The 144,179-nt window shown below is 41.5% G+C and overlaps 3 protein-coding genes and 2 long non-coding RNA genes across 19 annotated transcripts; 3 read left to right on the top strand and 2 right to left on the bottom strand.

The window, feature by feature from the left end:
* Positions 1-36,841: 36,841 nt before the first annotated feature.
* Positions 36,842-63,629, top strand: LOC123334752. 3 transcript variants are annotated; one of them, XR_006552859.2, is made up of 3 exons: positions 36,842-37,334; positions 59,651-59,786; positions 63,346-63,629. It is a non-coding gene; the product is annotated as an uncharacterized LOC123334752 (long non-coding RNA). The 3 variants fall into 3 exon arrangements; XR_006552858.2 differs by lacking the exon at positions 63,346-63,629 and adding an exon at positions 60,056-60,381; XR_006552857.2 differs by lacking the exon at positions 63,346-63,629 and adding an exon at positions 60,050-60,381.
* On the bottom strand, positions 43,131-46,098 carry LOC123334753. Its single transcript, XR_006552860.1, has 2 exons — positions 45,576-46,098; positions 43,131-44,278 (listed from the first exon to the last, which is right to left on the bottom strand). It is a non-coding gene; the product is annotated as an uncharacterized LOC123334753 (long non-coding RNA).
* Positions 63,630-63,757: 128 nt separating the features above from the next.
* On the top strand, positions 63,758-97,116 carry NFE2L3 (NFE2 like bZIP transcription factor 3). Of its 3 annotated transcripts, none has more exons than XM_025291272.3 (4): positions 63,758-64,367; positions 85,949-86,116; positions 94,764-94,847; positions 95,454-97,116. In XM_025291272.3, the coding sequence occupies exons 1-4, from the start codon at positions 64,074-64,076 to the stop codon at positions 96,699-96,701; spliced, it is 1,794 nt and encodes a 597-aa protein (XP_025147057.1). In that variant the 5' UTR covers positions 63,758-64,073; the 3' UTR covers positions 96,702-97,116. The 3 variants fall into 3 exon arrangements, with proteins under 3 accessions (XP_025147057.1, XP_006066109.1, XP_006066110.1); XM_006066047.4 differs by having other exon boundaries at positions 63,758-64,658; XM_006066048.4 differs by lacking the exon at positions 94,764-94,847 and having other exon boundaries at positions 63,758-64,658.
* Positions 97,117-100,267: 3,151 nt separating this feature from the next.
* On the bottom strand, positions 100,268-110,080 carry HNRNPA2B1 (heterogeneous nuclear ribonucleoprotein A2/B1). Of its 10 annotated transcripts, XR_006552855.1 has the most exons (14): positions 108,163-108,896; positions 107,096-107,131; positions 106,888-106,998; positions 106,575-106,721; positions 106,150-106,360; positions 105,923-106,024; positions 105,767-105,847; positions 105,216-105,278; positions 103,935-104,054; positions 103,570-103,692; positions 102,892-102,974; positions 101,813-102,043; positions 101,371-101,506; positions 100,268-100,818 (listed from the first exon to the last, which is right to left on the bottom strand). XR_006552855.1 is itself a non-coding variant. In XM_044946724.1 (12 exons), exons 1-11 carry the CDS (start codon positions 108,187-108,189, stop codon positions 102,913-102,915), a joined length of 1,083 nt encoding a protein of 360 aa, XP_044802659.1. In that variant the 5' UTR covers positions 108,190-108,896; the 3' UTR covers positions 100,268-100,818; positions 102,892-102,912. The 10 variants fall into 10 exon arrangements, 7 of the variants coding, with proteins under 7 accessions (XP_044802659.1, XP_044802658.1, XP_006066115.1 ...); XR_006552854.1 differs by lacking the exon at positions 101,813-102,043; XR_006552856.1 differs by lacking the exon at positions 101,813-102,043 and having other exon boundaries at positions 101,434-101,506.
* A 909-nt stretch (positions 110,081-110,989) lies between these two features.
* CBX3 (chromobox 3) lies at positions 110,990-122,100 on the top strand. 2 transcript variants are annotated; one of them, XM_006066056.4, is made up of 6 exons: positions 110,990-111,130; positions 112,280-112,331; positions 115,146-115,288; positions 117,889-118,051; positions 120,116-120,210; positions 120,798-122,100. In XM_006066056.4, exons 2-6 carry the CDS (start codon positions 112,308-112,310, stop codon positions 120,922-120,924), a joined length of 552 nt encoding a protein of 183 aa, XP_006066118.2. In that variant the 5' UTR covers positions 110,990-111,130; positions 112,280-112,307; the 3' UTR covers positions 120,925-122,100. The 2 variants fall into 2 exon arrangements, with proteins under 2 accessions (XP_006066118.2, XP_006066119.2); XM_006066057.4 differs by lacking the exon at positions 112,280-112,331 and having other exon boundaries at positions 110,991-111,130.
* The last annotated feature ends 22,079 nt before the right edge of the window (positions 122,101-144,179 follow it).

Genomic DNA, 144,179 nt, shown 5'->3' with positions numbered 1-144,179 from the left:
TGAAATTACTGTTAATTCTGTCTGTAGATCAACAAAGTTAAAAGGCCCAAGTATTTTTTTTTTAAATACTGTGTAATGAACTATTAAAAGATTTTAAAACTTCAAAAAATAAAAAACAAAAAACCAAAAATCCCATTGACAAACAGGGCAGCAGTTTTTGTCAGTTTAGTTCACAGCTAAACTGCAAGAGCCTAGAACAGCGCCTGGCACATGGCAGGCACTCAGAAATAATGTGTTGAACTTGTGGTTGAATTGAGATATGTAGCATCTTCTATACAGATGCCACAGAAATGTTTTGACATGGTTAAGATCCAGCTAGGGGGATATAGTTTCTTGGAAGAATTCAAATTGCTAAGTCCAACTTCCTATTTGTCTTATATTTTATATTAGAATCAGTCTGTAAGATGATCAAGGCAGTTTTATGATGTTAAGGAATGTCTCCAAAATCATACAATTTGCTAGAGGAGGAATAAGTAGCACTGGAACCGAGGTCTTCTCAGTTGACCTGATGCGGGTGTAATTGATGTCTGCTTAGCCCCATGAGCCCAAGTTCTAGTTGTTATGTTAATCACTTGATGACTTTTCATTTGTACATTGAGCCAGGACTTTCTCTCGGTTAAGTCACATGGACTGAATGACCAGACTTAGGTACTGATATGTCTCTTTTTTTTTTTTTTTTTTTTTATTTTATTTTTAAACTTTACATAACTGTATTAGTTTTGCCAAATATCAAAATGAATCCGCCACAGGTATACATGTGTTCCCCATCCTGAACCCTCCTCCCTCCTCCCTCCCCATTCCATCCCTCTGGGTCGTCCCAGTGCACCAGCCCCAAGCATCCAGTATCGTGCTTCGAACCTGGACTGGCAACTCATTTCATACATGATATTTTACATGTTTCAATGCCATTCTCCCAAATCTTCCCACCCTCTCCCTCTCCCACAGAGTCCATAAGACTGTTCTATACATCAGTGTCTCTTTTGCTGTCTCGTACACAGGGTTATTGTTACCATCTTTCTAAATTCCATATATATGCGTTAGTATACTGTATTGGTGTTTTTCTTTCTGGCTTACTTCACTCTGTATAATAGGCTCCAGTTTCATCCACCTCATTAGAACTGATTCAAATGTATTCTTTTTAATGGCTGAATAATACTCCACTGTGTCTCTTAATGCCTCTGAGTCTTAGTTTTCTCATATGGAGAAAGTGGGTAGTATGGTACTTGCCTCTGTCAGTCAGGTCCCGGTCAGGAGAGAAAATCACTCCAGACACTTATAAGAGAGGGCACTTTATATGGAGAATTGATTACCTGGGTGATGGAAAGGCTGTCAAGCCAAATAGGAGGGGGAGGCAAACCAGAAATTAGCTGCATTGGGAAGCCACTACCACCCCTTGTAGATGTCGGAGCAGGTAGAGGTACCAGCTCAGAAGCCAGGGTTGGTGGGAGCTGGACCCATGGAGAAGACCCAACTGCTCCTGGAGCCACTAATGCGTCAGAGCAAGAAAGGAGAAATTCCCCTTGATTCAACCCACTTCCTGCCCATCAGCCTTTACCACTGTCTCTTACTGGCTAAACCCAACTAGAAGCCCAGGAGTCTAAGAAACATGGCACAGAGCAGAGCAGGAAAAGGGTAGAGACTGGATCTGGAAGAGCAAACAGACTAGCAATCAGCTCAGGACCTCACGGAGCTGCTGTGAGATTTAAACGAGAGGTACGTAAAGTGTGTAGCACCGTGCCTGGCATGGAGCAGCGCCTAATGGAAGTTATCAATGTCATTATATATAATAATATATATTACAGGCTTGAACTAGGCATGAATAAAAAAAAAAAGACGTGGATTCTGCCACCAGCAGCAAGCAGTCTAGCAAGTAGCCCATTTTATAAGCCATGACAAATTCTCTGGGCCTCCAGAGTAAAATTTTGTATAGAGCATTATCCCACCATGATGGTTCAAGTGTCAACATCAGAGCCTGAATATTATCACCTCATGCACCAAGAATTATGGAGAAAAACAGGCTGATTCAGGCCTATAAATGTTTCCTTTCTTAGAATGCAAAGGCTTATTAAAATGCAAAATATTCTTATTGAGACACAAAATGATCTGTCAATAAAATAGGCATTGGCTCAGTAATCTTCGCTGATTAGAGAGTAAGTCAGTGAATGGACTGTTTACACAGCTGGCTGCTTGTCTGATTTAAAAGTATTTGATACTTTCCTAAAAAGGCAACGATGTTACTGTTAGAAGTTTATTTGAAAGAAGAGTTTTCTCAAATAGCACATGCTCCCCATACCACTGACATGGAACCTTGAATGAAGGGGTTCATGTCCTTGGTGATGAGCAGAGCCCATGGATGGTGCAATTTAGAGGCCAAGGAATCTTGTCTGTCCATCTCTTCCTCTTTATTCCAGGCCTTGGAGTCACAGAGTATCAGTGTTGGAACTCAGAAAACACATTAGCATGTTTCACAAAGGTGTAGAAAGCACTCTAAGAGCCTCAGTGCCAAGTACTGCCAATATTCATTGCTAGTAGAAAGATAAAGCAGAGGTTGAGATAGTGACGACCATTGCAAGGGGGCCCAACGCCACCAAGAAAGCATCTGATACTCCCTGCCTTCTCGTCCTGACTGCGTCTACTGGCAGACACGTAGAAAATAGGCTACGGGGAGATTTATACTCTGTGTTTGAAGTAATAATGCCACCTTAAATATAAGGCATCCTGGGGCATTTTCATTAGGGGGGAAGGCACCAGAACGCATGATCTGGGTCTTCCATACAATGACTAAATGAAATAACTGAGAGCTTTAAATTCATTTCTCAGTTCAGTTCAGTTCAGTCACTTAGTCGTGTCCGACTCTTTGCGACCCCATGAATTGCAGCACGCCAGGCCTCCCTGTCCATCACCAACTCCCGGAGTTCACTCAAACTAATGTCCATCGAGTCAGTGATGCCATCGAGCCATCTCATCCTTTGTCGTCCCCTTCTCCTCCTGCCCCCAATCCTTCCCAGCATCAGAGTCTTTTCCAATGAGCCAACTCTTCGCATGAGGTGGCCAAAGTACTGGAGTTTCAGCTTTACCATCAATCCTTCCAAAGAACACCCAGGACTGATCTTTAGAATGGACTGGTTTCATTTCTAAAAGAGCACAAATGAAAATACTGTTTTATACAGAGAAACAAAAGGAAAGCTGTAGTGATGTTCCCAAAATTACAGGTAAAATTGAGCTAGATTAATCACCTCTTTCCTGTACAGAGTGAATCGGCTCGACAACTAATGACCCAGAAGTCACCACAGGTTTAAGACAATGGAATGGCTTTACCATTCTCAGTGCTAATCAAAAACCTTTCAAAAAGGAGAGTTCCTGAACACAACAGATTTCATTCTGATATTGTTTCCTGGTTCTGTCTTTTTGGTCCCCAGTATAAATGATATCACCATTCCCATTAGTTAGGCATGAGGTACTGCCAATCCATAATTACAAATCCCCACCACCACTGCCAAGCCCCTCAGCCAGCACTCTGTTACACTGAGCTGTCAGGGAGTTTCATCTTCAAATTGTAATGGCATTATTTGCTTTATTTAGGCTTGGGTGATACAGGATGGATGCCCTTCTAGAAAAGTGTGTGCATTTAAGGTGGCAGAGCAAGAATGATTTATATGGGGAATAAGTCCTTAGTCTGTCAAAGACTTGGCAGAATCTTTCTGGGAAAACTAATTGCAGCCAGTTCCTTCCAGTGCTTGGAGATGAACTATCGGCAGTTCTGCCAGCCATCATAAGATACAATCTGCCAGCCATAAGAGGAGAGGAAGCCAGATTCCTCACCCTCAGCATTTGTACATGCCTGATAATCCTAAGTTTCTCATGAACCAATTATTCAAATTTGAAAGTCCCCTTGACAAACATTCACCATTTTCCTTTGATCGCTATGAAATCACATGACCTTTCTGAACCATGTAAGTTGCATACAAAAATCATTTGTACCCCACAGCCATGCTGATAGAGCTGCTGTGAGTGTCAGGGCTGTGATGCCCTTGAGTTCTCATAAAGGGTGGAGATGCAGGCTGCTAATTCAATGGGAAAGGTGAGGAAAGGTCTGCCCCTAACATGAGAGATGTTGTGCCTGAGTTCAGAGAGTTGACCTGTTCAGTGAATGTTCTCCCTGCTCTCCTTGTGGTTCCTTCTCCCCTGCCCCTCTCCCTGTTACCACCTCCATAATCAGAGAATTGTAGTGGACTCACTGCTCATCCAAAAGTGAGCAGCACTGATGTTACAGAAAGTGGTGCCATGTGGAGCACATCTGTCTATGAAACCCAGAGTCATCAGAACATCCTGGGTTCTCCCTGCAAGAGGCCCCAGTTCAATCCTGTTGGATCATTGAGGCCAGTAGTTTTCAATAGGGATAATTTTTCCTGCAAGGGAGATTTGACAATGGAGAAATTTTTGATCATCACAACTTGGGGTAGGGGACAGGGACCAGGGATGCCCTTAAACATCCTACTATTCATAGGACAGGCTCCCACAAGACACACTTTCCTGACACAAAGTGTCAGTAGTGTCAGGGTTGAAAAATTCTGATCTAGATCTTAATTGAGGTGTGTAGATGAGAGTTCAGGCAAGTGTCCCTCTCTTCCAATTGGCACAAGCCCCGCACAGGAGCTACACACTATTCAGGAGCTCTGTTTAGGCCCTGCATTTGCCTGATTCAGCAGATCACACTTTAATAATGTAATTCAATTCTTCCTCATTTTTTTAATGTTATTTGGGCCCTTTAATATAATTTGGCAAGCTATTATAGTTGTTACAGCTGCTAGTTTTGCCCTCAATACTGATTTCACTTATGACCTCAGCTGGAATAAGATTTAAAGTTTGAGATGATGTAAGTGAATAAGGATTATTAGATTTATTCGTATGGCAATTTAAATAAGAAACTGCCTGGCTTAGAATAAGTGGTAAATGAAAAATGCTAGTGATTTATAGACCTGTCCATTTTAAAGATTTATATGATGTGTGGGATGATTAAGTAAGAGACAGGCCTGATTATATGAAATATGTAATTTTTGTAAATGCAATATTGGAAGCAAGCTGCTAAACAGTGCTGCATAGCAACTCTCAGCTAAGCAATTTTTATGACACATTTATTGTAAACTGGGATGCAGAGTCATGTGCAATTTATCCACAGAGTCCTTGGTCTAACTCTTTTTAGCTAGATAGAATTGTGTTCATAGGGAATGCATCTAACTTCAACCCTGAAACACCAGTCACATCAGTTCAGTTCAGTTCAGTCACTCAGTCATGTCTGACTCTTTGTGACCCCATAGGTACCCCCAAATGGCAAGGCAGGCTAGCGAATTCAGACCTGACTCAGTGACTGCCTGGCCTGGGTGATTCTCTCTTTTGTAAGGAACTCGGCTACTCTGTTCCAGTAGAAGAAGTCAAACTTATGAAATGGAGTTTGTCACATTTTAGTGACACACTTCAGTGGAAATACTCATGACTCCAAAGTACTACAATCAGAAAGAGAAATGCAAGAGACTGTGGTATAGTTTCCTTTTGCCACTGTGACTCCTACTCTTAAACACAGTAGCACCCAGAACTCAGAGGTGATTCACCCACATCTCAGGTCACTTCCCCTTCCAGGAGCCCCAGGAGCCCCAGGAGTCCATGGAGAGAGTTGAGGCCCAGTGCTTTGTACACAGCTTCAAAGTCAGCCACAGGGTTGATGTGGAGCAATCAACAATGGATCGAGTCTTATCTCTCAGAAGTGGGGAATATGTAAGAAATATTACTAATATTTAAATTATTTTCACTGCTGCTTGGTACAAACAAAAAGCAAAATAAAGTCATCCACCTAGCCTAGGAGAACATAGGGTTCTGAGTAGCAGTCATATTTCTCCCACAGATTGACACTGGACCTTGGGTAAACTGTCTGCCTCTGTACACTCAGGGCTACAGCTTCTGTATCCACCACTCAAGGTGGGTATGAGGTGCTAAAGGGTTAATTGAAAGGAAACCACCACCACCACCACTACCCCCACCCCCGAGAAGCAAAGGGCACCCTACAAATGCAAATAGAGAAGGCGCTCAGAAGACAAAATGGAGGCCTAAGGGAAACAGGAAACACCTTCATTCAATAAACATCCATGGGGGCCCTTTGAGTAACCAAGAGCAACCCGGTGAGACTTGGGGGGAGTTCAGACCTGAGCTGGCCGTTATCTAAACTCTGCAGTGTTTACACAACAGATTAAGTCCTGAGGAGGAGTATAAATCATCTGGGGAGGAGGGAGGTGTGTGGTAGCAAAGTAGAAAACTTCACAGAAGAAGTAACATTGAAACTGGCTCTTGCGGAATCTAAAGGAATTAGATAAACAGAGAAGGGAGACTCCTGGTCCACACAGATGTGTGACCACGCTGGCTCTGAGACCACTGTAAGGAGGCGGAGAAAACGACCAACAGGCATTTGATTTGCTATCAGGAACTAGGAGCACATGGGTAATCAAGATTTGAAAAGGAGAGTGAAACAGTGTTCTACAGAAACTTCTAAAGCTGTCAGGGATCAGAAACTCTTCAATTCCAACCTCATACTGAAATTTAACATCCTTCATTAAATATGTGGAATTTAAAATAAATGTTAACTATATTCACACCATTCTTTCTCTGATATAATGTTTGTATCATTTACTTATCCTTTCAACTTTAAATGCAGCCACGGATTTTTTAAAGCTAATCAGAATTCCCTAATATGGTGATTTTAATAAGTATTTTTCTTTCATTTAAACACTAAATGTTTTGGTCCAGAATTCTGATAAACTGCTTATTATTTCTGAAAAACTTATGTTGCCCGTCTTGATAAAATGTGATGGCATAAAGAAAGACAGGATCTTATTTACGCCAAATGAATTGATAATTAAAAAAAAATTTTTTTTAATGTATCTAATCTTTTAGCTCTGGATTTCTCCAAGATAGGAAAATAACAACAAAAGGAACCCAGGCTATCAAATTATGGCTATCTTCACTCAGATAAGAGAAGTGTTCTTAGTTGCTATCTGGAGAGACTGTCACAGAGGAAAAAGTATAGGTCAAGAGAAAGAAAAGCAAATTAAATAGTAAGATGCATTTGTTTGTTGGAACTTTATCACCACCCCTTTTTCAAAGCCTATTTATTCAACAAAGGTAGGTTTTAGATTTATTTCCTAATTACCACATTAACAGATTCCTGCACATTTTCCTGATCAGTTTTATGAGTTGATGAATAAGGCAATCATGGTTTGGGAAAGCTTTCTTATACCACTTGATATTGATGTCGTCTATAAAAAGACGGCCAACTGAGCACCTGATATCCAGTAAAGTCAGATTCAAAAATTGCAGTCTTGGGAAGATAATGGAATGACCGTGACCTTAAGTACTAGAGCCAAATAGCAACTGTCAACTCCTGATAGCAGTATTTGACCTCAGAGGCAGGTGACAGAAACTAACCTGAAACAGCCATTTTCTCAAATTCTGTTAAGGGTAATAAACCATGTTGGGGGGAAAATCACCCACCTGAGTAGTGAAGCCTCTTATAATCAATGACTTAGAAACAGGTACCATGATGTGGATGGAAAATATCAGGTGCTAAGGCATTCTGGGAGTTTGCTGCTTCAGATCAAGTGCTTACTAAATTTTGGCAGAGTTTTTGCCTTTGGTGGTTAAGAATGTTTTGCATTCTTTTGTTTTAGTTTTTCTCAAGGAAAATGTCAGCATGCATTAAAGTAAAGAAGACAGGATTAAATATCCCTCCCTCCCCATCATGGAGCTTCAGTAATTACTAACTCAGAGCTATTTTATTTCATCTATAGTCAGACATCATATCATTTCATCAACAAATTTTAAATAAATATTATACTTATGTGCATATCTCTAAAATATTTAAGTACACATTTCTAAAAATAAACTTAAAAAAACCCACAAATCCAAAACCATTATCACCACTAAAACATTAACAGTAGTTATTTAATTTCATCAAATATCCACTCAGTGTTCATTTTTCCCAGTTGTCTCCTAAATGCTTTTTACAGTTTGTTTGAATTGTCCAAATAAGGTCCATATGTTGCAGTTGGTTGTCATGACTCGTATCTTCTTTAGTCTATAAGTCCTTGTCTCCCCACTTTAATTTTCCTGGCCATTCACTTCTTGAAGACACAGAGTCATCTGTCCTAGAGTTTCCCACATTCTGGTTTTGCCCTCTGTACCCTATTATTTTCTGAGCAGTGGTGGTAGATTGAGCCTGATTAGATTCAGGTTTGATTTTTTGACAAGACCACTTTATTAGAGGTGTCATGCACTTCCATCAGAATCGTCATGGTATCTGGTTGTCTTTTTCTGTGATATTAGTGGCCACTGATGATCGATGGTCTCTGTTAATATAGTGTGTTTAGAGCAGGGGTCCCCAACCTCTGAGATCTAATGCCTGATGATCTGAGGTGGAGCTGATGTAATACTAATAGAAATAAAGTGCACAATAAATGTAATACATTTGAATCATCTGGAAACCATCCCCACCCCCCAACCCCAGCCTGTGGAAAATTTGTCTTCCATGAAACTGGTCCCTGGTGCCAAAAAGGTTGGGGACCACTGGTCTAGAGAAAAGTACTGAACCAAAATACTCAGAAAGTTTTGTTTAAAAAATAATAATAATAATTGTACTCTGTGCCAGACACTGTGTTTTGCAGCAGGTGCTGGGGGAGAATTGGAACCTCATCAGTCTTCCTCCAAAGCCCATTCTCTTAGCTACCACAGAAACAAATCACATGAGCTACAAAAGGAGAAGCCCTTGCACCTTAGGTGGTATAAATAATTGAAAGAAATGGAGGTGAAACTGCAGCCAAAAATTGGTTGAATCTTTAAAAATGCAGTATACATTTATTCCTTTAAAAACAGATCAAAGTACCAAGTAACTTTATTAACTGGCAAGCACAATCATTGAAAGGGTATATCATCAGATAGTGGATGAGAGTTCAGCTACAGTCACAGTGTCATCTTGGTACCACCACAAAAGAGGCAGAGAGGTTTTGGGCAGCCTGCCTTGAATAGGGCTGAAATAGCAGTTTGAATGTCACCAAGATGACTAGATACTATGATACGCTTTTTAAAGTCAGCTCCACCCTTTACACAAATCAACTTAGAGTTATGTTACCCACTCTCAGTGTGCAAGGATTGCCAAAATTAGAGTCATTTCATTAATCTCCCATGCCAGGGAGAGGTGGCTATATATCACTCCAGGTTACACTGACAGGAAGACAATAACATTACATTTCCATGGTGCATCAAATAGCATTTCTCTCAATTCATTTGCTATCACAGTCTCTATAAAAAAGCCTTATAACTAAGATCTGTCTCTGTCTTAGTCTTCAACAAGACTGGCTTCAGGATAAACATTTTATTTTTTAATATAAAGGAAGAAAAGTATGGAAGCTAAACTTCAAATAACATCTATAAACAAATAAATATATTAATATATATTTCAAGTTCTTGTCTCATTCCCACTAGGGAGAAAGAAGTGGGTGGGGGGAAGGAAGGAAGAGGAGGTGAGGGAGGGAGGAAGGCTTAAACTTACAATAACTAGGATTCTGGCTTTTTTTTTTTTTTTTTGCAGTATTTAGGAAATGTAAATAAGTAAAAGCAAAGCTAGGTAACACGATACAAAGCCTTGCTTTATCATTTCAATGCATTTTTGAAAATAAAATGACCAAGCAAATTCAAAATTCCTTCCTATGTTTTCATTTCTTACAGCTTACATGAAGTCAGCAGTACTCTTGTTAACGATTCTAATTCTAGACCTGGTAATTTACAAACTATAATGGAGTGCCCCCAAATTCCCCAATATATTAACAAGAAACTATCATGGTAGAGATTTCTGTAAACTGTTCCCTGAAACAGTATTCCTAAAAACAGTTATTCTTAAAAGCAATTTTAAATCAATCATATTTGATAGAAGGATCGTTTTTTAATAGAGTAAGGCATGATTACAAATAGGAACGGTATCTCAAAGAATGCATCCTAAAAAAAAAAAAAATCAGAACAAGAGACCAATGTCACGGGCTTGTGCTATCCCCATTTTACTGTTGTTTCTACAGCCCAGAAGTCCACATATTTGGTTCTCTCATCTCACGTAACTCATTATGCTACCAGGTGTTTCTGTAACAACCTATTAAATGTTACTCCTTGCCAACAGTTCTGCTGCTCTGTTAGCCGACTTTTGTGTCTGAACCCCAAGAATCATTTTATCTCACAAGATTGTGAACATACATTTCGGTAACATTAAATATCTCTTAATTGTGCGCTGAAGAAACCATTCAGGGAGTAAAGGGCTTGCAAACACAACACACAAGAAAACAAAGCCCAGCTGCTTCAGGACCTGGAGCCGACACCAGCCCGGGCAGACAAAGGAAGAGAGAAGCTCCCCAGGCGCAGGGCGGGCCTAGCGCATGCGCTGTGCTAGCGGGATCAGGCGGCGCCCGGCAACGAAGCTGAAACAGCACTGCCCGGACGCAGTCAGCCCGACCGGGGTATGAGTGCTGTCCTGCTACTCACTAACCGTAATTTGAAGCAAGTGCCATAATTTCTCTTAGTCTCAGAATCCACCGGTAGAGTTATTATGAGACTAAAGAGAAACACGTGCATAGCTTCTTGGTATGTGGTAGATGCTCAATAAATGGTATTCGTTATTACCACACACCTTCATAGCTCTAATCATCATTCCAAATATGTAAGGGACATCACCGTGCAACATCGTGTCCCTAGACTGATCATGTAGAAACGTAAATTGAAAGACAAGTTTAAATAATACCCATCCCTCTTTTAGAATTTAGGACGTCTGAAAATGAACTTGTCTGAGTGGGTTGCCTCCTCTTGTGCTTTATCTTGCCTGTGTTCACTGCTCCTCTCTTCTGTTCAAACAGGAACAGAAATTCAAACCTGTGGGTGTGCTAAAAGAGCATAGGTCTTTAAAAAGCAGCATGAAGTGAATGGAATCACCAAACTGTTTAGCAGCCAAAAAAAAGTCTATATATAGAGCCCGGAACTCAGAGCTTCCCAGTATTTCATTCTAGCCTTAACATTCTGAATTAATCAAATCATCTTCAATCCACACTTCAGAGGCAGACACAGAAGCCAAAGATAATGCTTCCCACATATCATCCACTTTGCAATGTTGTTCAAATATTGATGAGTGTCCAACTCACTGTGTCAATATAACGATATTTATTATAGGCCACCTCTGAAAGCTAAATTTGACCCCAGGGTGAGGGGTGGGGAGAGGAAGGGTCAAAGACAGATATTTTCTGTACACATTTCCTTTCTGAAGCTATATGGGACAATCAAATAATAACACAGATTATTCATTTTACTTTTTTTCCTCCCCAGAAAAGGAAATGTCTGGGCTTATAGAAGCCTATCTACGAATTGACCTAACCCGAAGACAGAAAAAAAAAACCAAAACCTAAGAAAATTAAAATACAACAGTACATTCCATTGCTTCTCCAGATCCAAAAATACACACACACATTTAGCTAGCCCCCAAAAAAAGAAAGGAAAAAAAAAAAAAACTTAACCTATAGCAAAGAAAGGTATTTTGCTGGGAAAATTCTACCTCAATGAGGATAATGGTCAGGCATTTTCTCTATCTTGCTATTCCTTAAATATGAGCCTGCCAAATTCTATCCTTACCCAGTTGCAGTTACTCCAAGAATACCACACTCACACACACACACACCTCCCTGGACAGGTCTAGTCTTAGCTGGATCCTTAATAGAAGGAGTCATGTATCCTACAACCTTCACAGGAAGACTGACAACAAGGACCTGTATTTATGCTTGGTGAGGCTGGCATGGGATAAAAGAGGAAACAGCTAGGTGCAGATGATCTGGTAGGCTCAGAAACATATTTGTAATTAACACAAGATTAAGTGTTAGTAGTTTACATTTGGAGAGGAGGTGGGTAGCGGGGTGAAAGTGATCACAAGACATCGGAAAGTTCAGGAAATGTAAAACAGACCGGGAAGCACAGGCCCCTTTCAAAATACTAGCATTCTCCTCCTCTGCTCTGTCCAGGGGTTCAACCAGCCTCCACCGCATACAGTACTTAAGAACCACCGGATGTAGCTAAAAGAACCACAGGGATGTTGCAGCATCTTCCCATGGGCTCTTCGGTTGCTGAGGTAAGTGCCTGGAGTGGTTGTTACCTCAGGGAAATCTACCTAAGTGGGCCTAGGAGGTAAGTCACCACCTCCTGCACCCAGCCCTAAGCTCATCGATCCTTTAGCTGTTAGTTCTGAACCAAGTTGGCCTCTTCAGCCTTTCTGTAAAGAGCCCCTGAAGGTTCTCACAGCACATCCCCAATAGCCCATCACTTGCCACATCCAAGCTTAGTCCAGGGGCCTTAGGAAGCCCTGGGTCCTCTGGTCAGGACCAGCCTCACTAGACATCTGTCCAAGTATGATTTTAAGACAGTGTGAGTAGTTTCTTCCCCAACCTTCAGTGCACCTCACTCATCTTCCCAGGCTAAATGCTTCAGAAAGTCTTACCTTTGAATTGCTCTGTCCAAAAGCTTCCTTTAAAAATGCAAATACATTAAGGCAAATTTTTATAAAGCACTTTAGCTAAGTTGGTTCTCTGAAGGAATGGGAAGATGGGGGAGAAGGAAGAAGAAAAACTACTTAGAGAAGGGTGATCTAAGTGGGGCACCCAAAAGAGGCTCCAGGCAACCCAGGAGCACAGGGAGCTTTGGGAGCTCAAAGAGTGAATTCAGGTGAAAAGTGATAAATAGGAAATGCAAGTGTCAGAATCGGGGCAGACAGGGACGGTCACATTTCTCCTCATCTCTTTGTTTTGTTGTTGTTTAGTCGCTGAGTCGTGTAAACTTAGTGACTAAAGACTGTAGCCTGCCAAGCTCCTCTGTCCATGGGATTTCCCGGGCAAGAATACTGGAATACCGGAATACTGCAGTGGGTTGCTATTTCCTTCTCCAGGAGATCTTCCCGACCCAGGGATAGAACCCACATCAACTGCATTGGCAGGTGGATTCTTTACCGCTGAGTCACCAGGGAAGCCTGTCTTCCTTTTGCTACTGCTACTGCTAAGTCGCTTCAGTCGTGTCCGACTCTGTGCGAACCCATAGACGGCAGCCCACCAGGCTCCCCCGTCCCTGGGATTCTCCAGGCAAGAACACTGGAGTGGGTTGCCATTTCCTTCTCCAATGCATGAAAGGGAAAAGTGAAAGGGAAGTCGCTCAGTCGTGTCTAACTCTTTGCGACCCCATGGTCTGCAGCCTACCAGGCTCCTCCGTCCATGGGATTTTCCAGGCAAGAGTACTGGAGTAGGGTGCCATTGCCTTCTCCATTGGGGTGCCATTGTCTTCCTTTTAGGCCTTAGCTAAAGTCCAGAAGGTTCTGGGATAGGCTGAGCAAACCTCTAATAGAAAGTCTCCTTTTCCCCACAAACTGGTCTGTTTGTGGGAAAACTTTCACTATTCATAAATTAAGTTTTATTGGAATATAGTCTAATTTTTTTTACATATTGTCTATGGTGATTTTCTGTTCTCAAAACCTAAAATATTTACTGTCTAGCCCTTTAAAGGGTTTTGGATCCCTGATCTATTTCGTGTTGATCTATGTTGTGCTTCAGGGCATGAGCTCTGAGGCCAAGTGGTCCAGGTGGATGCACTGGCACTGATTAATTTCTCAGGTGAGTCATTTACTTTCCATAGCTGAAAAATGGGGACCAGTTCTTCTAGAGTGAGGGTAAGAACTAAACTAAGTGCTTAGCTCAGGGTCTGGTGTATAGTAAAAAATTCAATAAATGTTAGCTATTTTTGTTTTAATGTGATTCGACAGTGGCACATTATAGTATTCTTCCCTGATCTCCCTGACCTCCATTTCAGGTTAGAATATATATCTTGTTCTGGAAAAATACTGTGGAAAGTCATCCAACTCGATATAGCACCACTACCAAAAGATTTCAGGAAAAGCAATCGAATAGCAGGAGTTAACAATCGCTTTGCACCAACAACTAGCCCCTGGAAATTCAACCTTCTACTTATTTCCCATGACTTAAGTAAAAGCAAGTAAATCATCCTGTAACCACTTTAACAGATAAAGTTAAGGCAGAGAAGTAATATGACTCACGATAATTCTAACAAAGTTACACCAACTCAGGCAACATGAGCTGAAGTGAATCATTGCTTAAAGAGCTCTCTCCTTTTGGCAAAAGCAACCAGCTGGAAGTTAAGGACCTCAGGGTAGAAGCTCATTGCTTCAATTCAAGAATTTCCAGTTTTTAAGATGCTCATTAGTGTCATCTGAGCCATATATGAAGGATTAAATGAAAAAACAAACATTGGAAGGAACATAGTTGAGAGTTCTTGCAGGTAACAAGGAAGCAGGAGAATTGTTGAGGGGGTGAAACCAAGAGTCAGACCCTGGTGCGGGCGGCTGGGTTACACTGCCCTTGCCAGACACTGACCTTGTTCAGTTCAGTTCAGTCGCTCAGTCGTGTCCGACTCTTTGCGACCCCATGAATCGCAGCACGCCAGGCCTCCCTGTCCATCACCAACTTCCAGAGTTCACTCAGACTCACATCCATCGAGTCAGTGATGCCATCCAGCCATCTCATCCTCTGTCGTCCTCTTCTCCTTCTGCACCCAATCCCTCCCAGCATCAGAGTCTTCTCCAATGAGTCAACTCTTCGCATGAGGTGGCCAAAGTACTGGAGTTTCAGCTTTAGCATCATTCCTTCCAAAGAAATCCCAGGGCTGATCTCACTGACCTTGTTAAGAACCGCTGAACACAGCAATGGAAATGAAATGGCCTTAAGTTTCTAGGATTCTAAGCTTTGGGTTAAAACAGGAGAGCATGGGACAGAATTCCAAGGACTTGGGTCAGTTAACCATTTTGTGAATTCTTCCAAGAAATGTGTTTAGCCTTCTGCTAAGTATTTTGTATATATTATTATATTTAACCCGTGCAGTCCACGCAGGTGGGCTTCTCAGGTGGCGCAAGTGGTAAAGAACCCACCTACCACTGAAGGTAGACGTTTGATCCCTGGGTCAGGAAGATTCCCCTAAAGGAGGGCATGGCAACCCGCTCCAGTATTCTTGCCTGGAGAATCCCATGGACAGAGGAGCCTGGCGGGCCGCAGTCCATAGAGTCTTGCAGAGTCAGACATGACTGAAACAACTTTAGCATGTATCCATTCAGGTAGGCTTTCTTAGCTACATTTTACAGATGAAGAAACTGAAGATCAGGAAAATCAAACAATTTTCTAAAAATCACACCCCTAGGAAGCAACAAAACTGGAAATTTTTTAATTTAAACTTTTCAACTTAACAATACATGCATGGGTAACTATAAGCTTTACAGTGAAAAATAATCAAATCTCCTGCCCTTTCCTCCCCCAGTGGAGGAAAGTGCTACTGCTTAATTTCTTTTGGATTCATCCAAAGAAATTTCAAGCATTAACAAACATGTGAGCACAGGATCTCTCACTCATACATGGTAGCAGAGTAAACTCACTGCCCTATACCTTGCTTCTCCCATGTTTTTTAGAGAATTTTCTACGTCCAGCTGAAACTGGAACCAGGCTACCCATAACCCAAATCTGTTCCAATGACCATTTCGCCACATTGCCTCTGGGCACCAATTAGGAGGGTAAGCTAAGGCCTGTGTGCCAGCCTCAGTGTCTGGACTTGTAGAAGGAAATGCTCATTGAGCATTTGCTTTTCTAGGGCATGGTGGTAATTAAAAAAAAAAAAAAAAAGAGCAAGACCTATTCCTTTCATCCATTCATTTGAAGTTAAGAAGTATATATCTGCTATCAATCACATAAGCAGGGAGTTACCCAGCACAGACAGAAAGTGTCATTGAGGTTCAAACGGAGAAATCTTGGAAGGTAAGAACCATTCAGAAAGACAGGGAGGAAGCACTGTAGGAGAAGGAATGGCATGTGGAAAGGGGAGGCCAGTGTCTGGAAGGCCCCCAGGGAAGGTATAGTCAGGTCAAGCAGAACCGGCTTTTCGGCCATGGTGTGACCACGCACTATTGGTTGTGGGATATACTGCAAGTACTTTGTTATTAATAGTGGAAAGATTCCCAGCTTTGTCTCCACTTTGAAAATACTAAACTGGCTTCCAACTGCAGTGAATTTTCAAAGGGTTGATGTCCTGCCCCCAGGATAGTTGAGGAGAGTAGAAATCATCTGAGAAGATTTTCAACTATTTTTCCCAAGATGGAGAGCCCCTGCCTTGCCATGGATATTCTGAAAGTGCATTGCAGGAGCGGCATACTTTAAAACGAATTCTGCATCTAGCTCAGAGAAGCCTAACCCAGTGTTACCCTGCTTCATAAGCAGTGTGGCATGCTTCCTTAAATGCAAGCAAGAAACTGCATCGCCTAAAATCTGTAGATGATTTGGGGAGATTGTGGACCCCAATATCATTTACAGATAATGAAGGTTAGAGCTGCAGCTTCCATCAGATTTTCAACACAGATTCTAGATCTGCCTGGATTTTGCTCCTAATGACCATCTACTTGATGAAATAGAATAGAAAATGTCACAGGGCTCTCTGCTCAATGCTATGTGGCAGCCTGGATCAGAGGAGAGTTTGGGGGAGAATGCATACATGTATATGTATGTCTGAGTCTCTTTGCTGTCCACCTGAAACTATCACAACATTGTTAATCAGCTATACTCCAATAAAAAATAAACAGTTTTTTAAAAAGATAGACACTGGGAAAAAAAAGAAAATATCAAAGGGCAAAGATATGATGGATGTATTTATCTGTTCACTGGGCATATTTATACAGGTGTATGTTTGTATGGGGGCTTCCCAGGTAGCACTAGTGTTAAAGAATGTGCCTGTCAATGCATGAGACATGAGACACGGGTTCAATTGCTGGGTCAAGAAGATCCCCTGGAGGAGTAAATGGCTACCCACTCCAGTATTCTTGCCTGGAGAATACCATGAACAGAAGAGCCTGGTGGGCTCCACTGGGTTGCAGAGTCAGATTCGACTAAAGAGACTTAGCATGCATGCATGTTTGTATGAACCCTGAGTTTCCATATAAAATGGGTTTCTCATATTGAGTCATGGTCCAAAATCTAGAATCTGCTCTAGAAACTGCTACTTTCCAGAATGCAGCAACCTATTCCTGAGAAATCCAAGCACCCAAATCATGCCCAGGTTGCAGATCTCACCTTCAAAGGAGTTTAACCTCCTTAAGGGAGCCATGCATCATGAAGGCCAAGCATAGAAGAAAAAGCCCCATTGGTGACTAAGACCACTGAGAGAGTGCATGGGGACACCGTACTTGAGGATTGGGTGACAGGGAGTTGGCATGTAACAAGGCAGCATTGGTAATCCAGGCCATCCGACAACGAGAACTGAATGGGGCCCTCATCCACATCTAGCTTCTGTGCAGCTATAGTTGGTTTGAACTGGATATGCGTGGACCAGACTCCATGAACTGTCAACTTTAATGTGCAGGGGAGTCACCTGGGTGCTTGTCAAATGCACGGGTTCCTGAGCCCTATCTCCAGAAACTCTGACTCAGACAGGGAAGGGAGAGAGGGAGGTGGTGGAGTTCATGGCTCACCCATACCTGCAAGCCACTGGAAAACAAAAGCATTCCTTTTCCAAGATGGCAGTTAGAGCAATTGCCCTTTGTTGGTAAGTATGCATTAAACAATGGTAAGGAAGTAGGAGGGTGCTGGCACTGAGAGTTTTTTAAAAATATACCATAGGGCCTTGTGTTAAAGAGCTGTAAATGAACTCTGTGTGTGTGTGTGTGTGTGTGTGAGAGAGAGAGAGAGAGAGAGGGGCACTATCTGCCTGAAAACATCTGACTTAAACCATAGTTGGTTCTTTTGACAGATCATGATTAGAAAGACTTTAGAATTCATTTTACATAGAGGAACTAAAGATCAGGGTCAGATGTAGTAAATTATTTGTTCATGGCCACATACTTTTCACTTTCATGCATCGGAGAAGAAAATGGCAACCCACTCCAGTGTTCTTGCCTGGAGAATCCCAGGGACGGGGGAGCCTGGTGGGCTGCCATCTATGGGGTCGCACAGAGTCAGACACGACTGAAGCGACTTAGCAGCAGTAGCAGCACATGGGTGGAGGAGCCTAGACTTGAACTCAAATCCTCTATGATGAATATATTTGATCTATACTGTTCATTCCAGGTGTGAATAGCTGGCTGGCCACATATGTAAAAATAAACAAAGACTGGCACTGACAACAGTACAGTGTGTACCTGGAGCGTGGTAGGTGCTCCATAAATATTTGTCAAGTGCATTACTGTCTTCTTTAAAAGATACGCAATGTTGGATCAGATAGACATTGAAGGGCCCAAGTCTAGCACCTGATGGCTTCTTGGTAATACACAGCTGGCAATCAAATAAGCAGTATTGATCCCTTATTCATGTGTCCAGAAAAATAATAACTAACACTTATCGAACACTTTCTAGGTGCTGAGCACTGGCTTTGCATACATTAATTTAATCATTGCAACAGTCCTGTGAGGCGGGAACTGTCATTATCACCATTTTACAGAGGAGGAAAACTGAGGCACAGAGAGGTGAATTAACACAGGCCCTTCACTGAACTTGTAATAAAACTTTGAGAATAAGTAACTTCTAATTTATGGCTATTGGGTAGGATTTTTTAGTGCAATAGGAATTTAGGATTATTAGGGTAATAGGCAATGGCACCCCACTCCAGTACTCTTGCCTGGAAAATCCCATGGACGGAGGAGCCTGGTGGGCTGCAGTCCATGGGGTCGCTAAGAGTTGGACATGACTGAGCGACTTCACTTTCACTTTTCACTTTCATGCATTTGAGAAGGAAATGGCAACCCACTCAAGTGTTCTTGCCTGGAGAATCCCAGGGATGGGGGAGCCTGGTGGGCTGCCGTCTATGGGGTCGGACACGACTGAAGCGACTTAGCAGCAGCAGCAGCAGGGTAATAGGAGTTAGTCCTTAGGCAAAATCATTATAAGCTGCAGAGCTGGAGGAAAACTCACTGTGGAGGTGAGATTTGAGCTGCATCTTAAAATTCAGGCAAGGTTAAAAGATGGGAGAAGGGAGCATAAACAGCAAAGGAAACAGCATAAAAGAAGGGACCAGGATACAGAGGGAATGGTCAAGGTGTGTTACTGCCTGGGGTGGAGTCTGTACATCAGGATTAGTGAGAAGCTTGGATAATAGAAGGTGGAGCCAGGTTTAAAGGACTTACATCAGGAGAGGGAGTTTGGCTGATTACTTAAGAAGTCTGTCTGTTTTCCTGAGTAGGAACTAGCCCTGCAAGGGCTATAAAGGACATTAGCTTGGTGACAGTCTATAAGAAGAGAGTAGCAGCTTGAATGCTGGGAGGTCAAGATGGCAAAGGCTGCATTAAGCCGGGCCTGGAGGCAATAGAAATGGGGAAAAGAGGAAGCATCTGTGAGACCATGTTATTAAAAAGTGAGTAACCGTGCTGAGTCTTCCCGTCGGCCAGACTCTGTGCTAAGAACCCGTGAGTCCATCTTGTGGCACCATCTCAGCAGCCCTGGCAGGGGGTGTTATTGTCCCCATCAAAGGAAGAGAAAACCAAGGTCATGACTCCAGAGCTTGTGCTCATAGTGACACGAACAGGCTCTGGCAACAAACAGATGCCTCAACTTCTTAGCACGGATGATGGCTTTAACGGCTTCAAAGCCTGGTGAGGGCAGGGAGGCTCTTGGAGGTAATGCATTCTGTTTGGGGTTAGTTGGGTCTGAGCTTACACTGCTTTTGTGCAGGGAGTTTAAAACACCAGGTGAAGAACAGAGCTCATCTCTGAGCTTGGAGGCCAGTTGAAAGACGGTGACTGTGCCTAGGAGGGCCCCTGAGAGCCTTTCTAGACCATGCTTAACCTTTGCATCCAAAAAGCTCATCTAATCTATATGACAGTCCTAGAAGTGAGTGTTGCTTAGTCCCCCCAGAAATCCACCCTGAGACTTAAGAAGCCTCCCGCCTGGCAGAGATGCTGGCTTAGACCCAGGTCAAGCACTTCCTGTTCCAGAAGCTGCTGGCTCAACTAGAAATGAGCAACCCCTTCTCATGGAGCTGCTTCCTTCTGGGGATTTTCACTGCAGGCTGCTGATTAAAAGGAGGCAAAAAACAAGAGTAGACAAAAGCACACCTTTTCTGATCCTGATATAGTCAAGAGAAAGTCTTACGAAAGCAACATAGCTCGGTACACTGTATGTGTAAATTTTATTGAACATTCTGATTCCATGATGACACAACAGCTCTTTAAAAACAGAGACAGCATAAACAGTGACAGATCTGTTGCCAGCTCGCAAGTATTACCCGTACCCAGCCTTTGGATCATCTGGAAAAGTAAGTCTGCCAATCTACCAGCAGATGGCTCTGTTTTTCCTGAAAGACTAGCTGTCCCTTCTCAGCCACTGCATCTCAGAAGCAATGAAATAAAAACCAGTTCTCAGTTTGTCCCCATAGATCCCAACACACTTTTGTCTAAAAGCAGAGAACTTCCCTTCCTCTTTAATTTTTAAATAAGAAATACAGTGAGTTAGGGTCTATGTGTCCTAAAAATCAGCATTCAAGTCTCATATACCCATTTCTAGTAAATCTTATGAAACCAAGCCTATACTAGGATATGCTATCCTCAACTTTAGTCCTTACCATAAATCCTACTCATTGGCAAATTTTGCTACAACTGGCAGAAGTAGCTTAAGGAATGTAGAGTCATCCCAAGGATAAAAGTTGAAATTCTAGGCGCTCAAAGCAAAAGTTTCTGAATGGACCACCTTTTGTTAATACTTTAAAAAGCCCAGCTTGAGTAGAGATGGAAGAGCTGCCAGAAAAGAACTGAACCTTATGATGGAAGTAATTTTTCATTTAAAATATTCCCAAAGTGCAGTTCAGAGGTTCTATTACTTCCTTCCTGCTATGCCTTCCCCCCCCTTAAGAAATCTGAATTTTAAAATTAAGTAAAAATAATAATATTTGCTGAGGTTTTTCTCTCTATAGGGGCCCCAAGTTTAATACATCCATGAGAAACGGCTTCCCCTGTATCAAAGCAGGCCAGTCCTGCTGGAACTCTTCAGTAAACAGAACCCTCGTGAGATAGGAAAACTTCATCCAGAACCTCCGAATGTCAAGTGCCAAATACTCAAAACATGCCCCAGGCAAACTGTTCCCTTCAAGATTCAGGTTTCTATGGTGACACCTTCCTACATCCTGACCACTAAGCCAAACTCATCAATTCCTATTTCATCACTTAAAAACACACATCTACATAAAAAGGAGCACATTAGGGTCAGTACGAATGGAAATACAGCCTCAAGGACTTTCAATAATTATTCAGAAGATCTCAAAATTCCACTTAAAATTCTAATTTAATTCAATGAGTCAACTTAAATTGAAAAACACATTTTTAAAATGAAAGGCACATCAGCCCACACACAGCTATCTTTTTGCAGCAGGATCTTGGCCCAGCCTCTCAGTACTTACCTCTCCAGGATGTAGAAGGGAGAGTCATCCTTGGATGCAGCATTGATCCAATTAGCCTATGCTAAGCAGTCTAAATTTCACTTTTTCACAATGTACCATTCTCCTTTGTATAAACGAGATGCAGAACACCCTCTTTCTGGCTCAAACTGTACTAATGAGTGACCAGAATTTACAGCCATGTTGGATGACAGGGCCAACTGTGCGTTAGGTATTTCCTTTCACTTGAAATAACAATGAGAATATGTCAATCAGCTGGTAATATGCCACCAATGGCATCTCACTATCACCTCCCCTTTTTTTATTTTTAGCTTTTATGTGACAGGTGAATACCATCCGTCTGTTTCAAATGCTGCTCCCCTTATTGAATCTTTTAGGGGAATTGAGAGCTGGTAAAAGGTGCTAGCAATAGAGAGGGCCACACTCACACCACGGAGCTGGTCACAATGTCAGGACAGGCCTCAGAAGACTAGGCCCCACAGAGCCTCCTGGACTCTTGGAGGAAGTGGGCTGGAAAGCCTTCTAGCTCTATAGCTGTTGTACAAAAGGAACAATTTTCTCCATAGAAATCTTCACTCATGGCCAAAGTGGGAGGGGGGCTGAAAACTTGGCAGGGAGGAACCCGGGGAAAGGCTGTGCAGTTGTGGTCCTGGGGGCCAGGCAGGTCCCCTTAAAGCCTGACTCTGTAACTTGTAACTGTGTGGCCTTCAACAAGGCACTTAAACCCTTCAAGCTGTTTCTTCAATTGTAAAATGAGAATAACAAAATCTATCTTGCAAATATAACAGGAACACTGTTCTGCAGATAGTAAATGGATGCATTTTTTAGTAAACATTTTAATGAAGTCTAGTGTACATAGAAAAGTTGCACAGGTTATAAATGCAGTGAATTTTTTCAAATCACCACCTTTTTATAAAGAAATTTATTTTTTATGCAATTTTTTTTAAAACTCATTCACCACTTCGTCTGAATTCTTTTTTTGTTAATATTTATTTATTTAGCTGCACCAAGTCAGTTACAGCATGCAGGATCTTCTGATCTTTGTTGTGACACACATGTTCTGTTTTAGTTGAGGTGTGTGGGATCTAGTTCCCTGAATAGGAAACGAACCTGAGCCCCCCTACATTGGGAACTCAGAGTCTTAGCCACTGGGCCACCAAGGAAGTCCCTTAATACAATTTTAAAGGTTGCTTTCCATTTATAGTTATTACAAAATAGTAACTCTGTTCCCCTTGTAGTACAATACATCCTTGAGCCTGTCTTAACACTCAGTGTTTTGTACTCTCCACTCCCGCATTGCCCCCACACACACTGGTAAACACTGGTTTGTTCTCTATATCCGTGAGTCTGCCTCTTTTTTTGTTTTTTTCACTAGTTTTGTATTTTTTTAGATTCTACATATAAGCGATATCATACTGTATTTGTCTTTCTCTGACTTATTTCACTAAGCATAATGCCTTCCAAGTCCATCTATGTCGCTTCAGGTGGCAGAATTTCATTCTTCTTTATGGCTAAGCAGTATCCCATTGCATATACATATACCGCATCTTCATTCATTCATCTGTTGATAGACACTTAGGTTGTTTCCATATTTTGGCTATTATAAATAATGCTGCTGTGAACTTTGGGGTACATGCATCTTTAAGAATTAGTGTTTTTGTTTTGTTCAGATATACACCCTCAAGTTTGATTGCTGGGTCATATGGTAGTTCTACATTTAGTTTCTTGAGAAACCTGCATACTGTTTTTCCCAGTGACTGTGCCAATTAACAGTCCTCCCAGTCATGGATAAGGGGAATAACCACTATCTTGACAAATAACGCCCTAGATTAACTTTGCCTGATATAAATGGAATCATACAGTACTAGCCCACTTTGTGAACCCAGCTAGTCAGAAAAGCAAACCAAGAAACCAAAGCATTTAATTTGCTGAGCCGTGTACTGTGCTTTTTGGTTACCCGAAGACAGAGCCGGACTCAGCAAACAAGGCATCATGCCTCACTAGAGACTCCTCTGTAAGCAATGGAATCTTGCACCACCTCACTTTTCTTCTCCATCAAATGGAGCCAACAAGGGTGTTATAAGACATAATTGCTGTTTATAGAAAACCTCAGTGTGTTAGATGAAAGGTACCAGAGGTGGGTAAAGCTTGTTCAAGACAAGCTAACACTTTGATTAGTGGAGCCCAAGGAAAAAAAATATACCCCGTGTCATCTGAGAATTATCCTGCCTGCCAGGAGAAGCAAAGTTTCACTTTACAGAGGACTTTGGGGTGGAGGTGGGTGTTTTTGTTCTCATTTGAATAGCATTTATAATCCTTGAATTTCACTCCAGGTCTGGGGTTAGAGGAAGTCCTCAAACACAAAGGGAAATTCAACTCATTAGAAGCATAAGGCATTCAAATCATTCCTTCTGTGTAGCCAAGCGCAAAGTAAGTGCTCAGTAAATATTTACTATATGGCCCAATAAATTACTTTATTTACTCAAATCTGTCCTGACGTCCACGAAACAGGTCCCAAGGACCAGGTTGGCATAACAGTTTCAAATCACAAAAAGATGAAGAATCCTATGAAATTATGACTATTTTGAGTTATAGAAAATGTTCATGCTCCATTAGGAATAATTTAGAAAGCCATACTCATATTCCTTCAGGCTGAAGACAGCATGTAAGCAACAGCAAGCTGTTGCATGGTTCAGATGTCATTTGCATCTAGAGAGACACTAAGTACTGTGACAGATGTTTAAACAAATGCATCCAAACTCACACAGCTTCATGAGTGCAAACCTGAGAAGTCTGCCCTCTAAGGTTCCTGTTTAGGACTTTATACAGAGCTTGAGGCCTAGTCTTTTTAATATGTTACTGTGGCAAATCTTCATATTTGGAAGGTAAATTTGATTCTTTTAGAGAGGTCAAAAACATTAGGAACAGATAGGTGATTGAGTATTCTAGGTTAAAGCCAAAGGTGGGTTGTGATGGTGATGTAGTAAGACTTAGAATTTTCTAACATAGCTGATAAACTGGCCCTGAAGCAAATCCCAAGAAGCTGGTCCAGAAATGGTCTTTGAGAGGTTGATTTGGTCAGTCTCCTCACTCCCAGACTGGGGACAAAGCCAGAACAAAGAACACATCATAAGCATCATTACTCTGGGAATATATGCCCAGGAGTGAGTGCTGGATCATTTGGCAACTCTTTTTTTAGATTTTTGAGGAACCTCCATACTGTTTTCCATAGTAGCTGTACCAATTTATAATCCCACTAACGTTATAAGATGGTTCCCTTTTCTCCACTCCTTCTCCAGCATTTGTTATTTGTAGATTTTTTAATGATGGCCATCTGACTGGTATGAGTTAGTACCTTACTGTAATTTCGATTTGCATTTTTCTAATAATTAGTGTTTTGAACACCTTTTTATGTGCCTATTGCCCACCTGTATGTCTTCTTTGGAGAAATGTCTATTTAGGTCTTTTGCTCATTTTTCAATTGGGTTGTTTGCTTTTTTGTGTTGAGGTGTATGAGCTATTTGCGTATTTTGGAAATTAAGCCCTTGTTGGCCGCATCATTTGCAAATATTTTCTCCCATTCTGAGGGTTGACTTTTCATTTTGTTTATGATTTCCTTTGCTGTGCAAAAGCTTGTAAGTTTGTAGGTTCCATTTGTTAATTTTTGTTTTTATTTCTATTGTCTTGGGAGACTGACCTAAGAACACATTAGCTTGTGTCAGAGAATGTTTTACTATGATCTCTCCTAGGAGTTTTATTACAAACAGGATTTTTAATTAATGAAATAAAATACATCAAAACAAGCAGAAAATATTAGAGGACATTGAACACGACAAGGAAGTGTGTGTAAAGCGTGTTGCAATTACATATGTATGTCCTTGTGTCCGTGTGCCTGCATGCTAAGTCTCTGCAGTCGTGTCCACCTCCGTGCGACCCAATGGACTGCAACCCACCAGGCTTCTCTCTCCATGGGATTTTCCAGGCAAGAATACCTGAATGGGCTGCCATGCCATCCTCTAGGGGATCTTCCCAATCCAGAGATAGAACCCACACCTCTTAAGTCTCCTGCATTGGCAGGCAGGTTCTTTACCACTAGCACCACCTGGGAAGCCCATGTCCATGTGTACTGGGTCTCAATGTTAAATTTATTGCTTGGTGTGGGTTTAAGGCAAACATTTAAACCAACAGATTAGATCATCTCCTAGTTTCCTGCTGGCTCTAGAATTTTGCAGTCCTAAAGAAGTCATTTTTGTAAACCATTTTGCTCTTTTATTATTGTAGAAGATCCTAGAATAAAAGTTACTGTTGCCCTACTTATAGCCCCCAGCATGGGGCCTTACAGTTAGTTCAGCCCCACTAAGTATTTCTTACATTCCAACACACCCTCAAGAACACACTCCAACATTGGTGCCATCATTGGTGCCAGCTTTCAGCGCCAACAAAAGCGGAAGTCCCAGGTCTGAGTGATGGTCCCAACCAGCAGGAAAACATCTTCCTGAATATCATTGCTTTTCAGCTTGAGAGAATTCCAAGAGCTCAGTAAATGCCACAACCATGCTGACTGCAGCCTCTCAGATATAAACTTTGACAGTGAGATACAGTCCTGATTTTAGGAACAATCTGATTCAGTTTCTAGAGAGATGAGCACTCTAGTGCTAAAGAGAAAAGAACAGGAGAGGAAAAAGGAAACAGATATATTCCAGAATTAAAAACAGGCACACACTAACTACACATCAGCAATGACTTCTAGGAGCATGAAACATCACAGGTCCTGGGAAACTGCTAAGGAAAAACAGGAATAATCTTATGGATTGTTGCTTTGTGAAAGCAGGATATAGAAAGCATGAAAGTTAGCAACTTTTACATCAGAAATCACAACTAGGGAACCCTTTTGCCACAATTGTGGAACTCTAAAGCCCCCTCTACCAAAAAAAAAAGAAGAAGAAGAAAGCTGTGGCAGAATTTTTATATAATCAAGGCTTCAAGTAAAAATTTCAGCATCCTGCAAAATAAATGTTGCTGCTGCTGCTAAGTCACTTCAGTCGTGTCCGACTCTGTGCGACCCCATAGACGGCAGCCCACCAGGCTCCCCCATCCCTGGGATTCTCCAGGCAAGAACACTGGAGTGGGTTGCCATTTCCTTCTCCAATGCATGAAAGGGAAAAGTGAAAGTGAAGTCGCTCAGTTGTGCCCGGCTCATAGCGACTCCATGGACTGCAGCCTACCAGGCTCCTCCGTCCATGGGATTTTCCAGGCAAGAGTACTGGAGTGGAGTGCCATTGCCTTCCCTCCTAAATCACACTTCTTTCCTCAGATAATTCTGATATTAGCTGAAAAGATGGAAATAGAGAAGGCCCAATCTTTCAAAAATCAGGAAGTGGTATTTCTTTTCCAAAATATAAGAGTGGATCAGAAATGAAAACAGCATTTACTCTGAAGTCTAAATGTGGGCTATGACTGGTCACAGGATAGGCTCGTCCCCAAATGAGGCACCTGAGACCCTGGGGCCACACCCCACACGGGGATGAGCAGTAAGAGTAGTAAAGTAAGACTGTGCTGACTGGGGTTGGGGGTTGTCTGGGCATGTAGGGAGGGACATGGAGAGCAGACACAGGCTCAGGGCAGCAGGCAGATGGACTGTACTAGTCAGGGCTTGCCCTGTCCGCAGCAGAGTATACAGACAGGACTCGCATGCCTGGGTGGGTTAGGCAGCCAGGTCTCTCAGGAAGGCTGGGATTGCCACAGCTAACTGGCCACACTTCTTTCTACTGTCTGTTGTTTTTATTATGTTCCTCAACTCTAGGTATAAATTAAACAACTTCAAAATTAATCCAAAAAATTTACAAAACTGGCACCTAATTTCCTCATAGTCTGTGATGACACTAGACTCCAAATTCCCAAGGAAAGAACCAGCTTGTCTAGCAAAATATACCTCCAGCCCGACCCGGATGGCTGTCCTTGATTCTCTTATCCCATGGGCCATGGCTGATGAGGGAGCAGCACCCTGGGACTGGCGTGGCTCCTTAGCTGATGGGACTCAGGGCAGGCAAGCTCCACAAACCTGGTGACTCCAGCAGCTTCAGGAAGTTGGATCCCAGGGGAACAAAGAGGCAAATGCCAGCATGGATTCTGACTCAGGGGAACAATACAGGTAGCCAGTGAATAAAACCAGGGCACCAGAGGGAGGCTTAATTACAGGAAAAAGATAGCAGTCGCCCAGTGTGGGGCATACAGTGAGGAGAGGACAGGGGACACAGTTGTACAATCGCCTCTTGCAGAGAGATCCAGCCCCAGAGCCCTAAGCAGTGTAGCAAATCAATAAAGACTGACTCAGCAGCGTATTTAGCTAAAACAGATCTGCTGTGCCTTCAAGGAAACGGCCCTCGCACATCTGAATCACATGGGAGCATGTTTCAAATGCAGATACATCAGGCTCCAAAGAACCCAGAAGGAATCCTGAGCTCCAGGGCTGGACCCAGGAATCTGTACCCTGCTGTGGGCTGCGGTGCTACAGATGTGGGCCATCTGGATCCACTCAAGAAACTGCTGCATCCTGAATCCTGTTTACTGGGAACTTCAGGTTAAAAGTAATTCTTCTAGGGTTGAACAAAATAGAAGCACTGATGGGCTTCATATAGAGGCATCTGATGTGACTGGTCCACTGTTCAGGGGGATGTGGTCCAGGGTGGAGGTTCTCTCACTCAACCTGCACCCTGGACCGGTTTTCCCAGACTCTGTCTTACACACAGGCCCCAGCTGCAGGGCGGGCAGTCCTAGTTTCTGCCCTAATCCCAAGAGCAGGATCTCAGCCCCACCCTCTACCCACGGCCGCTGATAATTAGGTCATCCTTTCAAGACCTGATGTCGTGGGCCCAGTTAGCCCAGCTCCTAATTGTTCCCAACCCAGAGGGCCAGAAGTGAGCCCTGTGGGTCCACAGACCTCTACATCCCAGTATCTTACCCGCCTCTCCATAATGCCCAGACCACAGAAATGGCTATTGCCTTCTTTTCCCTTACTAGTTTCTTTTCCTCTTGGAGACCCAAATATTTATTGAGCACCCACTGTATATCAGGCACTGAGTAACCAAAGGGAAAGAGTTCTAAATTCCCTAGAGTCTTCAATTCTCCAAAAGAGTATAGGTTGTGATTTGTTCTTTTTTTCCCTCCAATTTTCTATCTTCATTTTGATGATAATCTTTTTTAAATTGATATTCTCCCATATAATTCAGAGCTCATATTTATATTTGTAAACATAATCTTATCAAGTGAATGCCCAATGATGCCATCTTATGATGAACAATGAAGATCCAAAATAAATTAAATAATCTAAGTAGTTGGAAGACTCTGATGCTGGGAGGGATTGGGGGCAGGAGGAGAAGGGGACGACAGAGGATGAGATGGCTGGATGGCATCAGTGACTCGATGGACGTGAGTCTGGGTGAACTCCGGGAGTTGGTGATGGACAGGGAGGCCTGGCGTGCTGCGATTCATGGGGTCACAAAGAGTCAGACACGACTGAGCGACTGAACTGAACTGAAGTAGTTGGAATGCCAAGTGTTTTGGTGTCCAAACTGAAGGAAACCTTGTAGTAAGCAGAACTACTTTCTCATTCTGTTTGCAGAGTCTGTGTTGCACCTGGCAGCTTATAAAAGTTCATTTATTGTGAACATAGCAGTAAATGAACAATGAGGAGCTTTTCTGTTCCTCACTTTTGCACTCATGCTACTAGACGCTCACTTAATGCAGACTTCCAGGATATGTCAGGGCTAACCTTACTTACGAATGAACAAGACAGTTCCACAGAGTTATCAAGTGGCATTTCATTAGAACTGGCATTTCAGAAATGCTCAAGGGTAGACTTTTAATTAACTATGAAGTCTAATTATTCTGCACTAGCAAACAAGACCAGGCTAACTGGTATTCTCTCCTTTAGCATTGAACCCCAGGGCCAAAATAAATACAGAACTGAACCTCAGACCACATCTTCCTACTGTTAAACCCAACATGACCAATTAGTTTCAGAACAATAGCATCATCTGTTATATTAAATGACTGTGACCTACTTGAATAATATTGGTTTTGCAGATGTGTTTGTGCTTCACTCATACATGGTTTGTGCTTCACTCTGTTTTAAAGATAACGTAATAGCTAGTACTTATGGAGAGCTTCCTGCAGCCCAGGCACTGTGCTGCATACTTTACATGGTTTAGCTCATTTAATTCTCATAACAACTCTGAGATAGGTCCTATTACCCTCATGTTACCAGTGAGCTAACTGAGGCACAGAGAGATCAACTTGCCTAAGATTACATACCAAGTAAATGGTGACTCTAGAATTTGAATCCAAGTGGGTGTGGCTCCAGAGCCTGTGTTCTTAACCACAGCACTGTACTGTTTTATAATTGTATCACAGTGGGACTGGCATGGCATGGAATATACAGCTGCCCCTTGAAGGCATCAACCCCCTACAGAGTCAAAAACCCACTTATAATTTTACAGTCAACCCTCTGCAGATTCAACCAACCAATGATTATGTACTGAGGAATACTAGGGTAGATAATTATTGAAAAATATCTTCATAGTGGACTTGCGCAGTTCAAACTCATGTTGTTCAAGGATCATCCACATATATTTCTTACATAAATATAAATATGGAATTATGTAAACACTATGGACAAAAATTTACATAGCTTTGTATTTTTACATACTTAAGTAGTTACAGTAAAAACCATTTGATCCAATACCCAACTGAGAAGTTCTTTTTTCCTTGAGGAATAATTGACATGTAACATTATACTGTTTTCAGGTGTACAACATAATAATTCCTTATTTATATATATTGTGACAACCACAATAAGTCTAGCTAACACAAAATTTTTCTTGATTAAAAAAAAAAAGTCTATAGTCTATCCAAGTGAAAGAAATTCCGATCTCGCGGTTTCTGCTCAGGGTAACTAGCACCCAGCCTAAATCTCAATGATGACTTTGCAAGAGGAAGGGGCTCTGATACCCAGCTTAGCTCTGCAAGTCCCCTGTTCCCACCTCTCCCTCTCCTCATACTCCAGCCCTTGCTCCCCCACCCCCAGGGAGGTCCTGCTATGTAAAGACCCCTGAACTCAGCTACTTCACCAAATTTCTGAACATTGCAGTGTCTAGACGTGAAGGATTCTGCTGTTAGGTCAGACTTCTTGGTGTAAATGGATACTGGAATCACAGCTGAATTTAGAGCCTTTGAACCCAAGGTGTTGCTCAGCCCAGCCCACCACCACCTCCAGCCCCTTCTACAGGGCAGGTGGGTTCCCCCCCTCTCCCCAACAGTTGACGCCTGTGAGTTTTCTATCACAATCAGCTTCCCCACCCTCTTTCTCTCCTCCTTCCTGCCAGACTCACAATGCTGCAGTCCAGGTGCTTCTCTGACTCAGTCAAAACTCCAACCACATGTTACTGCACTACTGAAGTCTCCAGTTCACCAGGCTGCTCTATAAAAAGTGAATTATGCTGCTAAAACTGCATTTCAAGGGAGTCAGAAAGATGCAAAAAATAAATGCTTCCATTCTGCTGGAGGGATTGTGAATTACCGTCCTTCTTCTTTGCAATACAGAAGATAAGACACATAATTATAAGTTAATGAAACTGATTTTTACATGTGACTAGAGAATTATGAAATTATAGAGCTGAAAGAGTCCTCAAAGTTAGATCATTCAGCTGTAAGTTACTGCTTGTTTACAAATGCAAACACTTTTACTAGCAGCCATGGCTTCAAACTTAAAAACGGAAACTCAGTGATCCTGATGCCCTTGGATAGAGTCCTGTCCATTGTCTGATCCTCAGCTTCCTGAATGATGAGAAGTGGGCACAGTAACAGCCAAGTGGCTCCCTGGTCCCTGGGTCACAGCTATGGCGCTGTGTTCCTGAAGTCAGGCGTTCCTGTCACAGTCCAGTGTCACCTTCCTGATGGGGGCACACAAGGCAGCTCTCCAGCAGGCCGGTTTGGAGCTGTGTTCCCTAAACCATTCCTGCAGCCAGGAGCCTACTGCTCTAGCCTTTCATTGATTTCCATGTTCCTGATTTCATGCATCAAATTCCTTTTCTGCTTCAGATACTCAGAGTGGTTCTTATTTCCTGACAAGAGCCCTGCCTGATACACTTGCACTGATTCATGTAACAACCCTACTGTTAGAGGGGGCAGTATTATTATTCCCTGCTTACAATCTGAGGAAACTGAGGCATAGGAAGCTCATTATGTTTGAAAGCAGCAGAACTGGGTTTCCAACTCAGTCTAGCTCCAAAAACGCTGCTCTGAAGGGAACACTGCCTCCTCCATCTGCTAGTTTAAGTAGCAGGACTTAATGGTGCCTCACTAGACTTGAATCAATCTCCTAAGCTGATGCTATTTCACTTGTGATTCAAATTTGCAGAAGAGTCTGATTGGCCCACTTGGGTCTCAGATCCTGCCTCCCCTATCATCCGTGATTGACAGTTCCACCAAGACTGTGCATTTCCAGCGAGAGGGAGTCTGGTGGTGAGACAGATCACTTGAAGTGATGAATGAGCAGCAGGACCAGTCACTCTGGGGTGAACTATAACCATGGGGGCAACCACTCATTAGGAAGCACCAAAGAGGAATCCAGCCTTGCCATGGCAGAAGCTCAATTCATTTGTTTGAAAGTACCAAAGGAAGGCCTGCCTGACTTGCTGTCTTAAATTTCTTAGCTATGTGTGACCTTGAGCCTGGGCACTTCCCTTCTCCGTATTGGGCCATAAAGGGAAACAAGAAAATATATTTCCTCTTTTCATATCAAGATTTCAAGAATAATTTATTTTGTTACCTCTTTTTAATTTTTAAATAAAATATTCTAATGTAATGTGAATACTAAAAAGATACTTGGGGAAAACCCATCACTGTATCAAATTGCTCTACGCAAGCTACCTTATCCCTCCTTTAGTTTTGCCCAAGTTAAAACCATAGTGGCTATGTGCACTGTTTGTCTGCTCTCTTTACTTATCATTTGTTGTGGTTGTCTAGTCACTCAGTCATGTCCAGCTCTTTTGCAACCCCATGGACTGTAGCCCACCAGGCTCCTCTGTTTCCCAGGCAAAAATACTGGAGTGGGTTGCCATTTCCTTCTCCAGGGGATCTTCCCAACCCAGGGATTGAACCCATGTCTCCTGCTTGGCAGTCAGATTCTTTACCACTGAGCTACCTGGGAAGCCCTTACGTATCATTATGGCAGGCATTTTCCCCTGTTTCAAGTGTCATAATCATAATTTTTACAAAAGCATACATCACCATATTGTTGACCCTAACTTAGTAATTCATTTTCCTATTACTAATTCATGTTGAAAGAGTCCCTATTAGTACAAAGCCAAAGGAGCTTCCGTTTGCTGTTAAGAATGGAATTGGGAATTCTATTTGGAGAACATTAACTATATAAGCTCTACGTGACTCCTCGAGAGTAAGGCCAACTCAGCCGGAATAAGTGCCCATTGCAGAAGGCTTAGGGGCTTGTGGAAAATTCCAGAAGCTGAGGCTCCATACTAGAATTGGGACTAGGGTAACAGGAGAGAGGTGCCCACCTCATGTGCAAAAAGAACAACAAAAAACACAAAACCAAAAACCTCTACGTGACAAATTTGACCCATAATGAGTTGTATTTAATATTTCTTATCTTTCACCTCTAGTTACTAGCATTTAAACCTTTAACATGAATTAAAGGAAAATTTTTTGTGTGTGGCCACACTACATGACTAGCTCCCCGAGCTGGGATTGAACCCAAGCCACTGCAGTGAAAGCTCTGATTCCTAACCACTAGACTACCAAGGAACTCGCTTTTTTTCTTTTGAAATAACTTTAATCATGACTTTTTTGTTAGTTTTTTATTTCATTGAAAAAGGAATAATGCATGTGGCTTTCTTTTCACTGAAGCACAGAGTAGATTATCTCTTATCTCCAGACAAGTATCCTTTATCAAGAAGCAGACATTTCTAATAGCTCCTCTGCATCCTTCCAGAAATTTCCTTTATATATACATGCATACTGATATATGCATGTCCCTTTTTATGAGGACACACGCTGTATTGTGTGTACTGTTTTGACTTGACTTCAGATGGCAGACTGATCCATCTTGGCATATCTAATCTACTTCATTATTTTTTAAAGTGCTGAATCGTTTTCCACTATATGAAAGTGTTATAATTTATTTAACCATTTCCCCATTGAGAGGCATTTTCACAGTTTCTAGATTTTTGTTTTTGTTTTGTATGACAAGTAATGTTGTCACCATAATGTTTTTTGATAGATTGAGGGCAACCAGAAGTCTTAGACCTCCTGGGCAATTTCAATTTAATATAAACAATTATTACTTATTTATTTATTTGTCTGCACCAGGTCTTAGTTTTGCATGTGGGATCTAGTTTCCTGACCAGGGATTGAACTCAAGAACCCTGCATTGGGAGTGCAGAGTGCCAGCCACTGGACTACCAGGAAAGTCCCTAAAAAATTATTTTCAATAAAATTATATAGATTCCAGAAAGGCATTTGATAAAACCTAAAATTTTATCTCCAATTTAAAAATTCTCAGTAAAGCAAATAAAGTTTTTACAATTTCACATTTAATAAGGAAATAATAGAAATTTTCCTATTAGAGTTACAAAACAAAGATACCCACTCTCCCCACTATGGTTTAGTATTGCTCTAGAATTACTAGTCACTGCAAAAGTAAGAAATAGAGGTTTTAAAACTGGAAATAAGGAGGTAAAATTATCCTTATCTATGATGATGAATTATATAACTGGAAAAACACAGAAACAGAAAATTAACAGAAAAACTCTTAGAGCATTCTATAAGAGGACTCTCGTATGTTCTCAGTGACTGGTAAACTGGCACAACCCTTGGTGGGGACTGAGGGTGAAATTTGGATCGTTTCTAATGGATACATTTCTTTTCACGAAATCCTTGATCAGATGGACAACCTTTGTTCAATAAAGAAAAACCTATTGATTGACAAGAGAGGGAAAGAAACAACACTTTAGGTTTTTTAGTGTTTCAGGTCATTGTTGTGCTTGCTCTTGTTGTGTTTTATTTTTTTTGATTGAAACATAATTGAGGCTTTTAAGTCTTGAGAGTTTTGAAATGTTCTGACTGTGTCTTTACTCACCAAGTGACTTTACAGGTCAATATTCTTCACCCTTATGGCAGAAAGTGAAGAGGAACTCAAAAGCCTCTTGGTGAAAGTGAAAGTGGAGAGTGAAAAAGTTGGCTTAAAGCTCAACATTCAGAAAACGAAGATCATGGCGTCTGGTCCCACCACTTCATGGGAAATAGATGGGGAAACAGTGGAAACAGTGTCAGACTTTAGTTTTCTGGGCTCCAAAATCACTACAGATGGTGACTGCAGCCATGAAATTAAAAGACGCTTACTCCTTGGAAGGAAAGTTATGACCAACCTAGATAGCATATTGAAAGGCAGAGACATTACTTTGCCAACAAAGGTTCGTCTAGTCGAGGCTATGGTTTTTCCTGTGATCATGTATGGATGTGAGAGTTGGACTGTGAAGAAGGCTGAGCACTGAAGAATTGATGCTTTTGAACTGTGGTGTTGGAGAAGACTCTTGAGAGTCCCTTGGACTGCAAGGAGATCCAACCAGTCCATTCTGAGGGAGATCAGCCCTGGGATTTCTTTGGAAGGAATGATGCTAAAGCTGAAACTCCAGTACTTTGGCCACCTCATGCGAAGAGTTGACTCATTGGAAAAGACTCTGATGCTGGGAGGGATTGGGGACAGGAGGAGAAGGAGATGACAGAGGATGAGATGGCTGGATGGCATCACTGACTCGATGGACGTGAGTCTGAGTGAACTCCGGGAGTTGGTGATGGACAGGGAGGCCTGGTGTGCTGCAATTCATGGGGTCGCAAAGAGTCGGACACGACTGAGCGACTGATCTGATCTGATCTGATTCTTCAAGTGCTACGTCCAGGTACCAATTCATATCACTGAACATGGTGAACTCCTCTGGCTGCTGCTGCTTCTAAGTTACGTCAGTCGTGTCCGACTCTGTGCAACCCCATAGACGGCAGCCCAACAGGCTCCTCTGTCCCTGAGATTCTCCAGGCAGGAACACTGGAGTGGGTTGCCATTTCCTTCTCCAGTGCATGAAAGTGAAAACTGAAAGTGAAGTCGCTCAGTCGTGTCCGACTCTTAGTGACCCCATGGACTATAGCCTACCAGGCTCCTCTGTCCAGATAGTCCAAAACTGACATAGCTTTCCCAGGGATCTTTAGGGGTTCAGTCAAGTGGAGTGACACTGACCCAAAGAGTCTAGTCTAGCAGGAGAGAGAGAGAAAAGCCATCATGTGGCTGTTCCGCTTGCTCAGGCTGCCTCCTCCACCCACAGTGACCACTCCCAGTGACAACACAGTTGTACTCTGAACCCATTCACCTCCTCTGAAGTTCACTGCTAATACATGAGGGGTGCTTTGGTAATTTGAGTAAATGGTATGACACAAAGAAATAAGGACATATGGTGTTACCAGCAGAAAATTCTACATTTAACATCAATAATATTTTAGCCTTAAAATTACCCAAGACTAAACTATATTGGGAGAAGGCAATGGCACCCCACTCCAGTACTCCTGCCTGGAAAATCCCATGGACGGAGCGGCCTGGTGGGCTGCAGTCCATGGGGTCGCTAAGAGTCGGACACAACTGAGCGACTTCACTTTCACTTTTCACTTTCATGCATTGGAGAAGGAAATGGCAACCCACTCCAGTGTTCTTGCCTGGAGAATCCCAGGTTCGGGGGAGCCTGGTGGGCTGCCGTCTATGGGGTCGCACAGAGTCGGACACGACTGAAGCGACTTAGCAGCAGCAAACTATATTGATTAGTTTCCAAACCCTAGACCATCAAGAGGGGCCTGGCTACTGCCCCAAAATCACTGAGGAACACCTTTAAATGGAAGAATGTCCCAGCTGCACCTCCAGAGATTTTGCTTCATTGGGTCTAGGGTGAGATCTGGGAATCTGTATTTTTAAGATTTTCCCCAAGATAATTCTAATGATCAGCCAGACTTAGCAAACACAGGCGTAAATTATTCAGTTATACCCAGATTATTGTGAACCATGTAGCAGTCTAATAAATTTGGATGTGACCCTTTGGGGGAAAAAAGTCCCAGGAAAAATTGCTATCATAAAAGAATTAAATTCATCCTCAAGAGTGAGTAAATTAATCCCAGTAAACACGTTATAGTCACTGCATTAAGTAAAAATTTTGTCTGCCTAATCAATAATGAAATAAGCAGAGAGAGGACATTTTAAAGCCTGCAGGAGACATTATAATTCAAATACTAGCCTAGATGTGCTAAATATTTTATTGACAATCAATTTTATTTCACTCTACTTGAGAAATGAATAAGGGCGAATGTTGCTATTTGGCAGCATCAGGTTTTTGACTTGAACTGGAAGCATACAAGGTTGGTTAAACTAATGTGAATTTCTCCCTCAAGGTGAGTATTAGCAACCTCTTAACTAAGAACACCTGGGCACGTTTTTTCCCCAGGGTAGGCCACTTCATGTGGTCTTCAGACGCTGGCTCCCAAGCGCAGTGCGTATGTGCAAGCCTCTTACAGAGTCATGGGCCTGTGAAATGTCCGGCTCCTCCAAGAAGGCCACTCCTGTGGACCACAGATGCAGATAGGGCAGGATTCTGGTCCTTCTCAATGTCCTCCTGAAGAGGACCTTGCAGAACCTCCAGTTCTTTTTCATTCATCAACTTATCAAGACCACAGCAACTAACTGCAGGCAGTAGGTAAGTTTATGGGAACGTATCCACACAGGGCGGATGTTTTTCCATGGTTTTTTTTTTTTTTCCTCTCTCTCATCTTTTTTTCTCTCATCTTAAATTAAGCTGTTTCATAAAGGGTAAAATTAAGTCGACCTCGAAAACCTGGGTTTGACAAACTTACGAAGAGACTCCCTCATACAAACAAGGAATCTAGACTGAAAATTAGGCATTCGGGGGTCTCAGATACCGCCAAAAAATTTGGGACAGGGTAGACCAGCTTCACATGAAAATGTACTAAAGAAACTGGAGTTGTCCAGAGAAAGTGACCGCCAGACTTTAGGCTAAGATTATTTTTCTAAGAGAAACAGCGACTTTAAAACGTTTCCCTGCCACTTTACTGCGGGTTGCTTAGGTTATTTCATTTGTTGTCAAGGCGGAAGAGAACCTCCGCGGGATTTAACTGGCATGGCTCAGCCGGCCTCTAGAGGGCGCATTGCATTAATGACCTTGGGCTTCCCGGGAGAAAAGGGAAGGGAGTTGTAAATCAAACATCAAGCCCCCAGGCTCCAAGTTCCGCCTTTAAAGCTGCTCTTTTGGAGACTGTGACTCCAGAAGACAGAAAACTAAGGTACAGGAAATCGGAAAGCTGTATGCTGTATTTCAAGACAAAAGAGAAAGACACATGCGTGGAATCAGATTTAGTGCAAACTCTCTGCTGCTGTCTGAGAGAACTGTTGCTTGAAGAGAATGTCGCTCCGTTTTGCGGTGGAAAGAGAGGGGTCTCTGAGCAGGCTCTGTCTGTCTAGCAGAGGAGCCGCAGGGCGGCAGTGACACGGAGATGCCACCTGACCTACCCAGGAAACTGTGCTTGAGACCCTCAGCTGCTGGGGGTGGGGGGAGCGAGAATGGAAAAGAAAGAGCAATTCTTGAGACTTTTCTGAAGAAGAATTTGCAGTCAGAGACGAAAAAAGATCGGGGGACAGTTGAAAATGCTTAATCTACAAGGTTCTTTCAAAGAGTGTTCTGGAACATCAGAGTCTTCTCTGGAGGTTGTTAAAAATACGGAGCCCAGGACCCTGAGAACACCTACCTAGGCCTTGGGAACAGCCAGGGTGTCAAAATTATTTTTTACAGCCCCCAAAAGTTTATTAGAAGTGTTTTTATTCAGTTATTGTTTATAGATTGTGTCACAAATGGAGCTAACACCTGCTGATCCTTTCTCCTCACAATATTATTGTTGATTTATAATATTGTGTTAGCTTCAGGTGTACAGCAAAATAATTCAGTAATAACCTATAATGATGATATTCCATTATAGGTTATTACACAATATCGAATATTTCCCGTGCTATAAAGTAAATGCTTGTTGCTTATCTATTTTATATATGGTAGTGTGTATCTGTTAATCCCATACTTCTAATTTGTCTTTCTGCCCCTTCCCTCTCCAAAGGGGTGATCATGTTTGTTTTCTATACCTGTGAGTCTTTCTGTTTTGTATATAGATTCATTTGTATTTTTTTTTAGATTCCATATATAAGTGATATATCATTTGTCCTTCTCTTTCTGACCTACTTCATTAAGTACGGTATTCTCTAGTTCTATCTGTGTTGCTCAGTTCAGTACAGTCACATCCAACTCTTTGTGACGCCATGGACTGCAGCACACCAGGCCTCCCTGTCCGTCACCAACTCCCGGAGCTTGCTCAAACTCATCTCTACCGAGTCGGTGATGCCATCCAACCATCTCATCCTTTATCGTCCCCTTCTTCTCCTGCCTTCAATCTTTCCCTGCATCAGGGTCTTTTCAAATGAATCAGTTCTTCCCATCAGGTGGCCAAACTATTGGAGCTTCAGCATCAGTCCTTCCAATAAATATTCAGGACTGATCTTTAGGATGGACTGGTTGGATCTCCTTGCAGTCCAAGGGACTCAAGAGTCTTCTGCAACACCACAGTTCAAAAGCATCAATTCTTCGGCGCTCAGCTTTCTTTATAGTCCAACTCTCACATCCATACATGACTACTGGAAAAACCATAGCTTTGACTAGATGGACCTTTGTTGGCAAAGTAATGTCTCTGCTTTTTAATATGCTGTGTAGGTTGGTCATAGCTTTTCTTCCAAGGAGTAAGTGTCTTTTAATTTCATGGCTGCAGTCACCATCTGCAGTGATTTTGGAGCCCAAGAAAATAAAGTCTCACTGTTTCCATTGTTTCCCCATTTATTTGCCATGAAGTGATGGGACCAGATGCCTCTATCTTCATTTTTTGAACGTTGAGTTTTAAACCAGCTTTTTCAATCTCCTCTTTCACTTTCATCAAGAGGCTCTTTAGTTCCTCTTTGCTTTCTGCCATAAGGGTGGTGTCATCTTCATATCTGAGGTTATTGATATTTCTCCCAGCCATCTGGATTCACTTCTCCAGGGGATCTTCCAGGGGATTGAATCCAGGTCTCCTGCATTGCAGGCAGCTTCTTTACTGTCTGAGCCACCAGAGAAGCCCATGTATATGTATATATGTGGGCTTCTATATATATAACACATTTTCTTAAGGCAGTCATCTGTTGATAGATCCTGGGTTGTTTTCATGTCTTGTCTATTATAAATAGTGCTACTATGAACATCGGGGTGCATTATGTTTTCAAATTAGAGTTTTTACTCTTTCCAGATATATACTTAGGAGTAGGATTACTGGATCATATGGTAGGTCTATTTTTAGGTTTCTTAAGGAACCTCAATACTGCTTTTCATAGTGGCTGAATCAATTTATATTCCCACCAATGGTGTATGAGAATTCCCTTTTCTCCACATCCTCTCCAGTATTTATCTTCTGTAGACTTTTTGATGATAGCCTTTCTGACTGGTGTGAATTAACAGCTCATTGTAGTTTTGATGTATATTTCTCTGATGATTATCAATGTTGAGCATCTTTTCATGTGCCTATTCACCATTGTATATCTTCTTTGGAAAAATGTCTATTTAAGTTTTCTACCCATTTTTCAATTTTTTTTTAATTGAGTTGTATGAGCTATTTGTATATTTTAGACATTAACCCCTTGTTGGTCATATCATTTGCAAATATTTTCTCCCATTCTGTAGGTTGTTGTTTTATTTGGAGTTGATTTCCTTTGCTGTGCAAAAGCTTTTAACTTTGATAAGGGGTCATTTGTTTATTTTTGCTTTTATTTCTTTTGCCTTGGGAGACTGATCTAAGAAAATTTTGCTATGGTTTATATCATAGAGTGTCTTGCCTATGTTCTCTTCTAGGAGTTTTATAGTGTCATGTCCTATATTTAGGTTTTTAAGCCATTCTGAATTTAGTCTTGAATTTAGTGTGAGGGAATATTCTAATTTCGTTGATTTACATGCAGCTTTCCCTATACCACTTGCTGAAGAGATCATCTTTCATACTGTATGTTCTTGTCTCCTTCATCATAGATTAATCAATCCTAGGTATATGGGGTTTATTTATAATAAACAAGGTTTATTTTGGGGTCTCTGTTCTGTTCCATTGATGCATGTCTGTTTTTGTGCCAATACCATGCTGTTTTCAGTACTGTATTTTGTAGTATTGTCTGAAGTCTGGAAGATTTGTACTTTCAGCTTTGTTCTTTTTCCTCAGGATTGCTTTGGCAATTCTGGGTCTTTTGTAGTCTTCTGTGATTTTTCTTGTTTCCTTAGGAAGGTATATATCACTGTGAACTTCCATCTTAGAATTCCTTTTGCTGCAACTCATAGATTTTGTAAGGTGGTGTTTTCATTTTCATTTGTCTTGGGATATTTTCTCACTTCTTTGATTTCCTTGTTGACCCATTGGTTTCCTTAGTAGCATGTTGTTTAATCTTCATATGGTCATTCATTTCCTGTTTTTCTTTCTGTGGTTGACTTCTGGTTTCATTCCATTGTGGTCAGAAAAGATGTTTGAAGTAATTTCTATCTTGTTGAGGCTTATTTCATGACCTAGCATGTGGTCTAACCTAGAGAATGTGTATTCTGGGTTTTTTGGGTGTAGTGTTTTGTAGCTATCAATTAACTCCAATTGGACTGTTATTTAGGACCTCTGTTGCCTTGTTGATTTTCTGTATGTTAATCTGTCTATTGATGTCAGTGGGGTGTCATAGTCTCCTACTGTTATTGTACGATTGTCAGTTTCTCCCTTTATGTCTGTCAGTATTTGTTTCATATATTTAGGTGCCCTTATATTGGGTGCATTCTCTTCTAATATTGATCTCTTTATCATTATATAGTGCCTTCTTTGTCTTTCTTCATGGCCTTCATTTTAAATTTTATTTTAAAACCTCTATTTTGTATGATATGAGTTTTGCTACCCTCGCTTTCTTGCCATTTCTACTTGCATGAAGTATATTTTTATCCCCTTATTTTCAGTCTGTTTGTATCTTTTGCCCTGAAGTGAGTCTCTTCTGGGGAACATATTGTAGGTGCTTAGTTGTTTTTTTATCTAGTCTGCCACTCTATGTCTTCTGATCAGAGCATTTAGTCCATTGACATTTAAAATAATAGATAGGTATATACCTATTGCCATTTTAATCCTTGTTTTCCAATTGTTTTTGTATTTCTTCTTTGTTCATTTCTTTTTCCTTTGTTTTTCTTTTTTGGGTTTAATTTTCCCAACAAATTTCTGAGGTATTATTATCTCTGTTGAATAGATAAGATAATTTCTGAGGTATTATTATCTCTGTTGAATAGATAAGGAAGTTGAGGTTCAACCCTGAGAATTGTCAGAGTCACACAGCTAATAAGTGTGGACACTTGGATTCAATATTAAATTTGTCTAACCCTAGACCTCAGCTCTCAACTATGACACCATACACTTGCTATTTGGAATGCTATTTGCTTCTGTTACCCTCTTGGATACCCAAATACTGGAATTAGTTGTTTCCTTCATTGTGACTCCTCATATCACTTCAGCTATTCCTGTATTACCACACTTACCACATTGCATCATCAGGACTTAAATATGTGTGTTCATATTTAAATATATGAGCTCTATGAGTGCATGCACTTTAATCAACCAGTAGGCCAATTCCAACCACTTCGTCCATACCCAGCTGCAGTTACAACACCGGACAATAAAGTACCCAAGTGTTCGGCATCAGTCTCTCTCAATACCTCATTGTTATCTCCTAATAAATAAAACAGATGCCAATAATGAAGGTGGACAAATTAACCAAGTGAACAAAAAGCTCAGAGGCAGATCAACTATATATGGGAACTTGATATATGAGATAATGGTAATGGGAAGAGGATGGAGTCAGGATATTTGGTTATCATGTTAAAAGGAACAAAATTAGACCTCTATCATACATCATACAAAAATTAATTCTTAATGGATTAAAGACTTCCATGTGAAAACAAAACTTTCACATATATAAAATGAGTAACTGCAATGGTAATTATGGAAATAAAAATTAAGTCCATGATAAAATGATGATTTTAAGAATACTAAATTGGCCAAAGTTAAGAAATCTGGTAATGGTGTTGGAAAGGTTTGGGTCACCAGAAACTCTAAATACACTTCAGATATGGAAATAGATATAGAGATATTTCTATAGATATACACAGAGATACCTCTATAAAAATGTAGATATAATACATGTAGATATATCTATATAAATAAAATCTTAGGAAAAAGTTTGGCAATATCTAATAAGTAGTTATACTATAATATATGCAGTTAAAAAAAAAAAAAAAGAGTGATCAGGTGTAGTTCCGGTGGAAAACAGCATAACAATTCCTCAAAACATGGAATTGGCTTTCAGCAATTTGACTTTCAGGTATATACTGCATGGAAATGAAAACAGGGACTTGAGCAAATATTTGTAGAGCCATGTTCATAGCAGCATTATTCATAAGAGCCAAAGCTGGGAGCAATCCAAGCATCTGTCTATGGATGAATGGATAACAAAATGTGCTATGTATAAATATACAGTGGGATATTACTAAGCTTTAAAAAGGAGTAAAACTCCAATACATGATAACAACATGGATGAACTTTGAAAACATTATTCTAAGTAAAATAAATCAGTAACAAAAGACAAACACTGTACAATTCCACTTACATGAGGTACTTGGAACAGTCAAATTCATAGAGACAGGAAGCAGAATAGTTTGCCAGAGGCTGAGGGAAATGGGACATGGGGAGCTAATGTTTAATGGGTACTGAGTTTCAGTTTGGGAAGATGAAAAATTTCTGCTGATGGTGGTGGTGATGGTTGCATAACAATGTGAATGTACTTAATTCCACAAAACTTTGCACTTTAACATAGTTAAAATGGTACATTATATGTTATGTACATTTTACCACAATAATAAAAAGAATGTACAATGTATCTACTCATCCAACGGGCAGTGGACATTTGACATATTTCCAGTTTTGTTTGTTCGTTTGTTTTTGTTGCTTTCGTAGACAGTGTTACTATGTACATTCTTTTACATGTGTATTTGCAAGAGATTCTATAGAGAATATACCTGAAAATGGAATTGCTGGGTCAACTTTACTACACCAAATTGTTTTCCAAAGTGGTTGTACTATTTTACATAATTTACATCATGAAAATAATAATGTGCAAAAGATGTTCAGGAAATGTTAAAGTATAGTTAGGAGATAGGTGAGTGTCTCGACATCCAACCATCCAGAAGTACACTGCCCAGAAAAGGGCACCCTACCAGACCATACCTCCCATATTCCTTTCTTTGCTAGGCATCCCTTTTAAGACCATTGGCTAATGCTGGACCTCAGGATGGTAAAACATCTGGAAACTCTGAGAGGGAGGAAAGGCTGAATGAGATGGGATGCTGGTCTAGAAAATGTTCATGGGCTCTTTGGAGAGTCTAGTTTAGAAGCACAGCTACTGTTCTTTGCTTGGCTGCAGCACTGTCCTCTTGTCTCTGGCAAGTTCATTCTCTTTGATTAACTAAGCCACCTCAGAAGGATCTGGATCTACAGAATGATCCTGAAAAAGGAAAAGGCAAGTTAGAGGACACATACAACCTAACTTCAGATGTTAGAAAACCTGTCTTATAAAATTGCATTCATTCTGGGACATTCAGAGAGCAGGCTGGGTGGTTAAAGGCCACAGGGAAACTGTATAAGCTTAGATCTGGGCAGGCACCCATGAAGTAGGCTGCCTGTGAAGTCCTGGGCAAGGTCAACCATCTAGCTTGTCACAGATTCCAGGACTGGAGGCTGGGGAAGCTGGAGACAATAATGGCCAAGGTCCTCTCCCAATCTGTGACGATAGTTCAAATCCACCAAATGGTTGACACCCCACCTGCCAGTAACAATGCTTTAGTCCTAGAACCACTGCGTTGACATTTGAGTTGGGTTTTCTCTCATAACCCATTCTGATCTTACCACGAACCACATAAGCCATTTGAACGGAATCTGTGCTCCCCAGAGAGTTAAAACTGCTGCCAGGTCTTAGGTTTTACTATCTATTAAGCAGGCCATGCACTCCACTAATAAAAAGCCACTTAAAGCAGATGCATACACTTTTTTATGTTTCAGAAAAGTCATAATTTGCTAGCTCTTCTATAAACGAGTCTACCATCTTTTCAAGATTTTTCTCCCACTTGCATTTTAAAACACTTCCATATTCTGCCAACAAAGGTTCTGGAAGCTCACAAGGTACTGAACTTAAAGATTTAGTAAATGGCCCCAGACAGGTCTCTTTTGATACTGTTCAAGGCACAGCCATGAAGAAGGGGCCACAAATAAGCCAACTAATTACATGTCACTTTAAAACCACTGGGTGGAAACTACAGGCCACTGAAAGGTTTTGATCAATACTGACTCTGACTCGAACACCAGGAAGAATGTGAGGCATGATGCCGATGTCTTTTCCATCTGGCAATTTCTTTTCTAAGCAGTAATTAAATCAGTGAAAACTGAATATAGTCATGCGAGTTGCTCACATTTATTTTAGCAGCAACCATGAAACCCAAACCCCATTGACACTCTAAAAATCTACAACTGGTAAAATTTTAAATGTCAGGTCCTGCTAATTTATTTGTAAGCTACTCCAGGGAAGCCAAGCAGCAGCCCAAGTCCTCCCTGTGGGTGGGAGGAAGGCTTCTCCACACAGCTGAAGGCAGACTCCATGGGCTCTGTGTCCCTTCCCTGGCACCAGGGGGGTGGTATCACTGTGAAATTTTCCGCATCCACTGCCAGCACTGGCAACCTGTCAAAATCCTAGTTCAGCACTTCTACTTGGTGCTAAGTCAGAACAGGTGTAGGAATTAAGCAACTACCTTGTGCCTTCATTTGCATACTGCAGCTCGAGAGCAAGCTGGCTCAGGTGTGCTTCCTTCTTTCTTTGGTCATTGGTTTCCACAGCCCGCGACAGGTTGGCTGCTGGCATGACCTGGAGGGTTGCTTCATGGCTGATGTTTGATGCGTTTCTGCCAGCATGTTTGAAGTTGTCCTTTCATTCTTGTGAGGCAACTTCTTTCTGTTGTGGAATCAGTTCTCCCCTCAGAACACACCAGCAGTTTGGGGCACTGCCTAGACGTGCCCTGAGCCCAGGGCTGGAGACCCTCAGGAAAGGGAAGCAGTCATGACTTTCATCTTAGGAGCATCTCACTACCTTTCTCCTCACCCAGAGTGTGAATCTGGGAAAAGAACCACAGGCCACCTTTAGAGACAGGGTAGTGACGGCTTCCCTGGTGGCTCAGCTGGTAAAGAATCCACCTGCAGTGCGGGAGACCTGGGTTTGATCCCTGGGGTGGGAAGATCCTCTAGAGAAGGGAACAGCTACCCACCCCAGTATTCTGGCCTGGAGAATCCCTTGGACTGTATAGTCCGTGCGGTCGCAAAGAGTCAGACATAACTGAGCAACTTTCTCAGGGACAGGGAAAAGACCCTGATGCTGGGAAAGACTGAAGGCAAAAGGAGGAGAGGGTGGCAGAGGATGAGATGTTTGGATAGCATCACCGACTCAATGGACATGAACCTGAGCAAACTCTGAGAGATAGTGAAGGACAGGGAGGTCTGGCATGCTGCAGTCCAAGGGGTTGCAAAGAATCAGATACAACAGGTGAAAGAAAGTTACAGGGCTCAAAATAGCCTGGAGTTAAAACTCCCCTCCAGGTCCTCCCCACCATTCTATGCAAAACAAAGAACTCTCTCACCCAAAGAAAAAAAAGCGGACATTAAGGTTGATTACGCCCAGCTCCCAGCTGGTCCAGCTTCTCCAGAATTCCTTGCCCCAGCCATTTAAGAGAAAACAACTCCGAACAATCTTGGAGAAGAACAGGCCCCCTTAAGACAGTAGATTTCCACATATATGCCTATATATACTTACTCTTTTCTTGGGTTAGTGCAGCAGCTCACTAATCTGACTGCTGCCCCTTCTCTACTCATTAAAGGTGTTACAGATGTTCCTGTAAAGTGCCAGTCCTATTCTTTTTCCGAACCTCGCCTTCTCTGACTCCCTTACCCTACAACAGGGACAATAAGGAGCTGACTCAGATTCACAAAGAGCTTAGCCTTGAATAGTTTAGACTTAGCATCTCATGCTTTCTGAATGAGCAATGTCAATTACGGACCTAACGTTTTTGGGGGTTTTTTTTAACATGTATTTGGCTGCTCTGGGTCATAGTTGTGGAGTGCAGGATCTTTAGCTGCAGCATCTGGGATCTAGTTCCCTGAACTAGGGATCCAACCTGGGCCCCCTGCATTGACAGCAGCGGGTCTTAATCACTGGACCACCAGGAAAGTCCCTCGACTTACTTTTTAAGGTTAATGGTGATTATGAATTGGGGGGTTGGCTCTCACTCTGACCCAGGGACTGAGGCTGCTGCTGGTGTGGGAACAGGAAAGTAGTGGATGGGAAACCATCAAAGCTTCCTATATGCCAGTGAAGTTTGTCCTAAATATACCAAGCTGCTGTATGATCCCACAACAGTAAAGTGTGAACCCAGGGCTGGGATCCGCCAAATTGGTCCAGAGGTGGTGCTGATAGAGGGCAGAGGGACACAGAACAGGCAAGAGGCGGGAAGACATAGATGCCCAATATCCAGGATGCTTTCCTACCCAAGCACAGGGCTGAGGACACAGCCTAGAGAGGACATGGCAAATATGAGAAAAAGAGGCAGGAAGGTGCCGGCAGAGTGGAGAGGAAGGCAGTTAGTTGCATTGACATCCTTAAACAATTTTTAAACATAAACCAAATATATATTTTTTCAGCCCAAAGTGGAAAGGACTAGATTTTTCCAAAATCAAATGGGAGTAGGTAGGCTTAGGACACAAAAGGCCTGGTAAAAGCAATGACTTGGTCTAGTTTTAGCTAATTATGTAATGAGATGAAACAGGTCCCATGCCACCATGGAGGGATGGAGCTGGAGTACCCCACCGGGCTGGCTGGTGAGAGGCTGGTTGTGAAAACTGGGCCACTGAGCACGCGGAGCCCCCAAGCTGACAGGCCAGGCAGCAGGGGCAAGGGGACACAGAAGCCTCTGGACACTGTGATGGGCGGACACTGGATTCTACTCACCTGGCAGTTTCCAGGCTGTTCCCCCACCCCACCTTCACCAGGCTCTTGCCAAGAGAAAGGAAAGCTGTGGTTAATGATCCCAGGGAAGGTTTTCTCTCCTCTCGTGTGTGCTTAGTCACTTAGTCATGTCCGACTCTTCGCGACCCCATTAGCTGTAGCCCACCAGATTCCTCTGTCCATGGGTTTTTCCAGGCAAAAATACTGAAGTGGGTTGCCATTTCCTTCTCCATTTCTCATGTAGAAAATAAAGAGGAAAACAAGCTGAGTCATCATGAAAAAATTGTAACCTGATAGTAGAGAGAAGAGACGAGAGATATATGGGAACCACTGGAGAGAAGGCCAGGAGGAGAGCCCTAGGCAACCTAGGGACATGGATGTGAGCGTGGCCATGACCCCCCTTTTTCAGGAAAAAGGAGCAAACTGTGGTCTGGGCCCACTGGAGTGGAGGGGGCACTGAAGCCTTCCTTGTTCCAACACCAGGGATGTCTGCTGAGTCCAGGATCCAGCTCTCCCTTCACCAACTCGCCCATGTGCAAAGTCTTTCCCCTCCCTCCTTTGCTCACCTGCCCTGGAGCGACCCTGCCCTGCCTCCTTACCCAGCACCCCAGCAGCTCTCAGAGCCAGCAGCCTGAAATCACTGATCTGTCCTCTAGGCCCACAATTTAATCATAACAGGTAACTCTCAGCACCTTCCTGTGGCCAGGCACTGGTGCTTTTGCATATCTTAACTCCTTTAATCCTTGTAAAAGACCCTATGAGATAGGTGTTGCTTTTATCCCCTCCATGGAGAGAGAGATCAAGGCACAGAGAGGTGGAGCAACTTGCCCAAGGTCACACAGCTATTGAGCAGCAGAGATAGGATTTGAGCCATAGAAATCTAGCACTGACATCTGTGCTCTCAACCACTCCATTATCCTGCCTCTCAATGCCACCTGTCTGAGGATGCTTGATGCTAGGTCACGTGAGTTTTTAGGCCCTACTGGTTTAGCAAAACAGGATTTTTGACTGCACAACTTCCTGGGGGCTTACCACATGAGCAGACAGTGCAGTCTGCAGCAAGAGCATCTATCATATCAGCTTTTCCCACACTTTTCGGTCACTACCCCTTTTCTTCCCCTTGGAGGAATGCATGAGCTTCGTTGCCCAGAACAGTGCTGCTTTAATGTTAACTGAGGTTTCCATGTAAAGTAAAGTGGTTAGGCCACCTTGACCTTTATGCTTGCCTCTATGAGAATTGTGCTGTTGGATCCCTACTGGAATAGGCAGTGGTTATCAGTGGTGGCTGAAATCAATAGATGAAAGGCCCACAGGGAACATTATCTTATATGAATCAAGCTGAAGCCAACTGAACCCACTCATGAGTCCTAGCACCACAAAAAGAGAGGCATTTCTAGGGACTAAAACAGGCATGCCAGCAAAACGGTACACAATTGTTCACAGCATCATTATTCACAGAAGTCAGAAGGTGGAAACAACCTAAACGTCCATTAGTAGAGAAACGCATAAATAAAATATCCACAATAGAGTAGTATTCAGCCATAAAAAGAATGCAGTACTGCTACATGCTATAACTTGCATGAACCTTGAAAACATTATACTAGGTGAAAGAAGCAAGTCGCAGAAGGACATGTGTCCTATGATTCCATTCATATGAAAAATCGAGAGAGACCAAACGCAGATTCATGGCTGCCAGGGGCTGGCGGGTGGGAGATGGGACATGACTACTTAATGGGTACAGGATTTCTTTTTGAGGTGACCTAAGAGTTCTGAAATTAGATAGTGGTGATGGTTGTACAACATTGTGAATGTACTAAATACTACTGAGTTGTATTCTTTAATGTGGCTAAAATACTAATTTGATATTATGTGTATTACAAATGAAAGAGAAAGAGAGGCAGGGCATATCTCCTGATGGGGTGTAACAGGAAGTTCAGAAACTTCTCACGAGGTCTAGGCAAAAAACCCAATTTGGTTACGCCCCTAGAACTAACTACCAGTTTAAAGGAGAAACAAAGGGAAAGAGGAACATGTTCACAGCTCTATGGGGAGGTAGTCAGCAAAATCCCAAATGAGGGACATCTAAGGAACAGAAGACCAAGTTTCTTCACAAATAAATGACAAGAAAAAACAACAACAGGGGGTGAATAGTCAGATCTTAAAAGATTTACAAGACCTAACACCCAAATGCAAAGTGCATGTTTGGATCCCAGTTTAAACAAATCAGCTGTTTTACGTTTTGTTCTATCCCATCCTATTCTATTCTAACCAGGGACGGAATCCTTGCCCCCTGCGTTGGTAGTGCTGAGTCTTAACTACTGGACCACCTGGGAGGTCCCCAAATCAACTATTTTTAAACAGCATTAAGGAGACAACCAGGAAAATTTGATGACTGACTGGATTTTTTTATGCTCTCAAGGAATTATCATTAAATTTGTAGGTGTGATAATGGTAATGTGGTAAAGCAAAAAAGAAAGATTTTATTTTCAGAGGTATATACTGAGGCATTCACAGATGAAGATGTGTCTGAGATTTGTAAAGTAATTCAGTGTGAGGAGGGGAAAGAATATAGACACTAATATAGGAGAAACAAGATTAGCCATGAATTGATAATTGCTTGAAGCTGGGTGGTTCTAGCTTAATTTTGTTTTAAGATTGAAAATACTCATAATAAGAAGTTTTTTAGAAAATAAATCATCGAACAGCAAAGGTAAAGAACCCAGTCTTGAATATGGGATAATTTTCTAATCACCAATCCTCTTTGTAGATGGAGGATGTTAATATTGGACCTAAAGTTGTACAACCAGGATTTTTTCAATATTAATGAAGTTTTTTTCTTCCAGTTTTATTGAGATATAATTGACATACAGCACTTACACAGGTAAGTTTACAATACATAACATAATGATTTGACTTACATACATCATGAAGTGATTATTACTTCATGTATTTAAGTATTTAACAAACATCCATTATCTCATATGGGTACAGAACTGAAGAAATAGAAAAAATTTTTCTTCTTGTGATTTTCTTCTTAGGATTTATTCTGTTAACAACTTTCATACATGACGAGCGTGCATACTCTCTCAGTTGTGTCTGACTCTACAACCCTATGGAATGTAGCCCACCAGGTTCCTCTGTCCATGGGATTTTTCGGGCAAGAGTACTAGAGTGGGTTGCCATTTCCTCCTCTAGGAGATCTTCCTGAACCGGGGATCAAACCCATTTCTCCTGTGTCTTCTGCACCGGCAGGTGGATTCTTTACCACTGAGCCACCTGGGAAGCCCAGTGGTGTTAACTGTATTTATCATGTGGTACATTACATCCCTAGTGCTTAAGTTGTCTTATAACTGGAAGTTTATGTCTTTTGACACCCCCCGCCCTCCAAACCCCACTCCCCTCACCCCTTGCCACTGGCAACCACAAATCTGATCTCTAAGATCAGGATTTCTATCCTTTCTGCCATATTTTAGAATAAAAATGATCATTCTCATAAAGCAGAATGGAGGTTACCTTTAGAGTCAAGGAAAGTAAAAATCTAGAATTTGGAGTACTTACTGTGCATGGTGTTTTCAGTGTCTTGTGTGCATGCTGAGTCACTTCAATTTTGTCCGACTCTGCAACCCCATGGACTGTAGTCTGCCAGGCTCCTCTGTCCATGGGATTCTCCAGGCTAGAATACAGGAGTGGGTTGCCATGCCCTCCTCCAGGGGATCTTCCTGACCCAGGGATTTAACCTACATCTCTAATGTCTCCTGCATTGGCAGGCAAGTTCTTTACCACTAACGCCTCCTGGCAAGCCTTAAGTGTCTTACATGTATTAATCTCTTGTTACAGTTTCTATTGGCTTTCCATCCCACTCAGAGCAAAATACAAAACCTTCACAATGGTGTGATGTCCAGCATGAGTTGGTACCTGACACTGCTCTCCCTTCATACCGCACAGCCTCCCCCTTATTCCTTGAACATAGCTGGTGCTCTCCTGCCTCAGAGCCTGTGAACTTACTATTCTGCCTTCCTGACGTTCTCCTTCCCCCAACTGAACTCCCTCACCTCCTGCAGGTCAGACTTTCCATATCTACCTCCTTATGTAATGTGCACCTGCAAACCCAATTTGCTCCCTGCAGCCTTTCCCCCCTGTTTTATTTATTTATCTTTAGCATATATCACCCCCTGACAAACTATTTGTTTATTGTCTGTTTGCTCCCAATGGATGAAAAGTGAAAGTGCTGGTCATTCAGTCGTGTCTGACTCTGAGCTGAATGGCGTGTTTGGGGATCACGAGAATGTTGTGGACTTGGGCTCTACAGATGGTTCAAGATTCCCAAATGAATGTATTCTCTTGGGGAGAGCTGGACAACACACAGATGGACTGACATTCTGAGTGGCAAACATCCCACCGAGCACTAGTCTGGAGGAGGAGGACTGGGCCCTGAAAGCCATCTAATGTATTTTGAAGGATTTCACTCAGACCCAAGATGATGTCTTGAATTACTCTTCAGGTTCCTGCTCATGGGAATCTGGGTTTTCTCCAAGGGAAGTCAGGTAGCCACGTTCCCTATGGAACCTAAGTCAGGCAACCAACGGTACTTCAGAAGCAGGGCTCTGTGTCTTACGCCTCCCCTCTAAAACTGCAACAGAACTGAGCTTCCATATGTCATAGAAGAAAGTAGGAGGCTTATTTGCTTAGGAAACAGCATGGTTGAAATAATCGGACTGTAAGAAGGAAACTGTGTCTCATCTTACCAGATGCTCGTGTCCTGAAAAACTATACAAGAAAATGACATGTTCACGATCTGAATGTTTCAGTCAGCTAGGTGATCCTGCTGATTCAAAGATTCCTATGGGAAATATTTTGGTAAACAACCCTTAGTTTAGAGTTTCAAACATGAACCGCATTTCTATACTTTCCAGTTTACCCATAGCAAAGCCTCTCTTTACATCAGCCAGTCTCAGCTCTGAAAGCCACCTTGCGGAATTTCAGTGTCAGTTATGCCAAGTAACCATCTCTTGGCTGTGAAATGGTTTTCTGGCAGGCTTTCAAAGACAAGGACAGATGGCATTCCATGGGGGTACTCCCAGCTTGTTGTTTTAGCAAATATTGACACTTCTGTAGGAAACAGATCCAGATACTGTTTCTTCCTAACTCATCTTGGCAATCCTGAAGGTTTGGAGAGATATAGGGCAGCAGAACTGGGAAAGTGCACTTGCCACTGAATTAAGAAAGACATACATCAGGGAGAGTCATGTTCACAGTTAATTGATGCTTGTAAAAGGCACCGAGTAGTAAACAACACACTGATCACAAAGCACTTTCAAACAGAAATAAGACAGAGAGGGAAAGAGGAGACAACTGAAGGAAAACAATTACTGTATGAAACTCTTTTTTTTTTTTAAGGTTCTTTCTAATCTAGATGTCAGTAACAGCAAGGCTATGATAGTTTTACTGAGAAAATCAGGGGATATTTGCTGTAATTCAAAATTAGGATATACTGGTAAAAAGCACTGAAAATCCATCATACACTGTCCTTCCTAGAGGGCAATTGGCAGAATATGTCTAATTCCTCCAAAAGTTTATATTCTTTCACTCAAAAATTTGGGAGAATTTATGCTATGCAAATAATCTGATGCATGCCCAAAATTATATATAAAAGAAGTCTATCATGAAGTAGTTTATAATAGAATATAACAACAACTAAGCAACCTATTTATCAGTGGAAACTATTTAAATTAAGGTACATGTGTATTCTGAGATATTTTGCACCCTGTAAAGATGACCGTATAGAACTATATTTGTCTATATGGAAGATCAATAAGTGGTGTAAGCATTATAAGTGGTTTTTATAAAGCAGTTACCAAAAAAATTGTTACCAAAACAAATTATTTTTATAAAAATTGTTATATAACTTACATATGGTAAGTTATATAAATTATAAAAATTATTTTATAAAAACAATATAAATACAGGTATGGGTATTACATTAAAAAAGTAATTTTATCTTGGGTGGTGAAATTCTAGGTGATTTTAAGTTCCTATTGCCTTTCTGTATTATCTATTGGTGTTGTTTAACAAGGAACATAGATCGCTTTTATCAGCAGGAGAAAAACTAAAAAGTATTTCAAGTTGTAGAAAGGAAGTCACTGATAAGTTTTATCCACTTCTCTTACAAAAGCCCAACACTGTTTGGCTGGGACCCCCAGCGGGTGAGAGGTGGGGGACAGGACAAGAGTCAGTGCAGATGGAGCCTTGAAGGTAAGACATGAGGCACAGGGTTCAGGCGGCTTCCCAGACAAGCCCCCAACCTGTCTGCCCTTACCTGAGCAGGCCTCCAGAGTGCTGACATCATTGTTGTAACTCCTGTTCCACAACACTCCTTCCTTTACCTTGGCTCTGAGTTTGCCAGTAACTCGGCAGCACCCAGAGTATCGCAGTCTTTACTCAGGAAAAAATATCGTTCTTACATAATAACAAGAACAAAACAAAAACAGAAGGAAAATTGAAAAATATCTGATTACTTTCCTAGAAATGCCCTAACAAGTTACCACACAAAAACTTGGTGGCTTAAAACGACAGGTGTTTCTCTCACAGTTCCAGGGACCAGAAAGTCTGACATCAAAGGGCGGGCAGGGCCGTGCTCTCTGCAGGCTCAAGGGCAGAACCCTTCTGAGCTTCCTCCAGCTTCCAGTGGCTCGTCACTCCAATCTCTGCCTCCATATTCACCTTGCCTTCTTCTCTGTAGGGTGGTGTGTGTCCCTGTCTGTTTTGTGGATTCAGCCCCACCCCGAATCCAGTGTGCTTTACCTCAGTCCTGACCTGCAAAGACCCTATTTCCAAAAAAGGTCACATTTTGAGGTCTGGTATGGTGACATCAATTAGGAGGGTCTATTGGCAACCTACTCCAGTACTCTTGCCCGGAGAATCCCATGGACAGAAGAGCCTGGCGGACTACAATCCAAAGGGTCACAAAGAGTTGGATGCAACTGAAGCAACTCAGCATGCATGCACATTCAACCCACTACAATATCATAAACAAGATTTGGTCAGCAAGCAGAAACTATGGCTAGTATTTATCTTTTAAAAAGGTGAGTAAAGGGACTTAGCTGGTGGTCCAGTGGTTAAGAATCTGCCTTGCAAAACCAATACAATATTGTAAAGTAAAAAAAAAAAAAAATCTGCCTTGCAATGCAGGGGACTTGGGGAACTAAGATCCCACATGCCATGGAGGTACCGAGCCTGTGTGCCACAGGGAAAGATCCCAAGTGACACAAAAAAGATTCCGTATGTCCCAACTAAGACCTGATGCAGTCAAATAAATAAATATTAAAATTATTTTATTTTAAAAAAAGGTAGATGAAGGCAGTCAAAGTTTGGCGGGGGCTCAGAAGCAGATCTAGATGGCCCAGGAAGGCCTGCTTTCTGTTCTTGTAGTTTGGCAATCAGAAAGCTGCTGCTGAGTTAATATCAGATAGAGATTCCAGAATTTGGGAAGATAAAGCTACTAATTAGAAAAAACCAGCAAGGACAAAGAAACAGGCAGGACTTGGTTAATGATGTGAATTAGTAAAGAGAATAGTATAGCTGCGATCAAAAATACAAGTATGCTTGAGAGATGATTAAACAAATGAGAGAATTTAGGTGCTAAACTAAACCTCTGTTAGATAATTTAAAAAAACCATCAACCTTATTAAATAATGATCAGGGTTGTTGGCCTCAAAACGAGCTTCTTATTAACAAAGGAGCAGTAAATCGGTCCTCAGCAAACTGCACTTATATGGATTCTCAGTGCTGGTTGCTTGGGTTTCCTACTTTGTGGATGACCAGTGACTTTCCCTACAATCCACTTTATCTGCTGCTTCCCTCATCAAATAGTGTAAAGTTGGAGAGTGAAAACCAATGTGAGTGTTAGACTTTCAAAATGTCATCAGGCAGGGGCATGTGCAAAAAATAAGGAGGATGCATCACAAAGATGGAAGGCTGTCAGAGAGGATGCTGTTCAGATTCTTATTCCAGTTGGAAATTATTAAGAATTATTTTCTAAAGCTGTGTGGTGGTGTCATCGGACTGAAAGCCTTATAGTTAAGTAAGAACATGAATTTGGTTGTAATTTAACATAACTCCTCATTGGTCACCAAGACTTTGAGACACTCAAGATGAGCAGGGAACTTAGAAACCTGTCCAGTTCAAGTTCTGACTGCGCTGGCAAGAGGCACAGGGTCCAGAGATGTAGGTACCCTTCCCAGGATGATTTGCTTGGGGCTGCTGCTGCTGCTGCTAAGTCGCTTCAGTCGTGTCCGACTCTTCCTGACCCCATCGACTGCTGCCTACCAGGCTCCTCCGCCCATGGGATTTTCCAGGCAAGAGTACTGGAGTGGGTTGCCATTGCCTTCTCCTTGCTTGGGGCAAGTTAGGATTAAACTGAAGAATCCCAAGCTCTCCCCACATATGTACCATAGGCTATGATCAATCTGATCGGGCAGCTCTTTTTTTCTTATTAGTTTTATTTTATTGATGTAAAGTCAATTTACAATGTTTTGTTAATTTCTGCTATACCACAAAGTGATTCAATTATATATGTACATTCTTTTTTATATTCTTTTCCATTATGGTTTATCCCAGGATATTGAATATAGTTTGCTATGCTGCACAGTAGGATCTTGTTTATCCATTCTATATATAATAGTTTGCATCTGCTAACTCCAAAGTCCCAATCCAATGCCAAGTTCCCAATAGTTTACATCTACTAATCCCAAACTCCCAATGCCAAGTTCCCCTTGGCAACTACAAGCCTGTTCTCCATGTCTGTGAGTCTGTTTCTGTTTCATAGATTGTCTGTTTCATAGTCTACTTCTGTGTCACATTTTAGATTCCACATGTAAGTGATATCATATAATATTTGTCTTTCTCAGTCTGACTGACTTCACTCAGTATGATCATGTCTAGGTCCATCCATATTGTTTAGGCAGCATTTCCTAAATACTCAGACTGTCAGTGTGAAGTGCTGCTCTACTTTGAACAAACCATTCTGGTTTTACATTTGTATGTTAATTTACTATGAGTGGCTAAAATAATATTTTTAGTCAAAAAGAACTAGATGCCCAGTAGTACTGAATAAATGGTTTCTGAATAAGTAGAATACAAAAATCAGACCAAGGGGCAGCAGCTCACTTGATGTGCCAAAGACAGATATCCACCCTCTCCACCCTGGTCTTGGGAAGACCATCAGCCCCATCTTCCAGCTTCCTTTGCACTTAGGTGAGGCCACATGGCTGAGTTCTGGACAATGACATGTGAGCGAAAGTCATGGGGGCCACTTCCAGGCTTGGCCCATAAAATCCTCCCAACTGGGCTTGATCTTCACTCTCTCCATCTGCCAGCTGAATGGAGAGAAGGCTGAGGACCTAAAGGAGGATACCAATGAGAAGAGGGCCTGTGTCCTCAAGTGACACCAAAGAGCACAGACTTCCTCTATTGTAAACCCCTTTCTGGACTGTGAAATAAAAAAGCAAACTTTCACTGGGTTAAGTCACTGAGTCTGGGGGTTGTTTATGATAGTGGTTAGCCACCCTGACTAGGTTTGTGTGACTGGTTAGACAGAACAGGCCCACAATAGTTTAGGGATCCACCATTCATAGACAGGACCAAGGCTGGTTACAGCTATTTCCCTTTACTCTCACGTGTCTCTATTGCAAACTGTTGTAGATTTGTCATTCGCTGCTGACTGGCCTCACTCCATTGTTTCCTAGACCTCTTTTCTTAATTCCCTTTGTGTCCCTGCAATTCCCTTACACACACACACACACACCCACCCACTGACCCACCTACCCACCTAACTGCAAACTCGGAAACCCTAACCTGACTTTTAAGAATTCCAATTCACATACAGAGACAAGGTGTCGGGGTGGGGATGGGGGCAGCAAAACTACTTAGCTTGTTGAGTTTCCCGGCATAAGCCTGGCCTTACACAAGCATACTTCTCACAGGAGGAGACTTAGGTGCCCAGATCAGTGGCAGCATTTTGCCTCGTTCACATCTTGCTTCCCTAATAGGACTGTAAGCTCTTGTCCTCCCCTACTTTGTATCCCAGTGACTGTCACCAATGGGTGCCTACTGTGTTGCTGATAGTAATTGAGGCTGACATGGATAAATAGGAGTCAAAACAGTGTAGGGATCACCAAAGAGCCACACCACACAGGCTGCTGTAAAAACAGGGCTGGTTATTTTTGTGTAAGAGATCAAGAAGGATGGAGCAATGATGTACTAAGAGACAAAAACACTACTTCATTTCCCTTTGCAGAGAAGATAAGATGTGAGCAGATATTACACCTTGAAAAGCCGTGGGAAGAACGAGGTGATTGAGAAAGGGCATCCTCTCCTGCAGGAAGAGGAGGATGAGTCAGGAGTAAACAAGGAACAGCACGGAGGCAGTGTGGACTGTGGTGGAAAGTGGAGAGATTGAATTCTGACTCTGGCATTGACCGAGGGCATGTCCACGATCACGACCCTGAAACTCAGGTTCCTTGTCTAGACAATACAAAACGGAGGTAGTACCTACTTCATAGAGTTGCTGTGAGGAGTAAATGAGATCCTGCCTGGAAAGGTCCCAGAAGAGTGGGGTTCAGTACATTGTAGCTCCTCTAATGAAAGCCGTGTGTGACCATGGCTCACAGATGGTAATCATCACCATCCCAATGTCCAAAGTAACTTTCAGAAGATTACAGACTAACAAGAGAGCAAGAATAAAGTTCCTCTTCATGAAGTACCATTGATTCATCAAGACTGGTAGATATTAGACTGCAAATCAGGTCATTCATGAACGTATTTTGCAGAAGCCTTTGGCAAAATGTCTCAACAATTGCAGATTCATTTAAATTCCTGTGACTATGCCTGTTACGAAACTAGCTATGCTTAATAGCTATCTTAATAGTGTAATAGAATAGCTATGTAATTCTTCATAGATAATATGATTTATATCTTAATTTATATCTTAGATTTTAAATATGCTATTAATCCTGGAAATTGTTTTGCTTAACCCTGGAATTTTTACCACAAATTTATATTTCTTGTGGCTCATATTAGCAGAAATTTTCTAAAAGAAAGATACAAGGTTTTGACCAGTTCTCTTTCCTACTAATTTCAGATAGATAAATTGTTATGAGAAAAAATACTTGTGTTTACCTCACACCAGAAGTGTTTCAGTGATCTCTTTCATGTCAAGTTGCAATCTTATATTTATAGGGGTAAGCCAGATTATTGCATGAAGGGCTCAGAATGTACTGTTGTAATGTTATTAATTCAGTCATTAATTATTCATGAAATATTTCACTAACCATACTACACAGCTGCAGTTGCATTTTTAGATTTTCCTTCCACTTGTCTGATGTTCTCTTCTGACACAGATTGTGTTAGTTAATGAGACTGTGTAACAAATTACCCCACAACTTAGTGGCTTGAAACAATATTTATTATCTTAGAGTCATTTCTGAGTCAGAATCTATGTGCAGCTTACATACATCTTTAGACTTGGGGATCTTTTACAACCCTGTGATCAAGGAGTTGGCTAGGGCTATCATCATCTCAAACCTCAAGCATGGAAGGACCTGCTTTAAGCTTGTTCAAGTGGCTGTGGCAGGCCTCGGGTCCTCACTGGCTGTTGGCTGAAGATACCAGTGCCTTTCCATGTGAGCTGCTTCTTTTTTTTTTAATTTCTTAATAGGAGGATAATTGTTTTACAATGTTGAGTTGGTTTCCATCTCACAATGACACAAATCAGCAATAATTATATATATAACCCCTCTGTCTTGAGCCTCCCTAACCCCTCCCATCCTACCCCTCTAGGTCATCAGAGAGCACCAGGCTGGGCTCCCCTGTGTTACACAGCAGCTTCCCACTAGCAATCAATTTTGCACAGCCACATGAGCTGCTATATAGGGCTACTCTCCAAGAGGGAGAGAGCAAGAGATGCATAGAGAAGGTAAGTGCTTTGATCTGAATGCTTGTGTTCCCCCCAAATCCATGTGTTGACACCTAGCCCCTAAGGTGATGGTATTTGAAAGTGGGGCCTTTGGAAGGTGATTAGGTGATGAGCCCCCTTAAGAAAGCTGTTGAGGGGTTTCCTTGGTGGTTCAGTGGTAATGAGTTCTCCTGCCAATGCAGTTAGATCCCCGGTCTGGGAAAATCCCACATGCCACAGAGCAGCTAAGCCCGCACACCATAACTACTGAACCTGTGCTTGAGCCCCAGGGAACCGCAACTACTAAGCCCCCAAGCCACAACTACTGAAGCCCAAGAGCACTCTGGCCCATGCTCTGCAACAAAAGAAGTCACCGCAATGAGAAACGAAAAGGAACCCCCAATCGCCACAACTAGAGAAGAGCCCACGAAGAAAGGAAGACCCAGCACAGCCAAAAATAAATTAATTTTTAAAAAGCCACTGAGAAAGCTCCCTTGTCCTTTCCACTCTGTGAGGATACAAGAAGCCAGCTGTCTGCAACCCAGACGAGGCCTCTCACCAGACTAACCATGCCGGCACCTTGACCTTGTACTTTCAGCTTCCAGAACTGTAAGCAATAAACTTCTGCTGTTTATAAGTTACCCAGTTCTATAGTATTTTGTTATAGCAGCCTAAACAGACTAGGATAGTAAGCAAGATATAAGACACAGTCTTTTTATAACCCAATATTGGAAATGACATTACATCACTTTGGCCATACTCTATTTGTTAGAAGAGAGTAACCAGGATCAGCCCACACCCAAGAAAAGGGGAGGACAGGAAGTCATTTCAGAACATGTCTGCCTCACAAGAATGCATTTAAAGCCGTGCTTCTCAAGCTAATCCTGGCGATAGATCAGCTTTCTTTCCCCTGTTATAGGTCAGTACCTTTGTACAATAAAAAAAAATTCATTTTTAGAAAAATTAACTACAGTATATAAAAGCAAACCCATTGATCATGGCTTCGTTGTTACAACAATGTCAAAAGACTGTAAACATTTCTAAACATTCAATTCTATTACTTACCTCATCTGGACCAGAAACAAATAGTTTATGGACTAATCTCAGTTATGGACCATCCTTTGAGTGGCTTAAGGATCTGAATAAACACAGATGGCTTTTCAAGGCCTTTACAAGTCAGCAATTCGTACTTTTCACTTGGCTATTCCTGGGAAGAGGGATTCTAGAAAAAAATTTTTTAAAAACCTCAAACAAACAAACAAACCCATTCCCCTCTCTCTGACTTCCTAAAAATGGGATCTTTTGTTATGTTGAAGGTCAAAGGCATGTAGGATTGATTATGAGTCCCCTGTTTAACATTTGGCTTCAAGGTCCTTTCTGTGCCCGCATTCTCACCAGTCTGTAAGCCACAGATTTGAATTGCATGGTCTGACTCAACATTAAAAAAACTAAGATCATGGCATCTGGCCCCATCACTTTATAGCAAATAGAAGGGGAAAAAGTGGAAGCAGTGACAGATTTTATTTTCTTGGGCTCAAAAATCACTGCAGACAGTGACTGCAGCCATGAAATTAAAAAACGCTTGATCCTTGGAAGGAAAGCTATGACAAATCTAGACAGTGTATTAAAAAGTAGAGATATCACTTTGCCAACAAAGGTCCATATAGTCAAAGCTATGGTTTTTCCAATAATCATGTATGGATGTGAGAACTGGACCATAAAGAAGGATGAGTGCTGAAGAATTAATGCTTTTGAATTGTGGTGCTAGAGAAGACTCTTGAGTGTCCCTTGGACCATGAGGAGATCAAACCTGTCAATCCTAAAGGAATTAACCCTGAATATTCATTGGAAGGACTGATGCTGAAGCTGAAACTCCAATATTTTGGCTACCTGATTCAAAGAGTCAACTCACTGGAAAAGACCCAAATGCTGGGAAAGATGAAGGCAAAAGAAGGGGCAGCAAAGGATGAGATGGTTAATTGCATCACCAACTCAATGGACACGAATCTGAGCAAACTCTGGAAGACAGTGAAGAACAGAGGAGCCTGATGTGCTGTACTCTGTGGGGTCTCAAAGATTCAGATACAACTTAGTGACTGAACAACAAGTCTGACAGATACTATGATTATCAGCTCACATTTTAAAGGTGAGGAGTCAGCCCCTTCTCCAACTATATCAGGAAGTTTGAAAGTCCTTCCTGTTGAGCATCTATTGGGATCCTTCAAAACACATCTCAAGTGTAAAAGATTCAATTCAACGGAAAAAAAAAAAATGTTTTGAGTACTGACTGAGTGAAAGTTTCTGGGACATACTACCTTGAAGAAGGTATCAACTCTGTTCTCACCTGGTTTACGGCACTTACTTTATGGTCATTTACATCTCCAAAATATTTAGGCATTTGAGAACATTCTTTCGCTCCCCAATGAGACCATTAACTTACAGAGCAAAAGTACTTCATTTCCTATCCTTCACACCATCAGGCAGTTCAGTGGGTCCTCAGAAAACACTGAGCTAGATGTCTGAATTCAGCAATGTTAACCAAGCCCAGAACCTGAATCCCTGTCCAGGGACTAAGTGTCCCCAATCTCACCAATCTGGCAGAGCATCTCTCTTCCAGCCTCTTCACACCTGATAACCCACTCTCCAGGGCTTAAAGTAGAAGCCGACTTTTCAGAAGTCTGCTTCTGCTCCCCTGGTTCTCATACAGCAAACTGGCATCTGGTGTGGAGTTCTCATTACATTAGCCCCAGGACAGAGGAGAAAACCAGGTAGAGGAAGGGGCCTTTAAAAACAAGTCTTGCTCAATTTCTTACACAACTGCCAACCCTCAGCTGGGTATGCCCACCCTCTCCCTCCCTGCCCCCTCCCCAGGAAGGGAGTGAGTTAGCAAAACTTACAATGGCAAGGCCCAGTGCTGAGCACAAAGGTAAGCCAAACAGGTTTTTTTTTTTGCCCTCAAGAATGTATAATGGACAAATCAGGTCAATTTCAACTACAATGCAAAGTGAAATGTGCCAAGTGTTGCAATGTTGGCATATGGAGAAATCACTGTGGGAGAACAGATTGGGGAAGAGAATTCCAAATGGTGAAAATTCAAAGGATATATCTTTGGGTTAAGCCTTGGAGGATGGGTAATACAAATGATGGGTAACACTCAGAGACCACTTCCTATCTACCCAGTGCTGTGGTTGGTGGTATACACACCTCATTTAGGGGGTCACAACAGGTGTCCCAAAGGGGTGCTCTCATTAGTCCCACTTCACAGTGAGGAAACAGGTACTGAGAGTGACCGATTTGTCCAAGGTCCACGCTAGTAAGCAGTAGAGGGGGGATTTGGACGCATACAGGGTAACGATGGAGCACTAGCGCTCTTAACGCTCATTTAAGGAGCAAAGGAGATGGTGAGGGAAGGCCTAGCCTCTGGCAGGGCAAGCCGGAGGAAGCAGGAGGGAACAGATGACAGTTCTGTTTGATCCTTCTGGCAGCTTTGGAAATCTATGTCAAACTCTCAGCTTTACAATACATTGCCTCTGATCTCCCCACATCCTATTGAACAGGTACTTTTATTCCCATTTTACAGATAAGAAAACTGAGCCACAGAGAAGTAACTTTTCAAGGTCACACGACTGGTAGTGGCGCTGGGATCTGAACCTACTGTGCCAGCTCAGTGTTCTCACGTGGGTGGAAGGCCTCTGCATGCCGCCCAGTGCCTCGACTTCCCGCCCCCCACCCCCACCTCAGTCTATACATCCTGTCCCTTCCTCTCCACCTTTACCCCGGACCCCCTACTCCCACCCCGCGGTTTCAGCCACAACCGCCCAGCCGACCACCACAGGGTTGAAAGCCACTTCGCGCCCAGAACTACTTCTGCCCCCAGGAAGCTTTGCGTTCTCCCGGAATAAAGAGCCTTTGAGCGCGGGGCCCCGCCCCGCGCGGGCCCCTCCCACGGGCGCCGGCCCGGGGCGACCGTGGGCGTGTCCCCGGCGGCGGCGCCCGCGGCCCGGGGCGGAGCCTGACTGCCGCTCGGGGCTGCGGGGCAGCCCGAGAGGGCGAGCTCTGGCGGCAGGTGGCTCCTCCTCCGCCACTCCGCAGCCGCAGGTACCCGGCCGGCTGCGGTGGAACCGCCTTTGTACCCTCCTCCGGGGGCCCGCGACGGCCGCTGCGCGCCCAGGTCCATTGTTTCGCCGCTCTGTCTCTTCCGGGCAGGTGCTGGCGGCGCACGGGGCCAGCACGTGCCAGAGCCGCGGCCTGAGCGCCCCTAGGGATCCGCGGGCGCCCGGTGGGGCGTCCTCGGGCGCGCGGCGGGGGATGAAGTACTTGAAGCCGTGGTGGTCGAACGGTGGTAGCCTTTTTCACCTCACCATCCTGCTGAGCTTGGCGGAGCTCCGCCTGGATCTGGACCTAGACCTAGACCTCTACCTGCTGTTCCCGCCGCGCACTCTGCTTGGAGATGAGCTGCTGCTCCGGAACGGCCAGACGAGCCACATCTCCGCGCTCAGTCCTTTCCCGGCCTCGGGAGGGTGGGAGCGCGCCGAACTGCTGCACCCCAAGTGCTGGGAGCGGGACCCCGCGGCGCCGCCAGAGGGCCGACTGCTCCGGGAGGTGCGCACGCTGGGGGTCCCCTTTATCCCCAGCATCCGAGTGGACGCGTGGCTGGTGCACAGCGTGGCTGCAGGCGACGCCGACGGGGCGCACGCGCTGCTCGGCGCCGCAGCCGCCTCGTCTGCCGGGGGAGTGGGTGCCGGCGTGGACGGCGTTAGCCAGGCTGCGCCGGGTGGCGGCGGGGGTCCGCGAGCGGTTCAGAGTAGCTCGTTGGCCGCCGGGGAGGAGGAGGAGAAGGCACCCGCGGAACCGACGGCTCAAGTGTCGGACGCCGACGGACACGCGAGCGAGGTAACAGGAGAGCGGGACGCGAGCGGGTGCTGGGGGACCTGGCAGGGAGCCCTGGTTGTGGCGGGCGGGGGTGGCGGTGGGGGCGGCACGCCTGCGCACCTCCACCCGTCGCCCCCGGGCAGGTGGGGTTTGCAGGTTTGAGGACAACTGTGAGCCTCTCCTTTTTGTGAATTCGACCGAGGAAGGCTTAGTGCTGTCGCTATGGCTCTTAGGCTTTGGGGAACCAAGTAGGTGAAGTCATCAGTTAGCTTATGAGGGAGGACGGTATGCTGGAAATTTTCTGGCCCACTATCTTCGTTTAGTACCTCGTGTAAAATGACGTATCTTTTTCCGGAACCGAAGGCGGCCTTGGGCTCCGGGAGGATACACGTTTCTCTTAACCGCGCTCCCAGCCCAACGCGCTCACCTCCTTCGGATATGAACCCATTGCAGTTCGTTTTTAGATGCTTCTCTGGATTGAGGGGCTATGGTCAGTGTCCACTCCGAGGCCCGCGCACAGACCGGTCTGCTCTTACCTAACGATTCTCCACACCTAACAATCCACCTCCCCCCAGAACTTGTGTAACCCCTTAGCATAAAGAACACGGGTACCCTGACGGTCACCTAGTGACTAACGAGTTGCCTTTGGTTCGTAGGTTCAAACCTTTCAGTTTAACTTCCTTTTAAAACAAAGTTCACCAGAATCTGTTGACTGAAGTGTCTGGTGCTCCCAACGGCGAGTTGGTGTCTACAGACACAGCATAGCAATTTCCAAAAAATCGCCTTATACAAAGTTCCTCCAAAGGGACCTCTGTAATTGGCCCAAACCTCAGTGTTAGCAGTTGGTATTGATCCGCAAGAGTTCCTTGGACGTTGTTTTTGTGGAGTGCAATCTTATGCAAAATGGGGCCAGACTGGTTTGTTTGCTGCTCTTCAGAATTGGCCTGTTTGTGTAGGCAGTTGCCAGACGAGCTTCTCCGCCCTCTCCTAGAGGGGTCATTGTGCCCAAGTGCCGGGTGATTCAGTGTTAAACGTATCCGATCCCTGCCTCTTCCTGGGGCCGGAACTAATGGGATGGGGGTGGGGGAGTCTCGGTGGGCTCCGAACAAACGGAGGGTAGGGGTGGGTAGGTCCTTTCTGCTCGCTCCTCCAGCCTCCACCCTGGGGGGTGGTCTCACCTGAATCCATCCCCGTGCAGGGGTGGAGCGTTCTGTGCCACTCCCCTTCCCGATTCCGTGCCACCCAGGGATGAAACCCAGTGTTGGATGCTGTCCCAGATAGCACCCTGCCCCCATCACCGCTCAGTGCCAACCGGCCTGTGAAGTGTGCGAGGACCTGGAGGCACAGGAGGCTGCTCTTCAAGGACTTCGCTCCCCTGCCCAGGCTCTCCTGGTTGATATCTCTTTAGACCAGCAAGGCTGCCATGGGGGAAAGCTCTGGGGACCTAGGCAGAGCCAGACCTTGGATGCCCTGAGCCCAGATTTCTTAAGGAAGAGGGCGAGGTTCACCCCAGGCCATTCTCCTGGTATCACCTCCTCCAGCTGACATGTGCGGACCTGCGGGACTGTGGTAGCTGTTGGGATGACCTGGTTTTGTTCATTCTGGCAATAATTAGCTGTCGAGCACCTTACAGTTTTCACAGCCAGTTCACCTGTATTAGTAACACCTTTTACATGCCCCGTGTGAGGTCCACGGGCCAGGCATCCTTATATCCAATTCATACTTGGAAAATAGAGATCCAGTGAGTTTGAGGGGCTTGGCTAAACCAGCACAGTTAATTAGTACCAGAAGTGGATCTAGACCCTGAGCCCCCCTGACTCCCAGGCTGGCACATTAAGCATCTCCACTGCACTTCTCTGTGCAAGCGTGCAGCTGGAATGGGGATTACCCCCATTCCTGACCCCAGCACCACTGCTCTCCACTGCTGGATTGACTTTAAGAAGCAAATTGTACCATCAGTAATGCCGAAGTTAGACTTGGAAACCATGACTCTGGAGAAAATGGGCTGAAAAAACAAAACAGCTCTGGTTTTTGCAATCAGCAAACCTGGGTGTGGGGGCATCACATAATAATGTGCCCTCATATGGACTACCTTATCCCGTCCAGGCCTCAGTGTCTCATCTGTTGAGTGGGAGAGTGATGCTTCCCTCGGGTGCCGTGCCCATTAAGTGGGAAAAGCATGTATGAAGTGCCAGCCTGGTGCCTGGGATATGATTGTTTTCTTTTGCCCCCATCCTCAACACACCCTCCTTAACCGGTCCCCACTCAACATTTTGTCTTGTTTGTCTCTGTGTCTAGCTTGATTGGTTGTCTGTTAAGGAGGTGGGGTGGGTTGGAGCCAGACTGCCTGGTTTGGGATCCCAGTTACACCATGCATTGTTCTGTGACCTTGGGCCATTTCTGAATCTATCTGTGCTTTATTATCACCTGCACAATAGGAATAATATAGGTGCCTACTGCAGGGGGTTGTTGTGAGAATTAAACGATTCATACCATGGAATAGGCTTAGAACTGTGCCTGTCCCGTCTTAAATGCTCAAGGTTAACTTCAAAGAGAGGGAGTGCTGTGACATAAGAACATCTTAAGTTTGTTACAGATAATTCTGGTGGCTTACATTTGAGTTGTAGGAGATTCTGGTTTTATAGTATAACTGTCCATAATTTTTGTACATGTGCAAAAATATTTTGGAGTAGGGGATTTTCCAAGTATCAAAAGAAGTACAGTTTTGGTTTCATTTCTTAGTGAGGCTAATCATTAGTTGCACACAGTATGTGGAATTCCCCAGGGCAGACAAGCTTCCCTTCCTGACCACAGCCATTCACTCACAACTTATGAGGCACATGTTCTTCAAAGTCATGTACTGGTTAAACAAAGAAATCAACGGTAGTTGCAGAATTGAATGTGTGAGCATATTTGAAGATGGGGTGACTACTTAACAGCCAGCAGCCGTATTTCAGAGAGCTGTTGCCACTTTAAAATTGAGAGGGCTTGTGGTCATCTTGATGTGGTTTCATGCCGTGGGACAGATGGGGACCTTCTGCTGGGTGAGGGGTCCAGCAGGACCTCTGACCTTTGGAGTTGGTTTCTTGAGGTCACAGGAAGAATCTGATACAGTCAATATTTGCTTTTAAGAGTATATAAAGGGAAGAGAAAGCAGGTTGTTAAAGTGATTGTTAAAGTGAAAGTTGGTTTTTGTTTCAAAATCAAAGATAGTCCCTGATGCCTGGGCAGTTGGAGATAGATGAAATTTCAAACACTTGCCTGTTTTCAACTTACAACCATGGTACAGAAATAGTCTTTTCTGTAATGATATGCATTGCAGTACAACGTTTCACAGTAGGCTTTTTACTTACTAAAATACGCAATGAAGATGCACCTATGATCTTCTCATGGGAAAGAATAGCATGGGTCACTGTATTAGTGTTGTTGCTGTTTAGTTGCTCAGTCGTGTCCGACTCTTTGCTGCCCTGTGGACTGTAGCCCGCCAGGCTCCTGTGTCCATGGGATTTCCTAGAATACTGGAGTAGGTTGCCATTTCCTTCTTCAGGGGATCTTCCTGACCCAGGGATCGAGCTCGTGTCTCCTGCATTGGCAGAGGGCTTCTTTGCCACTGAGCCACCTGGGAAGCCCATTAGTGTCCTAGGCTGCTGCGACACAGTAACATGAACCAGGCGACTTAACAGAAATTTACTGTCTCACAGTTCTGGAGGGAAAAAGGTGGAGAGAGGGTCTCAGCAGTTCTGAGGTTCCAGGCTGTGATGGTGAGGCTGAAGGTTGTGAGGGAGAGGTTGCAGGAGTTTCCAGGCCTCACTCCTGGTTTCTGGTCATTTGCTGGCAGTCTTCGACGGCCCTTGCTTTTTACTGCATCAGCCCAGTCTCTGCCTTCTTCACATGGCACTGTCCCTGTACGCATGCCTGTACCCAGATTTCCCTCTTGAAAGGACACCAGTCATAAAGGATTAGGGGCCCACCTTCTCATCCTAAGCAATTACATCAGCAGTGGCTCAGTTTCCAAATGAGCTCACATTCTGGGGTACCGGGGGTTATGACTTTGAACACATCAATTTTGAGGGACTCAGTTCAATCCGTTATGCTGTCACCATCTCCCCTTTCTGGGAACTCTTGGGGGTGTTCCACTTGCTCACCAGTTGTTGAAAGTCTGCGGTGTCTAGAAGCAGCTGGACTACGTGTGGGACCATTTGCAGCACGACTTGGTGTAAGCTCTTGAGCCAAAAAGCTCTTGAGCCAAAAGCTCTTGAGCATACTGGTTTTTGGCTGGCTTGTTGTGCCACAACCCCAAGGAACCCCAGACTTCTTCCAGTCAGCCTTTGACCTAAAGTGGTAGGTTACAGAGACACCATCTCTCCAGGGTCTGAGTCTCCCCTCGCTCGCCCTACTTCTCGGCTTCACTCAGAATTGGAGCGCAGGGCCCAATCTGTGGGCAGACTCAGGCAGGCGGCTCTCGTGGTCAATGTGCTGGCCCTGGAGCTTCACTGCTGACTGGTTATATGATCCGCAGCACACTTGTTAACCTCCCTGTGCCTTGGTTCCCTTATCTGAAATGGGTTGGTAAGAGTCCCTTCAGGAGGATTAAAGAGATCACATGCGTTCTTTGGGGTTGGCACTTGGTAAGCCCTCCATGTTAGCAGCTGCTGTTAACTCAGCGGGGGCAGGAGGCGCTCCAGTGCCCCTTCCTAACTTATTCCTCTGTGCTTTGTTGCCACATACAGGTCTCCAGAGCATGCCTTGTTCTTTCCCGTTTTCATCTGGGAAGCCCCCCAGGGGTCCTCATTGCCTACCGGTTTGCTATTTTGTTGTTCAAGGCTCCCCATCTGATGCAGCTCCCTGTTCTGAGTTCATCTCTCCAGCTGGCCCACACCTGTAGCCTACTTGGCTACTTCGACTTTCTCCCTTCCTCTTCCCCAAATAGCCGGTTCTTTCCTACCTTTGACTCGGTTACCTTTGCCCAGAATGTGTCCTTTCATTTCTTTCAAGTCTTTTGCTGTTAAGTTCTCACTCCTCTCCACTATTACCTCAAGCATTTCCTGTTCTTTCCTTTGTGCCCTACTGCATTTTGTGACATTTCTTCTATGGGACTTGTGTTCTCTACTTTGAACTGCAGCGCCTTAAGTGTGGAAACTGGGTCTTCACTCTAATGTGCAAGTGGCACCCAGGGACAGGATTAGAAGCAGAAGCCCGTTCAATCAGCCTGTGTTGAGCTCCTCATTCATCCTCCACGTTGACTCTGCAGAGCTTCTCGGGTGCGGAGAGCTCACGTGTCTTGAGACCTTCCAGGCCAAAGTTCCAACTACAAATATACGAAATATATGAAATCCTGATGGGCTCTCTGACTGCTTAATGCCGATTTGAGTGGATGGGGCAGTGGAAAGCAGACTTTCAGGTTGGCATATAATTCATCAGGAGCTGAAACTCAGGATTGCTTAAAGTATGATCTTGCCCAGAATAGACAGGTTACTGTTCTTAAGTGCTGAGGTAGACTCTGCCGCCCCCCACCCACTAAAAAATTGAAACATAAAAACAAGCTTCTCGCATTTTTGGTAGCCTTTCGATATGAATAGTTTGTTCTCAAAATCTAATTAAAGATGTACAGTAATATTCAAATACACTTCTGGGCAGCTGAAGCAGGCTGAGGCTCCGGTACATACCTGGGTAGTTTTTGGTTGAGTTGCAGGTGGTGGTTGGCAGATCATGGTCAGTGTTGTAGAGGCAAGGAAGGCATGGCCTTTTGTGATTGGGTGCAACTGGATTCCCTGGCATTAGCCAGGGTTCTCCAGAGAACAGTCAGAGTGTGTGTGTGTGTGTGGGTGTGTGTGTGCGCGCACGCACACGTGCATGCATGTGTGCTAAGTAGCTCCAGTCGTGACCAACTCTTTGTGACCCCATGGACTGTAGCCCATCAGGCTCCTCTGTCCATGGGATCTTCAGGCAAGAATACTGGAGTGGGTTAATATGTCCTCCTCCAAGCGATCTTCCCAACCAAGGGATCAAACCCATGTTTCCTGATGCAGGTTTGAGGCAAAATTTCTTCCCCAAGGAGACCTTAGTTTTGTTCCATTTTGCCCTGAAAGACTTTCAGTTGATTGGATGAGGCCCACTTGGATTATCAAAGACACTCTTTTTTACTCAGTCACCTGGTTGGGGGCCACTGTTACCCACATCTGCACAGTACCTCAGTACCTTCACAGCAACACTAGGTTAGCATCTGATGGAATTCTGAGTCCTGTAGCCTGGCCACACTGACATGTAAAACCAGTCATCACCCCATCCCAGCTCCATCTCTTCCCGGGCAACCTCCATGAGGCTTGGTGTCCAAATTGTAAAAGGTGAATATTAACTTCTTTCTGGGAAAGTTCCTTCAGCATTAAATCATACTGTATATTAAAGGGCTAGTGCAGGTTTTGGCATAGTAATAGATATTCAGCGAGTGATTTGCTCTCATTGCTCCAGAGCTGGGGAATGTCGAACTCCCAGGAAACCCCTGACATATGGAGGAAATGGCAGATGACTACGAGGTCTTGCAGGAGGCCTTGGGCTTGTTGAGGAGGCCGAACCCTTAAGGCTCATCTGAAAAAAGAGCTGCTTAGCTTTACTTTAGAGCTGGGTTTCTCATCCCAGTGACTGTGTCAAATTACCCGGTTGCTTGATACAATGTAAATTTCAGGGCCCACCTGAGACTGGCTGAATCAGAGCCTCTCAGATGGGGCTTGGGATGGGTCTGCAGTTTCTCAGACTTGCACATGATTCTTCTGCCACCCCAGTTACTGCCTCAGGACTTGTCGATGCCCAGCAATGTAGGAATGGAGGGCAGAGGGGGGTGGGCGGGGGACGGTGCCTGGATGAAAACTATCCTTCTGAATTTAAAGCCCAAAAGAGCTCGTAGACTGAGCCAAAGTTACCTGCTTGAGCAGCAGGACCTGGGCTAGAGCCCTGGTTTGCCAGGTGTTGTTTTAAAGTTAAAGCCTGACCTGTCTAGTTCCTTGCTGGGGATGAGGAACTAACTTGCAAAAATAACTAATAATGAATGCAGAACTAACTTGCAAATAAATGCAGTTCAAAATTAACTCATGCTTAAGTTCTAGAATAGGTGAAGCTAGGGTACAAATATGAGACCTTTCTGGGAGTGTCTGAGAACTTGAAATGTTCTCTTTCACAGTTAAGGTACAAGTTAAATGAATGCCTGCATTTGTCAGAATTGTGCAGTTAAGGTTTATACAGTTCTGGCCAGGTATACCCTACCTAAAAACTATGAGAGAATGATTGAGTAGTGTGGAGGGGGAAGGGTGGTGGGATTAGTGATGTAAGAACAATAGGTAAGGGACTTGCCTGGTGGCCCAGTGGTTAAGACTGTGCTTCCAACGCAGGGGGCTTGGGTTCGATCCCCAGTCTCTTCCTGGTCTCAATCCCTGGTTGGGAATTAAGATCCCATACCTCAGGGTGTAGCCAAAAAACAAAACCAAAAAGGAATAGCAGGAGATTGTTGATAATTTTTGAAACTGGATGATGGGTTCATGGAGGGCTTGCTATATTGTATTCTGTTTATTTTGTGTTTGAAATTTTCCAGTGTGAAGAAAATACAAAAACATCATGCATGTTGAAGGCCACTTGGCCTGTCCTGCCTGCTGGAGTAATGTAGCATTACATGAATCTCTCCTGCTCCCCCCTCCCCCCCTCCCCTCTGCTCTGCCCTGCCCTCTCCTGGTCCCTCTGCTCCCCCTCCCCCACTCCCCTCTGCCCTCGCCTCTCCCAGGCTCTCAGCCTACACCTGGGGATTACTTGTGGGAGAAGCAGCTCCTTTTAAAATCAAAGCCTGCAGGTTGGAGTTCAACCTGCCCTTGTGTCCCAGGTGTTGAGTCTCCTGTTTGGAAACACTGGCTGTTTTCATACCCAGCTTCTCCTGGTGGGCTGTCACACTGAATGGCTTAGTTTCAACCTCGTGGAGGATGCTTGCCAATTTTTTTAGCTGCTTCCTCTAGGAGCCTTCAGAAGTGAGTTTAGTCTATAGCACATTTTAGGGTGAGCAGTTTCCAGCACATAATAGCAAATGGAGAGAATGGAGATTGGATAATGGAGTCCTGTCCCCCATCCCTGTCACCAGCATGACAATCACCAGCGCAGGGCCAGTCTTGGCTCATCTGTCACTCCCCATGTCCCGCCCCCCATTAGTTTGAAACAAATTCCAGACATCATTTCTTGTGATTCTTGTGCTGGCTCTTTGCAGAGACTTAGTCAAGAGGAGAAAAAAGCCTGGATTTGTTCCTTTCCTGTTCTTCCCACTACATTCATCAACTCAGAAAATCTTCTATAAATATTTTAGGGTATATATCCCTAAAGGACCCTTCTAAACATCAACACAATGCCAAGACCACACCTAAAAAAAAATCAGCAAAAATTTGTTACCACTGAAGGTCTAGTTCGTATTCAACCCCAGTTATGTCATGATAAATTTTTTCACAGTTGGTTTGTTGGACTTGCAATCCAAATAAGATCAGTACCATGCACTGTAGCCAGCTGTTCTGCTTGATATTCAGAGACGGACTTGCTTTATTCGTATGGAGCGAACTCTTCCCATGTCTGCAGTTCTTATCTGTGTGAAGCAAGTGGGAGCCATCATGGGTGGTGGTGCAGTTGGCTTTCCAAGGAAAGAAGAGTCTTCAGCGAATGACTTCTCACAGCAGCAGACAGGGGTGTTGGGACACCCAGTGACTACCAGTGAAAGGCGGAGCCCCGGGTAGGGGGAGAAATGTCCAGGCCTCTCCTGTTTCCCCCATCACCCTCTCCAGCCTCCTCCTGTACCCTCCCACCAGTGAATCCTGCTGGGAGCCCCAGAGTGTGCAGGGCTCAGCTTCTGGGGGACACATGGGGACCTGGGGGGGCTAACAAGAACCAGGACAGTGTCCATGAGCAGGCTGTCAAGTAAAAACGCCTGCGGCCACACCCTGTTAAGTCACCAGGTCTGTGACTTAACAGCAAGTTGCTTAACCTCCCTGTGCCTCAGTTTCCCCCTTTGTAAGAGGAGAAAAGAGCAGTACCTGGGATGCCAGGCAACTTCAGTGAGATCATGATTGTGGTGCCTGGCCCAGAGTGAGTGCTCAATCAGTGTGAGCTATAATTATTATAAACTGCTGCAGCAAACCACCCAGGCTAGACAGGACACAGTCTCTCTTTATCTGGCTCCTCGTTTCTCTCTAGACCTGATGACTCCAGCTTGCCTCCAGCCTAGAGCCAGCGCCTCAGAATTCTTTGGCCTTCATCCCTCTCCCTCTGATATCATCCTTCTCGTAGGCCTCACACTGTTCTTTGTCTTTGAAGGTTCTTCCAACCCTGAAGGTCACACCAGGTCTTAGTCTCTCCTCCCCCAGATCACTAAATGAAAGGCCTAGCCAGTGAAGCCAGCCGGAACTGTTCACAAAGAGTGTTTTCAGTGTCAAACTCTCCATCGTCCTCTTCCGGTCTCAGCACAGGATAGTAAGTACCGAGTCAGAAATCATGCTGCCAGATACCAGAACTTCTAAGACTCAGCAAAGAGAAGAGTCCAGCTTTGCTTCTTTCTCTCCTCTCCACTATCCTTCGTTGTCTCTGAAACCTTCCTTTGAGGCTCAGCTCTGCTCCCTAACTCATCTGTGGTGGCAAAGATGAGTTAACAGCTGGAGGACAGGTGTCAGAAGGATACAGCCCTCGGTACCAGCAGGGAAGGATGTGGGAGAGGGGTGGTTAGGAATGGGGATTGATACGTTCACACTGCTGTAGTTGAAACAGATAGCACAAGGACATTGTTTAGTTGCTCAATATTCTGTAATAACATAAATGGGAAAAGAATCTGAGAATGAATAGATACATGTATAGAAAAAGGGAAAGTGTTAGTTGCTCAGTCATGTCTGACCCTCTGCAACCCTCCAGACTGTGTAGCCCTCCAGGCTTTCTGTCCATCGGATCCTCGAGGCAAAAATACTGGAGTGGGTTGTCATGCCCTTCTCCAGGGAATCTTCCTGACCCAGGGAGATACATGTATATGTCTTGCTGCCACCTGAAACTAAGACAACATTGTTAATCAACTAAACTCGAGTATAAAATAAAAATTAAAAAAAGTTATTTACAGCCCAGTAGGAAAGAAAAGACTCATATAATTGTAATTTTACATAGAATAGAAGGCATGTCATAGGAGAAACCCTACAGGCCATGGGATTTTTGAGACAGAAGAACCCAGTTTTAACTAAGGGGCCCAAACTGAGAAGGTCTGGATCCATGCGGAGGATGGGGTGGCTAGGCTCCCAGCAGTCAGGGCTGTGTTGGGAGGGCCTGCCTTTTCACCAGCTGCCAGTTCAGTGCAAGTCCCTGGGTGGTGTTGAGCACCCCAGCTCACAAGTTTACGATGGCTTCCTGTGGTGAGCATGGAAACTTTCTTCTTTTTTTTTTTTAAATTGAGTCCCAGCCTGAGAGTAAAAATCACCTACCTACACACAAATAAAAAGTAACTTAATGATGGGTTTTGCTTACCCATTCTTTAAGAGCATGGACCATAAATCACCAGTATATACAACAGTGCTTGTAAAACACTTGTACTGTCTCTTTCAGCTCCTTGTCATTGAGTTGAGGAAAACAGGAAAAGAAGAAAGCAAAGAGATAGTAATTACTGGCTACTAGGGGCTGGGGTCGCTTTCTCTTGGGGTTCTGATTGAGTTGTCAGCAGTTAGTCATTAATTACAACTCGTCAGAATCAAAAAGCAGTAGAAAGTACTGATTAATGTTTGCATAGGATCTTAAAATGTATAAAGTGCTTTTCCTCAACCACTTCCTTAAAATATGAATTAGAACTATTACCCTTCATGTCACAGACAAGGAGACTGAGAGTCAGAGTGGCCCAAGGTCACAGCTGGTAGGATTAGGAGTGGCCTCTTTTACTCAGCTGTTTTTGGACATGAACCTTCCTAGCCAGGAGGCTTTTATGGAACCTTGTAGACTGTGCAGAGTATACAAGTGCAATAGCCCTTTTTCACTTTCTAAATAGAAATAATATTGGACCTTCCTCTCCTCCTCGTCTTGTGTTCCTGGTGTCTCCACCCCGCCTCCACCCCACCCCATCCCAAGATAGAATTGCTTAACTGTCACAAATTGGTCGCTGGGAAGAGGACTCTCTCTGAGCCCAAGTTGAGTGGGCAGGATGTTTCTAAGGGAGTACATTTCGAATTTACAGCTGTGGAAGGGAATACAAGAAAGCAAATTTGGACAGAAGCAGGAGTCAAACTGGAGCAGGGCAGTGCCAGGAGCTCTGGGGCTTAAGTGGCCCTTCACAGGTGTCCCACGATGGGTGAGGTGGCCAGGTCTTTGTGCTCTCTCTGCTCAGTCCTGGGATGTAGGTGCCCCAGGAACGGTGTGACCTTAGGTGAGGGGGCCCTAGGTAGGTGAGGCATTCTGTAAAGGCCCAGCTGGAGGCTCTTTGCTCCCAGGTCAAGGAGAATTCTTTCAAACTTTCCAGTGAGGAGTTCTGATGTTCCATAAAGCTTCCCAATTCTTTTTTCTTCAAAACTAGCATGACAATGATACCAAAAAAAAAAAAGAAAGAATCCAGGAATTACTTTTATGCATATTCCTGCAAAACATTAAATAAAATGTTCGCAAGTCATACAGAAATATAGGTGCATAAAGCATTCTTAAAAATGGATGTATTAGTTATCTGTTGCTGCAGAGGAGATTGTTCCAAAACTTAATGACTTAATACCACATTTATTATCCCGTTTATTATGTGAGTCAGAAATTCTGGAGTGGCTTAGCTGGGTGGTTCTCCTTCCTGGTTTCAAGAGGTTGTAGTGAAGATGGTGATTGGAGTGCATTTATCCGAAGGCTGAACTGGAGCTGAGAGATCCAGTTCCAAGGCAGACCACCGACAGCTGTGTGGTTAGGAGGCCGCGACTCGACTCCAAGTAGAGTTGGAAAGGCCAAGGCCTCTCTGTAGAAAGCTTGAATGTCCCTGCAATGCGAGCGCTCGCTTTCACCAGGACAAGTGATCCGAGGGAGAGCAAAGAGGAAGCCATGGGGCTGAACCATTACGCCCACATAATAATACTCCTTTTGTTAAAAACAACTCGTTAAGTTTGGCCCCAACTCAGTAAGGGGGTTTATCTTCTTGAAGAAGAAGAAAAGAGTGTTATATATAATTTGTGGATATTTTTGAAACACCTAAATATTCAATATCCATTTCTACTTTTAAAAATGCCCTTCAAAAATAAGGATAGAGCTTCATACTACCAAATCCTCAGATACAGTCTTGTATCCACTTTCTACTCCTTATCCTGAAATGAAGGCTTTATTTTTCTTTCTTTCAAACTCAGTCCTGCCATTTGTCCTTTGGAGTCTTTATCTACAGCTTTCTGAATGTTATCCTTTCTCCTCAGTCATTGCCTTACAAACATATTCCAGCATCTCATCTTTAAAATATTGCTCTGACCCACTTCCCCAGTCACTTCATAGCCAAAATTCTTGAAAGAATGGTCTGTATACTGTTCCCAATTTGTTATCTCCCATTTACTCTTCAACACCATATCACTGGGCTCCTACCCTAAGTTTTTTGAAGGCCACCCACCAACCGCTTTCTTATTGCCAAATCCATTGGATACTTTTCTGTCCTTACTGTGTGCAACCTCCAAGCAGCATTCAACACAATCAACCACTCCATTCTTATTGAAACAGTTTTGGATTCTGAGACACTGCTATTCTGTCTTCCCCTGCAACTCATTTCTTGTCTTCAGTCTTTTCTCACCAGCTTTTCTGCTTGACTTCTGAATGTTTCAGTTCCGCAGGACCCTGTCCTGAGCCCCTTCTTGCTTTGTGCTCACTTGTTGGAATCTCGTTAGTTCCTGTGTGTGTGTTTATGTTGATGTGTTCCCAGTTTTTACTTTCAGTTCAGACCTTTGCTCTAAATTCCAGATTCTCATCTCAGTAATGTAATAGATATTTCTGCTTGACTTTTTACGTCTCAAATTTGACATTTCCAAAATGGAAGATCTCTCAGTTTCCCTTTTTAATGGTTCTGTTTGTAACTATCCACCATCTTTATTCAAGCCGGAAATCTAGGAGTCATTCTAAATTTTCTTCCCTTTCCTTGATCTCCCATTTCCAGTCCATCAACAAGCCCTGTCTCATTTTACACAGTGTATCATGGATTCTTCCGCTTCTCTGTCACCACCACCTTTTTCCAGACTCTTATTTCTGTGTGCGTGTGTGTGTGTGCGCGCGCACTAAAGTCACTTCAGTCATGTCCGACTCTGTGCAACCCCATGGACTATAGCCCTCCAGGCTCCTCTGACCATGGGATTGTCCAGGCAAGAATACCGGAGTGGGTTGCCATGCCTTCCTCCAGGGAATCTTCCCAACCCACGGATCGAACCCCAGTCTCTTATGTCTCCTGCACTGGCCAGCAGATTCTTTACCACTAGGCCATCTGAGAAGACTGTTACCTACTGTCAACTAATTATTGTAGTAACCTCCTAACTGGTCTCCCCACTTCCACGCTTGGGTTTTCTCTGTAGTTGCAGAGGAAGAAGAAATAACTGTAGCTCAGATTCCTACTCTAACTGTAACTTTTCCTGTCTTGGCCCTTCTGCTGCGCATGCTTCCGTCCTTAGGAGAACTCAGGCTTTCTCTCGTGTCTCGAGTCTCTCCCCTACTCCTGTCTAGGACTCTTCCCTTACTGTCTTCATAGTCGCCACTTGTTTCATACATACATTGATCGGAGACTGAATGGGAGACAGGTGAGTAAAAATGCTACTACTGTAGTAGACCCCAGTAGAAGAGACCCCAGAAGAAAAATGGACAGAGACCACACAGAGGTCACAGAAAAGGAAATACACATGCTTTTAAACTTGTGAAAGATGTTCAACTTCACTCATAATAAGAGAAATAGAAATTAAAACTACAGCGAGATGCCAGTTTTCATCTATCACATTGGCACGTTTACTGGTAGGAGTGTAAGTTAATTACCACAAACATTTTCAGAGGCCATTGGGTAGAATCCATCAAATAAAAAAATGCATGTATGTGTTGACCTAGGGAAATAGATGGGGAAACAGTGGAAACAGTGTCAGACTTTATTTTTTTGGGCTCCAAAATCACTGCAGATGGTGATTGCAGCCATGAAATTAAAAGACGCTTACTCCTTGGAAGGAAAGTTACGACCAACCTACATAGCATATTAAAAAGCAGAGACATTACTTTGCCAACAAAGGTCTGTCTAGTCAAGGCTATGGTTTTTCCAGCGGTCATGTATGGATGTGAGAGTTGGACTGTGAAGAAAGCTGAGCACCGAAGAATTGATGCTTTTGAACTGTGGTGTTGGAGAAGACTCTTGAGAGTCCCTTGGACTGCAAGGAGATCCAACCAGTCCATTCTGAAGGAGATCAGTCCTGGGTGTTCTTTGGAAGGACTGATGCTAAAGCTGAAACTCCAGTACTTTGGCCACCTCATGCGAAGAGTTGACTCATTGGAAAAGACTCTGCTGGGAGGGATTGGGGGCAGGAGGAGAAGGGGACGACAGAGGATGAGATGGCTGGATGGCATCAGTGACTCGATGGACGTGAGTCTGGGTGAACTCCGGGAGTTGGTGATGGACAGGGAGGCCTGGCGTGCTGCGATTCATGGGGTTGCAAAGAGTCAGACACGACTGAGTGACTGAACTGAACTGAGCATACATTCTAGGAATTTATTTTACTTAACACATGTGTGCAAAGAAGTATGCATAAGGACATTTTAATTCTTTTTTAAGAAATGATTGAAGACAAATATCCATCATTAAGAAACTAATCAAATCCATTGTGGTGACAGAAATGTATTGGTTGCTCTTCTCTGTACACAGCTCTTTCTGTTTTTAGATCTTTGCTAAAATATCACTCCCTTGAGAGGTCTTCCCTAACCAGTCTTTCTAAAGGTGGGTCCCCCCTTCTTCTCTTTCACTTGCCATAACTTGCAGTAATTTTCTTAGTTCACTTGTATTTTGGGCTTCCTCTCCTTTCAAATCTAAGCTCTGAAGAGGCAGTCTAGACTTTTTTTCACTGTTGTATCCCCAGCATCCAGTATTCTATTTGGGATTTAATATGTATTGATTGAATGAGTGAATGAATAAGGAAAGCTGCATGATATCCTTATTGATGGAACATTATGAGTAAAAAATAAGAATGGCAGGTGTGATAATGTGATGTAATAAGTGTTTAGTCCTCATCTGCCCCCACCCCCACCCCTATGTGGCAGAGTTCCCAAAGACCTTGGAATTTCCTAAGCATGAGAGCGATGGGAGCATCTTTTGTTATAATATTTGGTCTCTCAGTCCTCAGTTCCTGAAATAGTTCCAAAGCCCTGAAGGTGAAAGGAAGTTTTTCCTATTTATAACATGCCCCTTCTAACCACACCTGACTTACAGGGTTGTTTTTTGTTTTTTAATATTTATTTGGCTGTGTCAGGTCTTAATTGCAGCATGTGGAATCTAGTTCCCTGACCATAGATTGAACCTGAGCCCCTTGCATTGGGATTGTGGAGTATTAGCCACTGGACCACCAGGGAAGTCCCTTCATTCTGTTGATGAGGTAGCTTTGGGAGAGCCCTCTAAAGATGGGAGCTGGTTGCCAGGGGAACCAACCACATGATGAGAGGATTAGAACTTTAAACCCTTCCACCCACCCACCCACACCTCTGGGGAAGGGAGGGTGCTGTAGATTGAGTTTAGTCACTAACAGCCAATGATCGATCAACCATGCTTGTGTAGTGATACCTCCATAAAAAGCCAGAAGGAGGACTTTGGAGATCTTCCAGGTTGGTGACCACATGGAGGTGCTGGGAGAGTGGTGCAGAGCATGGCAGCTTGTGACCTTTCCACAGTCCTTGCTTTTAGGCATCTGTTTGTTTCTGAGTTGTGTCCTTTTGTAATAAAATAGTAATCTAGTGAGTAAAATGTTTTCCTGAGATCTGTGAGCCACTCTAGCAAACTAATCACACCAGAGAAGGAGGAGGGTTATGGGGACCTTTAATTTATAGGCACTTGGCGGGAAGCACAGGTAACCACCTGGACTTGGAACTGACCTCTGGAGGGGGAGAGAGCAGTTTTGAGACTGAGCCTTTAACCTGTGGGATCTGATGCTGCCTCTAGGTAGATAGTGTCAGAACTGAATTAAGTTATAGAACACGCAGGTGGTGTCACAGAACTGCTAGGTGTATGAACAGCCCACACATCTGTTGCCAGAAGTGAAGTAGCAGACCATTGAGAATGGAGGGACGACACAGTGTTTTCTTTTACATCAGATGTCATCATTATTATTGAGCAGTATTCTGAAAGCATGAGCAAAGCAATTAGACAAGAAAATGAAATAAATTTAAATCGTGAGAAGGAAGAGGTGAAAAATAATTAGTAAAGCAATTGACATGACTGTATATACTTTGGGGGAAAAAATAGAGATTAACAGGAATTATAATGGAAGAATAGTTTTTCTGAGACTACCTTCTGTGATTGCCTTGGACAAAATGAGTTTGCCATGTAGGAATTTTAGGGGATAACTTTAGTTAGATATAATTTCAAACTTTAAAAAAAGTTGTGAGAATAGTATATATCCTTTACTCAGATTTGCCTGTTTTTTACATTTGGCCCCATTTGAGTTACCTGTTTATAATTACATCTATATACACATACAGTTCTTTCATTCTGAAACACCTAAGAATGAATTGTAGCCATTACGTGTAGTACTTCCTAGTATGATCTATAACCAGTTAAACAGAATCAGGAAAATTTAACATGAATCTAAGACTATAATCTATTGTCCATACTCAAATTTTATCTATTGCCCCAGTAATATCCTATGTAACTACCTTTTCTCCTGGGTCTGCATCTAACCCAGGAGCACATGTTGCGTTTACTTGTCAAATCTCTTAAATCACCTTTAATATGGAAAAGTTCTTTCAGTTCCTGACCTTTAGATTTTGGAAGAATATCTTTATTTTGTAAAGTGGCTCCCAATTTTGATTTGTCTGATGTTTCCTCATTACACTGAGATTATGAACACCACAGAAATGGTATTGTATCCTTCATATTGTGTGAGGAGGCATCTTGCTTTATTGCCATATTGTGATGATAGATTTGATCACTGGTTTATTTTTCTTTTGAACTTATTTTGTGTTGGGGTGCAGCCAATTAACAACGTTGTGATAGTTTCAGATGAACAGCAAAGGGACTCAGCCATACATGTACATTCTTCCCCCAAACCCCCCGTGACTCCATCCAGGCTGCTGGATAACATTTGACCACTTGGTTTAGATGGTGTTTGCCAGGTTTCTCCTGAAGGGTTATTATTTTTCTCTTTGTAATTAAAAAGTAATCTGGGGTGATACTTTGAGGCTACTTAAATATTTTTATTTTTCATCAAGTTTTTATTCCCTGGTTTCAGCATTCATTCATGATTTTCTAACTCCATCATTCTTCTATATTTATTAGTTGCATTCTACTGTAAGGGAGATATTTCCCTTTTTCCTCATTTACTTGTTTATACTGAAATGAACTCGTTGGTCCTTTTATTTAACACATTTATTGAGTTATGATCCATTATTATATGATATAATAGGATTTTTAACCTATTCTCTGCTTCTTGCCATGTGATTTGTGGTCATACAGAATTTCTCTATCTTCCATTCTTCTCCCGAGTTTTAAGGCAGGCCATCTTACAGACTTTTGTTACCAAACTCTTAAACACTCTGAAAGTTTCCTTATGGGCTTGATCTAGTTAGGTGTTAGCCACTGGTTTCCTCTGTTATTGTTTATTTATATATTGTTATAGATAACATTCTCATGTTTGCAAGTTTATGTGTCTCTCTACATGTGTTGTATTAATTCTGATATTACAGACTAAGGAGACCTTGCTTCATGGTTCTAAAATAGATCTTGTGATTTAGAGGTTAGAAGCTTCTATGCCCACCAGCAGCAAATTTATTTGTAAACAAAGTTAACTGCCTCAGGAATTTAGAATTTTGAATTAGATTCTCTTAAAGTTATGACCAACCTAGATAGTATATTAAAAAGCAGAGACATTACTTTGCCAACAAAGGTCCGTCTAGCCAATGCTATGGTTTTTCCAGTAGTCATGTATGGATGTGAGAGTTGGACTGTGAAGAAAGCTGAGCACTGAAGAATTGATGCTTTTGAACTGTGGTATTGGAGAAGACTCTTGAGAGTCCCTTGGACTGCAAGGAGATCCAACCAGCCCATTCTAAAGGAGATCAGTCCTGGGTGTTCTTTGGAAGGACTGATGCTAAAGCTGAAACTCCAGTACTTTGGCCACCTCATGTGAAGAGTTGACTCATTAGAAAAGACTCTGATGCTGGGAGAGATTGGGGGCAGGAGGAGAAGGGGACGACAGAGGATGAGATGGCTGGATGGCATCACTGACTCAATGGACATGGGTTTGGGTGAACTCCGGGAATTGGTGATGGACAGGGAGGCCTGGCGTGCTGCGATTCATGGGGTCGCAAAGAGTTGGACACGACTGAGCAACTGAACTGAACTGAAGGCTTAACAAAAGAAACCTTCTCTTGGCAAAAGATTGAGGTTAAAAGAGTGATGACGAGTCTTATCTTTTCCCTTCTTCCCTGAATTTAGATGGGAATCAGAGTTTCAGTTGCAGAAAAGAGCAAGACTATGGAATCTCACTCATCAGAAATTGCATACAAACTCTTAGGGTGTTGTATCTAGGAGTTCATCTGTTCAGCAACTATTATTAAGGGTCTGCTGTGTGCCAGGCTGTGGTGTAGGCAGAGGGTATACAGCAGGAATCAAGCAGAGTCCCTGCCTTCAGGAAACTTGCATTCTAGTGGGACAGATTAGACAATAAACAAATAAAATAACATGTTCAATTCAGTCGCTCAGTCGTGTCCAACTCTTTGCAAGCCCATGGACTGCAGCATGCCAGGCCTCCCAGCCCATCGCCAACTCCCAGCGTTTACTCAAACTCATGTCCATTGAGTCAGTGATGCCATCCAACCATCTCATCCTCTGTTGTCCCCTTCTCCTCCTGCCTTCAGTCTTTCCCAGCATCAGGGTCTTTTCAAATGAGTCAGTTCTTCACATCAGGTGACCAAAGTATTGGAGTTTCAGCTTCAGCATCAGTCCCTCCGATGAATATTCAGGACTGATTTCCTTTAGGATGGACTGGTTGGATCTCCTTGGAGTCCAAGGGACTCTCAAGTGTTCTCCAACACCACAGTTCAAAAGCATCAATTCTTTGGTGCTCAGCCTTCCTCATAGTCCAACTCTCACATCCATACATGACTACTGGAAAAACCATAACTTTGACTGGATGGACCTTTGTTGGCAAAGTAATGTTTCTGCTTTTTAATATGCTGTCTAGGTTGGTCATAACTTTTCTTCCAAGGAGCAAGAGCCTTAATTTCATGGCTATAGTCACCATCTGCCGTGATTTTGGAGCCCCCAAAAGTAAAGCCAGCCAGTTTCCACTGTTTACCCATCTATTTGCCATGAAGTGATGGGACCAGATGCCATGATCTTAGTTTTCTGAATGCTGAGTTTTAAACCAGCTTTTTCACTCTCCTCTTTCACTTTCATCAAGAGGCTCTTTAGTTCTTTTTCACTTTCTGCCATAAGGGTGGTGTCATCTGTGTATCTGAGGTTATTGATATTTCTCCTGGCAATCTTTATTCCAGCTTGTGCTTCTTCCAGCCCAGCATTTCTCATGATGTACTCTGCATATAAGTTAAATAAGCAAGGTAACAATATATAGCCTTGATGTACTCCTTTCCCTATTTGGAACCAGTCTGCTGTTCCATGTCCCATTCTAACTGTTGCTTCCTGACCTGCATACAGATTTCTCAAGAGGCAGGTCAGGTGGTCTGGTATTCCCATCTCTTTCAGAATTTTCCACAGTTTGTTGTGATCCACGCAGTGAAAGGCTTTGGCACAGTCAATAAAGCAGAAGTAGATTTTTTTTTCTGGAACTCTCTTTTTCAATGATTCCACGGATATAGGTGTTAGTTACTGTGTATTGGAAGGCTGATGGGAATTATCCAATAGACAAGGAAGTATTGTTGACACAGAAAAGAGGATAGGGTAGCAGAAGCAATGTCTTCGAGCACACGAGCTACTTGTGATGGAGGATGTGAACAAGAGATCATTGAGGTAAAAAGACCAACATCTACAGTGTCAAGAATTTGGTACAGAGAACAGAGAAGCAAGTAAAACCAGTGGGCCATCAGCACATTAGCCTCCTTTTCCTTTTGGTCTTGCTTTAATTTCTCTCCTTGTTTTAGCATCTGTGTATTTACATTTCTTTGACTTTTATTTTCTTTTTAAAGATTAACATTCCTATGGTTTAGAGTAGGGGGCAGTAATGCTGTCCTTGAGTTAGTCCAGTATGTTTTGTTGCTGGAAGAGAGAAATTAAAAACAGATCCTTGGAAAGAATTTAAGAGGCCTTGATGTTATGTAGAGCTTCCCTGTGGCTCAGATGGTAAAGCGTCTGCTTGCAATGTGGGGGACCCAGGTTCGATCCCTGGGTCGGGAAGATCCCCTGGAGAAGGAAATGGCAACCCACTCCAGTATTCTTGCCGGAGCCTGATAGGCGACAGTCCCTCAGGCGACAGTCCATGGAGTCGAACACGACTCAGAGTTGGACACGATTGAGCTTAGTGGGGAAACAGTATACAGAGAATTTTTAATATAATTGGAAGTATCAGAATATATATTATATGCTAAATGGCAACTGTTTGAATGTTCAGAAGAATTCTCTAGCCTTTTAATTATCTGTCTCCTTTTAATTATCTGTCTCCTAAGTTAAAGGTGAAGGACTCATCTGTATAAATAAGCATAGTTGAAAATATCAATGGAGATGTTAGTTTAAGCTTTTATCATTAAATTTTTTTCAAAATAAAAATTTATTTACATTTTTTCTGATTGTAAAAAAATACATGTTTGTGGTAAAACATTCAAACAGTACAGAAATGTATAAAATGAAGTCAACTCTCTTTACCCTCCCTGAAGTCAGGGGGTTTATAAATGCAAATAATTTACATTATCCAGATCAGAACAGCCTGTCTCACAGTGAGTTTTTGAAAAGGACAGGACACAAAAGTGACCTTTGTTTCAGAATTAAAATGTTTCTTTGATACCAAAATAATGAAATGTCAGTCTTAGCTTTCGACTCGTGGGTTTTCCTGATCACTGAGCAGTAAGTACAAAACAGTTTTAAAGATTTTACTTATTTGATGAAATGTGGATTTGTACTTAGCACATTTTGGGGTCTGTCCTTCTTATAGGAGAATGAGGTATTAAGAGGTGTGAGTCACAGTCCCCAGCATGAAGAAAATGAGCAAAGATCATCAACCCAGAAGGAAAAATCACTACAGCAGAAGAATGAAGATGAAAATAAAGTAGCAGATAAGCCTGCCTGGGAGGCAGAAAAAACCACTGAATCTAGAAGTGAGGTAAGCATGTCAGAATATTCCAACCATACTATTTTGGCTTTACGGTAGATTTTATGTCTTTTGACAATTTGTGTTGAGAATGGATTTTATATATGTGTGCCTTACTAGAAGTAAATTTGATATATGAAAATACATATTTTTTAAAATTGTGGATGTAGTTATTTTGTTTACAAAGGAATTAGCCATAGACCATTATATCTGGTTAAACCCACACACCCGTCCAGAAACCTGCTAGCAGGTTTCGTTGTGGTTTTGATTGAGGATTCCTGGGTTCAGGATGCCAGCATCTCTGGCATCTCAGCCAGAGATGGCTGGCATCCTGAACCCAGGAATCCTCAATCAAAACCAGCCACTTTCAGAAGTAGTAGACAGGTTGGCTAGGTCTGGGAAAGGAGAGGACCCTACAGGGACATCACTCTCAATCCGGTTGGAACTTGGGCTCACACCCTCGCTCAGTCTCCTGGTGCACCATGCTCACTGGGCATCCATGAGCCCACTTTGCATCTTTGGCCTAGGTGGAGTCAGATAGCCTCACTGACTCCTTGCAACTAATAACCACACTCATGAGTAGTGGAGAGAGTGGAGAAAGGTGAACTCCAGGAGCCATGCTGAACTCCTTCCTTCTTTAACATGGGACCTAATCTGGGTTCTGCTCAGCAGTGGTCCAGATAGGTGAGCATTCCACAGACATTTAACCACTTAGTACTTCCCCTGGCAGGTGGCACCCTTGCAGGTCTTGCCCTGATGGGGCTCCCAGCCCTGCACTGCCCCAGGTGGAATTTGGGGCTGTGCCTTGAACACCCATGGAGGGTAGAGTACTATGCCTTGGCCCTTCTCAGGCAGCCCATCATCACTGTAGCCTTGACTTTCTAACATCACCCTGAACATAACATGATTGACAGAATGAAGCCTGAAAGCAGTTCTGCTCCCTCTGCTCACTCGCCACTCCCCCGCCCCTCCAGCCTGTTCTAACCTGTTTTAGGGAACTAGTTCTTCCCTGCATGCTGGGTGAAATCTAGGACAGCCCTATGCTAAATAATCAGACCCAAAACCTCTCTGCTCATCCCAGTGCAGCAGTTGGTAGACAGAACCAGTGTAAATTCTCAACAAGTCTGTAGTTTTCCCACTCCTCTCCCTGCTGCAACCTCAAAGCCTGGCGGGGAGGAAAAGGGTGTGTGGCCAGCTTCTTGGCTTTCCCCAGTGCATCCTCCCTTGTTTGTTCAGCCATCTTCTCTGAAGCTGAGGGTGTGATGGGTGGTAAGAGCTCAGAAAAGGTGTTCCTTTACTGTTGCCAGTCTGAAACTGGTTTCCCTGGACTGCAGAATGTATTTAAAACCACTTCTGTTGGTTAGGCACTTTCATTTTGCAGGTTCTTTGCAGGTTCTCCAGGAGTCCCCTACAGCTGGGAGTCTCTCACTGTCCTTCTCAAGGACACATGCACCTCCACCTCCAAGTGGCCTCTCAAGCACCTGCTGGTCCTGGAAACCTGCACCTCACCTCCTTTGTCAATCATTTCTCTAGCTGCAACCCATGCTTGCATCTAGAAATATGCCTCTTGGATTATTTTTCAGGCAAGCTCTGGATGCTCCTCTGTTCTGTTCCCTAAACACACCATGTTTCTAAGTGGTCTCTTTGAGTCCTTTTTTTGCTAGTCTTTAAAAGATGTGGAGTTCACCCCAAGGAACCCCTTCCCATTTTCACTTTACCTCAGGCTATTCAACCCTTTTATGAGCTAGTTAAATGAGACCCCACTGCAGCCTGGCATTTCACTGTAACCTGCAGAGGTATGCCCAGCTGCCTCTGCTTTTACCCACTGGTATTTTCCTCAGGCCTTGTGTTCCTTTGTAATTCGTGTACCTTGCTATGTGGCTTTACCACCTCCTTATGTGAACACGCGCGCACGCACACACAAATGCCAGAGAACTGCCACATCAGTGCCAGTGAGTACTGAAATAACCATGTCTGTTTTGGAGGAGACATTTCAGGCCACTTTACTGAGTGCCTCACAGACCATCTTTTCTGAGGTGAAAGATGTCCTTAAACCGGTCTTACTGCCACTTCCTTGTGTATAGATTTATGCTGTTGATTCATTTTTTTCCTGGGTATGTCTTTGCAATTATACCCCTTCACAAGGCTTCCCAGAAAAGTAGGACCTTATTTTCTCCTTTTTTGAACTGCCTATAGTAACTCACTCACTGCTAGGTAACAGGCACTCATTAAATAACAATGAAGTGATAGATAAGTAGATAGCTTCCTTGGAGAATTTAAAATATTTCACTGCAGACAGACATCAGTTTGGACAAAACTGTCTAGAAACACAATCAGTTAAGAGTGTGGCATTTGTGCCTTGGTTCTTAATTATCAGACTCAGCTCCTTTTTTGTAGGTCCATGTTTCTGTTTTGTGTCAGTGTTTAAATTACACTTCTTATAGGAACTTCTAATGATAAAGCAGAAAGGAGTTACTGTGACCACAGGGAATCACTGGCATTTGAGAATATTTAGGATGACTGACATAATTTACTCATTAACAGTGACTTCCTTCTAGCTGCAGTGCAAGCCTAGACTGCTATTAATGAAAACTAAATACACAAATATATACAGGTTAACTGGTCTGAAGACACATTTTTCTCACTAAAGACAAGTTGAATTTATGTATTGTTTCAGTTTTTTTTTTTACTTTTTAAACTTTACAATATTGTATTGGTTTTGTCATACATCAACATGCGTCCACCACAGGTATACACGTGTTCCCCATCCTGAACACCCCTCCCTCCTCCCTCCCCATACTATCCCTCTGGGTCGTCCCAGTGCACCAGCCCCAAGCATCCAGTATCGTGCATCAAACCTGGACTGGCGACTCATTTTATATATGATATTATACATGTTTCAATGCCATTCTCCCAAATCATCCCACCCTCTCCCTCAGAGTCCAAAAGACTGTTCTATACATCAGTGTCTCTTTTGCTGTCTCGTATACAGGGTTATTGTTACCATCTTTCTAAATTCCAAATATATGCGTTAGTATACTGTATTGGTGTTTTTCTTTCTGGCTTACTTCACTCTGTTTAATAGGCTCCAGTTTCATCCACCTCATTAGAACTGATTCAAGTGTATTCTTTTTAATGGCTGAGTAATACTCCATTGTGTATATGTAAAGGTAGAAAATGTGTCCATATTTTTAACATTCCTAGTGATCTCTGTTCAAAATGCAGTGAATTCTTGGCCAAAAACAGAACTGATTAGGAAGGAGGACTTTTATGTGAAGATGTAGGACCGCAGTCATGTAGTCCACAGTTTAGGCCCTCAAGTAAAAGGTACAGGCTCATGGGATTCTGAAGAGAAGTGAGGGGATTTTCTTTGTAATGGAAGTTAAGGGCAGGCTTAAGGGCAATACCAAGAAATAGGGAGACCCCCATAGACTAGCAACTACCTGAACCCAAAACCACCCTCAGAGCAGAAAGGAACCTGGGGAAAAATACAGCTCAGTGAGAGTGGACGTAAGAGGTGGTAATGTGGTAATAAAGAGTGAGATAATGGGTGTTTAAGGGACCAGAATGCTGGTTGTAAGGGGTTAGCTCCTCAAGCCTCCATTGATGGGCACTGAAGAGGAACAAACAGGTAAAAAAGATCTAATGAGACAGATATATCTTTGAATAGCCTGAAGGATCAGTCCATAATTCCCTTTAACAGAATGATCTTCATACCCATATTTCCATGTTCTAAATATTAAGGCTTTCTTTTCTGCAAACAAGGTTATTTACCCATAATTAAGGGTTGTTTTTTTGGGAATGAATATAGATTTGTGCTGATGTTACCCATTCTCACACGCTTGTGACCATCAGGCAAATTTTGGTCAATGGTTGGCCAGGACGGATGAATCAAGTTTCTAAAATTTCTTAGTATCTTTCTTAGTATCATTTAAAATATCATTTAAAATCTTCACCAATTGGTGAAGTTTGCTGCCCACTAAGGATGCATAATTTCCAATTAAAGAACAAGAAACACTATCCACCTGCTTATCTTAAGTATGTCTTACAACATCCAAAGAAAGAGACACAGAAACCTTGAAAACATGGCAAACCCAAGTATTTGTACCACATACACAAAATCATGAAATTAAAAGACACTTGCTCCTTGGAAGAAAAGCTACAACAAACCTAGACAACGTATTAAAGCAGAGACATTACTTTGCCAGCAAAGGTCTAGTCAGAGCTATGGTTTTTTCCAGTAGTCATGTATGGATGTGCGAGTTGGACCATAAAGGCTGAGTGATGAAAAATTGATGCTTTTGAACTGTGGTATTGGAGAAGAGTCTTGAGAGTCCCTTGGACTGCAAGGAGATCCAACCAGTCCATCCTAAAGGAAATCAATCCTGAATATTCATTGGAAGGACTGATGCTGAAGCTCCAATACTTTGGCCACCTGATGTGAAGAACTGACTCATTTGAAAAAAAGATTCTGATGCTGGGAAAGAGTAAAGGCGAGAGGGGGAGACAACAGAGGATGAATTGGTTGGATGACATCATAGATTCAATGGATAGGAGTTTGAGTAATCTCTGGGAGTTGGTGATGGGCTGGGAGGCGGTTGCAAAGGGTCGGACACGACTGAGTGACTGAACACCACCACCACAAAATCAGTCCAGCTGATCTGAATCTTCAAAAAAGAAAACCCTTGAGTAAAAAGTTATGGATGGGAGTTATACACAGCACAAGTCATGAATGTGAATTTACTAACATGTAAAGACACACCAGATACAGAATTGCTAGATGAGGCATAATGGATACTATCTTCAAATCAGGCACAAAAGCTGAAGATATCAGATGCCATGACAGAGGCTGGGGTTGAGTAGATCATAAGTCCATGCCTGTGGGTACCTGAGTTCCCTGCTTTAAAGCTCAATGTTTAAAGGCTCTTCTAGTTTAGGAAATGACAGCTAGGACACTTCTAGCCATGAGCTAGGAGGCAGAGCAAGGAAGCGGTCCATCCAACTTTTAGAAATCAGACCACCAAGTGTTGTGGATTCAGACTACCATCACAGTCGGGAATCCTGAGTCAAGAAAAGGTGTTGAGAGTGACAGAAAAACTGGTCCTTGAAGAGAAAAATATAAAACTGAGTTGGTAAACATTTTTTATGTGGCATTCCTACAGAAAACAGCTCTCAAATATGAACTTTTGCATTAAAAAGAAAAGACAATGATAGAATAAGAAAATCTAAATTACTTCTAATATAAGTCCTAGGACAGACTGGGAAGTATGAAGCAGCAGTATTCAAAGTTTATGCCAAAATATTTCCAAAATTAAAATGAACTTATGACTCAGATTAAAGGGATACACAGAATCCCAAGCAGAGTAAATAAAAAAAATTAAGTCCCAGACCTATCACAGTGAAATGACAGGGCAACAAAAACTAAGGAAATAAAACTACCCAAGGGGGGAAATGAGTGAATTTAACTCAGATGACCATTATATCTACTACTGTGGGCAAGAATACCTTAGAAGAAATGAGGTAGCCATCATAGTCAACAAGAGTCTGAAATGCAGTACATGGATGCAAGCTCCAAAATGACAGAATGATCTGTTCATTTCCAACGCAAACCATTCAATATCACAGTGATCCAAGTCTATGCTCCAACCAGTAATGCTGAAGAAGCTGAAGTTGAATGGTTCTATGAAGACCTACAAGACCTTCTAGAACTAACACCAAAAAAAGATGTCCTTTGCATTACCGGGGACTGGAATGCAGAAGTAGGAAGTCAGGAAACACCTGGAGTAATAGGCAAATTTGGCCTTGGAATACAGAATGAAGCAGGGCAAAGATTAATAGAGTTTTGCCAAGAAAATGCACTGGTCATAGCAAACACTCTCTTCCAACAACACAAGAGAAGACTCTACACGTGGACATCACCAGATGGTCAACACCGAAATCAAACTGATTATATTCTTTGCAGTCAAAGATGGAGAAGCTCTATACAGTAAGCAAAAACAAGACCGGGAGCTGACTGTGGCTCAGATCAAGGCTCCTTATTGCCAACTTCAGACTTTTGAAGAAAGGAAAACCACTAGACCATTCAGGTATGACCTAAATCAAATCCAATTATACAGTGGAAGTTGACAAATAGATTCAAGGGATTAGATCTGATAAGAGTGCCTGAAGAACTATGGATGGAGGTTCATGACATTGTGTAGGAGGCAGTGATCAAGACCATCCCCAAGAAAAGCAAAAAGGCAAAATGGTTGTCTGAGGAGGCCTTACAAATAGCTGAGAAAAGGAGAGACGAGAAAGGCAAAGGATAAAAGGAAGGATATACCCATTTGAATGCAGAGTTCCAAAGAATAGCAAGGAGAGATTAAAAAGCCTTCTGATCAATGCAAAGAAATAGAGGGAAACAATAGAATGGCAAAGACTAGAGATCTCTTCAAGAAAATCAGATACCAAGGGAACATTTCATGCAAAGATGGGCTCGATAAAGGACAGAAATGGTATGGACCTAACAGAAGCAGAAGATATTAAGATGGCAATAATACACAGGAGAACCATACAAAAAGACCGTCATGACCTAGATAACCACGATGGTGTTATCACTCATCTAAGGCCAGACATCCTGGAATATAGTCAAGCAGACCTTAGGAAGCATCACTATGAACAAAGTTAGTGGAGGTGATGTAATTCCAGCTGAGCTATTTCAAACCCTAAAAGATGATGCTGTGAAAGTGCTGCCCTCAATATGCCAGCAAATGTGGAAAACTCAGCAGTGGCCACAGAACTGGAAAAGGTCAGTTGTCATGCCAATCCCAAAGAAAGGCAATGCCAAAGAATGCTCAAACTACCGCACAATTGCACTCATCTCACACACTAGCAAAATCATGCTCAAAAATCTCCAAGCCAGGCTTCAGCAATACGTGAACCGTGAACTTCCAGATGTTCAAGCTGCTTTTAGAAAAAGCAGAACCAGAGATCAAATTGCCTACATTCCTTAGATCATCAAAAAAGCAAGAGAATTCCAGAAAAACATCTACTTCTGCTTTATTGATTGCATCAAAGCCTTTAACTGTGTGGATCACAAGAAACTGTGCAAAATTCTGAAAGCAATGGGAATACCAGACCGCCTGACCTGCCTCTTGAGAAATCTGTATGCAGGTCAGGAAGCAAGTTAGAACGGGACATGGAACAGCAGACTGGTTCCAAATAGGGAAAGGAGTATACGCCAAGGCTGTATATTGTCACCCTGCTTATTTAATTTACATGCAGAGTACATCATGAGAAATGCTGGGCTGGAAGCAGCACAAGCTGGAATCAAGATTGCCGGGAGAAATAGCAATAACCTCAGATACACAGATGACACCACCCTTATGGCAGAAAGTGAAAAAGAACTAAAGAGCCTCTTGATGAAAGTGAAAGAGGAGAGTGAAAAAGCTGGTTTAAAGCTCAGCATTCAGAAAACTAAGATCATGGCATCTGGTCCCATCACTTCATGGCAAGTAGATGGGGAAACAGTGGCTGACTTTATTTTGGGGGGCTCCAAAATCACTACAGATGGTAACTGCAGCCATGAAATTAAAAGATGCCTGCTCCTCGGAAAAAAGTTATGACCAACCTAGACAGCATATTAAAAAGCAGAGACATTACTTTGCCAACAAGGTGTCTGTCTAGTCAAAGCTATGATTTCTCCATGTCATGTATGGATGTGAGTTGGACTATGAGGAAGGCTGAGCGCCAAAGAATTGATGCTTTTGAACTGTGGTGTTGGAGAAGACTCCCGAGTCCCTTGGACTGCAAGGAGATCCAATCAGTCCATCCTAAAGGAAATCAATCACGAATATTCATTGGAAGGACTGATGTTTAAGCTGAAGCTCCAATACTTTGGCTACCTGATGCGAAAAACTGACTCACTGGAAAAGACTCTGATGCTGGGAAAGATTGAAGGCAGGAGAAGAGGATGACAGAGGATGAGATGGCTGGATGGCCTCCCCAGCTCAATGGACATGATTTTGAGTAAACTCCAGAAGTTGGCGATGGGCTGGGAGGCCTGGTGTGCTGCAGTCCATGGGGTCGCAGAGTCGGACACGACTGAACAATTGAACTGAAGGGGGAGGGGGAAGATTAGTTTACTATAGGTTTGTCATTTTATAACTAAATGCCACAAGACCGTGCTGAGGGAAAATATTAAGCCTGATCTAAGCATGAAGGCAAAATAGTTGCAAGTTACAAAGACTAAAGATTTCATTCAGCCACTCTAGAAAACTATGAAATCATTTCAACAAGAAACTTAAACCCTTTAGGAAGGCAGGAGATGAAGCAATAGCGAATAAAGAGATTGATAAATCTTGGTAACTCTAAATACATGTTTGACTGAAAATTACAATATCCTCTCAATCACTCTGGAAGGTTGGCTGGGGAGGGACAAAATAATGTGGAACTAACAAGCCAAAAAAATTGATGGAAAATTATTAGGGCAGGAATGGAGGAAAAGTTGAGTTAAATGTTGAAAGCAGGATATTAAAATACTGAGTACTAAAAAAGGAACAATATAAAAATTCTAAAATAAAGATAAAAAATTCAGCTTAGATATGACTTGGTTATCCTTTCTAGATTAAGTCTAAAAGTCCCAGGCAACCACTTTAACCTTTTAAATGACTTTTTCTAGAGATATCAAAATGGAACAGATGCATTTTTCTCTCTGGAAGACTTATTTCAATTGCTTTCATCGCAGCCTGAAAATCTACTGGAGGTAATTAGAAACTTGGCTTTTATCCTTGCAGGAAAATATCTGCACTGACCTCTTTGTACGCTAACATTTTTACCTGGGATATACAGCTTTAATACTTAATGGTTCCTAGCGCATTACAACCCCATGGGTTGTAACCAGGCTCCTCTGTACATTGTTCCCCCCTTCCAAATATAACAAAGGTATAATCAGATTCATAAAATCCATGTTGAGTCAATAGACAGTACATACTTGACAAATTAAGGCACACCTTAGTCTTTCTGGTAGCACTGTACTTCCATGACAGTCCACAGGGTGGATTTAGCTTAGCTTATAAACAGCTAGGATAAGTAATAAAAATAACAGGAAGATAATATTAGATGTAAGACCAGCTTTTATATTGACAGTCTATTTAAAAATCTAATATGATGTTCAAAGACAGTCTTTCCCCCACTATACCATAGTCTCATTTGAGCTCACATTGTGTAGTTGGTTGCTTGCATTTAAGGGAAATTATTCATAGCCAACAGCATATCCTTATTTGTACAGAGGCGTTAACAAAGAGAACTAGAAGTACTGGTGTTGAAATAGTTTTATGTATTTTACAGCATTTTTCCTCTCCTTTTTCAGGGAGTCTCACTGGGAGATATTGCTCCTCTCCCCAGAAGTATCAATGATGGCGTGAATTCCCCCACACATTATAATGTAAATTTTAGCGAAGCTGTAAGTCATGATGTAAGTCTCCACGAGGCTATGTTACTATGTTCTGACAGTACATTTAGAAGGGATCCAGTAGCAAGGACTTCACAGCCACAAGAACAAATTCTACAGTTAAGTTCTATTACCAATACTGAACAGACCCTTCCTGGAACTAATTTGACAGGATTTCTTCCATTTGTTGACAATCAGATGAGGAATCTAAGCCTAGACCATCTGTATGATCTTGATATAAACATACTTGAAGAGACAAACTTAATGTCTTTGGCCACAGAAGGTTTTGATCCCATGGAAGTTTCTGGGCTGCTTGAAGAACCAGGTTATGATTCTGGGCTTTCCTTAGACTCAAGTAACAATAGCACCTCTGTTATCAAGTCTAATTCTTCTCACTCTATATGTGAAGGTGCTACAGGTTCTAGCAGTGACCTTTCCCACCATGACCTAGAAGGAGCTGTAGGAGGATACTATCCAGAGCCCAGTAAGCTTTGTTACATGAATGACAGAAGTGATTGTCATTTTCATGGAGACCTTGCATTTCAACACGTATCACATAACCACACTTACCACTTGCAGCCAAGTGCACTAGAATCCACTTCAGAATCTTTCTCAATGCCTGGAAAGTCACAGAAAATAAGTAGATACCTGAATGACACAGACAGAAACTTAAGCCGTGATGAACGACGTGCTAAAGCTTTGCATATCCCTTTTTCTGTGGATGAAATTATCCGCATGCCTGTAGATTCTTTCAACAGCATGTTAAGCAGGCATTATCTAACCGATTTACAAGTGTCGCTCATCCGTGACATTAGACGAAGAGGGAAAAATAAAGTTGCTGCTCAGAACTGCCGAAAGCGTAAACTGGATGTAATTTTGAATCTGGAAGATGATGTATGTAGCTTGCAAGCAAAAAAGGAAACCCTTAAAAGAGAGCAATCCCAGTGTCACAAAGCTATAAACATAATGAAACAGAAACTGCACCACCTCTATCGTGATGTTTTTAGTAGGTTACGAGATGATCAAGGTAGACCAGTCAGTCCAAACCAGTATGCTCTTCAGTGCACCCACGATGGAAGTGTTGTGATTGTACCCAAGGAATTAATGATCCCAGGCCAGGAAAAGGAAAACCAAAAAGGAAAACGAAAAAATGAGAGAAAAAATTGAAGATGGATTACACCAATACACATAAAAACAGTCAGAAACTGATAAAGGCTCACAAATCTGCTTCCAAGTTTAGCTCATGTTAGCTTTTAAGTACTACAACTTCAAGCTTATGTGGACAAGTTTAGGTATCAGTATCATACCTGGGGCAGAAGCCACAACTTCAAGTCCTAACAGTATGTACAATGGGACATGAAAACAGCATTACTTTGGTAGCCATTTCTTAAGATGGTATTTTAAAAAGCAAACACTGGATGCAATTATTTCAAAGTATGTTTTTTGACTTAAAATGCAATTTAACCTTAAGGTTTTTTCACTTAGCACTGAAGTTTGGTGACTTTTCAAGAGCCTTTTAATTTTTATGAATCCTTAACTTATATAGCTTTTTCTGTGGAAATAAACTTTATATTTGACTTCATGAAGTGCTCACTTTTGCCTTTTATAGATGCTAAGCAAATTTACCTTATAGTTCTCCTCCAAAATACCCAGCAAATAGGACAGCAGTAGTATTAAATTACAAATTGATCAGACTCTAGCCAAACTGAAGTCAGTATGCTGAACTGACAATATAGGCCTCCCCGACCCCTCCAAAATTAACACGTGACATGAAATAGACCAGGTTCTACTCTAGGATGCACCCCCCCACCAATTATCCAGGAGCTTTCAGAATCTGCACATTAATGTCTGAGGACAAAGAGCCTCCCCCCATGTAACTACCTGCATATGGGGAACTGGAACTCCCTGGCAGTAAAGCCAGCCTGTAGGGATTGGCTCCCTTATCTAGGAAATTGTTAAGTTCACACCAAAAAAAAAAAAAAAACCACCCCACCAACTTGCTTAAATGTGAAAACGTTATGGATCATACAAGAACTCAAGACTTACACTAAGGGATAAATCAGTAAATGAGTAGACTGAACAAATAAAAGCAAAATGAAATGATTTTGTAAAAACAAAGGAGACTTGAAAACTTGGTCATCTTAGAAATGGCAGCACTTGAAAACAGTAACATGAGGACAGCTGTCCAAACTATCATGGTTTGAGAACAGTAGCACAAATGCCGTCCAGTCTGATAGGGCTCCCTGAATGGTGCTAGTGGTAAAGAATTCACCTGCCAATGCAAGAGATGCCAACTTTGATCCCTGGAACAAGCAGCTGCCCACTTCAGTCAGGTCAGGCACAACTGAACTCCTACACACACAGTATCTGATTAGAAAAACCTAAGGTTAGATATTAGAATTTTCACTACCCAGTATCACAAATCAGTTATTTTAGGTTACTGAAGTGCAGAGTAAGTTACAGAAAACTTCCATTTTAAACTGAACCTAGGAATCTGTTTCAAAGCAAAATGATTCCTGATCAAAGTTCAGTTCTTCTGACCAGTTCTGAACAATGCCCACTTCAGTGTTGACCCGCTTGCTTTTTGGAAGGCAACACAACTCATGTGTTCTGGCTTCTTAGGAGGCACAAATTATTTCAAGTTTGTAACAATGTCCACAAAACTAATTTACTTGTGAAAGTTTATGCAACTATCCTGGTTTGCTCAATTGAGTGTCCTTTTCAGGCTCAGCATCTTCCCCAATCCCTGAAAACGTCAAGATCACAAAGAACTAAACGTCAAACGAAGAAGGGGTACAATTTAAGAGCTGGAATTCAAAACATTCACAGTAAAATTTAAATATTGCAAGATATAAGGTATTTGGTGCATTGTCCCCAAAGATATATGAATGAAGCTATCACCAGCCAGTTCAATCTCACTTGCCATGGGCTTGTCTGGACAGTCACTTTGTACAAGACACACACTGGACTCTGGTACAGTACTGAAGCTGCTTACTCTCCAGGAGTTATCAGCAGTCAAAGCGTCATCCCAGCATTTTAGTTTAAGTTCCCTACTTATCAATTCATACCCCAAGACTGATCAGACTGTTCTAGTTCGGAGATCTTGAGTTCACAGATTGACCCAAACATTTCATTTTGAATTGTTCCCAACGTTAAAGTAGTCCCTTTCCTTTCCTATAGAACATTGTTGGTCCTGAAATCATTCCTTTGTGATAAAATTACATTCGTTGAAAATCAGGTGACCCTTAGGATACAGAAGCCATTGAAAGCCTAAATGCCAAAATTCCTACTCCAGAAAAAGACATCCTACGGAATATGTATCAGTGTTTTGACAATTTAAACATTTTTTCACTTAAATGTTCAAATACCTTCGTCTCCCTTCACCCATCATCTTCAAAGATCTGAATTTGCTTCTTTTATTACTTGCAGTAACAGCAGAGCAGCATTAAAATCATTGGGTATATACTACCTGAGAAAATGTTTCAAATTTTGAAGACATGTAAGTGAAACCAAGACAAAATTGTATACATGTACTTCAGGTATACTAAAATCAGTGATATTTTCTGCCTCCTGCAAAAGCACCATATACCCCACACTTGAACAGTAACTGAATATAATCAAAAGAATCTGAGACCAACTTTAACTTGTACTCATACACTTACTTGGGATAGTGAAAACCAAAGAATATCCAGTTTCAAAACATTTCACCAGACAGACACCAGGGGTGGGAGCAACCCCCCCAAGATGGCTCCCAGTTATGCGTGCTTTTTGTTTATCATGTGAGCAACTCCCCCTGACCCCTGATGTGATCACAACAAAACTTTCAAACATGTGTTGCATTTTTACGAGTCTGTTGCTTCACTACAGGTGAAGGAGCGAGCCAGCACCTACTTCAACTCTATCATTAGGCCATTTTTGATTCAAATTTTCAAGCCCCAATCATGTTTTCAAGCTCAGGTTTACAACCCTGAGCTTCAGCTAGAACCTCAGCTAGGGTGTTTCCAAACACTTTATGTATAAATACAGTGAAGTGAATACATTTAACAGAACTAATTCCCCTCTTTCAGGCAACTTCCTTAAACCTCATTTCTAAAAGAAAATTAGCAGCTCAACACGTAGGACACACCAACATTCCACATCACCTATTTCAAAATAAGTTAGTTCATTTCAGCCTGTTCATTCATATTAAAGTATCTTCCCCTATTTGTGCTGGTGTTAAATGCTGGGTGTTCCAAGATCATCTTATACCAACTTGATTTATCTTCAAAGTTTATCTTCTTCGCAGAGCTGGACATTTTTAACATCTTAATTTTTCCTAATAAATCCACAGCCAGATGTTAAGAAGTTCATAGTTAATAATGGATGGATTTTAAACAAACCTCATCTTCTGTTAGCCATCATTATTTTGACTTACCTGTGAGATACCTCATTAAGAACCAAAATAGTAAAAACGTCAACTTTACTTCGTCCCCTTTGGTTTTTCATTGTTTCAAGTTAACATCCAGGTATACCATCATGTTTAACCCTCAAGACAACCATGATACTAGTGTAACTAGTGTAATACAACAAAACAAACCTAATTCACAGATTTTATGTCTCTGTGCATTTGCATAGCCACCTCTTTTGGACCACTTTAGCTGGTTAAAATCTGTAATTATTTTAAAACCACCACCAGCAACGTTAAACATACAAGGCAAAGCCAGCAATCTATAGCATTATTCAAACGCTGAATATACAGTGTATAAAGAATGGCATTTTATTAGGGACAGCCAGTAATGTCCACAATGCTTTTCTCATTTGTCTATCAATATTGAAAGGAAAATGGCAATATGCATTTGCTTTGTGAAACTGCTTTAAAAATCTAGGGGATGGCAATCCTTTAGACAACTTAATGTTCATAGAACAAGATTCACATTTTATGTGTAAACATTACACCAAGTATTTGAATACAAAAGTATTTATTTTATAACTTTATATTTAAAATAGAATTTTAATCTGTCTACTCACAAAACCTAATTCAAAACATGATAACATTTATCTCTCTAGCTGACTTGATGTTTACTCATTTACAAACAATACTCAATTTGTAATTGTTTTATATTAAGACCCTGTAACTAAATGAAGTCTGTTTTATCAGAAAACATTTCCCTTTAATCTTAAAATAGTGCTTTTTTAAAATGAAGGCACCAACAAGAACTACTTTCAGATGGTACAGAATTTCTTATTTCTTGAAGACTCTGTGGTTGACCACTTCTTCATTAGTTACCTGCAGCAAGACACCTTCCTGCCAAAGGAAAAAAAAAGTATCTGAAGAAGTTTATCATGTTTGTCCAAAGAACCTAAATAACTTCAGTGGTGGTCTTAGGATCAAAGAAGACTCAGGTGCATACAGTAGACTATGCCCTGATTATTACATTCCTGAAAAGGCAATAAAGCCAGGCAATCAATCTCTGATGACATCTAAGAAATGAAATTTCAGCAGCCAAGCTATCTCTCTCCTATAGGGTAGGGATTGGGAAAGAATTACTGCATTTAAACCCAAGTATTTAGAATTGGATATGTACAGATTTATAATGTAGACACTTTATTCATAAATACACATTATCTGAAAGTAGATCCAACCATCTTGCCCTACCTTTTCCTTAGCCTGATCCTGATATGCATGTAAAGCTAGAACAGTATCAAAATAAAAAAAAAGGTCTTTATTTTTAATTTAAAAAAAAAAAAAAAAAAAGCCCTAGTTCACTCAAAATGCTTGATCCAAGAAATGTGAATACAGAAAGGTGTTAACGATAGGAAATTTCATGATTTAACTTGCAGCCTAACTTTTACCTACCATTTTACTACCAACACCACTGAAGGAACCAAGAAAAGCTTTATTAATGATCACTTGGCTTGCCTCAGCTGTTGAAATGAAGCACTTTACAGTCTTTGTGGCAGCAGAATATACTTGTCCATGGTTCATATCAATGCTAAAATTCCAGCAGGGAAAAAAATGATATGTTAAGCACCTGAATCTTCATAGAGGGGGAGGGGGTGGGAAAGAAGGAAAAAAAGGGAAAAAAAAAAAAAAAAAAACAACCAAAATAATATAAGTAAAATGACAGATTGGAAAACAGGGTTTATAAAATTATTCTCTTGAGTTTATAAAATTGTTAAACTCAATTTATAGCTATGTTATACTACATAAGAACCAACTATACTGAAAGACCATTGAAGAGTATTAGTTTATCTTTGGGGGAGGAAAATTAAGAAAGGAAAAGTAAATGAGATCTTACCTAAAGAAGTTTAACTGAAGCTTAGAACTATTTTGCTCTACACCCTCAGCTTTCGTTGGCATCCTTAAAAACTACTGTAGTTAAAGCTTTGTAGAAACAGCACAGTTTTTTAAGACTGGCTGACCTTAGTAGCCGTCAAAGAGTTCTCTTGTACTAGACCTGTATCCCTGAAGAGTACCTCGCTGGGGTTATTTTCCTTTCCTTGCATTGAAGCAGCAGCATCTAAAAGATCTAAAAAGGTGTTTCTCCTTGCAGAGATATCCCTTAAGTTATCTAGATAATTTAATCCTCATGAATTGCAGACAACACACTTACATCTGACCAGCATTTATCTTACACAAATATAACAACAGCTTTGCAATAGACCTTAATTATACTACCCACTCCTTAACTTATTTAAAATAAAAAGTCTATAATTACACAATTTCCTTTAGAATTATTTTATTAAATCATAAATGTACAACAGCTTCTTAACTCTACACACGCACTTAAATTTTTTTTAAAGGAAAAACGTTATGTCTTATTACACCATGATCCTGGCTAATAGCTTTTCAAAACTTTGAGAAAAATCTTAAAAAAGGTTTCACATGTCACCTGAAACTTACAAATTTAACATTATCAAAGAAGGAATGCTTCTACACTCTTACAAAGACCACTAGAAAGAAACAACAATTAAAAAGCTAAGAAACTGTCTCAAAGGCATTTTTTTTTTTACAATCCTTCCTCCACAGTAAGGTAATGTTATTAAATAATCCAATCCATTCACAAAATGGCTCTCTGCATCTGCTCTGGTGTCTTCTGCCATATCACTGCATATTTATGCATGACTGAGATAAGATTTTCCTTAACATTGTTATTTCGATAACCTGAAGCTGTTCTGTTACCTCTGGGCTCTCATCCTCTCCTATTTATACAGTGAAGCCTGTTTCAACAGAAGTAAAGAGTAAAAAAAAAATAGGTTATGAAATTATCCATCTAACCAGATTTTAAGGAAAGATAACATGATCCTAAAAAGCTTTTAACTCCTGGCAGCTAGGTCTCCCAAGACATTAACAATGTAAAACTTAAAAGCTACTTACCCATGGCAAATAGGAAGAAGCTCAGTATCTGCTTCTCCCTCCATAACCCCCACTTCCTCCACTGCCTCCTGGACCATAGTTTCCTAAAGTTAATGGAATAAGAGAAAACACACTTAATTTCCCAAATTATTTTATAACCAGTCTTTAAAACAAGCAGAGCACAGACCATTACTTGTTTCTACTTAACCTCTTTACTCAAGAGACAAATTATCCAGATTCACAGATTATCACTGCTATTCTTTTAGAGGGCTCTTTCCCGTAATCATACAAGTTAAGAGATTTTAAAGTATACCCAGCTTAAGAAAATGTAAGAAATCTATCTCAATAACAACAATTTGAACTAAAAATTCAGATTTACTAAGCTAGCTTTCAAAGATACAAGTCATACAAAATTTATACCACTTGCAAAGTGCTCTCAGCAAATTTGGCTTTTTCTTAGTCAGCCAAAAGGAAAAATCCCACTGAAAACATGTAGTTCATTAATTTTACACTACTAGATACCCCAACCTCTACAATTTCCCAAAGTGATGTTGCATTCTTATTTTCCCACAACTTTAATCTCCACAACACTTTGTATTTGGTGGGACGTGTTACCCAAACATAAATAATGAACAACTGTCATCTTCAAGTCATGAAAAGTTCACAACATTTCATCACTAATCTGAAAAATCTAATTACCTCCACCATATGGTCCCCCCATGTTCCTGCTACCACCAAAATTTCCACTCTTCATTGGACCATAGTTAGAAGGTTGTTGGTTATAATTTCCAAAATCATTGTAATTTCCACTCCCGTAATTTCCTGTAAAAAAATTTGGAAATTTTTGCACAAGGAACCTCATACAATCAAGTATTAAACCGATGATACATGCTAGGTATTTTAGACAAATTTCCCACAAAAACAAAGCAGAATGCAAAACACCTATCTACAGTTCTACATTTTTAAAGACAACTATTGACAACAATGAAATGAAAAATCTTACGTGTTAAATCCATTAATTCCAATCCAAATTCCCACATAAAGGTTGCAGGTGAATTTATTACCTCCTCCATAGTTGTCATAACCACCTCCGTAGCCCCCACCCTGGTTGCCATATCCAGGTCCTCCACCACCATATCCTCCTCTTCCTCCTCCATAACCAGGGCTACCTCCAAAATTGCCACCTATTATAAAATAAGCCTTTAAGTAATTAGTATTTTCAACGCCATTTGAACTGTCTTATTACATCCATTTCCAGCTTTCCAAAACTCAATTTTGTAAGATTCTTTCCATAACATCTTCTCTAAAATAGCTTCACGGGCAGATTCTGAATATCCACCTTGGTGAACAGTTGCCAGTGAAGACGGCCTACCCACAAACCAACTGGGTAAAACCTTTACAAATACCTGTAATGCCACTGGTCTCCCCCAAAACTAAATAAAGATATTATGGATTCTCTTGACGGTATCTTGAAATAATTATATTTGTGTAAGTTTGTGGGGTAAGTTGGGGCAGACAAGACGTGTGGGCTAATGCGAATTACCTACCATTTCTCTTAAATAAAATGCCCACTATACCTTTCTCTTCAGTAGAAATGGGGGGAGGGGGGAAGAACCAGAAATTAGCAAACTCACACTGACTTAATAAAACTTCAATTGGTAGTTTCAGATTGCTTGCAGTTAACTGTAAAAACTCATCTTTCTCATAAAACCAAATCAATATTTGGATTTCAAAGCAAAGCTGGAAATAGTGACATGTAGGAGCGTAACTTAAGTCATGCCTAATCAGTGCAAAACCAGAATGAGGTCTATCCTGAGCTCAGTTTCAAACCTCTTCTTTCGACATTTGTCACTAAGTACCTGTCTTTTCTGTACTTCAATAAAAGACATGAACTAAAACTTAACAGTGGCTTAAAACCTTAGCTAGACACAGAAGCAGCACACTAGGTATGTTCTGGAAAAATTCTCTTGGGGACTTTTGGGACATTGTCCTGGTAGATTCATCTTGGTAAGAGATGAGACGACACAGTGCTCCTACAGACACTCCCCTGTCATAATGTTCATCTTGCTAATAACCACTTTTTAATACTTTTAAGGAAAACACTATACAAAATATCACTATCTCCAATTCTTTTGCTTGAGAAACAATTGGGCATCTTTTAAATTCTTATTTAAAATCTATCCAATTAATGTTGCAAAAGTATAACAACACCTGCAAGTAATTTTTTGGTAATTTTCAACAGCTAAGATGAAAATTTAGAAGAGACATTTAATGTTTATGTTTAAGATTTATGTTTATGATTAAGATTTTAGACGAGTATTATCAAAAAGTAGGAAAAAACTGACCTCCAGGTCCTCCTCCATACCCATTATAGCCATCCCCAAATCCACGGCCACTTCCATATCCATCTGGTTAAGGGCAGAAGAAAAGGAGGATTATTTTATTCTGGTTTATGTCACTCAATTTTTTAGCCTCTACTTCCTCCAGGTTGTCCACTTATAAAAAGCAGTTAACAATGGACAGTGGCAGTTTTTCTACTTATTACATAGTTAACTGAGATTAACCTATACATAAAGCCTAAAGCAAAGAAACTTTTAGATCTCTTCAAACCTCTCACTATTCATAAAATGTCTCCTAAATTTAAAATGGCTACAATGTCCTTTTAACTCTTCCAGAAAGTGAAGACCATAAAACAATCTCTGCCATTATCTGTCCATGATTAGAGCTATATAACTCTGATTTTAAATGTTACCTCTTGCCAACCAAATTAGAATATCCCATTAGGACAGATCTCACTTTAAGTCTTAGAGATAACAAGTAGGTTAGACTTCCTAGATTCCAATCAAAACTGTTTTTCAAGCACATTCACCCTCCTAAGCTTAGAAGGTGGACTTACCAGATCCTCCTCTAAAGTTACTTCCTGGTCCTGGTCCAAAATTTCCACCGCCACCACGAGAATCTCCAAAACCAAAGTTGCCTACAATAAACACCCTGGTTAGTAACGAACATTTATACAAATAAATCCTAAGAAAAATATGGAATTAAAAGTTACCTCCTCTTCCACTTCTAGAACTTTGGACTTCCTGCATTTCTTGTCTAGACAAAGCCTTTCTTACTTCTGCATTATGACCATTGATAGTATGGTATTTTTGCACTGGAATGAAAAGTTCAGAGTCCATTAAGTCAGCATCCTGTAATAACTAAGTTTCAAGCTCACTTTTTAACAAAGTTGTAGAACTTTGTTCAAGAACTACAATCCTAGCACTTATAAACACTTACACACAATCTTATCCACAGGATCATGGTCATCAAAAGTAACAAATCCAAAGCCTCTTTTCTTTCCAGACTGCCTGTCGGTAATAATCTCAATGGTATCAATTTTTCCATATTCCTCAAAGTAATCTCTAAGATGATGTTCCTCAGTATCTTCCTTAATTCCACCAACAAACAGCTTCTTCACAGTTACATGAGCCCCTGGCTTTCCAGATTCCTGAAATAAGAGGAAAAAAGTCATCCTGACAGAAGAAACCACAAACAGGAGTAAGAGCACACTATCTGGGTAATAAGCATGGCTTCTATTTTATGGCCAAATACTAAGTAAGTCACCCTTATGATAAAGAACCTTGTTCTTTGAAAAGCCACTAATTGTGAAACAATTTAGGCCCAAATTGTTTACTGAACAAACAAGTTGCCTATTTGCTCACCTCTCTTGCAACAGCACGTTTTGGCTCAACCACTCTCCCATCAATTGAATGAGGTCTTGCAGCCATGGCAGCATCAACTTCAGCCATGGAAGAAAAAGTCACAAAACCAAATCCTCTTGATCTTTTGCTTGCAGGATCCCTCATTACCTTGAAATACAAAGCAGTGATGTTACCATTTAATGTCATTACTTACAGCATTTAAAAATAATCAACATAAATTTAAATGAGTTTCTCTAAGCCACTTAACATCTTTAACAGAGAAATCCAACAGTTGAAAGATTAGTACCCCTAAGCACTTCCACGATCAACATACCACACAATCTGTAAGTTTTCCCCATTGCTCGTAGTAGTTCCTCAAACTTTCTTCTGTAGTTTCAAAGCTCAAGCCACCAATAAAGAGTTTACGGAATTGTTCCTTTTCTCTCTGCAAAGGAAAACAGCATTTCAATTTTTATTTACATTTTCTCTTTGTATGCTGGAAATAAAATTCTTAAATATGAGGTGACCTGCTGGCAGAGTACCTTTTTCCTCTCCAAAGGAACAGTTTCTAAAGTTTTCTGGGGGGAAAAAAAAAACTTACATCAAATTTAAACCATATGTTAAACTGCATATTAGTTGTGTTACACCAAAAAAAAAATTGCCTCAGCCAAACTACACGTTTCAAAATCATTATGCTTGACATAAATTTACTTGACATTAAATGAGTTTAAACAAATATAGCATCACTTAGTTTTAAAAAAAATCTTTCTGAAGAAAGAAGAGCAAATCTATTCCCTGGTGACTGTAAAGTTAAGAGTCTTATCAACATCTGCATTCGATCCTATAACTCAGAACAGAGAAGTTCACTTTTACATATTCAAACACAAATTCTTAAAATTTAACAACTTTTGCTTTATAACCCACAGTTCCCATTTATTTCTGGATTTAGCATTTAAAAAATGAGTTTCCTATCATCGCTCCCTCTGGTGGTGACTATAATGTAACTCAATTTTCAAAACCCTGGAAAACTTAGTATTGACTTTCTTTCTCATATACCAACTCTCCAGAGAAAATCTTAAACGTTCAATATATGTGGCAAAATAGCCTCAAAATTTATGTTTTCTGACCAAGATAAAATGACTTTTATGATTAACGGTGTCTAAAGCACATATTTTAACATAGCTGGTTTTGTTGACGGCACAATCAACTATTACTGAACCCAAAGACAAATACAGTAAAAGACACTGTAATCACTTCACTTTTCAAAAACCATAAAAGTATTTAAATGACCACTGTGACTATCCCCTCTAGTTACAAAATATCACTACTACGGATTTACACTTCACCATGTAGAACTCAGTGGTCTTCTGGCAAATTACACAGCATAAAACAACTTTCACATGAAAAGAGAGCCTGAGCTGAGATCTCAATCCTTACAAACCAGCACGCATATAAGCTACATTAATAGCTCTGTATTTTGGGCCATCAGTTAAGGAAGCTTGGACCACTGTATTTGGTTTTCAGTTGACTAGGTTAAATAACATAAAAACGAAAATTAGCCACCAAGTGCATGTAGTTAAATTTATTAAATAGAACTACAACACTCAACCCATAGTTCCATGAAGTTTCTCTCCATGCATGATGTTCTCCCAACAGTTCAGAAAACAGTTATAATTCAGAGATTTCTTTGCCTGTATAGCTACTTTTAAGATTCTGACATTTCTGAAAAGACAAATAAATTCTCAAAGTAGCTTACGAAACACTTAAAAAAACAATCTATTAAAACGATAACTTGGCATACTGTATTTGTACACTCAAGCATATTTTATTTATTCCAAACACCTGTCAGTAAACTGGCCTTTTAAAACCCAAATAGACTAAAATACATCTACAACATTACAAATCACTAACAAAAGGCAAAAACTCATTACTTACCTCATTTTCCAAACTTACCCGCTGTCCACTATCGATTACAAACAAAGTTATTTTATAAGCGTGCTTAGGGTCAATGAAAATACCCAGGCAGACCCCCTTCGCTTGAGACCTTATGCTTATCAATGTAATCATCAACCATGATTGCAAACATAAACGAGAAAAGCAAGTGACAAAGTTCAAAAACATAGTGGCTCAGCCTAATAAAAGTTTTGTATACAGCAGAACACGCATTGAGGGACCGAGCCATGTTTTAATTAGAGTACTACTAAACTCATAATTTCAAGTTTATCACTAAAAAAACACCCGTAGTTTTACCCAGTAAAGACTAAATTCCCCGGTAAAAATACTTAACATACAAATAAATTATACGATTAAAAAAGAATCCGTCAGGAAAATAAAGGATTCTGTACCTAACACCGCCCACCCCCAAAGACCACCTTCCCCACGGCCTCCCGCAAAAACGAAAATCTTCTCTAAAATTTTCATCTTATTTTCCTACGATTCAACTGCCTTTTCAATCACCGGAAACGCAGGTAAACCTGTTACTCAAACAAGGACTGAAAAACAAAATGTGAGGTCTTTATACCATGGCTCGCGTGAAACCGGGCCCAACACCCTAGAGGGTTTCACCTCCTAGGCCGAGCGAAACCGCCCAGGAGAACGCCGCCCCTCCCCCCGCCCTTCGGTGCGGCTCCTGAACGCAATGGCGCCATTTCATCGAGGGGAAGGGAGCGAGCCTCTAATGAGGTGCGCAGGACTTTAAAGCGCCAAGCTCCGTAAACACTCGGAATCCACCTCGAAATAGCTTGAAAACAGTCCGAAAAGAGAAATAAATAGTTACCCACTTCTAGTCCTTACTGAAAAAGTCAAGCTAGTCAAATTTAGCGAGTTAAAAAGAAATCGCTGCGAGGAAGGAGAGAAATGAAAATGGCGGCCGCCAAATCCGGTTCCCGGGAGGGGGGAGGGGAAGCTCCGCAGCCCGGTTCGCTAGGACCCAAAACCCGCCGAAACGCTCCAACGCGGGGACGCCGGGACCCCCAAACCACCCTTCCTTAAAAACGGTGTAGGAATTCCTGCCTCCACGCCCCACTTTCAGTAAAGTGGGGCTGCGTCCATGTGGAAGCTCCCCATCCCCCACCCCCAGCAAAGGGAAATGGCGCCGTGAGGCTGAGGGTGGGGAAGGTGCTGTACAATTAGGCCTCTGCTAACGACCCCTCTCCAAAAATACCGAGACCAACCGCTTCTGAACTGGCCCAATTTCGCTGCCGCTCTCCCACGGAGGCGGATGGCCGACTTCCAATAAGGAGCCAACGGCCTCGCCATGCCCTTTCCAACAACTCATTGATTTCAAACCCGTTACCTCCATCGCGGACTCAGTCGCTTCAGCCCGATTTCCCGCAGCCGAGCGAGATGAGAGAGATCTCCGCGGACGAACACGAACCGGACTCGTCCTGGCGCTGTAGTGAGAACTGCCGCTGCTCGAGAAACAACACCGCTGGAGCACCTCCACTCCAGACCCGGCGCTGCTGCTACTGCCGCTACAGCCGCTGCCGCCGCTTTTCTAGAACCTTCCCCCCGACTAACGCGTCTTCCCCTACGTCAGGCCGTTGCGTAAACGTCCTAACCGCCGCCAATGGCGGGAACGCTCTACGACCTCCTAGCGCCAAGTACGTGCCCCTCCCCTCTTAAGGCCAGCACTGGTGCTGGACGTCAGTTGCGTAAAAGGGTTCTGTAAATTGCGGAAGGCTCGAGTCCTGCGTATTTCTGTCTCTCGGAATTGGGGCCTGCCCCCGCAAGGCAGGTGAGAAACGGTCGCGCAGTTTGAAATTAACGCTGTTGGGAGGAGCTTAATCCTCAACCCAAAGGTCCAGCCCCCTCAACCCGGGAGGTGGTCCTTACAGCAACGCTTCGATAGCTTTTCCCCGGCCCCCAGTTTTAAAAAAATCTTTGTAGCCTCTTCCACTGTGTTTTCCCTCCCCCACCTTCTCCTATCCTCCCCCGTCTGCGCGGAGAACCGACTGGCCCCTTCCGGAAATACCCGAAGCGACTTCTAGTCAACGAATTACACTTAACGATCCACCACCCTAACCCTGGCCAATGTTTTTGGGGTCCACATTTCAGGTAGTCGAAAGTGGTGCTCGTTCTTAGTTCCCGATTCCTCCCACCCACCCCCAGCGTTTGGAGGCACCCAACCCCAGGGGCGAGGAAGTGGGCGGAGTCCTGTTTTGGCGCCAGTCGCTAAGGCGGCAGCAAAGCAGGAAACACCTCCGCCGAGTACACTTAGGTCGAAGCCCTCAGCCCCCTCCTCGCCCTCTCCTCGGGGGACCACCAGACGCCACGCCGCGAACTCTTTAAGAGCCGCCGTCACCGCCCCCCTCCTTTACCCCCCTCCCTCGGGCCCAGGCTCGGGCTCCCGGCGGGCACTGCGCGGCGCGCGGCCCCACCCCCCCCGGGGCGCGCGCCCACCCCGCCCCTCGCGGCTGCCTGGCGTGGGCGGTGCCACCTTCCCCTCCCCCCAGTGGCGGCCCCGCGCGCAGCGCTGCTCCCCAGCCCCCCTCCCCCTCGGATGTGACTGGAGCTTGAGGCGCGCAGGGCCGGAGACGTCGCAGACCCGGGACCCGGAGCAGCTCAGAGGCGGTGAAGTCGGTGTCTTTTTTTTCTCTAGCTTTCACTCGGTGGTGTTGCTTAAGATACCACATAAGCCCCAGAGACCCCCATTTCCCCGCTTCCTATCCTTCCTCGCCGGACCCCGAGTCAGGACCTGGCGGGAAGGAAAGGAGAAGAGAACAGAGACCCCGTGGCGCTTCTGGCTCCGGGCCGGCGTCTGTAGTTGGTTTAGGGGATGAGACTCTTCACAAGGTTGAAAGCTGTGGCGGCAGCCGCCTTATTTCTAGACAAAGCGCATTTTCCCCTCCCCTCCCCCATCCCGGACGAGGTTGAGGGGGCCTTCCTTCCCGTCCCGTGCTTGGTCGGCGACTTGGGCCTCCAGGGAGGGCGGTGCATTCTCCCGCATCCGCGCAGCCGAGTGTCCGCAGACTGTGGCGGGTGCTCCGTTACGTGGCCGCCGCGAGTGGGGAGAGGCACGGGCCCCGTGGCGCAGTGCCCTTGAGCCCCCGCGCCGCGGCCTTTTGTTTCTCCACTCGGATGCGCTGACCACGAGGCCCGCGCTCTTCTTTGGCGGGGTTAGGGGCCGGGCGCTAAGGCCTCTTTAAGCCGGGTGGGGTAGGGGTTTAAGGGGAGCGGATGAAAGTGCAGAAATAGCTGATTTGTTTTCAAAAGTGGCACGAAATGTAACTGGAGCATCTCGGTATGTTTTAGTTTTTCAACTAGTGATTGGAAAGGTCTCTAAAAAGAAACCAAGTTAGAATTAAATTGCATAGACGACTCTTCAGATTGTTAATGTCTAGAGGAAAAATTCACACTAATTATTGTAATCGATTGGGCACTTGTCTGATTTTGAACCAAGTTATTTTCCTAGTTTTTAAAAAATGCTGACTATGGTTTAAATGGGATTTGGATTGGGGGGAAAAAATTGGTCAAATTTTTACCCTGTAAAGCTTTCGCGGATACTAGGTTCTCAGTAAGGTTGTATAGATAAGTTACAGCACTTATAATACTCTCAGGCACGTATCACTAGTTTACGCACAATCTTAAAACTGCTTCTCTATGGACTAGTATATACGTTTGATGACATGAGCTTACCTAGGTGGGGGTTGGAATCCAAACAAAAACTTGTGTGTAGGTATCTTTTTATGTCTTACAAACTTCTTAACTGTCATGCATTTTTCTAGTAATAGCTCTTCAAGTCTGCAATAAAAAATGGCCTCCAATAAAACTACATTGGTAAGTTAATGAAAACCTAAAATATTTAAGGATCTAATTCAAACTTTTTTCCTCCCAAAATTATAACTGCATCTCTGGTTGGGAAATTACACCCATATATAGTTCCAAGTCCCCTCTCCCCCACAACTGTTATGGGAAGAAGTTAGGAGCAAAAAAGGAAATTATTATATTCACTTGACTTTGTAGTGTTTCGATTCATTTAAAGAAACCTAATTTGGGGAGGGTACCACAATGTGAATTTTACCAAGTATTTTTGTCTTGGAAGAAAGATACACAAATTTATGTGACATGGAAGACGGTTACAAGCATAGACAGACAAAGCAATAAAGCCTTGTTGATTGGTATATTGTTCTCTAAGTTACTCTATACTGAATTCTAGAGAAAGCAGGTATTTTCAGTATTGCCCTGTTTAAAGAATGGATATCTTGTACACTTAGATTGAGACGAAAGTCGTTGTGTCTTTCGAATTTGTTTTGGTCACTGTCATATTTCAAGCGTGCTTATTCTGAACTACAGAGGGACTTTAAATCATTGCAGTGCAGTTTTTTAAAATACTCAGCATGAAAAACATCACACATGTCCAGAAAAGAGAGAAGACTAGATCTTCTGAGCAGTTTTTTTTCTCTCCAGCAGTTTCTTAAACCCACAGTTTGCATTCTTAGGTTTCATTAAAAGTTCTACAGATATGTTGACATATGTGTATTCAGCCATGTTAAGTTACAAATTTTAACATAAGCACTGAAATATTCACATAAAAATCACAAAATTCAAAGTTACAGTTCCCACAGGATGTACTTCTAATACATTGTGTTAATAATTGCAAGTATATGAAGGTTAGTGTTTTAACATCTAAATGAGCAAAACATTTCGTTTTGGTTTGTGAATTCTCCCCTTGGGTTTCACAACAAAAGGACAAGTTGGTGGGTTTTTTTGTTTGTTTGTTTCATCATTAGGTTGCGCTTTTAAGTCAAACATCCTGAGAAATGTTTAAATATGAAATATAAAGCCTGTCTGGTGGCATTATTTATTCCCGGTCATCAATGGGGAAAGCCCAAAGCATCTTAGAACACTTCTCAGGAATGAACTCTCTTTCAAATTTCATAATCAGTAAACCAAAATGTAGGTAATTAAATTGGCTTTACAATCACCAGTATCTATTAGTATTGGATGGGAAAGGAGCTACCTGTCCCTGAGACTGTGGGGATGGATATATAGATACAGAAGGCAAATAGATGGCTTCTGTTAAATTGCTCCTGCTTACAGTTTGATAGTCTTCAGTATCTACTTTTCATTTTAAAATAATTTTGTTAGTGTTGTGAGGTAATGTGTGCTTTAAGTGGGAAAGTGAGTGGATTTTCTGTTGAAAAAGATGAACATTTGAAACCAGCTTATGAGTGCTATAATATAAATATTTTGTTTCCTCTGCTAAATTTTTTTATCTTTTAATTTTCTGTGTTTATTTTTGTCTCTTTACTCCGTTAGCCTCTTAACTTTCTTGGACATAGTTTTTTCATTTAAGATCAGTATCTAGTAAGCTTTACGTCTGTTAATTTTTCTTCTTTCTTCCCACTACCACTACCTTTTTTGTACTGTACAGAGGCAGAAAGTTATTGGACTAAGTACAATATCCAAGTATCTTGACTAATGAAAGTTGTATGGCCTAACATGGAGAATGATATCCAACAAAATCAGATGCTTGCTGCATTATTTAAATTTCACAGGATTTTTATTTCTTTCATAGGATATTTATTTCGAAGTGTGTGTATACACTTCTAAATGATAACATTTTTTAATGTCCTTTGTAATCTTGAGGCGTTGGTGTTAATTTTCCCTGCTTTCATGCAATGTGCAGGATGACTTTAGTAATTGTACAATTACGATTTTTCTTAAATAGCACCTGTTTTAAGGTGAAATGATTCCAAAATGAGCATAATGTGGGGTTTCCCCCCTTAGTCTCCATTTTGAGTTACCGGAAAGTAGATTGGGATGTTGGTGTCCTGCTTCTCTCAAATAGTGTTACACACACACTTAAAACCTTGTTTTAAGTGAATTTCATTGACCAGTTTAGAGTCTTTCTCTTGAGAAACCAAGAAAAAAAGGATTTTTTTTCTCATTAGAGAATTAAAGTGATCTAGCATTTTGGCCTCTTGAAGTAACAGTGTTACAGATTTGTTCCAAGTGGTCAGTAATATTTACCGAAATTATGGGGAAACGATTTTGTCCTTCTTAACCTACTTATGGTCTCCTTGGTTGACCCTGCAATTGATATCAGGGTTCTGAACCACATTTTCGTTCTGCAGCTGTCTTTTCTCTTGATTGTTCAGATTTTAACGTTGGTGTTTGAATTGAAAAGGGGGGTCTTACTTAGAGTTTGGTAGCTGTATTTTTAATGGGTGTATGGTTCACCTAATAAGACCTGTCGCTGTTATTCTCCTTTGTATTAGTCTCGAGTAGCTTCTAATAGTCGTTTTTTGCTGTCCTGTAGTTACAATGAGTGAAAACTCTACTATACTTGGTCTTGTAGATTATGTAGAAATAAAACTAGGAAAAGATAAAACAATTTTCAAGAGAAATGTCTTTGATTAAATTATTTTAGTGAAGGGTGGGGGGGGTAGGTTTGAGCTAAACCCACAGAATCAACCATTCCTTGATTTTGCGGATTATCTGTTAACTTTTTCAGAAAGTGTTTGCCTTGGGATATAAAAGTGAAAGTTTAGGTGTTACATGTAATGATAATATCAGCAGTTTTAGCCTTTAAAATGTACTCAAAAACCAAACAAGAAAAAGACATCTCTTAAATCTCTCTTGTTTTAGCAAAAAATGGGAAAGAAGCAAAATGGAAAGAGTAAAAAAGTTGAAGAGGCAGAACCCGAAGAATTTGTAGTAGAAAAAGTGCTGGACCGCCGTGTAGTGAACGGGAAAGTGGAGTATTTCCTAAAGTGGAAGGGATTTACAGAGTAAGAAATCTCAGTGCTTTTATTATATGTTTAACTGTACTTAAGTAATGTTTAAAGTTTATTTTTAGCCTAAAATCTTTTTATCCATTTTCTCATAGGTTTCTTTGAATTTAAAGGCATCTTTAATCCAGGGTACCTTGTTTAAAGAGTCAAGTCTTTAGCCTACAATTGTAAACAAGTAGATTTGAGACTAGTTGATTACCTTGGAGAGTCAAATTTATATAATTATATAGAGTACAGGTTGCTTTTTTTAATGTAGTTGGATACTGTGCTAATTAATTATATTGTTTCCCTACAGTGGACATTAAAAAATATTGAAGCTATATAAGATATACTAGTGGGTCTTAAACAGAAGTGCTCATCATAATTCCGATCCTACCCTAGGCTTACTATTCTCCTAATCTCTAAGTAGAGCCTGGGTATTTTTTAAGCAACCTGGTTCTTCATATTCCCTGTTACTAATTGCTATCAAAACCAGTCTTTATAATGTTACTATTTTGTGAATAACTTACATGCAAAAATTATTTTCAAACTTTATCATGTACAGTTTACTTGAATTCTAATCTTACACCACAAAAACAGCAAGACTGAGCAGTGACTATTGAAAATGGATAAGTGGAGGTGGACAACAGTTTTCTGAGCTTGGTTGAAATGGGGAGTATGATGGTTCTCTTATCTACTGCTGCTTTTACCATTCACATTTAAAATCACCTCCACAGCAATTTGGGAATTATGGTTTGAGTGGAAGATTTATGTTTCTCTGTTTTATTTTTGCAGTACCCTTAGTTGAGCTTAAATATATATATGTAAGTTTGTGATTTAGGCACTAGAAAAAAATTTCTTAAAATTAGAACCAAGTCTGCAGTATTTTAAGTAAGACTTAACCAATTTGCTAAAGAAGTGATTACCCTCATATGGCAGACAGTTTTGTGGGGTTTTGTTTGTTTTATCCTATGAGACATTAAAAGCTGTTTGTATCTTACCCATCAAAACATTGGAAAATTAATTCCTCCCTCTTTCTCTCCATGGTTGAGGCCACTAGTGTGACTAAGGACCTGTTATCTGCTGTATAATGTATTAGGTAATATTTGATTGAAATAACACTACAGAATGGAGGCTCCACTTCAGCTCTTTTGTCCTCCTCTACTCTTAAGTCTGCTAATTTTAGAGTCTCAGGACATCAACAGACCTTGTAACCAGAGGTTTAAAGCATCAAATTATTCATTTCATTGTGTGTAGTTCTGTAAAAGTTTTTTGGATCAAAGCACACAAAGTTGGCAATCTTGTCACAAATGTTGTAGGCTGATCTCACTTTCACATTTGGTAATTGATACTCATTTTCTTTCTAGCCCTTCTAAAAAACATGAAAATGGTCATCTTGGCCTTATATCAGGGATTGGCAAGCTTTTTCCCTAAAGAGCCCATACTAGAAGATAATCTGAGCTTTTGGGGCTTTGGCTTTCTGTCCCAGCTGCTTTGTGACTGTAGTACAAAAGCAATAATAGGCAATATAGTAAACAGTGTTCTAATAATTCTTTTGCTTATGGGTTCCAAAACATGATTTTTATTTTGAAGTTTTTTTCCCAACCAATTAAAAATGTAAAAAACATTCTTTCTTCATTTCCCACTGAGTAGAATTGAAATCAGATCAGATCAGATCAGTTGCTCAGTCGTGTCCGACTCTTGGCGACCCCATGAATCGCAGCACGCCAGGCCTCCCTGTCCATCACCAACTCCTGGAGTTCACTCAGATTCACGTCCATCGAGTCAGTGATGCCATCCAGCCATCTCATCCTCTGTCATCCCCTTCTCCTCTTGCCCCCAATCCCTCCCAGCATCAGAGTCTTTTCCAGTGAGTCAACTCTTCACATGAGGTGGCCAAAGTACTGGAGTTTCAGCTTCAGCATCATTCCTTCCAAAGAAATCCCAGGGCTGATCTCCTTCAGAATGGACTGGTTGGATCTCCTTGCAGTCCAAGGGACTCTCAAGAGTCTTCTCCAACACCACAGTTCAAAAGCATCAATTCTTTGGCGCTCAGCCTTCCTCACAGTCCAACTCTTTCTCACTTTCTTTCAGAAAAGTGAATTCTGGATCCCACCCCAAATTACTTTATCAGATAGTGCCCAGGGTTAAGGCCTCCAATACTGTGTTTTAAAAAACGTAGTTCAGAAGCATTCTCAAACATGAGACAGTACAGCAGAAATTGAAAATACTGTCTCATGTTTGAGAATGCTTCTGAATTACGTTTTTTAAAACCTCAGTATTGGAGGCCTTAACCCTGGACACTATCTGATAAAGTAATTTGGGGTGGGATCCAGAATTCACTTTTCTGAAAGAAAGTGAGAAATTCCAAAGTGAGTTGTCCGTGTAACTTGGAAAAATATTAGCTGCATTTATTCTGCTAGTCAGGTTCAGTTACCTAGGAGGTAATACAACACATTACCCACTTAGCATGGACTGTGGAAGTAGACACAAAAAATGAAGTACAGATTCTTCATGTAGGGGGAAGTATCTGCAGTACAGATGGCTTTTTGTCAGGTATTATTAAATCTGGACGGTGGTTATTAACCAAGAACTTTTTTTTTTTTTTAACAACACAGTGCAGACAATACTTGGGAACCTGAAGAAAATTTAGATTGTCCAGAGTTAATTGAAGCATTTCTTAATTCTCAAAAAGCTGGTAAAGAAAAAGATGGAACAAAAAGAAAATCTTTGTCTGACAGTGAATCTGATGATAGCAAATCAAAGAAGAAAAGAGATGCTGTAAGTATAAAACATTGGCCAGCAGACTGGCTTCTTTGTAAAAGGATGGCTTGATTTTTTAAAATACTTTTTAAGACACTAGTACTTCAAAAATATCATTAAAAAGGCTCTTTAAATACATAATATATAGGATGAAAGGAGAGGCATGATTTAACCCTACATTGTGTAAATGTCCAGTAAGCACTTCAATTTCTTTAAATCATTGTGCTACTGTTATTTCGGGTACAGTGATAGATTTGGTGCCAGATGAGGTAATTTCCTCTGATCTAAACCAGCTGTGTTAAATAAAAACAATACAAAGTTAGATCATCGAAAATCACTTAGCATACAGTGAAAACAGTCTACATCGCACATTCTGATTATAAATCATTAGTGAGTGGTAGTGACCAAAACTTTGGCATATGATTCTTAGTATTCCCAAAAAATGCTTTGATTTTGAAGTATATAATCTTGCATAATAGTGTTTTTATTGGCATGAATTAAGAAAACTGGTTCATTCACTGCGTGTGTATTTTGAACCAACCTTTGCTTTATTGATTTCTCTGTGGCTTTGGGCAAATTACATCCTTGCTTCTACCCTCAACTTTAAAAAAGTACTTTACAGGTACTCCAATAACTTAATGGCAACTCTGTCAAGATCGTAGGTGTATTATCTTTGTTTTTATAGAAGGAAAACAGGTGTGGGCTACAGATTTGGTTCTGAATGCTTTAGCAACCAAAGCAAAAAGGTGGCAATGTTAAAGATCAGTTATAAGTAAATTGAAAGTCTACCACATGCTCCACAGGAGCACCATTTAATAACAGTGTTGTTTAGTTGCTAAGTCCTATGGTACTCTTTTGGAACCCCATGGACTGTGTAGCCTGCCAGGCTTTTCTGTCCATGGGATTTCCCATGGAAGAATACTGAAGTGGGTTGCCATTTACTTCTCCAGGGGATCTTCCTGACCCAGGAATCAGACCCGCATCTCCTGCATTTGCCAGTGAATTCTTTACCACTGAGCCACCAGGGAACAATGGTTATCCTGTATTGTGCCCATGTAATGTGCCAGGCAGTGTTCTGAATAACTAAATTTGTATTTCAGGTACTTCGAAATGGCTATGAAACAGATAGTATTAATAGTATGTATTTTATGGAAAATGAACCTGAATCACAAGTTAACTTGCCCAAAGCCACAGAGGTTAGGCACATCATTATAACCTAGGCAGTCTGGCTCCAGAGCTTGAGGTAATGATGTAAAAGTCTCATGGGGGGAAAAAGGATTTGTTACAGTCTAGAAAACTCTCAAGGATCCCAAAAAACTTGTTTATATGGATTGTAACTATCTGTACTAACTGCATTTGAAATTAAAGTAGAAATTTATAAAATACCGTATTTTCAGTTACGAATAACAAGGCCTGGCATTTTACATTTTTGCAAATTTTGTCAGTGTTTGTCTTAGTAAGACTTTAGTTCAGCATTCAGTTTGCTGTGATATGTTGCTTGGTAGAAGTATGTGAAGATTATGTAAAGTCACAGATACATGAAAAAAGGAGATCATGAAGATAAATAGTCCAGAAGGTTTCCAGCATCCCTGAGGGTCCCTCAGACCACACTTTTGAGAGCCACAGGTTTATTTTTATAAGGTTTGTTATCATTCAGATTGATTACAGCACTGATTACTGTCAATTTTTTTAAACTTTTTACGATTTTGCTATTTATAGTTTGTGCTTTTAAAAATATGTAATTTAGACTGATTCCTAGAAGTAATTTGAAATACTGCTTTCAAGAGTTTATAATCATTAATTAAAAATAAGAGATTTGGGGTTTTTCCTGCCTTGTGGTGTCTTTGAAAAAAATTCTGTTTTCTTGATTTATGATTCAGATATTTTTATAGACATCCAAATTTATTTTTTCTGCTTATAAGTTTAATGGAAATTAAAAGGTGTTTAGTATTCTTGCTCTAGTCATTTGTTTCACTATCAGAAGGCTGTATGTCTTGAAGACAAATTGGAAGTTAATATTAGTTTGCTCTATGATGAAATGTGTGGAAACATTTATATAATCATTTAACTTCTTCTGAACAGGCTGATAAACCGAGAGGTTTTGCCAGAGGTCTTGATCCAGAACGAATAATTGGTGCCACAGACAGCAGTGGAGAATTAATGTTCCTCATGAAATGGTGAGAGTGAATTGCTGTTATATTTTAAAGTAAGAATAGATATGTTTTTTATTAAAAAAAAAAAAAAAAAAACTTGTGAATTTTTTTTAAAACCTGTCTATCTAGGCTTTATAAATAGTTCACCATCATTAGGTAGCAAGTTGGTTTTAGTCCCTAAGTCGTGGCTGACTCTTTGCAACGCCAAGGACTATTGCCCACCAGGCTCCTCTATCCATGGTTTTCCAAGCAAGAATACTAGAGTGGGTTGCCATTTCCTTCTCCAAGGGATCTTCCTGACCCAGGGATTAGACCTTTGTCTCCTGCATTGGCAGGCAGATTCTTGGCATTGAGCCACCAGGGAAGCTCTAGGTAGAAAGTAGTTATCTGTTGAAAGAAGGATTCACGTTACTTAGCTAAAGCAGTGATTGGCAAACTGTGACCTGTCTTGCAAAATGCAATTTTATTGGAACACAGCCACAAGTAACTACATAACCCTCTTGAAGCACTTAAACGTGTTTTGATTGAATTACGATTTTTAAATGCATGGTTATCAGTTGACAAAAAAATGTTTAGGCTTTTTAACTGAATACTTTTTTCTCTCATGACAGGAAAGATTCCGATGAGGCAGACTTGGTACTGGCAAAAGAGGCAAATATGAAGTGTCCTCAAATTGTAATTGCTTTTTATGAAGAGAGTCTAACTTGGCATTCTTGTCCGGAAGATGAGGCTCAATAATTGTTTGCATTGCCTTTTATATATATTTATATATATATATAAAACATGGGTCTTGGTTTTTTGATTTATTAGTGTGAAGAAATAACTACATTCTAATGAAAATCAGGTTTGATTTGTTTGTTTTGAAGTAATATTGGGAAAGTTACATTGGGTTTTTTGTTTTTTTTTCCATCTGTAGCACTGGTTACTTTGAACAAATAAAAACTTTCTGTAGTTGCCTCCTTCAGTAGGAAATAATTTGATACCATGGTATATTATTTCCTCAGCATTAGAGAACAGTTTTTCTAAATGTTGGAGGAAATCTCCATAGTCATTACTCAATCAGAATTTAGAATTTAACTCATATATGCCTGAGGACCATTCTAAGTTTTTTATATGTATACATAAAAGACATATGTAAATGGTTTGGGAGTTAATTTTTTTGTTGTGGTTTTTGTTTTGGTAAATATATTTAAATCACAGCCTTTCATAACCATGGATAAGCCCATGTTCTGGAATTACATCATTTTGAGCAATATAAGAAATAACTTCAACTTAGATTAAAAATTTAAGTCTTAATCTTTCAAATTAAATAATTTTGTAATTAATTAGACACATTAAGGAATTTAAATTGAGTAATTTTTTAAAGCATCCCTATCAGAATCTGCATATAAATGCAGTTTTATATGCAGAAACCCTGGAAGGAAAATTTTTATCGCTATCAACCACCTTCCCAATCAAATGAAAAAAGTAGAAAAATTCTGGTTTGTTTTAATATAGCAAAGCAAAACTTAACTAAATGGACACTTGATGATTCCTTCTGGTGAACCATTGTTTTACAAGAAATTGAAGTCTCTGTGCTGTATTTAGGAAAGGTTGTGATACATGGGATGTCTCAGATTTGTTCATGGAAACCTAATCAGATAGTTTTTAAATATTGGCAGTTTACGATCTACAGGAATAAATGAGTGAACAAACTTTTCTAATCTACGCTTGACCTACATGTTTTTTCAGACTTGACTCCAATCCATTCCTTACATGAAGGCTCAATTTTCTCAGTATTTTGGGTTACTAGTTCAGCAGAAGCCAAGAAAAACAATAACTTTGTAGTAATCAGAATGTTATTCAACTGTATATTGTTTACTTTATTGTAAATACTGGTGAACAGTGGTCAATAAATAGTTTTATATTCCTTTATGTGATTAGACTTTCTTTTTTCTTTATCTGGTGACCTTTATGGTGGGAGTAGAGACATATTCGTTGAATTAATAACATCATGTTTATAAATATGATCAGTGGTATCACTGATAGCTTACTGTGAACGATGTCGGATTTGTGATCACTGAAGATTTAGCTTTGGGACCAGGGACCAGGGTTGATCACTCAAGAGCTTTTGTGTAGCAGTTTTATTAAAGTAAGAAAAGGGGCAGAGGAAGCTTCTGACACAGACATCAGAAGGGGGATGGGGTATGCCCCGCTAGCTAGTCTTATCAAGGCCTTATATGCTCTTTTCAGACCCACTCCCACCACATACATCTTAAATTAACAGGATTAGAATGAACAATAGATTTTACTAGACCCACTCCATAATATACATTTTAAGATGACAGGATTAGCCAGAAGGTTTTTGTTAAGGAGAAACATGTCCTCTAGCAAGATAACATTGTTATATTGACTAAGACAAAGCAACGTAGAAAAGAAATTGTCTTTTTCTCCTTGAGAGCCCCAGACCCCTTTCTCCTTTTCTAGGGCTCCAGACCTGTTTGTCCTCGGGAACCCTGGGCTTCTGATGAACCTACCTGGGAATTGACTCACCACTAAGGCGTTAGAGTACCTGTTTTAGACCCTTTGAGTTTAGTAGTTTCAACTGGAATATGTATTAACACGAAAAGATTTTCTTACTAAAATTAGTTTCCAGTGATGCTTAAGAGGAACTTTTTTCATCAAAGTGAAATTTTGATACTTAGAGTCTAGGCTGTTGAAACTGCCATCTTAAATCATAGGTATTCTGAGGACCTGTTGTGACAGACATATTTCTACTAATTTTGAAAGTTTATACAGAGAAAAGGAAAAATTATACTAAACTGTTTATTAACCTTTTTGTAGACCTACTGTTTGCTCTGAACAGTGGGTTTGTAAGCAATACAGAACCTTTTGTTTTGATCAGAAATTGATGACCCTGCGTTAAGCGTTAGAGCATTTCTGCAAACTGTTGTCCATGTATTTTAATATTCCTTATGTTGTATCTTTCTTGTGGGTGCTTTTAAAAGTCACAAACTTGAATGGCTTAAAACAACACATTTGTTCTAGTTCTGGAGGCCAGAATTCTGAAATACAGTGTGAGGGCTGGTTCCTTCTGGAGGCTCTGATGGCAAAATCTGCTTGTCTCTGTTCCTAGAGGTCATCTCTTCCTTGGTTCCCGGCCCCTTCCTTCTTCAAAACCAGCAGTGTAGTGTAGTGTCTCAAATTACTTGACCTCTCTGTACTTCAGTTTCCTCATCTGTGAAACACGATTCACGATGAAATAATAATTGTGTGAGACACTTAGTGTCCTGTAAGTGGTAATAAGAATTTTTTTATCTGATTTTAATAGGGACACTGTAAGCTGTTGTATGGAGGTTCCCCAACTGAATCAGTTACTGAGTGTGAACACTTAGGTTGTTTGTAGTTTTCTGCTTTTAGATGATTGTGAACAGTCTTTTACATAATGTATAGTAAGACTTGAGTAGATAGAGATGGATTCCCAGAAATTTTTGAAGTCAAGCTTGTACTGGTGTACTCTTCTATCAGTAGTCATTATCCCACATCTTCATCTGTACTGCAAATTAATACTGAGTCTGATTTTGTTGCCAGTCCAGTGGCATCTTGTTTTAATTTGCATATCTAATATTTTTGTTGAGCATCCTTTTCATACCGTTTGCATTTCCTTATCAAAAAATTGCTAGTTTTACAATTTTTTTTTGAATTTTTATTTTTAATTTTTTTAAATTTTATTTTATTTTTAAACTTTACAATATTGTATTAGTTTTGCCAAATATTGAAATGGATCCGCCACAGGTATACACGTGTTCCCCATCCTGAACCCCCCTCCCTCCTCCCTCCCCATACCATCCCTCTGGGTTGTCCCAGTGCACCAGCCCCAAGCATCCAGTATCGTGCATTGAACCTGGACTGGCAACTCATTTCATACATGATATTATACATGTTTCAATGCCGTTCTCCCAAATCTTCCCACCCTCTCCCTCTCCAACAGAGTCCATAAGACTGTTCTTTACATCAGTGTCTCTTTTGCTGTCTCGTACACAGGGTTATTGTTACCATCTTTCTAAATTCCATATATATGCGTTAGTATACTGTATTGGTGTTTTTCTTTCTGGCTTACTTCACTGTGTATATTACTTATGTAATATTTTTTGTGTTGCAAATAATTTTCCTGCCAATTTTTTGGACACGATTTATGAGATCCTTTTGTTGTAACAAATGTTATGTGGTAACTTTTTAAAAAAATATTTGCACCAGGTCTTAGTCACAGCACGAAGATCTTCCATCTTTGTTGTGACATGGGTTCTTTGGTTGTGGCATGCAGGATATAGTTCCCTGGTCAGGGTTCAAACTCTGGGCTCCCTGCATTAGGAGCACTGGATCTTATCCACTAGACCACCAGGGAAACTCTTGTCAGTCTTTGTCTTCTGGATTTCATGTCATGTTTGAAAATACCTCTCCCATTCTGAAGTTGAAGTTACATGGATAGTCTTTTAAAATTTCATCTATTTTCAGTTTCTTGATTGCATTTTTATAGTCAGGTGTTTAGTCAAAGGTTTTGTTCCATATTGTGAACATTTCTGATTTTTGTTTTCCAAGATGGACATCAATTCCTTTGAAGAAGTCAGATGTGTAGATAGCAGTTTCCCTGATCTCATAGATCAAAAAAAATAATGCCACTACAAAAAAAAACTTGCCCCATATATAAAACTGAAGTTTTTCATAAAAGGCCTGAAAAGTGTTCAAATACCTGGACAGATTGGCATCAAGGAAAAGATAAAAATCTCTATAAGTTGAATGTGAATATGTGTGTGTGTGTATGTACACTGTATGATGTACTTAGCTGCTCAGTTGTGTCCAACAAATTTGCAACTTCATGGACTCGGTGTCAGTCGGCCAGGTTCCTCTGTGGGGATTCTCCAGGCAAGAATACCGGAGTAGGTTACCCTGCCCTCCAGGGGATCTTCCCAACCCAGGGAACAAACCGGGGTCTTCTGCGTTGCAGACAGATTCTTGACTGGCTGAGCTACCAGGAAAGCCCAACCATATATGATACATTGACCCTTTTCTTCTGTTAAATAAATGAATTTGTACCTTTGAGCATTTGCTAAACAAGCGGAGCAATTTTAACAACTTAAAGCACCAGTAGGTGATTTGGTATAGCAAAGGAGGTTGGAGACGGCAATGGCACCCCACTCCAGTACCCTTGCCTGGAAAATCCCATGGACAGAGGAGCCTGGTAGGCTGCGGTCCATGGGGTTGCGAAGAGTCAGACACGACTGAGCGACTTCACTTTCACTTTTGCCTTTCATGCATTGGAGAAGGAAATGGCACCCCACTCCAGTGTTCTTGCCTGGAGAATCCCAGGGACGGGGGAGCCTGGTGGGCTGCCGTCTATGGGGTCGCACAGAGTCGGACATGACTGAAGCGACTTAGCAGCAGCAGCAGCAGCAAGGAGGTTGTAGTAGGTGCCAGCTATCCTGTTAATAATACTTCATAGCTCAGTTCTCCTCATGAATGTATTTCCTGTAAACGTGCTGCAGTATTCAGGTACATAACAATCTTTAGCATATCTGCTAGTAGAGTATAAGGAGGGGGGATTTAGGGTTGTTGGGTTTTATGGTGGGGTTTTATGTGTGTGTTTTAAGAATTTATGTTAAAAGATTTCTGTAGGCAATCATGTTAACTGGAAAAGTACAAAAATATGAAATTATGTTCATGGAATCTTTACCATTACAACCCATGCTTTTACTGTAAAAGCAAGCAGTATGAAAATCTCCCTGATCACACATAAGAATGGTTTCATTCTTAGAAGAAATAACTCTGATAGTTGAATGACTACTGGTTTTTATACTTTACCACATTTAATTCTCAAAATAGCCTTCTGGAATAGGTGTGATTGACCCTAGATTACAGGTAAGGAAAAGGCACAAAAAGGCTGAAGGAAGGTCAAGGTAAATTTTATGAGCCAGAGTGTTAACTATGGGAATAAAGAGAAGGGGATTGGCTTAAAGGTAAGAGTTTTGTCCGTAGTAACTGCCCAGTATGTGCTTGTATAATAAAGTGGTTTTGCATATAAAATGAGGTGATGTGGAAGTTAGGAAGAAGGATCCAGAATGATTCCTAAGATGCCATTTTTTCTGTAATGGATGACAATGTCATTTAGTGAGAAAGGGAAGTTAGGAAAAACCTTGGGGAGAATATTAAAAGTGGCTTTGGACATATATTGAGATATTCCTTTGGTTAGTGTATTAGTACACATATTACATAATTTGGCCAAAAGTAGGAGATACCCAACTCAAACTTTGATAAGGGAAGTTACTTGCTGGCCTGGAGACAAAAGAACAGTGGTTCAGAGCATGTGTTCTGAAGCCTAACCTGTTTTTCAATATTCTCATCCATAAAACTAGGAGGATGATCATGACAGTTTTTATCTCATAGGATTTTTCAGTGTTCAGTGAAAAATACCTAGAGCTGAATCTCCAATACTTAATAAGAACCAGATAAATATTACTGTTCTCCACTGTAAACCTCAGGATGACTGCAACCCTGGACTGGTACAACCCCAAGACTCCCCATCTCTGGTTATTGGCTCTCTTCTTTGGAACTGATTTCTGCAAATCAAAAACAGAAGTGCTGACAGCTCCCAGATCTCCAAGTCTGCTTCTACAGAAACAATTTTTATTTCTCTGATGGCCAATTCAAAATCCTGTAAGAGATCTGCTTGGGTTAGATGCCCTCCCTGGAACTATCAACTATAACCAGAGGTGTGGAGAAACACAATTAGATCAATCACTGGAAGAGTGCTTTCCAAAAAAGCGGTAGATATTTTTTATGAACAAAATGTATAAGTATTGGGGGAAAATGGACCTGTGAGAGTAAGACAAGAACATTGATATTTAAAACTGCTTTTAGCTCTTTGCTACAGGAACTGGAAGTTCAAAGGAGAGCTCTCAGCATGGCCATGTGGTGCAGGGGTCTCACTCTCATGATCTAGGATTCTCTCAGTGATGTCTTATTCTTGAATGGTTCTAAGTTCTTGTCAGGGGGACCAAAGTTGGGAATGGACTATTCTGCCATCTTGGTGATGTCATTCCTCACTTCTTAAAACCATACATTCAATCTTTTATCATTATTCATAAATCCTGCATTTTAGCTTCTTAAAGGAGAAAATAATGACACTGAAACTAAAGTGACCTTTCATAGCAACCTTTTTCTTTACCATGATTCTCCAATATGACTATATATATCAGGTTCATTAGTACCCACCATCTCCTACCTCTTCCCCTGATGCCTTTACTGGATACTGATAGCACCGTAATACAATGTCCTGAAGTGGTTGTTGTGATATGTTGTGTTCTAGCTTATATTTTTCTCCAAGTTCACTTTTTAGTATCTCAAAGCTCTTAGCCATTGATGAGCAGTAGGAGAGAATCAAGTGGAATGAGAAACAAGAGGTAGATGTCTGGGTAGGGGCAGAATCTAGATGAGAATGGGCACTGAAAAATTTGAGAATGTGATTAATAAGCCAAAAAAGATACATATTTCATTCAGGATTCAGGCCTGCACTTAAGTCGCTCAGTCATGTCTGACTCTTTGCGACCCCATAAATTGCAGCATGCCAGGCCTCCCTGTCCATCACCAACTCCCGGAGTTCACTCAAAACTCACGTCCATCAAGTCGGTGATGCCATCCATCCATCTCATCCTCTTTTGTCCCCTTCTGCTCCTGCCCCCAATCCCTCCCAGCATTCACAAGGCCTTTTTGGTATTTCAGTAACTCTATCTTTGGATAGATCCCAGGGTGGACTCACTTTTAAGTGAATTCATCTTTCTAGCAAATAGTGTCACCATAAGGTTCTTACCACACCTTCTCACTCCTCTGGTCTCTTTATTTAGCTTTCATGGACATCTAATTCCTCTGCACCAGGAATTTCAGAGTTCTGGAAATGTATCTCTGATGTGCTGAAAGGGATAAGAATCTGTAAATTTTGCAGAGGGAATACTGTAGCTTTCTTGCATTTTGCTGTACAGAGTGGCAATACAAAGGAAAACTCAGTTTTACTCTGAAATCCAATTTTTCTCCAGAGAAAGCCATTCTCAGCAACTTTCTAGCACCAGAGTCCTAATAGGAGAGGCTTCTTAAATTATATTTTCTTATACTAGCATGGATAAATAGAATATTGATGTCATTACAGGTAGGTGTTACCAATTGAAGGCAGAAAAGAACTCTGAACTTTCGTTTTCTCTTCTAGAATGTAAGTGTCATGGGAGCAAGTACTTGTCTTTTCACTATAGTGTGTCTAGCCCCTATAAGAGGGCCTGGCATCAGTTTGAGTAAGGGAGTGATAGAGAGAGAGGGGGTGGGAGGAGACTGGATTTAAATTTGGGCTTGTAATAAATATAGTGTTGCTACCATTCAAAAATTCCAAAAGGATCTTTCAAAAGAGTAAACTAAAATAGGTATGGGGAAAAGGGAACCCTCCTACACTGTTGGTAGGAATATAAGTTGATACAGTTACTATGGAAAACACTATGAAAGTTCCTCAGAAAACTAAAAATAGAACTACCATATGATCCAGCAATCCCACTCCTGGACATATACCCACACAAAACTATAATTTAAAAAGATACGTGCACACCTATGTTCACAGCAGCACTATTCACAAAAGCCAAGACATGGAAAAATCCACTGACAGGTGAATCAATAAAGAAGGTGTACATATATACAATGGAATATTACTCAGCCATAAAGAAGAGTGAAATAATGCCAGTTGCAACAGCATGGATGCAACTAGAGATTATCATTCAGAGTGAAGTAAGAAAGAAAGAAATACTATATATCACATCACTTATATGTGGAATCTAAAATAAGGCACAAATGAAACTACCTACAAAGCAGAAACAGATACACATAAAGAACAGACTTGTGGTTATCAAGCAAGAGGAGGAGGGACTGGGAGTTTGAGGTTGGAATAGATGCAAATTATTGCATTTAGAAAGGAGAAACAAGGTTCTACTGCATAGTACAAGGAACTGTATCCAGTTTCCTGGGATAAACCATAATGGAAAAGAATATAATAAAATAATGTATATATGTGCATAAGTGAGTCATTATGCTGTATAGCAGAAAGTAGCTGCTGCTGCTGCTGCTGCTAAGTTGCTTCAGTCATGTCCGACTCTGTGCAGCAGAAAGTAGCACAACATAAATCAACTATACTTCAACAAAAAATTTTAGCTTAATTTTTAAAAGGCAAAAAATAGTAAACCCCTAAATCAAACAAGCTCTGTATATGGACCTCATATTAAGGCTGAAAAGGGCAAAGTTATATATTTTAAAATTTAAAGTGCTATAGTTTGGGAGAGTCAAGTGCCTGAATTAATAAAAATACATCTGGGAATATTCACTTTTTTTTTTTATTTCAAAATCATGAAGCCTACTTTCATTTACCCCCACATAATTTGCAATGGTCTCCCTTGTGCTCATCAATGTTTTTTAAACTTCTGATAATTTCTATTACTTCTCATTTGTCTAACCAGAGCATAAGTATTTGTCTTCAGTAGCAAATGCACATTCCCCATTCAGCATATATATTCCAAGAAAAGTGGACTCAAAGGGTCCTATTTTGCTGTTTTGAGCTGAAAGAAATAAGAGGAAGGAGGAAAAGTAAGAACTTAGAGATTGTGAGTACATATTCATTTTCGCGGATGAATTAAATCTATGGTGGAAATCACAATCATCCCTTCCAACAAACAGATTCCAATTTAAAATGGTACAATTATTATGAAATAAGTGTCCATTTGCTCTGTTCTTGTTTGGTACTGTCCTAGGTGGTGGATGCAGGTCTATTTTAGACATACTTCTTTTCCTGGTGGTATTTACATTTTAAGATGGACACTAGTGAGAATACCCAATCAGGTTGACCTAAAAATAAAGCATTGAATAAAATAGACATTCAGTTGTGAAACCATGTTCAGTCAACCAGAAAAAAGAATATGCCACATTAAAGAATCATGCCTCTTGTTGAATATATTGAAAGTCATTGTATCGTACACTTCAAGCTGGTGAATTTTATGGTATGTAAGTTATATCAGGAGAAGGCAATGGCACCCCACTCCAGTACTCTTGCCTGGAAAATCCCATGGACGGAGGAGCCTGGTGGGCTGCAGTCCATGGGGTCGCTAGGAGTCAGACACAACTGAGCGACTTCACTTTGACTTTTCACTTTCATGCATTGGAGAAGGAAATGGCAACCCACTCCAGTGTTCTTGCCTGGAGAATCCCATGGACAGAGGAGCCTGGTGGGCTGCCGTCTATGGGGTCGCACAGAGCCCGACACAACTGAAGCAACTTAGCAAGTTCTATCAATAGTTTTTAAAGAAAAGGCTGGGATATGAGAAGGCTCAACAATTTTTTAACTTTGGCAGACTTTCAGGTTTTCAACAGAAAGTTAAAAAATAACCCACTTTTTTTTTTTTATCATTCATTTACGAATTGATTTTTACTGATTTCTCCTTGACCCTTCCCCCGACCCACCAAATTTCAAAACGAACATGCAAAGCAATCTCTAACCCAAAGACAAATCCTACAATAAAGTATTTTTTTTTAAAGTTGGCAAATTTTTAGAATAATTTCTCCTAACGTGTCAAATCATTATTACCAACTTGTTCCTATGCAACAACAAGCCAGCAGTTTAATTCTCAAACACAGGAAACAAATATCTTTAGGATAACAGGCTTTCCTGATGGTTCAGACGATAAAGAATCTGCCTGTACTGCAAGACACCAGGGTTTGATCCCTAGGTTGGAAAGATCTGGAGAAGGATAAGGCAATCCACTCCAGTATACTTGCCTGGAGAATTCCATGGACAGAGGAGCCTAGTGGACTATAGTCCATGGGATTGCAAACAGTCAAACACGACTAAGAGACTAACACTTTCGCTAGGTTACGAATCATAAAAGAATCCTTAGATCTTAACTGAAATTTTCCTGAGAGGCATCATACTTAATGCTCATTGAAAGGATTCTTGTACCAAATTGGTCAACTAAATTTCAGAAGAATTTTTTTTTAAAGTTGTGTGATTGTCACAGTACTCTGATTTATAGCATAGAAAGATGTTAGAGATGCTAAAATAAATATGACAGCACTGAAGTTTGCAGAATACATACATACTAATACATACTAATCAGCGAACAGGCAATTCTGTTTGTTAAGGGGATGGAAAGTAGAGTGAGTCAACTCTAAAATTAAACCTTGATGGTTATATCTCTTGATTTTCCCCTGTATTTTAAGTAAGGAATCACCCTAGATTAATAGTTCATATATAGATTTATTGCATTTTTTAAGCTGTCTTAAGCTCTAATGATACGTTCCCTAAGAATTAATATGAAAGTGAGTACATAAGAAAGATCTTTGTAAAATATCTTTCTAGTCCAACTGGTGTATAAGAAATTCAGAAGTCTGTTTTTATGAGAATGATTATTTCATTGATATTAGCCCCAAATAATTCACCTCATCACTTAAATCTTCTGATGCTTATTTTTAAAAATATTTGTTTATTTATTTTGCCACACCCATGGGTCTTAGTTGTGGCAAGTGTGATCTTTAGTTGTGCCATGTGGGATCTAGTTCCCTGACCAGGGATTGAACCTGGGACCCCCTGCATTGAGAGCACAGCATCTTAGCCACTGTACAACCAGGGAAGGCCCATGCCTTATACTTTTATTTAAAGCAGAGGATGGCAAACTTTGCCTATAAAGGACCACATAGTATATAGTTTTGGCTTTTGTGGACCATATGATTTTTATGGTAACTACCAACCCTGCCACTGTAGCAGGGAAGCAGCCATAGATGAATGAGTGTGGCTATATTCCAAAAAAACCTCTTTATTGATACTGAAATTTGAATTTCATGTATTTTCAAGTCCTTAAATATCTGTCAATATTTTTTCAGCCATTTAAAAATGTAAAACCCATTCTTTGCTTTTGGATCACTGAAAAACAGGTAGTTGATCAAATAAGCACAGGCAGATTTGGCCTAAAGGCAGTAGTTTGCCAATGCCTGTTCTATAGCATTAAGTGTGTGAATAAACCTTCTCTCTAAAAGAATGGTTAAGAATCTTTACCCTACATAATCAGTGAGGCATAGCTTTCTTTTTATTCATTGTACACTACTACCTTCTACGGCCAATATCTGGAAAAATCATGAGATAGATTTCTAGTCCCTTGTCCTCATTTCCTGAGACTCTCCTTTCCTTCACTGGTTCCTAAACAGCTGCCCTGGGTCTCCTCTACAGAGGACGACCCATATTTGTGCTTTAAACCAGTCATTCCTAACCTGATGCCAGAGGCCCAATGCAAAACAGAAAGAGAGAGAGTGTGTGTGTGTGTGTGTGTCTGTGTTTCATGGGAGAATGGTGTTGTGTGTGTGTGTGTGTGTGTGTGTGTGTGTGTGTCAGGGAGAATGGCCCATAATTGGAACACATTCTCAAGTAATTCTATAACTAAAAGTTGGTTTAAGACTACTATTTTAGTTCTTTTCTGCAGCATTTTTCAAAGCCACATGTCCTGTTTCTATCTTTCAGAACCATATCTAAGTAATATTTGCAGGCATGTTAAATGAGAGGTAGCCATCTTCATTGAGGGGAAAAGAGGTTTGTGTGAGGGGACATGGACACAGCTGGAGCTCAAGTGTGAGTGTTGTAGCTCCATAAGAGTGGCCACAGGAGGCTCCCATGAAATCTGTAGAGGGAAAAAAGGCAGATTGCTTGCAAAAGAAAGTATTTTTATTCAATTGTATTTGTTAAATGGAAAAGGGGAAAGAATCTTGCAGTGTCTTCTGTGGTGGAATTTAATTACTATGTTAAAAAGAGTCCCATTACCCATTCCAAAGATATTATTTTTTCACAGTAAAATAGGCTAACTAAAGAAATAGTTTAAGCCTCCTTCCCCATCCTTTTAATATGTGTGTACTTTAACAGTGTCATAGAAACAATACCCAGACCCAAAATTTCCCAAGTGGCACTAGAGGTAAAGAACCTGGCTACCAATGCAAGAGACGCAGGTTCGATTCCTGGGTCAGGAAGAGCCCCTGGAGTAGGAAATGACAACACATTCCCATATTCTTGCCTGGAGAGTCCCATGGCAGAGGAGTTTACAGTCCATGGGGCTGCAAAAAGTTGGACACAACAGAGTGATTCAGTCAGTTCAGTCACTCAGTCATGTCTGACTTTTCACGACCCCATGAATCACAGCACACCAGGCCTCCCTGTCCATCACCAACTCCTGGAGTTTACTCAAACTCATGTCCATCGAGTTGGTGATGCCATCCAGCCATCTCATCCTCTGTTGTCCCCTTCTCCTCCTGCCCCCAATCCCTCCCAGCATCAGAGTCTTTTCCAATGAGTCAAATCTTTGCATGAAGTGGCCCAAGTATTGGAGTTTCAGCTTTAGCATCAGTCCTTCCAAAGAACACCAGGACTGGTCTCCTTTAGGATGGACTTGTTGGACCTCCTTGCAGTCCAAGGGACTCTCAAGAGTCTTCTCCAACACCACAGTTCAAAAGCATCAATTCTTAGGCGCTCAGCTTTCTTCACAGTCCAACTCTCACATCCAAACATGACCACTGGAAAAACCATAGCCTTGACTAGATGGACCTTTGTTGGCAAAGTAATGTCTCTGCTTTTGAATATGCTATCTAGGTTGGTCATAACTTTCCTTCCAAGGAGTAAGCATATTTTAATCTCATGGCTGCAATCACCATCTGCAGTGATTTTGGAGCCCCCCAAAATAAAGTCTGACACTGTTTCCACTGTTTCCCCATCTATTTGCCATGAAGTGATGGGACCAGATGACATGATCTTAGTTTTCTGAATGTTGAGCTTTAAGCCAACTTTTTCACTTTCCTCTTTCACTTTCATCAAGAGGCTTTTTAGTTCCTGACTAACACTTACTTAAACCCAAATTGGAATTACTGGTAGGCTAGAGGTCTTAAACTACCCCTTACAATGCTCACATAGACTTAGATATGCCCTGCCCTTCTGTGATCTCCCTTCTTTTACTTATCTCCTCCATTTCTTACCAAATCTTTCTGCCTTCTGTTATGTTCTACTTTACATTTGGCCCTCTAAAAAGAACTTTGTAAGTTAGACCTCCTACCGTGAGCTTCCTGCTTCTGCCCCATAGTACCTCTTACCTTTCATGATATTATAATTGCTGGTTCATTTGCCTGTCTTCCTATGACAAGCCCCTAAGTGGCAGGGATTATGTCTTGGTCACCGTTTGAGCTTCTGTGTCTAGCACACACACAACTGGTTCTGATTAACCATTTGACAATGATGTAAATAAAAGCTCAACTAGTTAACCTGTACAAGCACCACACACATCCACATGCTCCCAGAGCCTAAAGACTATTTCCATCTAAACTTATAGGTTTATCCTTTGTAATGTCCTTACCTGCCTTTGACCAAAAACTTTCAACTCGCTTCACAAACCAGACACTTCCAGCCCTAGTCAGATGCAGTTCATATGTATACATCTTGTAAAATTCCAAGTATGTGTAACATATCCTAGCAGTACATCTATATTAAACAGTGTTACTGTATCACAGCAACAAAGGAAGCACTAGTCTGATTATGTATTAATCCATATCAATAATTCACAGCTCATTCATAACTCATATGTACAGATGCCATTGTTCATCATCTATAAGCATGAGATAGATGCCCCTGAAAGATAAAGAAACCAGCTCTTCAAAAAACAAATTGGGAAGACAAGTTTCTTGAATTTATAATATTTTTAACTAAAGGGCTAAAAACTCTACAATTTATTGCCATCTCTTGATGGCAATTCTGAAGCATCCTAACTATTTTAAAAGGGATAGTAAATTATAAGGTTTGGGAATTATGTTATCCGATTTCTTACTGATCTTCAGCCCTCTTTAATTTTTCCTGTCTCTGAATTCTGTGTGTGCTGAGGCTGATCACTGCACTGATTCTTAAGGGAGATACGAACTAGAATCATCAGATACCAGGGTATCACTGTGAATGGAATGACTGACTGGGATGTTGAGGGGAAGGAAGTTCCCAGAAAGACAGCAGCTCTGAAAGTGACTGCAGTCTGTATCAGGTGGGTCATTTCTACTCTTTGTATGACTATTGCCTGCCTTCCTCCACCAGAATGTAAACTTCATTAGAACATAATTGTTTTGTTCTCCACTGTACCTTTTGGAGAAGGCAATGGCACCCCACTCTGGTACTCTTGCCTGGAAAATCCCATGGACAGAGGAGTCTGGTGGGCTGCAGTCCATGGGGTCGCTACAAATCAGACACGACTGAGCGACTTCACTTTCCCTTTTCACTTTCATGTGTTGGAGGAGGAAATGGCAACCCACTCCAGTATTCTTGCCTGGAGAATCCCAGGGATGGGGGAGCCTGGTGGGCTGCCATCTATGGGGTCACACAGAGTCAGAGACTACTGAAGTAACTTAGCAGCAGCAGCAGCAGCGGTACCTTTACCACCTAGAACAGGTCCAGGTGGAGCAGATGCTTAGTAAATATTTGATGAATGGGTGGTTACTGCAGCGATAGTGTCTCCAGTATATAATCAACCCAGTTTTACCTTTTCCTTCTTATCATCCATGAATTAGATCAAATTGGCTTCATTATCCTCAGGGATCATGGCTAAAGATTTCTTAATGGGTTACACCCACAACTCAGCAACTATGTGGAGCAGGCTTCTCAAACATTTTGATGGTGAATCTTAGAAAGATATAAATTTCACATAAACAGAAGTGTATATACCCACCCACCCACATATCTGAAATTAAAGCTTCACAAAACAATACTACATGTTTTCTAATATTTTTCTTTTATTATTATGATTATTATTTTGCTGATCCCAGACCACCACTAATTTTATGTACAACCTATTAACAGATGGGAAACTGTAGTTTGAACAACATTGGCACAGAGCATGCTCCGTCCTGCCCAGCTATTCCTGAATGGCAGTCAGGAGAGCTCTGCTCCTTGCAGGAAGTAACAGAAAAACAGACCACAGATTTTCTTTCTTTTTAATATAAATTTATTTATTTTAATTGGAAGTTAATTACTTTACAATATTGTATTGGTTTTGCCATACATCAACATGAATCCACCACGGGTATACATGTGTTCCCCATCCTAAACCCCCCTCCCACCTCCCTCCCTGTACCATCCCTCTGGGTCATTCCAGTGCACCAGCCCCAAGCATCCTGTATCCTGCATCGAACCTGGACTGGCGATTCGTTTCATATATGATATTATACATGTTTCAATGCCATTCTCCCAAATCATCCCACCCTCTCCCTCTCCCACAGAGTCCAAAAGACTGTTCTATACATCTGTGTCTCTTTTGCTGTCTCACATACAGAGTTATCGTTACCATCTTTCTAAATTCCATATATATGTATTGGTATACTGTATTGGTGTTTTTCTTTCTGGCTTACTTCACTCTGTATAATAGGCTCCAGTTTCATCCACCTCATTAGAACTGATTTAAATGTATTCTTTTTTTATGGCTGAGTAATACTCCATTGTGTATATGTACCACAGCTTTCTTATCCATTCATCTGCTGATGGACATCTAGGTTGCTTCCATGTCCTGGCTATTATAAACAGTGCTGCAATGAACATTGGGGTACATGTGTCTCTTTCAATTCTGGTTTCCTCAGTGTGTATGCCCAGCAGTGGGATTGCTGGGTCATAAGGCAGTTCTAGTTCCAGTTTTTTAAGGAATCTCCACACTGTTCTCCACAGTGGCTGTACTAGTTTGCAGTCCCACCAACAGTGTAAGAGGCTTCCCTTTTCTCCACACTCTCTCCAGCATTTATTGCTTGTAGACTTTTGGATCGCAGCCATTCTAACTGGTGTAAAATGGTACCTCATTGTGGTTTTGATTTGCATTTCTCTGATAATGAGTGATGTTGAGCATCTTTTCATGTGTTGGTTAGCCATCTGTATGTCTTCTTTGGAGAAATGTCTGTTTAGTTCTTTGGCCCATTTTTTGATTGAGTCGTTTATTTTTCTGGAATTGAGCTGCAGGAGTTGCTTGTATATTTTTGAGATTAGTTGTTTGTCAGTTGCTTCATTTGCTATTATTTTCTCCCATTCTGAAGGCTGTCTTTTCACCTTGCTTATAGTTTCCTTTGTTGTGCAGAAGCTTTTAATTTTAATTAGGTCCCATTTGTTTATTTTTACTTTTATTTCCAATATTCTGGGAGATGGGTCATAGAGGATCCTGCTGTGATTTATGTCGGAGAGTGTTTTGCCTATGTTCTCCTCTAGGAGTTTTATAGTTTCTGGTCTTACGTTTAGATCTTTAATCCAGTTTGAGTTTATTTTGTGTATGGTGTTAGAAAGTTTTCTAGTTTCATTCTTTTACAAGTGGTTGACCAGTTTTCCCAGCACCACTTGTTAAAGAGATTGTCTTTAATCCATTGTATATTCTTGCCTCCTTTGTCAAAGATAAGGTGTCCATATGTGTGTGGATTTATCTCTGGGCTTTCTATTTTTTTCCATTGGTCTATATTTCTGTCTTTGTGCCAGTACCATACTGTCTTGATGACTGTGGCTTTGTAGTAGAGCCTTAAGTCAGGCAGGTTGATTCCTCCAGTTCCATTCTTCTTTCTCAAGATTGCTTTGGCAATTTGAGATTTTTTTGTATTTCCATACAAATTGTGAAATTATTTGTTCTAGCTCTGTGAAAAATACCGTTGGTAGCTTGATAGGGATTGCATTGAATCTATAGATTGCTTTGAGTAGTGTACTCATTTTCACTATATTGATTCTTCTGATCCATGAACATGGTATATTTCTCCATCTATTAGTGTCCTCTTTGATTTCTTTCACCAGTGTTTTATAGTTTTCTATGTATAGGTCTTTAGTTTCTTTAGATAGGTATATTCCTAAGTATTTTATTCTTTTCGTTGCAATAGTGAATGGGATTGTTTCCTTAATTTCTCTGTTTTCTCATTGTTAGTGTATAGGAATGCAAGGGATTTCTGTGTATTAATTTTATATCCTGCCACTTTACTATATTTATTAATTAGCTCTAGAAATTAGCAATAACACAATAATAGTGGGAGACTTTAATACCCCACTCACACCTATGGATAGATCAACTAAACAGAAAATTAACAAGGAAACACAAACTTTAAACGATACAATAGACCAGTTAGACCTAATTGATATCTATAGGACATTTCATCCCAAAACAATGAATTTCACCTTTTTCTCAAGCGCACATGGAACCTTCTCCAGGATAGATCACATCCTGGGCCATAAATCTAGCCTTGGTAAATTCAAAAAAATAGAAATCATTCCAAGCATCTTTTCTGACCACAATGCAGTAAGATTAGATCTTAATTACAGGAGAAAAACTATTAAAAATTCCAACATATGGAGGCTGAACAACACGCTGCTGAATAACCAACAAATCACAGAAGAAATCAAAAAAGAAATCAAAATTTGCATAGAAACAAATGAAAATGAAAACATAACAACCCAAAACCTGTGGGACACTGTAAAAGCAGTGCTAAGGGGAAGGTTCATAGCAATACAGGCATACCTCAAGAAACAAGAAAAAAGTCAAATAAATAACCTAACTCTACACCTAAAGCAACTAGAAAATGAAGAAATGAAGAACCCCAGGGTTAGTAGAAGGAAAGAAATCTTAAAAATTAGAGCAGAAATAAATGCAAAAGAAACAAAAGAGACCATAGCAAAAAATTAATTAGCTCTAGTAATTTTCTGGTGGTGTCTTAAGGTTTTCTATGTAGAGGATCATGTCATCTATAAACAGTGAGGGTTTTACTTCTTTTCCAGTCTGGATTCCTTTTATTTCTTTATCTGCTCTGATTGCTGTGGCCAAAACTTCCAAAACCATGTTGAATAGTAGTGGTGAGAGTGGGCACCCTTGTCTTGTTCCTGACTTTAGGGGAAATGCTTTCAATTTTTCACCATTGAGGATTATGTTTGCTGTGGGTTTGTCATATATAGCTTTTATTATGTTGAGGAATGTTCCTTCTATTCCTGCTTTCTGGAGAGTTTTTATCATAAATGGATGTTGAATTTTGTCAAAGGCTTTCTCTGCATCTATTGAGATAATCATATGGCTTTAATTTTTCAATTTGTTAATATGGTGTATTACACTGATTGATTTGCGGATATTGAAGAATCCTTGCATCCCTGGGATAAAGCCCATTTAGTCATGGTGTATGATCTTTTTAATGTGTTGTTGGATTCTGATTGCTAGAATTTTGTTAAGGATTTTTGCATCAATGTTCATCAGTGATATTGGCCTATAGTTTTCTTTTTTTGTGGCATCTTTGTCAGGTTTTTGTATTAGAGTGATGGTGGCCTCATAGAATGACTTTGGAAGTTTACCTTCCTCTGCAATTTTCTGGAAGAGTTTGAGTAGGATAGGTGTTAGCTGTTCTGTAAATTTTTGGTAGAATTCAGCTGTGAAGCCATCTGGACCTGGGCTTTTGTTTGCTGGAAGATTTCTGATTACAGTTTCAATTTCTGTGCTTGTGATGGGTCTGTTAAGATTTTCTATTTCTTCCTGGTTCAGTTTTGGAAAGTTGTACTTTTCTAAAAATTTGTCCATTTCTTCCAAGTTGTCCATTTTATTGGCATATAATTGCTGATAGTAGTCTCTTATGATCCTTTGTATTTCTGTGTTGTCTGTTATGATCTCTCCATTTTCATTTCTACTTTTATTGATTTGATTTTTCTCCCTTTGTTTCTTGATGGGTCTGGCTAATGGTTTGTCAATTTTATTTATCTTTTCAAAGAACCAGCTTTTGGCTTTGTTGATTTTTGCTATGGTCTCTTTTGTTTCTTTTGCATTTATTTCTGCTCTAATTTTTAAGATTTCTTTCCTTCTACTAACCCTGGGGTTCTTCATTTCTTCATTTTCTAGTTGCTTTAGGTGTAGAGTTAGGTTATTTATTTGACTTTTTTCTTGTTTCTTGAGGTATGCCTGTATTGCTATGAACCTTCCCCTTAGCACTGCTTTTACAGTGTCCCACAGGTTTTGGGTTGTTATGTTTTCATTTTCATTTGTTTCTATGCAAATTTTGATTTCTTTTTTGATTTCTTCTGTGATTTGTTGGTTATTCAGCAGCGTGTTGTTCAGCCTCCATATGTTGGAATTTTTAATAGTTTTTCTCCTGTAATTGAGATCTAATCTTACTGCATAGACCATAGCATTTCTTTACTGAAACATGAGTGCAAATTCTCCTACCACCACAGGGTGGAACTGCAAAAACTTCTCAGCCTCATTTTCTTGGAAAAGGAAACCGAGGAAAAGAAAAGCCTCCTTATCTGGAAAAAAGGGGATAAGATCCTTGTGGGGCTTCTGTGAGGACTAAATGAGACAGTGTATAGCACGGTTTCTCAACCTTGCCACTACTGACATTTGGAGCTGGATAATTACTGTTGTGGGGGCTGTTCCATGTATTGTTGTTGTTGTTTAGTTGCCCAGCTGTGTCTGACTCTTTGCGACCCCATGGACTGCAGCACGCCTGGCCTCCCTGTCCCTCACCATCTCCCGAAGTTTGTCCAAGTTCATGTCCATTGCATCGGTGATACCATCCAGTCATCTCATCATCTGACGCCTTCTTCTCATTTTGTCCTCAATCTTCCCCAGCATCAGGGACTTTTCCAATGAGTCGGCTGTTCACATCAGATGACCAAAATACTGGAGCTTCAGCTTCAGCATCAGTCCTTCCACTATTCGGGGTTGATTTCCCTTAAGACTGACTGATCTGATCTTCCTGCTGTCCAAAGGACTTTCAGGAGTCTTCAGCACCACAGTTCAAAGGCATCAATTCTTTGGCACTCTGCCTTCTTAATGGTCCAACTCGCACAACCATATGTGACCGACCACTGGGAAGACCACAGCTTTGACTATACAGACTTGTCAGCAGAATAATGCCTCTGCTTTTCAACACAACTGTCTAGGCTTGTCATTGCTTTTCTGTCAAGAAGTAATTGTCTTCTGATTTCATGGCTGCAGTCTCCATCTGAAGTGATTTTAGAAGCCAAAAATAGGAAACCGGTCACTACTTCCACCTTTTCCCCTCTATTTGCCATGAAGTAATGGGGCCAGATGCCATGGTCTTAGTTTTTTTTTAATATTATTTTTAAGTCGGTTCTTTCACTCTCCTCCTTCACCCTCATCAAGAGGCTCTTTAGTTCCTCTTTGCTTTCTGCCATTAGACTGGTATCATCCGCTTATCTGAGGTTGCTGATATTTCTCCCGCCTATCTTGATTCCAGCTTGTAACTCATCCAGCCCAGCATTTCTCATGATGTGCTCAGCGTATAGATTAAACCAACAGGGTGACAGCAGACAACCCTCTCATACTTCTTTCTCAATCTTGAACTAATCAGTTGTTCCATATAGGGTTCTAATTGTTGCTTCTTGATCTACATGCAGGCTTCTCAGGAGACGGTTAAGATGGCCTGGTATTCTCATCTCTTTAAGAGCTTTCCACTTTGTTATGATCCACACAGTCAAAGACTTTAGTGTAGTTGATGAAATAGAGGTAGATGTTTTTCTGGAATTCCCTTGCCTTCTCTATGATCCAGCAAATGTTGGCAATTTGATCTCTGGTTCCTCTGCCTTTTCTAAACCCATCTTGGACATCTGAAAGTTTTTGGCTCACATAATGCTGAAGGCTAGCATGCAAGATTTTAAGCATAACCTTACTAACATGAGAGATGAGTGCAATTGTCCGATGGTTAGAACATTCTTTAGTACCATCCTTCTTGGGAACTGGGATGAGAATTGACCTTTTCCAGTCCTGTGGCCACTGCTGAGTCTTCCAGATTTGCTGACATATTGAATGCTCCATGTATTGTAGGATGTTAAATAACATCCTTTGCTTCTGCCCACTAGATGCCAGTAACACCCACTCCTGCTGTGACAGCCAAAAATGTCTCCAGATGTTGGCAATTCTCCCCTGGAGGGTAACGACCCCTGGTTTGGGATCACTGGTATCGTATAAAGCATCTGCCACATTCCCTGGCCACCATTATTCCCTAATGCATCTTGCTTTGAAGAGACTGGTTTCATTTATGGGAGAGGACATATAGGAAACATAGCATTAAGCTGTGTTTCCATCAGAGTAAGTGAGGACATGAGCACTGTGGTGGCAGAAAGATAGGCATGAATGGTGTGTCAGCTATGCCATTACGACAGGGCCAGACTGCGTTTGGAGTCCAAGGAACATTATATAGTGAGAACATTATGCTAACCCACTCCCAGATCCTTGACTCTCAGAAAACAGTGTGAGCTAATAAATGTTTTCTGCTTTAAGCTGCCAATTTGTTATGCAGCAATAGTTAACTAATACACATAACTTCCTTGTCTTTCACACAGAGAACTCTAAGAAAACTGGATGAATCTAATGTTGTTAATCTGGCAGAACACCAGCATGAGAAAAAATAAATAAACCCAGGACAGAAAATCAAGCAAGTGAAGGATCCTTTAAGGAGGACTAGAACATGATTGGAGAAGGAAATGGCAACCCACTCCAGTATTCTTGCCTGGAGAATCCCAGGGACAGAGGAGCCTATTTGGCTGCCGTCTATGGGGTCGCACAGAGTTGGACACGACTGAGGCGACTTAGTAGTAGTAGTAGTAGTAGTAGTACCTCATTAGATTGTTCCTATACTGTTTATTCTTTATTAATGAAGTATTAACATGCATATCATTTTTTAAAAAATTTCACTACACACATGCAACTATGCTAGGTTGAACATGTCCACTGAGACAAAGAAGAAAGATAAAACATTTATGAACTTCTCCTCACCTGTCTTCAGGGGGTAGGTGACTCAATAATTGTATATTGAAATCTTTTTCCTGTAAAATTATAAAATGATGTATAAAAATGAAATTCCAATGCCACATGACTAATAAAACATCAATCACTAAAGGAATGGTAAATTATGACACAGATATATTATGAACTCTTAATGGAGCCATTTAAAGAATTTTGATGATGAACACTGAAATTGAGAAATTTGCTGGAGCAGCCATGAAGAGATATCCCACGCCCAAGGTAAGAGAAACCCAAGTAAGACGGTAGGTGTTGCAAGAGGGCATCAGAGCGCAGACACACTGAAACCATACTCACAGAAAACTAGTCAGTCTAATCACACTAGGACCACAGCCTTGTCTAACTCAATGAAACTAAGCCATGCCCGTGGGGCAACCCAAGACGGGCGGGTCATGGTGGAGAGGTCTGACAGAATGTGGTCCACTGGAGAAGGGAATGGCAAACCACTTCAATATTCTTGCCTTGAGAACCCCATAAACAGTATGAAAAGGCAAAATGATAGGATACTGAAAGAGGAACTCCCCAGGTCAGTAGGTGCCCAATATGCTACTGGAGATCAGTGGAGAAATAACTCCAGAAAGAATGAAGGGATGGAGCCAAAGCAAAAACAATACCCAGCTGTGGATGTGACTGGTGATAGAAGCAAGGTCCGACGCTGTAAAGAGCAATATTTCATAGGAACCTGGAATGTCAGGTCCATGAATCAAGACAAATTGGGAGTAGTCAAACAAGAGATGGCAAGAGTGAATGTCGACATTCTAGGAATCAGTGAACTAAAATGGACTGGAATGGGTGAATTTAACTCAGATGACCATTATATCTACTCAGTGGGCAGGAATCCCTCAGAAGAAATGGAGTAGCCATCATGGTCAACAAAAGAGTCTGAAATGGAGTACTTGGATGCAACCTCAAGAACGACAGAATGAACTTTGTTCGTTTCCAAGGCAATCCATTCAATATCACAGTAATCCAAGTCTATGCCCCAAACAGTAACGCTGAAGAACTTGAAGTTGAACGGTTCTATGAAGACCTACAAGACCTTTTAGAACTAACACCCAAAAGAGATGTCCTTTCATTATAGGGGACTGGAATGCAAAAGTAGAAGTCAAGAATCACCTGGAGTAACAGGCA

This window comes from Bubalus bubalis, chromosome 8 (assembly GCF_019923935.1).
Source record: "Bubalus bubalis isolate 160015118507 breed Murrah chromosome 8, NDDB_SH_1, whole genome shotgun sequence".
In the NCBI taxonomy this organism is placed as follows: domain Eukaryota; kingdom Metazoa; phylum Chordata; class Mammalia; order Artiodactyla; family Bovidae; genus Bubalus; species Bubalus bubalis.
The sequence above is the reverse complement of the archived record's forward strand: the minus strand, read 5'-3'. Positions and strand labels throughout refer to the sequence as shown.

Coding starts and splice junctions, on each gene's coding strand:
- CBX3 (XM_006066056.4), top strand. CDS start 112,308: ATGGCCTCCAATAAAACTACATTG. Junction 112,332..115,145: donor CCTCCAATAAAACTACATTG/GTAAGTTAATGA, acceptor CTCTTGTTTTAG/CAAAAAATGGGAAAGAAGCA. Junction 115,289..117,888: donor AAGTGGAAGGGATTTACAGA/GTAAGAAATCTC, acceptor TTAACAACACAG/TGCAGACAATACTTGGGAAC.
- HNRNPA2B1 (XM_044946724.1), bottom strand. CDS start 108,189: ATGGAGAGAAACTTCATGGAACTATGG. Junction 106,999..107,095: donor TTCCTTTGGAGAGGAAAAAG/GTACTCTGCCAG, acceptor TTTCCTTTGCAG/AGAGAAAAGGAACAATTCCG. Junction 106,361..106,574: donor AACGTGCTGTTGCAAGAGAG/GTGAGCAAATAG, acceptor CTCTTATTTCAG/GAATCTGGAAAGCCAGGGGC.
- NFE2L3 (XM_006066047.4), top strand. CDS start 64,074: ATGAAGTACTTGAAGCCGTGGTGGTCGAACGGTGGTAGCCTTTTTCAC. Junction 64,659..85,948: donor CCGACGGACACGCGAGCGAG/GTAACAGGAGAG, acceptor TCCTTCTTATAG/GAGAATGAGGTATTAAGAGG. Junction 94,848..95,453: donor AGCCTGAAAATCTACTGGAG/GTAATTAGAAAC, acceptor CTCCTTTTTCAG/GGAGTCTCACTGGGAGATAT.